Source organism: Nipponia nippon, unplaced genomic scaffold (assembly GCF_047370975.1).
Source record: "Nipponia nippon isolate SJK-2023a ecotype South Korea unplaced genomic scaffold, ASM4737097v1 scaffold_2, whole genome shotgun sequence".
NCBI classification, from domain to species: domain Eukaryota; kingdom Metazoa; phylum Chordata; class Aves; order Pelecaniformes; family Threskiornithidae; genus Nipponia; species Nipponia nippon.
In genome coordinates, this window is record NW_028262336.1 from 9,119,506 (window position 1) to 9,234,421 (window position 114,916).

At 41.2% G+C, this 114,916-nt stretch overlaps 1 protein-coding gene and 1 long non-coding RNA gene across 2 annotated transcripts; one reads left to right on the forward strand and one right to left on the reverse strand.

The window, feature by feature from the left end:
* Window positions 1-1,940: 1,940 nt before the first annotated feature.
* Window positions 1,941-50,987, forward strand: LOC148055644 (uncharacterized). Its single transcript, XR_015705191.1, has 4 exons — window positions 1,941-2,075; window positions 46,847-46,953; window positions 49,037-49,171; window positions 50,851-50,987. It is a non-coding gene; the product is annotated as an uncharacterized LOC148055644 (long non-coding RNA).
* IMPG2 (interphotoreceptor matrix proteoglycan 2) lies at window positions 50,391-114,697 on the reverse strand. Its single transcript, XM_087759498.1, has 20 exons — window positions 112,324-114,697; window positions 110,759-111,019; window positions 99,985-100,151; window positions 87,741-87,772; window positions 87,619-87,642; window positions 78,142-78,194; window positions 77,578-77,669; window positions 74,539-74,700; window positions 71,572-71,630; window positions 70,193-70,210; window positions 67,914-68,158; window positions 67,204-67,286; window positions 63,090-63,414; window positions 59,568-61,429; window positions 58,454-58,673; window positions 57,069-57,279; window positions 54,741-54,929; window positions 54,364-54,562; window positions 53,351-53,430; window positions 50,391-52,458 (listed from the first exon to the last, which is right to left on the reverse strand). The coding sequence occupies exons 1-20, from the start codon at window positions 112,400-112,402 to the stop codon at window positions 52,446-52,448; spliced, it is 4,374 nt and encodes a 1,457-aa protein (XP_087615624.1). The 5' UTR covers window positions 112,403-114,697; the 3' UTR covers window positions 50,391-52,445.
* Between the last annotated feature and the right edge of the window lie 219 nt (window positions 114,698-114,916).

A 114,916-nucleotide genomic window follows, 5' to 3' on the forward strand; every position in this document is an offset into this window, starting at 1 on the left:
TGAAAAAAGAATCACAGATTAAGTCAGGTCCTGAAACTACTATTAGTTGACACTTCTCATTCTGAGTTGATCAAATAAATTTCACTAATAGCAATGTTACTTTCAAAAACCTTCTCTGCCTCGCACAGAAAGCCCCACTAAATGGTAGCATTAAAAAGCCATCATGGCTGTGCTATAACTACACTTAAAGCACCTTTTTAGAGCTGTTGCCTAACACCAGCCTATGGACATTTGGGTAATAACATGATATATATGCCCCTGCAGCTTGTTAAAGGGAAAAGCTAGAGGGATTTCTTCTCTCTACAATTTCTCTATATAATTAAGTATAGAAGGTCAGCCTACACTTCTGAGTTAAGCCTTCTGCCAATTTCTGATATTCACATTAAAGGAAAAAAAAAGTTTTACTGTGCTCTGTAATTTATCATGTCTCCACAAAGTCCATGCTTAGTGGGGAAGGCATTAGGAACTTCTGCAATCCCAAGATTACAAAAAAGCTACAAAATTCCATGACATGATAGAATACAGATCCTCAACCTTTTTCTCCCTAAACTCAGTCCCTAATGTAGAGAGGCTTTAGATAACTTGCAAAACCATATTTTATCCACATTAACATGTGGCTCGAGAACTGTTTCTGGTCATTTTCAGGACTGGTTCTGGTCAGTGGACAGTGAGCTGTTGCAATCAATAAATTAACTTTCACCTCTGAGCTAGAGAAGCTCTTTTCAACCACAATGCAGCTCAGACCACCTGTATTTTAACTTATGCCACAACTCTCCTCATATTCCAGCTCTCAGATTATTTGTGAAAACTATCTTCATGTATTCACAAAGCAGGATTATTTTCCCTCCTAGTTTACCTCCAGACTCCAGCACAACTACTATGGGACTGGATGATTCTACCAGAAGCAGCAGTTCATTTCACCATGACATTAGTTTCACGTCACCTAGAAATTCGTAACATTTAGGAAATGGATAAAAGACTTAAGTCTTTTGCATTTTTCACTTTAAAATGTTTTACTGAAAATTTTCCCAGATCTTGGGGGTGTGGGTATCTAGCCTCACATAGACCAAATATAGGCTCCTATGACTCTTTCCCCACTTTTCCCTGGTCCATAAGCACACTGGGAATGCTGGTATGCCAGTGACCCTTATTTTAAATAGCATTTCTAGCATAAAATGAGCAACATAAACATGCTTTGTTTTATTAGGGCAATACACATGAAGACTGGACACTCTTACAGTACCTGAGCCAAACCCCTGTGAAATATTTTTCAACTTGGTACCAGAGGCTCAGGCATAGTCCCTCTGCTATTTTCAGTGACGTTAACTGAGAATACACAAGCAAAGCCATCCATACAGTAGCCTTCAGGTGCCTTGTTTCCCCTCAGAGCAGTTCAACACAGAAGTTTGCTGGTCACTCCAGCTAACTTCTTTTTGTTTGGTCTTTTTTAAAAAAAAAAAAAGAAAAAAAGACACAGCAACAGCTTGCTGTTCTTTTTCGTGAAAACAGCTCTCTACCAAGATTAAAAACAAGATCACGTAAAACTTACGGCTTTCTCACACGTCAGGTATTGATATGTCTGCCGCGAACGACGGAGGACGACAGCGGCCGCCCGGGCCCGCAGCCCCGCGGGCAGCACCGCCTCTGGGGCGGGGGAGAGGCAGGGGTAGACGGGGCGGCCATTTCAGAGACGAGCAGCGAGGCCCGCGGCAGGGCCTCTGCAGACGCCGCCAAGAGGAGCGGGTGTGTCCTGCAGGGCCGCTCACCTGAAAATACGAAGCTGGCGGGATCATCGGCAGCTTCGAAACATGTTTTCCTCCCTCTGCCGCCATTTTCTCTCAGCTCTTCTCCCTTAAGCGATCGCCCGCCCCGCCACTCCCCACCGCCGCCATGTTGCGCACGCGCAGGGAGCACCTCTTCTCCCCCTGCCCTTCACCAACGGCTGCGCCTGTTCCTGATCCAGCTTTCCACTATACAGGCCTCGGCTTTTTTTGATTCTCCCTGGCACTTTTGACAAACACCTTCCTTACAGCTTGAACAGGCTCAAGGTGGGATTAAGAAGTCCAAGAACCAAGGTGAGCTTTTTAACAGCTTGCCTAACTACTTAACATCCCTTGCATCAGCCTGCTCGTTGCTGGCTGCTAACAGGAATTAATCTGACGGCCTGCATTTGTTTTGAGAGGTGTGTGATTGTGTGAAGTCGCAACTATTATCACTGGTATTATTTACACACCATGAGGAGAGGAAGCTGAAAATGAGAAGCACTCACTCACCAGGTGGAAGGAAAGAGCTCTCGCCATAGTGTTTGTTGCGAGATGGCTGCGCCAGAGCATGCTGGGAAGGAGGTGGCTGTGGCACACTGGTGGCTGTGTAGGGGACGGTGGTGCTGGTTTGTAGTCCTTAGGTGAGTAATCTTACTTTTCTGATCGTGTGATACAATGTTTTCCTGTTTTCAGGATTATCAGAGTGTTTCCTAGTCTTTGTTTCTCTTGCAGAAGAAGGGGAGAGTGGACTTGTCGTGTAGTTTGGGGAATGGGTGAGGGGTTATGTTTTTTCTGTGTGCTGTATGTAATACAATATAGCTACAGGTATAGCTATAGGTACCATTTGTTGATGTAATAATTCTAATAGAAAAATATTTTGAGGAATTGTGTCAGTAGGTGCTTATAGTATGGTTGGGGAATTCTGAACCCACTTGTCTTGTTCCATATCACGAAGTATTATTTATATTCAACTTTCTGAATTTCCCTTACTTTGAAATGTTTTTTTTTTTCCTTTCTGCTTTCAGTGGTACCAAAGCCAAACTGTTCTTAATCCCAGTAGATGCAGCTCTCTGCATTCTTTTTAGGAACAAAGTTAATTTCCATTATGTTTCTTGTGGATGGAAACCAGGCTGAGTTTGAGATCTGAGCTTGTTGCTTAATAGCTGCTTGGGCTGGACCAGAGCCTGGGGGATTTGGAAAGCCCAACTACATTGTATGAGAGGTGAAGGGAGAGGAAAATCAAAAAGGAAGAATAAAAACAGAGGTAGGGATAGAGGGAGACTTATCACACTGTTAGAATATCGTTTGAGGAAGGAGAAAGAAAAATGAGGCCAGGAGAGGTGACTAAGTATTGGGAAGAGGGAACTAAGTAAGAAACTGGAAGATGTGCCCTATATGCCACCTGGTGCAGGAGTTGCTTTCTCATCACCTACTTGAGAGGCCTCTTTTCTTTTTAAGGTGTTTCAGACTATATTTTAAATTTGAATGCATATATGTGCTTTTGTGCTTGAAATGTAAAGACATATTCCCATTGTACATATAAAAAAAAAATAGAATTTTTTTTTAAACTGTATTTTTCTTTTCCAGCTGAATGCTGGGGTTTCTAATGCCTTCCTGTAAAATATTTATCCATTTTGTAAAATGCAGGCTTAATATAAACTTTTACAAGAGTCTGAAAATAAGCTGTTACTGTATGATACAGATTGCAAATCCTAATTGGAAGGCAAGTTCTTTGCTTGAATACCTAAACAGGTAGTGTTTTAAAAAGTTGGATATATTGCTGTACACACTGTTTAGAGAGTCTAGCTTAAGTCTCATGCAAGTCACCAGCACACCTGAGCTGTTCTTAACATTTTTCTTTACTGTAGACGTATAGGGTTTTAAGAGTAATCGGGGGGTTATGAATCAGCAACACGAAATCTAGTGAGTAAAGAGGACGTTGTTCTTTATCTAAATATTAATATAGTGTCTTTTATTCCTATTCAAATTATTTAGAGTATTTTATGTATTCTAAGGAAGATAAATGTCTAAAAGAGACAGATTTGCTGCAAATGTTTTCAAATAATATATATTTATTTATATTTTGTATTAAAATCAGTTTTATTCGAGCAGCTTCTGTGGAGGGTCAATGGTCTCTTCAACTAAATTTTATGACAATTCACAATGTAAAACCATTTCAAGTAGATTTTTGTAATGAAAATTAAGATCATATGGAAGTAATCAAGCTTTTGTTTGGGTACTGTATAGGTAAGGTGAAAGACTTGTGGTGTTCCATAGGAATTCTTCCTAGTGCCTTTAAAAGCTCCACTGGCAGTGTCTACAGATAATTTGATTTAATTACCACTGAGAGGCTGTAAACTACAGGAAATTCTATTCAGTATCCCATGTGGTATGGTCTCTGCCAAAAGAACTCCAGGCACAAATCAATAATTATTTTCTAGGACCAGTTTGGTATTTCCATGCCCCCAGATTACTGTATCAGTATTTTGCTCAGAATTATTACCTTACCCAGTAAAAAGTCATGAATTTCCTGGCTTTATGTTGCTACCCTATTATATTGTAACAAGATGCTTCTGACCCATGAAAAATGAATGTGCATGAAAGTTGCCATGCTGAGATTAGCGCTACAGTCAGGAAAAAGTCCAGCCAGAATTCTTGAAAGCCAGCCACACTTTCCAAGAAGTTAAAGTAGAAGTGAATAGCACATTTGCGCTTTTAAAAATCGAAACACTTTTTTCGGTTTTGCTTTTTAATATTGCTGTCTTACCTGAGCTGTAGATCACTTGTATTGTTGAACGTGTCTTTTCTTTTATGTGTCTGTTTCTGCTATATATGTTCCCAATGGGCAAACTAATGAATGCATGATGTCTGATCCAGTAGAAGAGCAGAAGCCTTCACTCTTGCATGTATTGAGTTAGATTCTGATTATGCAACTCTTTGAAGCCCCAAACTTTTATGATGCAAACTTAATAACTTTTCTGCCTATAGCATAACAATTATAATTAGCTTCATTGTGCTTAATATGCATAATTTTTGCCCACTGGGAAGAACAGAAATGGATGTCATTGGCAATCTTCAGAACAGAAGTATTCCATAAATGTACTTTGCCTGCCAAGTGTTAGAATTTTGTACGTGCATTATATTTTTCCAAAGAAGTTAGAATTTACTACAATACCATGATATCACTTCAATTTTTAAATGAGGTTTAGTATTAAACCTCAAAAAATTATTCAAAAGAACAAGCTTTATTGGAGGCTTCAAAAGTGTCTCTAGATGGCCCAAATGTTAATACTTAGACTGGCAGGAGCAAGCAACATATAAATTTGCAAATTGCAGGTGATCTATGGTGAATGAAATACATTTTAGAGCAGAACAGTTAATGGAATTTACATTTTGGCTTTGTTATGAGTGAACTATAGTTGTTTTGTCTGAATGATTATTATAAAGTTGTTCATCTGTGAATCAAAACTACATACAAACAAACAGCATGGGGAACTTGTGGATATCTACAAATGCTGATTCATTGCGTATGGGCTCAGATAACCAATTTTGTATTTGTCTGTATTTGTTCCTGTGCAAACTAAAAAGAATTCCCAAATGGGTGCAAGCAATTAAAATATCCTGTGAGGAAAAATAGGCTAGGTAGCTTAACCACTCTAGCAACGGAGCAAATGCACTTATCTGGAACTCTGAGAAAACTTCAGGGCTGAGCGGTTTCAGAGAGATGTTCACCCAGATGAATACTAGACAAATGGCCTATATAGCTATGTCGAGAGCTATTCAGATGCTTGAGTGTGAAAGTTTGCTCATTACTTGTCAAACTTGATGGTAAAACTCCAGTCAGGGAAGATTTGGGTCCAGTCTCACTTTGCTGTGACTTTGAACTTGTTGCTATTCTGCTGTTCTGCAGTTCTTTCCTTTTACAACGGTGACAGTTTCTTCGTATTATAAAGTGCTTTGGCATCTCTCTATATATAATCTACTGCTGGATGCCATTTTCTTCTATTTTTTTATATGGCAGGTAAGCCTTTTCATTTGCATCCCATTTTTCAATCAGTTTGTTACATGGGTTAGTTTGTATTACAGTTCTGTCGGGATAAACTTCAGCCCATCTTATTCAATGCAGGTTTTAGGAGGCCTCTTTTATTGACATGAATGCTTATGTTTTCACTGTTCTCTTTTTTCACTGTGATTTTACTGCTGAGTGGTATTGTACTGAAAATTATTTGATAAGACAATGAGGTAATTGTTATAGTCCGTTACCTTTCTGCATCATGACACCAGGAAGAATTCCCTTAAAAATGTCTTAGAGTAAATCTACAGTCCTCCTAACATACTAATGTCTTACTGTAATCCTGAAGTGTTTTGAGAAGGGCAAAAACACAAGTATGTATTTAAAAGCATCATTTATGTTCCAAAGTGTCTTTCTCTTGATCTAGAAGATGGTGCTCAGCATTCATTCCATGGAAACAAACATTGCGATTACTCATCGTTTTAAGTTACGTTCTGATTTTAAATAGACCAAAATATGACCTAAGAAATCCCATTAACTTCTAAGAAGTTAGGCTTTTAATTTTTTTTTTTCCAATCTGTTTCTTAGTTGTTAGGAATCCACACGCTCAAGCTACCCCCAGATATGGTTAGCAGACAACGATGAGGAGAATGATTAAATGATAGTTTGATCAGAACATTCTTCTGGCCCTACCATGGTAGATGAGCATCGTGTCAAAAAGAGCAATGACTGAAGATTCCTCTGTTGCACTGTTTGCTGTGTCTATTTAGATCTTCATGTCAAGGAAACAGACTACCATAGTGGCCTAGGAGATTTATGGAAAGCTGTGTAACTTCAAAGGCAATTAAAAAAAAATAGTAATTTTCAGAAAGTCAAACAATAATGTTTACCCAAAAGTGTTAGGAAGTACAATTCTTGTTCAACAAACTTTTAACCACCAGAGGCAACTGGGGGCATTTCCTTGAGAAGGGCAAACTGTCACTTAGTGAGAGTGAGAGGGTCTCAGCTGCAAAGCAGTCAGTAGCACAGAGAGATTCCTGTGGTTTCCAAAGTAATATTCACAGGTCATAGCAAGTATGACTAAAGAAACCTGAAAAATTATATATTCTCTCTTTTTCCCAAAATATAGTGACATGACAGTATATTCAAGATACATGGTCAGGTACATGCTCACCCTTAATGCTGCATGAAAATCCATAAGATGCAAAAATTGGGAATTAATGTTCTGTGTTCTTCATGAATAATGTCTTCTATTAATGGTTGTATAGTGACTTGGTGTGAGATAAGAAAGAAAGGAACAGAAGGGAAGAAACTTGCAAAAGGTTCGTTTTCCTAATTGAAATGAGTTGGTAATATTGGCCCTTGAAGCCTGCGTAAATATCCTAAAGGAAGACCATTACAGTGTTATTTTGTTCTTTCAAGCAGTTCAGCAACACATTCCTGTACTATATTAATCAGAATATGGGATTAATGGAGATAGCTGTTTTTAAAGACATATAAGGACAAATGGATTATGGTTAATAATTTTCTTTGGAAACGTACTTATATAGAATCATTAAGGTTGGAAAGGACGTCTGAGATCATTGAGTCCAACCATTAACCTAGACTCTAAACCATGTCCCTACATTGTGCTAGCAAGTTTATTTAAAAAAAAAAAAAAAAAAAAAAAAAAAAAGACTTAGGTCTGGGGCTTTTATTTTGCTGTTACTGTTTCCCTATGCTTTTATATATCTGATCAGCGTTACCTTGTTTTACATAACAATTGCTTTTTCCTGTTGGGCAAAACCCAACAGAACTCTGTTCAACTTCTGCTTTACTTCACCGATGTTACCCCTAGAGAATTGATTTTTATATTTACTTATGTTTATATTCTGGGCTTAATGTCTTTATAGCAGGTAGCTTCTAAATAAGTTAGCAGAATGGCATGAGTATAATAAAGCAAAATCCAACTTCGTGCAATAGACCCAGCAATTGTTCCTTGTCTTCTCTACCTACTATACATGATACCCACCTTCTTAGAAGCACTGCTAAATGGAGTGATGCAGTACTTTAAATGTAAAGATTGGAAACAACAGCAGCGAAATGAGATGCTTTATAGGGAGAGTATGCGGGCCTGGCTGCTCTTTGCAGTCCTTTCCCTTTTACTCTCCCAGCGTTGACAATTTTTGTATTAGGCATGTTGGAAGACATATTCCTGCTTGATCCCTTTTGTATCTATTTATGAACCTGTTTTCCATTAGTCTGTGTAATCTTTCTTGAATGTCTTGATACTGTCTGCAGCTGTCTGCTTACTGGCAGTAAGTTCCAGAAGCTGGCTACCTGCTGCATAAAAAGTATTCTTCCTCCCTCACCCCCCCATCTTACACCAGTCTTGTTTCATTAAGTGCCTTCTATTAATGTATTGTGGGATTTGTTGAACCACAATTTTTCATTTACTCTGTCTGCCGTCTTAGTGGCATCTGCAAACCTCTATCGTATTCCCCTCTGCCTAATCCTCTCCCGGCTGGGGTGTTCCAGCCATTTTAAGCCATACTCTTAAGGTAGCTGTTCCATTCTCCTGATTTATTTTAGTTACCCTTCTCTAATTTCTCAATGTCCTTCTTGAACTATGGCAACCCAAAGTACACTCAGTATTCGGCTACACTATGGTCATATAAAGAGGCAAAATGGCACACCGTGAATTTTCCTAAAATACTATGGAAGTCATAAGGAAAAAAAAAAATCACATAGGGAACTACTCTAATCTTAAGGTCCAAGAGTCAGGATGCAGGTCTTGGTATTTCAGGTATCATAAGATTTAGATCATGCATGTAAAGATTTACCTTGCTATGAAGGAACTAAGTGTTCAGTTGGTGTAATGACTGTATCTGCTGGTCATCTTTAGTATATCTGTCATTATTTTTGGATCTGTATCCTTACCTAAAATGAGGAAGAAAGAATTATTTTAGGTTTATTAACAATACTTACTCGTGGCAGATGACTTTGTTACATGTAACTAGACTTCTTGAAGTTTTATAAATCTTTTTTATTTTCCAAGTTAATGCTCTAACACAGTAATAGGGATGTCAAGACCAATTTAGTCTAACAGCAGTGTGGTTTTAGAATTCAAACAAATTACTCAACATTAAATCAGTTCAGAATTACTTAATTCACATCTTTCCTGGAAGTAAGTTTTGCTTCTTTATAAACTTACCTCATTGGCACAAGGTCATCATTTACATTTCAAATATAATTAGGCAAGAAATTATTTTCAAATCCTCCTGATTTCATTCCTTTTTAGCCTCCCAGTAAACTTCCAAGACAAACTCACCCGAAGTGGTAGAATCCTTAGTTGACAATCCACTTCAAAGTTTATTTTGGATTATGTCAGTTCTCTTGAGCTGAAGCTGCATGGTATCTCAGCTAAATATAAATTACACGAAACTAAGTATTTATCTTGGGTATCTTTTAGTCTTCACATACTTGATATTAACATATTCTGGTTATGAGAGAGAATAACAAACTTGGTGTAATCAGTTTGGGTTTTTTTCCCTCACCTTCAGTGTTGCTTATATATTGAGTGTGCTTTTACTTTATGCACTTCCTCTAACAAAAGAGGTGGTTTTTTTGCTAATGGAATATAATTGTCTTAATTCCTTGCCAATTTTGGAATGGGCTAGTCAGACATGCCTGTGATTTTTAGCAAAGATGGGAAATGCTATTGGGTATGACCCAAAAAATGGAATTTTTTGTTCCCAAGGCCTGGAACCCAACAGTGCTGGTAAATACAGAAGTAAAGAAAGTTTTGAGAACCTCTGCCTTTTCAGTGTTGTTGGTGGCTAATTCACCTCTCCTTTTAACAGCGTGCCAATATTTTCCTTCTGTTTCTGCTTGTTGTTTATGTACCTGAAGAACCCTTTCTTGTAGTTTTTGACACCTCTGGCCAATTTCAATTTGAGCTCAGGTTTTGCTTTTGTAACCGCATCTCTGCATGCCCTGGCAATGCCCTTGTAGTTCTGAACGGGTATTCATCCACTTTTCTGTCTCTGGTAAGCTTTTCTTTTGGTTTTGAGCAGGCTCAGAAGCTCTCAGTTAAGCCAAACTTCCTGCCTACTTCCCTTACCTTTACGGGGTATGAACTGGTTTTGTGCTTCCAGGAGAGCATTCTTGAAAAACTCCCAGCACTCACTGGCTCCTTTATCCTCCATGGAAGCTTCCTATGGAATCCCTCCCAGCTGAGCTCTGAGCGAGCTGAAGTTTGCTCTTCTAAAGTCTAAAACCTTTGTCTTAGTACTAACCTTCAGTGTGCTCAGCAGGATCCCTAACTCCACAATATTGTGATCACTGCAGCCAAGGCTATCGCTAACCGAGATACTACAAAGCAGGTTTCCTTGGTTTAAGAGTAGCCAGTCCAGCAGTGCCTCATTCCTGGTTGGCACATCTAACATTTGTATGAGGAAGCAGTCCTCTACGCATTCCAGGAGCTTCATGGATGACATGTGAGCTGCTGTATTGTTCTTCCAACAAATGTCTGTGTAGTTGAAGTCACCCGTAAGAACCAGGTTCTGTTGACCCAAAGCTTGCTTAAGCGACCCAAATATTGCTTCATTGGCCTTATTGTCTTGGTTTGGAGGTTGGTAGCAGATGCCTACTGTAAGATCCCCCTTGGAGACAACCCCTCTGATCTTGATCCAGAGGCATTCAATGGGGCTTCCACAATCGCCGTAGTTGCCTTCTATCCATTCAAGGTTCTCCTTAAATAGAGCGTGACTCCTCCTCCTCTCCTCCCCTGCCTGTCTTTACAAAACAGCCTATAGCCATCCATCGCAATCCTCCAGCCATGTGAGTTGTCTCACCGTGTTTCAGTTATTCCTATAACATCATAATTTTCTGACTGGGCACGGAGCTCCAGTTCCTCCTGTTCCCCAGGCTGCATGCATTGGTATACATACACTTGAGGTGGTTGGTCTTCTGGCTCTCGTCTTGGGAGGCAGCTAAGGAACATTTATCACTGCACTGTTTGGCCTGGCTTATACCCCAGTTCTTTGCAATGGTGTGAGCGTTGCCACTTTGGATCCCGCCCCCCTCAAGTCCTTCAATTTAAAACAATGTTAATGTATTTTTTATACATACACACCCATATGCTTTGAATTCTTATACTGTGTTGTAAGTTAGCTCGCAACAAGTTTCTCTCACAGTTTAGTTGCCACGCAATTGTTTCTTAAATAGCTTTTCCACATGGTCACTGTGTGTAGTTTGAGAGAAGAAATTAGAAAAGAATTTATACCACTCTCTCTACGGGTTCTGTTATAAAATAGCTATCTCCTTTTGGGAATAAGGAGAAAGTAAGAGCTTTCCAAAAACTGAAATAGGCAGTGTGCAAAGCCAATTTTCAGTTTTGAGTAACTGAGTGTATTGTGTCAGATTCCAAGCTAATATGTGTCAAAGCACATTTAGATTGTTATAGCAGTTGGAAGTACAGAGAAGATGGTAACTGTAAATAAACTGATCATACTTTCAACCCAACTAGTGCCGTCCAAAAATTTGAATACAGGCATCAGTCCTCAGTGAAAAGACTTATTTACCACAAGGTCTCAAAATGAAATACTGTTACGAAACAAATCTTTTCAACAGTACTGTGGTAGACACATCTGTAAGTATGATTGTAATGATCAGGAGTTTGAGGAAGCAGGTAGGGGGACTTGCTTTTTAAGGCCATCTGACTATCAAGAATATGGTACTATTTGGCTTTAAAATACTGGTCAGACATCCGTGGAACTACAGAGATTGTATATACATTTTAAATTCTTTTCAAAATCCTTAGATCTCTAAAATAGAAGCTTAGATTGCATATGAAAACAGAAGTACTCATATTCGTCTCTTATAAGCTCATCTCATTTACTTCAGTGTACCAAACAAAGATTTTCAGAGATGTCAGCCACCTGGAGAGCTTTCATAGGGTGTCTCTGCATCATGCTGCAGTGACGTGGGCTCTGAGTCTGCATCAGAGGAAAGAACAGCTGTTATTAAAAAATGGAAATAGTGATGAGAACAGTGATGAGATACAAATGAGGATGCAAAGAAGAAGGAATCACTGAACCTGGACAAAACAGGTTGAGAAAGAAACTCATGACAGGAGAAAGAGCAAGAAAAATGAGTAGGGGAAAAAAGCAATAATGTGTATAATTAAACAATATTGCTTGACCTCAAGAATGCTTGGGTAAAATACAAAGATAGGCTGTAAAAGAAAACCAGCACCTTTCTTTAAAAAAATCAAAAAAATCAAATTGTGTTCCAAATGTTTGGACTGACAAACTACGTTGTGCAACCAGAATTCTATATACTTATAGCATAGCTGAACAGCAAAACAGGCAAATTAAAGACATGTGCCCTATTTGTCAGAGCAACACCAGACAGCTTCAGTAACTTGATGAGGCCCTGCTCTTACTGCTTAAAAGCACAGTGCTTATAAAGCAACTCAGTCAATTCCAGTATATGAGCTAATGTACTTAAAAAAAAAAAAAAGTGCATGAAAGCAATACTACTGTTTATATTAAATGTAGTAACTACTTCTCAATATCCATTTAACATGTGTGGGTTTTTTTCCAGCATTCTGCAAAGATGGTTTCAGTCTGTCTACAAACCATTTATTTTTTTTCTCTTGATTCTTGTATGCTTGACAGTAGCATACTTGAAATTCTCTCTCCTGTCTGTGGGCCATCAACTATTGCCATCTATTGCACAGTTATGAACAGAGAACGTGCTCTGCTGAGAGGGAAGGAGAATGGAAAGGGAGGAACTAAGAAGGAAAATGGCTGTTGCTCTATGAGTGGGGAACCATAGTTAACAGAGGTTGTATTGGAAAACTACCTAACATAGTTTTTATGCGAATAATGAGAGCTTGAGAATTACTGAAATATGAATTATTAACCATTAGATCAGTTACAATAACTATAGCCAGAGTTTAGCTAGCTGTGCAAGTGTTGCACAGGGGCAGTAGATACCGGAGGCAGTGTGCTCCAGAGCACAGGCTGCTGGAATGCTTCTGGACGTTGCAGGTGGTAATGATGCACTATTCAGCAGGTAAATCAATCTACAAGACTCCCTTTGAGGAGATGAATCCAGAGAATCATTTGAAGAATTTATGCTTGTGCATATCTACTTACATAGATTTATAGTGAGGGAGGAAGAGACACAATGGGGAATGTCTCTCTGCTTTTGAATCCCTTTGACTTTTGCCTTGTATGCTTCCGTAGCACACCTTCTTGTGATATGTTCTACTTCTGCCTGCCTCAGCCCATAAGTGAAGTGCTCCCTCGTATTAACAGTACTATGCAGTAAACTCACAGTGGAGCTTGGGAAGCACTTTTAGTGGGCGCCTGGCTATCTATCTATCTTGTCATGGTCTGACAGGTAGTAGTGTGCTGTGACAAGCTTAGAGATGTCATTCTGCAGATTTCAATTCCGTGACTGGCTCCAGGATTTAAAAGCAGCTACATCTAGGGTTGTCATGATTATTATTTTTTTTAAATGCAGTTACAACTGAGTGACTTTCCAAATATAGGTGTCTCAACTTGGAATGAGAGAGAGTTATTTTTTAGTGTGTATGACTGGCAACCAGTAAAGAAATGCTGAATTAATACATGTTCAAGAAGAGGTCTATTTAACTGTCTAATCTACCATAATTAAAATGTGCCATTGTAGGTGTTGATTGCAGTAACTTTTTTTAACAGTGTCTCCCTGATTTACCCCTGTTCTCTATCAACGTGGTTATACATAGTACTACTGTCTACAAGCATCAGTCAGGACTGCTCACATGTTTATGGTTAGCTCTCCCATAGGAGGCTGTGAATCCTAGGGCTAATACCTAACAAATACTTTGAGTCTGCTTATGGAAGTATTTTTGGTTCTGATATTCACAGTGAGCTGTAAAATGCAACTGACAGTGCTCATGTTTGTTTATGGGAAGATCATTTAGAGAAGATTAATGTGATTCCCTCTACTCAGCCCTTAAATGAATAAATTGGAGGTCTTGTTGGATATACAGGCCAAAGATGTTGCAAATACTTGAAGGGAAACATTTTGAGCAATATTTTTAGGTGTTCTGATCCTAGTAGGCACTCTTTAAATAAATGTTTAGCAAAACTATAATGGCTAAACATTTATTGACAATAAAAATTTATTTAAATACTGTCTATTTCTCTATAGTGATACTTCACTAATTTATAAATAAACTAAAAGCAGAACTTGCAATTAGTTGACCTTGCAGAAATCTATTCCAAAATGGTTTAGCAATCAACAATTTATGTAAAATTGAGTTTAGTTACAACAGAAGAATAAAGGAAGGAAGAGAACACTTGGCCATGTACATATCTGGAAAACTGTCTTGCACTAAACCTTATTGTTTTGGACAAAGTCAGTAAATAAGCATCCCATCTGGTATAGTTTTAAAGAAAAGCAAGCCCTGTCTTTTCTGAGCAGCTGTACTCTTGTACTCAGTGGCAGGCAGAAAAGGAAAGGAAGCAAACAAATGCAGTCCTGGCAGGATTTTGGAAGCAGTAATGGAGATTCCAACATCTGCAGGATTTATTGAACCCATTGAGAATTTTGTATACTGTGCTTGTCTTGTCCTTGCACCTTCACTATCCTCTGCCACAGCCCTTTGTGTTCATTTGCCCTGACAAGTTGTTCACAGAAAGGTGGCTGCATATGATAAAACCAGTAGAAGTGGCAGAAAGTACTTTCATTAGAAGACAGTATGATGACGGTAAATTTGGAAGACTAAGTATTTACCTTAGTAGTGCTTTAAGCTTTTCTGCACTGTCTTGAGAAAGCCATCATAATTAGGACGTTTTAAGTCCTTGTTTTAAGCCAGTGAAACTTTTGTGGCCATACCGAACATTTTATCAAGTGTAAGTGTAGTTTCAGAGACTAGTAGCCAATACTTGCGTTTTAACTGTAATATTTAAGAACGTTGGTTTTATATGATGATAGTACAATCATTATATGATTAAGGATCTGACAGACTGTCAGAAGTGGGTTAAAATAAGACAGCTAAAAGATGGCTGGCTCTGAAATGCTTGCTCTAACAATTACTGCCAGATGTGAACAGTTTATCTTCATGTGTTAGGCTGAAAACTGTGGCAATTCAGCAGCAGATCTATGACCCTCCATTAGCGTGTGAGGCTTACGCTCAGGGGCAATGGCAGCTTCAGACATTTGCTTTTCTTCTACTGCTGTGAGTCTGTCTGGAGTTTCAGGCTGTGGACATATATCTGAATCAATTTGCTTCTATATTGGCTGAAGAGTTTGATTTGTCCATAATGAGTCAGAGACATCTGACAAGCCATTCATCCAGCAGGTTTGAGAAGCTAGTGAAATGGAGTGAGAGTCTCATAATGAGGAGCTGGGGACAGTAATTTAGTTCTTACTGCATCTCGGCCAATAAAGATGTGCCTACAACACATGTGAGATGTAGAACGGTTAGCACTGCCTTCTGTTATGTTGTTAAATATTATTCGAACACCTAGGAATTCAGTAAATGTATTTTGTTTTACATTAATAGCTAAGAGTAAAGGATGGTTCATTTACCCATTATGACAACTGGGTGTTCTTTCCAACTAACAGTACTTGGGCTATCCAGTCACTAATCTCAGCCAATACACCATGAATGTTTTGTGGAAGTGACAGCGGACAACTCTACAGAAATCTGTCTTGCTTTGCTCTTTAGATTAGTGATAATTCTTGTGTAGCTTTCAAACTGTAAGTACACAGTATATGTACTGCAGGTGAAGTCATCAGCCGTTCTTCATGCAAGACTAATGTTCAGTTGCAGTATGTGCAGTTCCAAACTGCATATTTGAAATACAGTGAAAAAGACAAAACCTGTTCCTGATGTACCATGTAGGGCTGTCAAAGGACAATTTAGTCCTTACTAAAATACTTGGTATCGTGATGAATAATTTTGTCTTCATGACCTGTCTCCCTTGTGTACTTCAGATTTCTCTCCTAGCAGTGGATTTGTTTTGCAGATGTAAAGTAAAATCATCCACCTGTTTTTACCTTAAATCTGTTTTATCTTCTAAGGTTTGAGCCCATTGTTTCTTTGACATGGATATCCAGGAAAGTGAAGACTAAATATAAAAACCCAAGGGCACAACCTATACGTATATAACTTCTGGATCTGCAATTGTGGGCAAGGGTATGAAATTTTATTTTTGGTATCAGCAATTATTAGTCTATCTAGAGGAGGACTTTAGGTATTGCTAATATTTTACTCTTAGCACAGGTTAACTCTAGGATTGTTACTGACAGACTGCTAACATGTTGTTTCTGGCTTAATACCTTGTCCATGCCAGAAAGGCAAACGCTAACGCTAATTCAGATTCTGATTTTGTTAAATGAAGCCTAACTGCACATCACCATACATGGCAGGTGGATTTTATACATTTTGTAAAGTTATTGTCAGACCTGCAGCCCTATTCATCTTGAGAGAGACGTTTTGAAGCAGGCTAATAGGTTGCCAAATGCAAACTTTAGGCCTAAGCAGGAGGTGAGGTCTGAAAACTAAAAATGTCATTGTTTAAGACTGTGGACTGTTGGTCCAGCTTTTCAAATAACAGTAACTCCTTCAGTGTCTCACAGTAGCTATTACCTTCAATCTGTCTTTTAATCTTTTATGGCTTCAATCAGACCTTCAATATGTGGGTTTTTTAATTGGGATGATCAGAGGCTGCCTGATTTGTTTGATTGGTGATTGGGACAATTATATTTAAAACAGAATTTATGGATTGGATTAGAGAATAGATGCACATAAATTGATACAATATTAATTTGTCTCTTAATAAGGTCTGCTTAACAACCTTCTGGCAGTTTATCATAGTACGTAAGCTCAGAAAGTTTATGAAAAATCTTCTTTCAGTATTGATGTCTTTCCAGAAACACTGTAGGATTTGAGCATGGGGATGTTGCAGTTTGTTAGGTGAACTATGCAGGGCTGACCCTGAGTGAAAAAATTATTTCTGGCTACACAGAGCAAAGACCAAACCATTTAAAATGTATAAACTGGGTCAGCCTAATTCAGAGGGGGGTTTGTTTGTCTTTTTCTTACTTATTAGAAGCAATTTTATGGAAATAGCTTTATTGACAAAAAAGGCTGTTCTTGTGAAAGTGTTGGCTGCTTGGACTTTGATCTGGAAAGCCAGCTGACACACTTAAGAGCAAGTTTCTCTTTCAGCATTTATATTAGCAGCTTATAAGACTTTTATCTCTTGCAGCTGAAAAAAATGCTGTCAAGTGTAGGCTCAGCAATGTGGTTTCAATAAAATGTTTCTACTAATCAAGTTAACAGCCATATAGGAAATTAATTTGAAAATTCCATTGAGAGATACTTATGTGTATGAGTAATACTGTGACTTAGTTCTCTTCATACTTTTAAAACTATTTCAAGCCTGAAGTCAGGTAAACGCTGACAGTCTGTTACATGTAGACTTGGAATTGCATAGAAGACAGAGTACGATTCTGGATCCATTGGATCTGTTCTGGATGCACTGCATCCTCTCTAAATAAGGAGGGTAGTGCCCCTTTGCTCTAAGGCTGACTGTTGAGACCTGTTGGCTTTTAAGGCATCTTACCAAAATCACCAGGCTGAAGAATGTTGATTCTGGCTAAGTGAAACAAAACCTCAATATTGGAGATGTGCTATTTGAAGCCTTTGCAACAGCCATCTGTTTACTTTCTTTAGTGAAAATATAACTATGGAAAAGCTGTTTGCAAACTAAAATGTCCTCAAGAGGATGCTTAAGCAGCTGAAATATCTTGAGTTGGCCAGGAATGGACTACAGCCACTGGACCCTTGGTCCCAGTTCCACAGAGGGGTAACAGATAGATAAATATATGGCTGTGTACAGGAATGGTGCTGAATAGGCCCCAAAAAATGCTGGAATCTACTGATACCAAGGGAATTTTGAGATGAGTTCAGCATGGCTTTATCCAAAATCAGAAGCCACAGTCATTTCCTTCCTTGTTTCATGGAAGAAAATTGCATTAACTTGATATCTGGCTGTTCAAAAGGGATTACATAACCTCTATTGCTAGTGTTTTATAGGAAGACTTAGGATTAACTGCTTGAACTTGTGCATACCTCTAAAATTTGCTTTATAACTTTCTGCACCCATTCTGAAGAATAATTCTATGGAAAGGACATAATGGTGTCATAATTAGCTTTGGAGCTCAATACCACCAGATACTCAGTCATTATTATCTATAGGCATGTATGATATTTCATTTTGGTTCCTTTAAAAAAGACCATGAATCACATCTTCAGATATTACAGAGGTGTTTGCGGATAGTGTAGTTCCACATCAGACCAAAATCTGTTGACAAGCTCTGTGTTTCAGCCATGTCTCCTGTCAGGAACAGTTAGAGATACCTGTGTAAGAATAGAACTGAATTGAAGGTGCACAGAGTTTCAAATAAATGCGGATAACCTTTTAATCACAAGTTTATTTCAGAGAGAGCAAGTAGTGCTCTTTAAGAAATAACATTTGGTGCCTTGTGGATGATCAAAATGCTCTAGAATTAGTCATAAGACCTGCTGCAGTTCTACTTAACAGATAATAGTTGGGAGTGTAACAGGGTTTCATTTTTATGCATTAAACTGAGGTGGATTAAACTTTTAAATTTAATTTTTTAATTTAAATGTTTAATTTAACATTAAGCTTTTATGCATTAAAGCCAGTAAGCTGTAAAATCATGTAGGTTGACTGAGTAGTTGCATGCATGCATAGCCAGGTGAATGACAATTGGCATTCATAGCGGACGTGCAAAGACTTGATAGGCACAGCGGCGTGCATGTTAAAAAGTCTGGCTGCTTGGGCTGGGTCATAGGTTTACTGGCAAAGATGTTTCTCTTGGTAATTTCTTACTGGAGATTGTGGGGATGGGCTCCCACTTTTATTATTGTTAGGTAAGTTCCAGTTGCAGATTTCTTCTTGTGACTTTTAAGAAACAAGTAAAAAAGATCATAGCTTGACTTTCAAGGTCCTCTGCAGTAATTTTAGGGCTGAGAGTTTAAAAATAATGTATATCCACTTGTAAACTAATCTAGTAAAAAAAGCCATTAGCAAGGAAGAGTAATGCATTCCAGGACATTATTCCAACTATCCCAGCAAAACCCCCTCAATGTTTTACTTGGTGAGGAAGAAGGAAGAAATAGCAGATGGATTGCAGATGGGTTGCCAAACACTCCCAGATGATGCCAGCTCTGACTAATATCAGTCCTTCTTATCTTCCTAAAACACCCACTTGTCCTCACAAACAATTAATTGTTTCATCTGTAACTGTAGCCATTTAATTATGTATTCATAAGCTTTGGAGGTCATGAAACAAGCAAGTGAAAACTTTGAGAAATGGAAATAGGATTATACAGAGGGACTGTGTTTCAGTATGGGGATCACTTCTTTTCAGACATGCTGTGCGTAAGCTGTGGAGCTTCATTTCGGTAACTAATGACGTCAAATACAGCCCCATTAGACTAAGTCTGATTGTAGCACGGTGAAAGACAGGAACTCTGTCAGTCGTGATAGTGGGTAAATTGAAAGGCAGCTCTGGAAGGTGCTCTCACCTTCCTCCCAGGGGGGTGCACTTGTTACCAGGCTGGTGGCAAACTGTTTAAAAGGCAGTGTGCACTTAAGGATTGATAGTAAGCCAGTGGTAACTGCTGTTGGCAGTGGGCTTGCAAGCAGCTCAGCAGACAGCCTTTATCTATTTCTCCAGAGAGTCTATGGCTGTTGCATGAAGGCAGTATCTTCGTAGCGTTGTCAGGGCTATGAAGAGACTTGAAGATGGGGGACTAATTATGGCCTGAGATTTGTTTTCTTTCTGACACAGATCCTAAATAAACACAAAGCTTTTTCCTCAGTATTATCAGCAGTACAGGAGGAAGGCAAGCATGCAGCTCCTCGGTAGACTGAAATACCAGAATATTCTTTACTCGCGTATCCCTGTGGCTTAGTGCTTTAGTGGTCAATTTTTTTAGTAGGTGCTCTAGAAACGTGTAAGAGAAAGATAAGATTCTGAAGGCTTCTTAAAAACCTTTGCTTGCATGAGTGGCTTCAAGACTGTAGTCTCAGCGGTGGTTTCTCTAAAGTGTGTGTGTGGTGAGGTTAGTTGCAATGGGCTGATAACAACTTGGAGTTTCCTTTCATGTGCCACTTAATTTTCCTTTCCAATCTAGTGGGTGTTCACTTGTTACTTCAAATGAAGTGCAAAATAAATGAAAACAGCATGGATATACTTTTCAGTATGCCTGTGACGCTTGCCCCTAAATCTGTATTGAGTTCGTAGAAGAGTTTAGTTTAACTCCTTAAAGAGTATCAGGGCTTCCTTAGAACAAAACCATTACTGCCTTTTGGTAAAACTTAACCATGGAGTGGGTTTTTTGCCTCAACTTTAGGATTATTAGCTTGCTAAACAGCTTGTGCTACATAATGTTTTAGTCTCATAAATTGCAGTTTAGGATAATGATACTAAATGCAACTTTTTTTTTTTTTTTTTTAAAAAACGTTAAAGGCCTGTTCCAACTCTTTCGGGGTACGTCTGATTTTTCTTCGTGACTTACACGTTTCCAGTTTTCACATTAGTTTCTTTTCCTGAAGTGTTGTATAAAGATAAACAAATTTCTTCTATTTCATGCATATTTATGCGTGCTATCATCTGGTTTTTGTAGGTGTCTCTAGTTACTACTTTTCGTTTAAGTATCTGTTTTTAAACAATAATGTTAACGTGAGATGGTGAATGAAGAAAAAACTGAAAAACTACGTTAATATTGCAGTTGGATTGGAGCATGTATTCTGTTTTTACTAAAGAAAAAATTGTCTTAAATTTCTATTATTATTATTTCTATTGTTACTTTCTATTACTGCATTTGATGGAAAATTGGGTTTCTCAGATGAGATGATGTTGGACAGTGTGATTATTATTTTGTTTTGTCAAACTGAAAACTGCTCAGGAAAAAAAAAAAACCTGTTTTGAAAGGGTCTGATCCAATGGTATTAGTCTTTTGACAATAAACCATGTAGTGTAAAATGGCCATCTGCTTTCTGAGATTTTTATTCAAGATATCTTATGCCCATATTTCCTTGTGGATTCTCAGCCAACTTGTGGGTTCATTTTGAGGCAGACATTTTTGGGGGTTTTGCTTTTTTTGTTAAAGAAGTTGGTGAACAGAATGAGAGGATTATTTGCAGTTTATAGTATCAAATTCCTGATGACTTCATATCTGATCTCTGCTGTCTGTTTACATAGTGTTTTATGCCCTGAAAGGCTACTATGGAATCTCTTCTGTCATTGGAACCGGTGTTCATCCCTGGTTTTGACACGTGGATATTTTTGTTCGTTTCCTCCCTCGAATCTTCTTGGACGTTACCTGCACCTCTTCTGTTCGATACCTGAGATTCTGCTCTTGGCCACTGTCTGCCCTTCTCTGCTTCTGGCTCTTGCAGAATATTTTCTGCTTTCTTTACTCACTACTTTAGCAAGAATTAGTTCTTTATGTTTTCCTTTCTTGCATTCCCTTCAAAACAACTTGAATTCTTTCGAGGTCTGCCAATATCTGGTTATCAAAAGTTTGCCTTCTAGAGAATATGCAGAGTTGATGAATATTTTTTTTTTTTTTTTAAGACCACAAATGTCTTTTTACTTAAATATGAACAGTGGCTTGTATTTCAGGTACAGGAAGTCTCTTTGGATAGGAAATTGAATATGGAATATCCTCCTATGAACTAACTATTTCGGAGCGCCATGGCTGGCTGTACAGAGCTGTATCAGCTGGCCTGCAGTAGTTTCTTTTCTGTCTTTCTATATACCCAGTGCCACTGGTTGTGACTGCTTGTTCCAGTCTCTTGTCTTCCCTCAGTGTTGCTGAAACAGCTCTCAGAAAGTTTCCCATGATGTTTTCCAAGTCAAAATTCTAAAGCAGCGTTTCACCCTTCTCCTTGTTATATCTTTTGCTTTTAATACTGTCAGCATAGTGTTCCTGAAATGTCGCATTCATTCTCTTGGCTTATGTGACTGTGCTGTTTGAATTTCTACATCTCTAATCGCTCTTCCGTCAGACGATTGTTTTTTCTCTCACTAGTCTTGCTTTCCAATACAAATTTAGTTTCCCCCTCTGACAAGTCATAGGTTTACCTTTAGACCAGAGGTCTGTGTCCTGGTCAATATTGAAATCTTACCCCATTACTTTGTTAGTTTCTCATGAATGGGCTGCAGAAACATGCGTAAAACCCGAGGTCTTTCATCTACCACCTCTGTGATTACTGTAGAGAATCTGTGCTGTCATTCACTTTAACAGTCAAGGTATTTTTCTTCAGTGAAAGCCTTTCCCCAGGACCTCATATCTAGGTGACATCTAAGAACTACCTTTTTTTTTTTTTTTGTCCTCACAGCTGCCTACTAGACCAATAGTGTCTGGCCTACAGAAATTTGTCTTATGTCTTTCTATATACCTAGTCCCACTGGTTGTGACGTCTCTTTTCTTCGTGAGAGGGGAGCAATTACTTAATTACTTTGGACTGAAAGCCAAAACTGTTGTCTAATTGACATTTAAACACTGTCAGTTCTTTCTGTTATGATACAGCTTTCCTGATTCAGCTGCAGAGATGTGCTCTTCTCTAGGCTCTGCTTATTTTGTCTTAGTCATTAGGACATCCGTTTTGCAGACTCTGAGAGATGGGAGTCTCTCAGCTGCAAAATGGAGCTTTAAAAACAGTTTCTGGGGCCACTGTTTGATCCCGTCGCCCTTTTTTTAGCGTCCTTCCACTTGCTCCCATTCTATAGTCATACCCAGGTTGCTTGTCTTTGTTTTCATAGCCCTTTCTAGCTGGTTCTTGTGTTTCATTTAATCTTTGAAGTTTCTGTTTCCTCCTATCGGAGGTGAACTAGCATAAAAATACAGTGATACAAACATGGTTATATTCCTATTGTAGAACGTACACCTAATAACTATGCTAGTGAAACTTTTAAAAGTAAACTAGGCTTAGGACAGTGTGGATTTGGGGAGGTGGAGGGAAACACAGGGAAGCAATTAGGCAGCACTGGTCGGCATGATCTCAGCGTATTAGCTGACTGACTTGAGATGCCAGACACCTTATAAGTCTTGTTGTTGTTTGTGGACTGTGTGTTTTGGCTTCATCATACAGACTTTTAAGTGTGTGCTTGGTTAAGTTTTGGACCTTTGTGATACACAAGTATGTGTTCAGTTGTTGTTGCATAGGTGATTGATACATTTCCAACAGAAAAGTTTCCTAGCCATAACTTTCATTTTCACAATATTGAGAATTGGCTTAAGGATTCCAGTAAGCTTTAATGCAAAGCATGAACTTGGTCCTGAGTTACTTTTTTATACATCTGAGCTGGATTGGCCATGACTCTTACTGGAACAGCAATACTAACAGATGTTATCCCTTGTGTAATTTCCAAAGACAGCCACACTGGTTGACACTTTCAAATAATAAAAACAAAACCAGTCATGCTAAGGTATTAGCCATCTTAAAATTGAGTGTAACGCAGTTATGTAGAGGGAGAGGGGTTTTCTTTAAGTATGCTTGTAGAAACTAATGGGAAGTTATTACAGCAGTAAATTATTTTGGGGACAATAATCATGTTTGCTGTCAGACTTATGGAATGACATAACAGAAGGTTGTTCTCAGTAGTCATTCCTGTTTATCAGGCATAAATATATAAAGTATATTTATTCTGCATAGCAGCTGCCTTACACTTGTACAGCTGTGAATGTACTTCTGAAGGTAGATTTTTTTTTTTTTTTTTTTTCTGACATAGTGATGATATATTAGGACTCAGAGTAACCAGGGATCTGTGTCTGTATTTGTGGGCTTTTTGCTGTTTTTTACTGCTAGGTCTAAATTTTACTGAAATATTGCCCAGATTTGATCTCTGAAATGTGAGGTTTCTATTGTCTTATGCTAATTTTCTGATGCCAGCCATTGTCGGCCAAGATTCCAGATTCAATAGCCCATTTCTATATTTATTTGACTGCATTTGATGTGGTATGTTGATCAGAAAGTAGTTTGGCTTCCAAAACACTATTCTAGCTTAGAAAAGAAACTAATCCTGTTCAGAGCAGACAGGATTTTTTTTTTTTTTTTTTTTTTTAAAAACACAAGCCAAGATTTATATATAGCTTTTTGTTTTGGTTGGCTGCGTGACTTATTAAGCCATAGTACTTCTCTCTCGAAGCCACCACCTCAAGAACTTTTAATGTGAACTAAAATCACATTTTATTTCCTATCTACAAGGAAGAGAATGATTTAAATACTGAGATCAGAAATAGCTGTCTTTCCCTGTTTCCCATTGCGAGGCAAACGATCTGGTAGTTCATTGCACGTAAAGCACCGTGATCAGTGAGAATTGCATTTGAACAGAATAAACCTTGCAGAAAGCTTTTTATTCTGGAGTATTGCAGTAACTGGACTTGAGATTTCTCTGCAGTTGCTTTCTTAACATCTGTAGGAGAGGGGAAAGAGAGTAGTACATCCAAATGGCATGCCTAAGAAAGGAATGTAAATTATCCTTTCTGTTTATTTGCCTTTAAAGCCTGTCTGCTAAAGTTCTTAGCATTCAGATACCACTGTGATAGGTGTGTTATAAATAATATAATACCTTTTCACAGTTTTAGTCAAAATAAAATGTGTCCTCACTTACCCTTTCCAAATTTGTCCAAATGCTATTATTATATAGAAGCATAAAAGACCAAATTAACAACAGAGACTTGGAAAGTTGTTGACTTTATAAATTTTTAATGAAAAAAGGGAGTTTTGTATTTAGTAAGGCCCATTCCTCCTGAGTAAATGACATAGACAAAATGAAATTCGGAGGAAGAGCCTGGCTGCTGCTGTAAAATAGGTGGAGAATTTCCAGTTCATACTTATACTGATGCCCTCCACATCTTGCCAGGCTAAATGTGTTGCACTGGAAAAGGTTTATAATGGTTAATGCAGGAACACTTTATCCACACCAGCTGGACTTGGATTGATGTTGGCATAGTATACTCAAGCACACGTTGAATAAATTTAGCTGTGCCATTTTAACAAGCTAGTGTCTCTAGATTAGCAAGAAATAGTTGCTACTTGACTTTGCCTGAGTTGCTTTGCTATTCTTGTTTTTTCCAGTTTTGGAATGGAGAGAATACTGTTTGTCCATAAATCTTACAATATTCTGAAAGCTGGTAAATATGGTCCTACAGAACTGCTGTCATGGCCAACATTCAATAGCTAGACGTGATATGAAGAGAAATACAATATTATTCAAAGAACCCGATTCCTCAGTCTTCCAACTCTTTGATACAGGCAACAAACTGGGACTCTGAGACAACTTGTGTTACATTTGGGAGTGTAAGATAGCCCTCTGGCCACCTACCTCAACAGCAATTTATATGAAAGTGAATGATTCATGGAGCAGTTTTATTCTGCATAGTGGATTATTTCTTTTTGCAGAAAAGATGGCTAGTTCTTGGTATCGAATGTTTTTCTATCTGACCTGGCCCTTGTCAACATACACAAGTTTGTTCTTCTTTTGTATTATAATTTGAAGTGGGCTAGACCTCCCTCACCCCAGCACTGGTATAGTTAGACAGCAATGATGTATGTCCTACAGCTTATCTTCGCAGAGTAAGAGAAACAAGCAATGTCGTAATAAGGCGCTTGTCCCGTGATGCTTGGCAGCTTCAGTCAGGAAAGGGGAACAGTCCCCACAGTAACTTTAGTAGTACTTTCAGCAAGGATGGCAACCTCGACTGGCACCTGGCGTGTTTCTAAAGAGACAGCACAGGCTCTTCAGCGTGAGGAGGGAATAAGCAATAGGAGTCTAAAGACTGTAGCCTGAACCGGGAAAGGGAATAACTTTGGAGAGAGCGAGTGGCAACTTAGTAAGCTGTCCTCATTGGCCAAACACGTGAAGTAATCTCTGGCTAGTAATTCGGGACATCAGTTAGAGCAGTTCTCTATGAGAGTATTTGTGTCTGAGAAAAAAATGTGTTGGTAACGGTTTTCTCGTGGAGGGAGAGAAGTACACCTCTCATAGAAGTTCCTCGACCACTACAGAAAAAAACACTTAGGAACTGCAGCTTTGTTGTCAACTCCCTATTGCTCACTCAGCTTTCTGCTCTATCCCTGCCCAGTCTGAAAAAAGAACTAGTCTTGTAAAATCTGGAAAATACCATCAGCCTACTGTCCAGGAAAGCAGCTCTTGTTTGTTTGTGGGTTTTTTTGGTTGGGTTGGTTTTTGGGGGTTGTGAGGGAGGGGAAGAGAAAGTTGGAGGTTTTCAAGGTTCTTGAGACCTGAAAAACTGAGAAGGTGAAGGCCCAAAGACTAAATTGCTTGTATGTTCAAAGTGAGATACTAATTGTTCTAAGGTGCAAGTTGACTTTGCACAGTTTTCAATGCAGTTACCATTTGAGTTAAAACTCTGCGTACCTGTGGGAAGTATGAGAGGTTAGTAATACAGTTTTAATGAAACAAAATGTTTAATGCAATCCACAGCAATTTGTCTTTCTCCTCACTTTTAGCTGGTGAGCAGTTAATGAAATGGAATTGCTGTTTACATCTGAAGCTGAGCTGTGTGCATGCTAATGGAGCTGGTATTTTCCACGGAGTACAGAATGTCAGTCACATTCTAGCAACCTGCCAGCATGCTAGGCAAGTGCATGGCTTTAGTTAGCTCTCAAACATCACTGCTCACAGTTTAAGTATCTAAGCCTCTAAATTCTGGTTAACCACAGGTGCTACAGGTAATTAGTTGCAGTTTATATAGAGGTTAGGTCTCATTCTAATAGTCATTTAATAAAAATTCAACAGGAGTCCATCCTAATGTTGTGCAATGTAATAGTAGGATAAAATGTACTGTTCCATATTCCCCTCAGTCCACCAGCACGTATGCAGTTCAGCTGATACATACTGGCTATCTTGAAACCTCTACCTATAGTCTTTTTATTATTACTGTGTAATGATACTCTGTTCATCGCGCGTTCTTGGACAGCATAGTCCCTTTCATACCAGAACTGTAAAGTAAGGGGTCATTTGCATGGTACTGAGCAGGCAGACACAAGCTTGCTCAGCCTGTGCCTTGTACCGGATGGCTGCTGGCCAGCTGTGAGTGGAAGCCATGCAATGCAGAGATGAACCTCAGCTAGCACACTCTTCTGAGAAGCAGGTGATAGTGTCTCGGGCCATACAGGCACATTAGGGTGATGCTGGCTTACAACGTGGACCTGCAAATGTGTGATGTGCTGTGCTTAATATCCAAGGTCTGAACTTAACTCCTTTTTCTACTGTTGGGACAAGGCTAGTATGCAAGGCACATTTCTGCTCTGCCTCATGCAGTTTCAGTAGATGTTAATTGTAGAGCATCCTCCCCTCCCTATTATAAATTCTTTCCCAGTTAAGTGACACTGTTGCTGGTTTGAACTGATATGATTACAATTCTTATCCAGTGTTTATCATACAGAATGAATGTAGCCCTTGGAAGACATACCCTGTAAGTAACTAGGTTTTGAAAAGAGAGGTAGTGCAGAGAACTATTAGAAAACCTAGCTCCGTTGCATTGTGTTGTGTCCAGACATCCCAATGCATCTGTTTCTTCAAGTAAAGTGACAAAAGCCTCTTTTTGGTGGGATCAGAAGTCCCTGATGTTTTTCTGAAGTGTGTGTGGTTTTAAGTCATCCGTTGTTTTTTCCAGCATATGTTAGTTATTACTTCATCTTCACCTGCTTGCAAGAAAAGTTCTTAAAACCTGACTGAAAAATAGTATCTTAAATATGAAGCTTAAGCTGGATTGGGTTAACTGACACAACTAAGATATAACTTTCATTTATTTGGTGTCACTGCTTCTCTTCCCTCTCTATGACAGCTTGGATGACATCTTCAAAAGGTAGGACTGAGAGGGAATGTAGAAGAGATCTATAAAACTGAGTGACATCAAGATTGATTCAGTTTCATGTGAAACCTTTACTTGTGTTATGAGAATATCAAGGTTATCTAGGACTGAGCATGGGATGTCTTCTAAACTTAAGTTCTAGTTTAACTGAAGGAGTTTAGGAATGTATGGTACTCACTGGGGGGAGCAGTTGTCCTCCTTTTCAAGGAGCAGTGAAGGGAGGGCTGAGATTTTGCTGCCATTTGGGCATGAGGAACTGAAACTTGTGGGGTCTGCAAAGAACATTTCCTACCTTGCAAGGGGAATGAACTTAGTATTCTTTTTTCAGCTATCCTACTGCTGCTAATGAGCTTTATCTTTACAAAGGACTATGTACAGAGGATAGTCCCTTATGAAATGTCATTTGAAGTGACATTAAGTGTGTATTTATGTGACAGCACTTCTTTCAATTTTGCTGTCACAGGTGAACATATTGAGTCACTTCACCAAACGATGTTTCACGAGTAACTCATTTTTTTTAATTAAATATTTTCCATATTATAAATTAGTATATATAGCCCGTGCCCTCACCTGTGTGCACCGAGCTGCAGTGCTTTACCTGTGTTTTGCACAGGTAGAACCAATTAAATAGAATTCTGTCCCAGGCACAAAGAAATAGAGGTGATTAAATAGTGGTGATAGAAATATTGCGAGGCTTGGAAGAATGAAAATATTGCAAAGAAGCAGGAGTACAAACTTTCTGGAGTTGGGCAACATACAGGAGTGTATGCAATCAGTGACTGTTGAAAGAAGAAAGGTAATGAGTTTGCATGCCACTACGTATGCAGTTGCGAAGACTTCTGGTCAAACACAAGCAGCAAGCTTTATGTCGATTTACTGTTTACCAAGCTCAGATAACCTCTGGAGGTCAGTGCCCTAAAACACTTGGTGCCAAAAGAGTTTCCTAGAGAAAAGCTCTGCTCTGGAGCAGATGATACTGCCAAACAACAGGTGGGATAGGGAGTTCGGTGGGTTGATGCTTTGACTCCTACGAAAGCATGATTTCATAGGAAATGATTAAATATATACTAGTTTCATGTGCAAAGATTTATCAAATTTATGAAGATTATTTTTTAAATAATTTTAAATTATTTATTTTTAAAAAATATTATTTATTATTTTAAATTCTTTATTAAAGACTTATTAAATATTTCATGTGCAAAGAGTTATTAAAAGCTATTTTAAACACCTTTGTAAGGTGGAGCTCCCTAGCCGGCAGTGCGTACCTTCCCTGCCTGTGCCGGGGACCGGGCCCGCAGGGGGCGGCTCGGAGCCCCGGGCGGGGGCGGAGGGGAGCGGGCCGCGGCGCGGGTCGGCAGCAGGAGCCCCGCGGGCGCCTCCGGCCGGGGCCCGCCGCGCCTCAGCCTCTGCCGCCCCCTGGCGGCCGGAGCGCGGCACCACCGGGCGCTTGGGGCGGGCCCGGCTGCTGCGGGCTCTGTCCCGCCGGCCTCGGCCCCCGCGGGTGGGGGTTCCCCGGGAGCAACCCGCTCCGTTGCGTGGCTGTGGGAGGGGGCAGCTGCTTGGCTCCTACCGCCTGTCCTCGGTGGGCACTGTCCCTGCCGAGCAGGCTGAGACTACCAGGAGACCGCAGCTTTGGTTCCGGCTTGGCCATTTCCAGGCACGCCTGTGTCTGTGCCTCTGATTCTGAGGACACCATGCTGCTGCCCCAGCTTTGTGTGCATAACGTTTCTGTTTCAAAGGTAATTGAAGCAGCAGTAATGAGGTATGTACTTAAGTGTCTCCAGCACACAGTCTGGATTTGACATTAGGAGAAGGCTCTTCACTGAGAGGGTGGTCGGTCACTGGAACAGGCTCCCTGGGGAAGTGGTCATGGCACGGAGCCTGTCAGAGTTCAAGGAACATCTGGACGACGCTCTTAGTCATATGGTTTAGCTTTAGGTAGTCCTGTGAGGAGCAAGGAGTTGGACTCTATCCTAGTGGGGTCCCTTCCAGCTTGAGATATTCTATGATTCTATTCCTAGTTCAAATCAAAGGTGTTTCTCCCCTCTTATAGCAGAATTGGAAAGAGCACAATCACAAACGTACCAGAGGTAACTTAGAGAAGGTTCAAGTGTTGGGTGTGACTGGTGTAACCACGTGGTACAAATGAATAGAGAGGTCCAGATAAACTAGAAGGTAGATTTTTTTCACGTGGCTGCTAAGTGTGCATTTGTTCTAACAAACGAGTTTTTACCTGATAGCCTTGTGCGTATGTGACACTGCTCCATATAGAACATGATGAGAAAGCAAACAGTAATTGGAACAGAAATTGTGCCAGAAGCAAACAACTAGCTAATGATATGGTAACAGGGCAACAATATACATATATTAATACCAGAATCCCCAAGTGCTTGTCACTCCAGCCTTTCTTATTTTTAATCTTAAAGTAGGAGAGGAAAACAAAGTTTAAAAGACCTTGTTTTAAGCTGTTAGGCTAGAAGGAGTAACGCAGGAGTTTCCTGCCCACGATTTTCTAGCGATGTCACTCACACGAGTGTCACAGCTGGGTGAGGGACTCTCCTGAGTAGTCACAGTTCATTTAGGACTTCGTAGGTCAAAACTGCTAAGCACGTTGCACTGGCACTATGTCTGTCTGACAATACTGTGGTAAAGCAACCATCCTTTTGACTTATGTGAAAGTTACAGGGGTTTGTGCTCCTCTGCTGTTTACGCCTTGGCTGAATCTCTCTTTTGAAATGCATAGGATGTACAGCTGACTTTCATACAGCAATGTGAAGAGTGTTTCTTGGTTGTGTGCTTGCAAGTTGTCAAACATATTGTCCTTAACTAGCTTGTAGTGAAGGTGAGCATTACTCTCTGAAAAACGTCAATGAAATCAAAGCAGGGATTCTCTGAAGTTCTGTTTGTTGCTTTTGGTTTGTTTTTTGGTTTTTGGGTTTTTTTACCAGAAGTAATGAAACTTGATCCATGCAGTATCTGTGCCAACGAACAGAGAATATTTTCATGAATGTGGGCAAAGTGAGAGAGTGATGGGTAATTCAGTTAATTTTAAGGCACAAAACCAGGAGATGGCAAAGGCAAACTCTTTCTTTTATGGGGAGAACATGTTTGTGGTAACATGTTTTACGGGCTGTCAAAAATGCTACATCTGGTTGGGCTTAGTGCACTTCAAAAAAGTTGTAGGGAGAACAAGATACTGCTTGCTGAAGCGTGTGCTGAACACTTTTTTTTTTTTTTTTAAACTATTATGGCAAGATTAAGGTCAATAAGTATGAAGGAAAGGCTCTTTGTCTTAATGTGGGAGATGTTAGAGCTTTGAGTCTGCAGAAGACAGAAGCTGGGTCAATAAAGCCTGGAAAAGAATTTGAAGCAAAGGCTTTTAACCTACTTAGCAGTCTTGGAAGCAGAGAGAAGGTAGTGAGAACAGCGGTGGTTCTGAGAATTACAACCGCATCCCTGCACTGTAGGGAAGAGAGTTAGTTGAAGGATGGAACTGTAGGGAGCAAAAAGAGATGAGAGTCTTTAAGAGAGGTGGCAGGAGTGGGACTTCCTCCCTTTCTTACCACATGCTCTGTGACATAGGTATTTCTGAAGTCTTAGTCCCTGTGTGCAACTGGATACTGTCTGAAGAAATTTCCCGGTATTCCAGCATCTTCAGTTGACAAGAACCAATATTGGTTTGTCTGTTCTTCGCAAGAAGCTTTAACTCACCAGAACAGATTGTTCGCTTTTGCCCTGAAAGCCTGTGCTTTTAATCCCTAATCCTGGGATTGGATTACGACCCGAAGCATGAGGCTTCTGTTCTTTCCGGTGCTTTGTTGTCGCAGGCTTTTAGCTGTGGGTATGACATAAGTTGGCGAGTTGGGCCAGAGGTTCTGGGTGCTGAGGCACTTCACTTGCCTGGCACTCCGGTAAGCAAGAGTGTATCGTGCCATGGGGGCACAGCGTACCCGCCCAGGCGGAGACTGTCCCCATTTTGGAGCTGATGCACTGCCACTGTCAGCACACCCTTAGTAAGCCCCAGGTGGTACAGCTTGCTGGTCTGCGGCACCGTGCTCTCTCTGCTTTTGGGTGGGAGCTGCAGTCTGGCCATGGTACAACCCCACTTTGTCCAGAAGGGCCAGCCCAGGTGTTTCTGCTTTGGGCTTTGTTGTGCAGTATAGGCACAGTGAATAGTCCAGCGAATAAAAATCCTTTTATTACCCTTGAATATGTAACAACACAATTTGAGACTTGTAAAAATATCTTGGAACAATAAAAATGGGTGAAGCTTAAAGATGGGAGTAATTTTTAAGTGGCAAAAAAGAAGGCATTGTGGAATCTTTTGTCATACTAGTGATTTCTTGTTCTTTTAACTGGGATGTGACAGCAGGATTTCTTGGGTTTTGTTCTTGTTAAGGGGTTTTTGTGTTTTTCTTTTTTAATTTTTTTTATTATTTCTATGTGTGTCAGTTACAAGAACAATTTGGCTGCCAGAATCTTCTAGAAAAATGGTAGAAATGTAACCAGAACGAGGTCATGGAGCAGTGATTGCACTACTATGTAATGATGTAGGAACTAAATGCTGCTTCTGTGGTGGTGGTATTGGCCCTGCATGACCAACAGACATGTAGAACTTCCTGGAAAGTAAAGTAAGCCTTCCAGTTATCGTGGGAAGCAGATCTATCGGTCAGCAAGGCATTATCTCAAGTACTGCTTGCTTCAAACACATCCTTTTGAAATAATGGCACGTTTACTAATGGATATGTTTTTTTAAGTGGTATGTTATTTGATCAGGGGCCACTTAGGCCTTCTGGGCAATTCTGTAGTGAAAGGTACTGAACTTCAGTTTCTTGTGTGATGTCTGTAGCACATCACAAAATGACCCAGACTGACTACAGGAGGTGTTCCTTGTAATAGACCTTTTTGTCCAGCCACTACATGATGGTCACTCAAACTGAGAGGAAGAAGCTTGGTCACCAGTCTGGAATAGAAGGCTGGCTTTGCTTGAATAGGATAAAACTCTCTGAATTGTTATTACTTGAATGGCCATCAGAACACTCACTTTCCCCTCTCCTCTCAGCTGCCTCTCAAAGCATACTGAGGAGTGCAGCTGTGAGAGTTCATAGAAAGCACACCCTGCAAAAAATAGGTGCTGGAAAGCACACACCCTCCCCCCCCCCCCCCCCCAACAAAAAAAAGGTGCTAAACGAAAAAAGAAGAAAAATCAACAACAGGACGTGCTCTTTTTACTCATGCTGCTGAAAGCTGAGAACATGTTACAATCAACAGCTCGCATATCCTGTCTTCTTGGGCTAGGAGACAGTTATGACTCAAGTTCTCATTCCTGCATTTGCATTGCAATAAATCCTTGCAGTTTATACTTGTGCAGGTTTATTCGCATCACTTGTTAAAGCCCACCATGCCAGCTCTAATCTCCCCCACCCCCTGCTATAATTAGCTCAGCTGGTACAGGTTTTTTTGACCCTACATGTTCATTTGATCCTCGTCAGCACAAATGCAATCATTTAGTTTGACCGCATACAGCCCCGCAACTAGGATGAATAGTCCTTGCTGCACTTAAAAGGAGAAGCAGCTTATAGGTGAGCAGGAGGCTCGCAGCTAATGGAAAGTATATACTAGAATAATCCTAAAATGACCTTCCTTCTAACAGATAGAGTATCCTTTGGAAAAATGGGAAGCTCCCATTTTTTCTGTGATCTGAGAGTCTCCTTCTTTTTTTAATATATATATATTTGCTCTTTACAGACTTTCTGCTTCTAGGTAGCAAAATGTGATTCTTGGAAGAAAATTATTAAGACACTCCTTTTTTGATAACACAATTAAAAAATGCATATGTGGACCAAGAACTAATTGCCATATTTAAAAGGAAGTAAGTTCGAACTTTGCCTGTCTGCTCTGGGATCTAAGGACATGTCCTCTGCAAGATCTGAAACATTCATCATCCAATAACTGACATGGGGAGTAGGCAGAATAGGGAGGATTTAAGTTTAATGTTTGTGTCAGACTGGTTGCTACCATTTTGTTTGCAAAGGATGTTATTGTTAGTTTTTTAAAAAGCAGAAAAACAAACCAAACTTCCTGCATGGTGGCAGGTGGGTTGTGCAAAGTAATTTAGCCCTTCTCTGTTGCAAAATGGTGAATGGCTTTGTTTGCCTTCTAGCAGCATTCAAAGCATCAGTCAGTGATGCACGGTTTCCAGTCAGAATTTTTTTGTTGTGGAGTTCGAGTAGAAAGTGGCAGCTTTCCCTAAACTAATTGTAGTTACATCTTGGAGATGTCTTTCTCTCCTCAAAGACTTCAGTAGAGGACTGAGAGACATATGTTTTCCTCTATAATTCATGTTGCTCTGAGATACTATAAATATGTGGTAGTTTTCTGGAGATGTGTTGAATTAATTGCTCACCTAGTCTTGTTGAGGACCATGACATGTCTTCAAGACAATCTAGTAATAACAGGGTGGGTGACAGTAAAAGTTAGGAACTTTCTTCTTTCCACTCTTCCCTTCAGTGTGGATCATCATGTGACATAAATGAATTAAATGAACACTGCATCTCCGCATTTCTCTGGGAAACTGGCTTTTCGTCTCATATCTAATATAGCATTTGTTTAAATTTTTCTTGGAAGTTATCATTGAAGCAGAGTCTTCCATCGTAATGTAGAGGTAGCAGTCTAGAGGTAACAGTCTAGTCTGTGGTCAGTCCTTAGGGCAGTAGATACTGACTACTTCCCTGAATTTTTCCTTCCCTGATGCATCCAAACTTGTGCTGTTTCCTAACTAAAATAATATGCTGGTGCTTTGAAGTGGAGGTACCCTGTCTAATGCATTTCTAGGGCACAATGATAACACTCAAAAATATAAGACTTTTAATTATCATTATTACTTATAGATGTATAAAAGTAAATTACTTGGAGAAGCATGAGCGAAAGAATATTGCAATTTCTCAAGTTAAGTACCAGTCCAGAAATTCCAGCAGAGATGACTGTGTGCTGTAGGTTATCTGCTTAAATACATTTGACAGTGAAGGAGTAGAAGAGCGTTGGAAAGGCAGGTGAATGTTTCTCTGCGGTCCAAAATGTGGGCTTCAGGTAGCAAAGCATAACCTTCATGAGTTATGCTCTGTATACATGCATCAAAAATTTCTCAGAAGTTATGCTTTAAAATTGTTAAAATTTGATAGTTGTAAAGTCATGTTATTCTGAGCTACCACAAATTTTTATTCAGCCTGAAGTAATAGAACAGATTCAAACTTCATGTCAGCAGAGTTGCTGTCACTTAACTTCTTTTCTCAAGGTTACCCAATTCAAGTGACTAAACTGATGAAGTATGTGTTGATGAGAAAAGAGTTCTCTCTTTCACCTCGGTTACTTTATTGACTCTTTTTAGCTTGTGTTAGTGATTGATAGGATTTATTTATTTATTGAATTTTAGATAGAAGAGGTTTCTGTGAATAAAACCAAAATACTCGTAATACTTTTAGGGTACCATGAAATGTTTTACTATGACAAAGCCTGATCTCTATTTGTCCTATGACCTTCCTAATAGCCAACAACAGTCATTTCTGTATGCCAAACTAGCAGAGTGGTATGCATTACATCAAAGTCTTTACGTACAAGTCTTCTAAGCCCTCTGAACCATCTTTGCTTTTGAGTTTGTTCTCTTTCCCTTCTGTCCCAAAAAGTGAAAGGGGAGAAAGAAGCACAAAAGGTGAAAATGAAATAGCATGAAGCTTTCTGCACAGAACGCATGGAGAAGGCTCAAGTTAACAAGCCTTCTTTAAAATAGGGATGCTGTAGTATAGCCACTCAAAAAAAAACCAACCAAAAAAACCAACCAAGAAAAACCACAAAACAACAACAACAACAAAAACCAAACAAAAAAACCCCCAAAAACACAAAGCCAAATGCTCACTTTCGATTTAATTTTTTTTAAGTGCGCTGTTGAAAGAAGTGTCATCTGCTTTCCTGGCAGCCATAAGGTGTTGCTGGAGAGGCATCAGCTGATCAACTAATATTCACATTGGTTGCATTCCGGCATGTGTCTTTCAGGCGCACAGTTGCTTAGTCAGATGGCAGTCTATTTTTATCCAACGTTTGTCGCCAGATGGGATAAAGGGGCTCATCTGACTGACAGGAAAGCTTAAATTTTTTCCAGGCCTGTCAGGAAAGCAGCCTTGTAATAAGGGGAAACCTTGCAATATGCCATTTCCCAAACACAGGGCTGACAGGAGATAAGACTCTTAAATCAATGGATCAGCACTCTTTACTCAGAAGCTGTGCAGGAATGATAAACCATCTGCTCTCCTCATTGTCCTTAAAGGATAAATGAAAATTAACAAGAAGTTTGGCCAGATTTTCTCCTTTATTCTTTCTAATGAGCTCTTTCGCTGGTCGTTCAGCATGCAGTTTTTAAGACAACAATTATTAGTGATGCCACTTGACAGCTTGCTAGACGCTGACACCATGGTTAATGAGACACAAGGTGAAGCACCTATGTAGGTGAACAATATAAACACAGAGAATTTTCTAGATGTAACATGGAGGAGAGGTAATACATGTCTAGTAGCTGACAGGATCTTTCATAAATCTTTATTTGTCCTCCACAATTAGGGTTTGAGGTGTTTCTCTGCTTTGTTTTATGTTTATTGTTGGCCAGATTTGTTGGGTTTTGCTGGGTTTTGGTTTTGCTCTTTTACTGCAATTCATTTGTACAACTTTTGTCTGAACGTTCCTCAAGTGCTTGAGTGCCCTCTTGAGCACCCAGATGAGGCACTAACGTTATCCCTGTTAAATATTAGAGGAGCAAAATTAGGAGATTGGGAAACAGGCATACAGAGCAGAATTGATTGCCCTGTCATGAATCTGAGCGAGCTGGGTACTCCTGTAATTCTAGTGGAGAGGAACCAGGTGCTCCAGACTTCCAGAGATTTAGTAACTTGCCTAAGATAACGTAGAAAGCCTGTGACAGAGCTAAGGCTGTGACCCGGAGCAGAGAACATTTAACATGATTCTGAAAACTAAATGATCAAGGCCAGAAGTAATTTCAGAATATGAGAATGGTGTGTTTGTGTGTCTGTGTATATATATATATTTATATATAACTGGGAATGGGGTATAGTTCTCTGTGTTATTACAAAGAAGTTCAATTTCCTTTTCTTACCTTCTCAGTGGTTTTCTTAGGTTTCTGTAAGTTTGGATTGGTGGTTTTTTTTAAGCTAGCAGCAATAATTGTGTAGGTCTGTTGGGTAGGTTTCCTCCTGGGGAAACATGTCTGTCTGTGGGGTTGGGGTGGGGAATCATGATTAAAAGTGGTTCAAAGAGGTGATTAGAAGGAGGACAGAGAAATCTCTACCGACAGTTGTGGGCAAGAGTTTTCTATTGGGGGTAGTGCAGAGAGTGGGACGGCAAAGGATGGTGGCACAACATGGGATGGGATGGAGGTACAGTGAAGTAGTAAAATGGAAGAGCAGGTGAGTATGTTCCTGGAGACAGAGGATGTGCCCTAATAGAGCCACGAAGCTTGTGAGGGTGGCAGATGAGTGAAGGATGTGTAACTGAAGTTACCAGCTAGGGTAACTATCTAAGTAGTACTACACTGAATAGCTCTGAGGAACTGAGGTGAGCATAGAAAGGCAAATGGTGACTTCGGTGGCTGTCGCAGTCAAGAATGTTATGGGGCTGGAAGAAAAAATGATCAGGCTGATGACAGAGATCAGATTGTTTAGGTACTCCAGGGAAAGAAGTAGCAGGCACAGGCTGGAGATGGGGGAGAGAGAGAGACGCGCACAAAGATGCTGTGGTCAGTGTCACAGCTGCGGTATCTCTACAGAAGAAGAATCTGAGATTATTTTTGGCTGTGTTTTATATTTAAAACCATTACAGAATGTCAGGAAAAAAAGATGCAAAACTCAGGTCAGGATACAGAATTTGATAAGAGTTTACTCAAACCCCAATTAATTCCTTTGTGAAGTTTGCGTAATTCATATTTGAACCATGGGAGCAGATAAAATTTTTGAGGGAAGAAGCCCCCTTTGAACCTAACAGAAGTAAGAATCTGAGCCACTGGGGAAACTTCCAGCATAACGTGTATGCGTGCGTGCATTAACTTGCAGTAGCTTTATTCCCCTTGGTCCTTGTTTTCATCTCTGTTTCAGAGAACACGGCAGTCCAAACTTGCTGGCTGGAATAGTTCTGTGTGTGTATGAAGTTGTGCTTTTGTACACATATTACACAGATATCCTGATTTTTATGCCCAGTAAACCCAGTTTCATATAAGTGTTTCTGTACCCTGAAGCTCATCTATATCATGGTAGTCGTGTAAAGAATGTAATGCAGAATTGCCAAAAGTGGGTGAGGAGAGGTGGTGAAGGCTAAAGCGGTATGTTAGTTTTGTGTGGTCAGCTGCATTGGGGGTGCAAATGAGGACAAGGATGAAGTACACACACTCATGCCAAAAGGTGTTGCTGTCAGGTGCCTTCAGGAGTGGCCATCACATTTTCTTCTTGGAAGTTAAATTCAGGTGTCCCTTTTTAGAAAGTTGGGGGAGGGAGCATCTGGGTTTGAGGACTCCAAGCAGGAGTGAGTCCGGGATCTGAGTAATGAAAATCTGATCTGATTCTGAAAACTGCTTCTCATTTGGTGTTCATTTTTTCGAAGTTCACCATCAGGTCACTGGGTCTTGTTAAATGCCTTTGTATGCAAGATGAAGATGCCTCTGGTTTCAGACAGCTTCTCTTATTACAGGTAAATAGCAAGCCGGCCACCTTTTAGTCCTTCTTTTCAATAATTAGCTCATGCTGTTGAGCTTGGAGTTTAACAATGAGATCAAGGAAAGACAATTGGGTATAAGGGGACACAAAGTAGTGTTTAAAGTTGAGACACTTGAGATGGGACATGAGAGAATCACATCAGGTGCCATTCAGTGTGCAAGACTCATTCAAGTCCCACTTTCTGGAGGGAGAAAATGAAAGATTATACTCATACTGTAAGAAATGCAGCTAAGGGGTGGGAGAAGTTCATAAAATTGAAGGAGAGCGCAAAGAATCAGAAACTAAAAGAGAAACTGTGGCAGGGAAAATTACAAACCAAAATATACTGTTAGCTCACACACACACCTTTTTTTCTGTAAGCATTTTCTGGTACATGTAATAACACTGCAGTCTGCAGTTGGTGCATTGGTAGTTGTGTGTCATTTTAAAAAAAAAAATCTGCATTTGAAGTTTTATTTATTTATTTATTACCTCCGCCCCACCTGGAGACTGAGCTAAAAGGGTTAACTGGACATGTAAAGTCTAGGCACAGTTGTATCCGTATTTTTGAGTAATTCATGACTGAAAAGATTTTGCAGTCCTTCAGACTTTGCCTTCAGTAACTAAGGAGGAGGACGTCACAGACGCAAACTGTATGTGAGCATGCGTGTGGAAAGTATTTTTCTCCTTTGCACTTTCCCTTCTCTCTGCAGAAAAGGAAAATGCTGGATTTGGAGTCTGTTTTCCTCAGACATTCTGATAGTTTGAGGTATTGGTAGGAATCCCACTTAGAGGGCTAGAAGGGAATATTGTAAAATACTGAAGAAGCAAATGGGCAAACAGTAGTAGTGTTCATACAGAAAGCCGGCTGTGTGGTCTGCGGGTCAGGTACCAAGCACCCACTGTGACTTTAGGCTGATTATGAAACTGCACCTTAAACATGTAGGTCAGTGCCAACAAGAGAAGTCCCCCCATCCCCTGTGCTCAGAAAGCATTCCTTGCCCCCTTGCCAGCATTGGCACCAGTGAAGCCAGATGGGCAGCCAATTGATACGATAGAGCTAAAATGCTTGTTCGGGCTTGGGGGTCTTGCTGGCTTGGGCTGCTGGCTTGGGCTCCGTGCTTCAGCTGAGCACATAGTTGTGTGACCTCTGGTCATCACACGCTGGCAACAGAAGTGCCCAAGTGGGCACAGGGAGAAGGTGGAAAGGAGCGCTCTTAGGTAGGTTTAGCAGCCTCTGCAATTGCACCTGTGTTACCCAAAGTTTCCAGGGTGGCCGATACCGAACGCTTGAGTGATCTGTTTTGCCTGTAGGCTCCACCCTGGCTTCACTGAGGGCTCTTTTGTTCCATGGGCAGTTCCACAGGCTGAGAGTCTTCCTTTGAAAGTGAAGGTCCGAAAAGCTAGCACCTGGACCTCCCCGGTTACAAAGTTAGAGGTGGTTTTCCTTGTATATTCCTACAAAGGTAAATCAAGTGATCGGCACCTAGGTCTGAAATCTGGGTTTAAGCTTGCCCAGAAGAATGTTGATGCATCCATGGTTATGATGATGTCTGCTCCTACGTGGACCACAAGGCTTCTAAGAGTTTACTGCAGGGGTCTTTGCAATGTGCAGATGAACCAATGATGAGTTCCCGGTGAACATTTCTCTGCCTTTTGGGAAGCATGGTTCCAGAGATGCTGGAAATGGTGGGAAGACACTGGTAGCTTAGACTGTGCCCTTTTTGTGAAATGGGTAGGTTAGCAAATCTCTTGGGAGCTTTGCTCTGGTTTTACGCAGCCTCCAACAAGCCACCTGGTCTGCCTTGCAAATGCCGCTGCACTCTGGTTTGAGCTGGTTTTGTGGGGATGACACAGAGTCCCTGGTACCTCCTGTAGCTCCTGGTTTACCTTTTGTTAGAACAGTGCGAGCTTGCGGGGATGTTTTGTGGTCCCTTTCAAAGCAGACTTTGTCCCTTTATCTCTTTTTCAGGAGTCCATCTAGTTTCAGCCAGCTCATAATTGCATTTAAACAGGTGTCAAATGGCTGGCGTTTTGTTTTGTTCCCCTGGGAAGGCATGCTGGAGTAGTGACACACAGCTGACAAAGAGAAGCCACTCATTTTGGCGAGAGACATGAAACTTGTCAGGAGGGACAAGGAAGGCGTCTGAAAGTAAGGCTCAAATTGAGCAATCTTGCCTTCTGTCTGTGCCACAAATACGTAGAAGAATCTGAAGGACAAAGGCTGTGGATTAAAATCTTAAATGGATAAGTGCCAAGCAAATCCCAAAATGGGTTAAGCCTTTCTAGCAGACAGTGGCTGACATGATGCCATCTGGGCCCGTGCACTTTCTGGTCCTTTTGAAATTCTTGAGTAACTGTTTATGCATGGCACGTAGTTGCGGGGAGAACACCCCTTGAGACACCCCTTGTGCATTAATTCACCTAGGACTTCCACTGTGGTTCAGCAGCGGTTTAATCGATAGCATACAAGAACTGGAAGCGAACGGAGAAGTTAGAGACTTAAGTGCACACTGTGTTTAAACTAGGACCTGGAGCTTGGTCACTTTGAAATAACGCAGACTGTTCTCTGTTGTACAGGGCTGCTTTTGGCCCTGAATGTTTAGTGACTTAGTAGTCACTGATCCTTTATTTATATAGTATGTGTGTATTTGGCAGAGTAAGGATAAAAGCTCAAAGATACTGGAAAAGTCTAGCAGAGGCATGAAAATTTTCCCTGAGGTGCCCTGCCAGACAGTGCATCAAGACACAGGTGGTCAGACCAGGGAGCTAGCGTGTCTGCTGTATGAAGAAACAAAATATGACTTGTAGGATGATGTTTCTGGCAGATCTTTGGTTTAACAAATCTCTCTTAGTTACTTCTAGCTTTGTCTTACTTGTTGTGTGTTAATCATACTGATAAAACAGTCAAAGGAGGAATAATAGAAAGTGTCTGGTCTGTATTACCATGCCTTTGATCTGTAGCGTTCAAAGTGTACGTGTGGTTGTGAAATAAGAATACTTAATGGTTTGGTGGTGGGTTTTTGTTTTTTCTATTAAGAGGCTACAAAACAGCAGGTGCAGATTTGCCAAGGAAACTTAAGAGATTTCTCTGATGTGATTTGTGCTCCTGGTCATTACGTGATGTGAGAGTAGCTGCATTCAGCCTTAGCCAAAAAAACTCTGCTTGCTCCAGGATAAAAATAGAGCTTTAAAGAAGGCAAACAAATTATGCTCTGACTATTCTAGTCTTGAGTTATTCAGAGAAGCTCCCATATGCCACTGACAAAGATAAGATGCATTAAACAGCCAGTAAATTCTGATATACAAAAAGTGGTTTCCACATAAATTGAGGATACTTATGTATCTGTTGCTATGAAGTTTAAAACCTTCAGTAAATGCTTGCATGTTTCATGTAATAATAATAATAAAAATCTCCTTTCTAACTGATAGGGAGAAACTGGAACACTTATAAACAAATGGGGTAACTCAAACTCAGTACTCTTGAATAAAAAAGGATAATATTCAAATGAACTCACTTGAGGTATGGATGCTGATTACTTCAGGCTTCCTTGTTAAGGCTGATAGGAAGGCTGCTAAATGTGAAATATTTTATAGTAGTGCTGTCATAGCAGTGATGGTCTAAGAATACAAGCAAGATAAAGCTTGTAGGGAGGGAGAATATTGTTGCACCTGCTGCAGATGAGATTTCAGTTTGAAAGCCATATATCGTCCTGTTCCCTGAAAAAGACTGTTGCTGGAAACATAGTAGGTCATATTTTAATTTCTGATAGTGGGTGGTAGTAGTATTTGGCATTCAGCTGTCCTCGCTCCTCACGTATACAGACTAGTTGTACTGGGGGAGAGAAGAGTATTCTGGCCCTCTTTGATCTCTCTACTGGGAAAACCAACGAGACTTCCAGTTATGATGGTGGATTTTGTTTGTGTGTGATACAAACACCTGTTTATTTTCCATAAAGTAATAAGTCAGCAGATGGTAAAGGCTTTTATTCATGCTGCTCTAGCTGGATTTGTACCAGTAAGTTGGAGGTGAAAGGTACCATATGGTACTGTTAATCCCCGAAGCATTCGTTATTCCTAAAATAATTTTCAACACCTCTTAGTGTTGACATCTCTCTCTCATTAATGTCTGTGCTTATTTATGTGGACAATGTTCAGATGAAGTGTAACTTAGAGCATTTGGGTTTGTGTTCTTTTTATGCGAGTGTTCCTGAGATTCAGTGCCAACTAGAAAATTAATTGCCCTTGGATAGCAAGTTGGGGGCTTACGTGAAATGAGTTAGCCGTCTCATTGCACTCTCCAGTGGGTATGGACTGTCACTGGCAGCCTCAGCAGAGAGGCAAACTGCAAATAAGTGTGATAACTTGGGAAGCGATACGTGTGCTGGTGGATAATATCTCATTATTACTACAAAAAATGTTTTGTTGTGAACAATGGCCAGTGCTTATTGTCACTGCTGGCAAGAATCTACCAGAGCGGGATGAGACGGTTCTGAGGTTCTGGGAGCAGGGCTTATTTATGATACAGGGAGGATATTAAAGATTGGACCTTGGTGACTGGGTGGTTGGATGGCAGTTTTGGGGGGAGATGCTAAGGGAAAGATCAGTGTTGAAGGACTTTACCTAGACCACAAGATTTCGAGACTGGCCCGTGATCAACTCTGGAGCCGTAGGAGATGCTTAGGGATTCAGTGGCTGGATGTTCTTCAGGCTGGTAGGCGTCCAGAGGGGGATGTTCAGCCAGCTTTCTGCAGAAAGCACCCTGATTGCAACACACTGCCTCTAGAACGGGCCTGGAGCATGTTTAATGTGACCATAATGAGGAAATGTGTTTAACTTGACTGTATCACCCCTGAAACAGCTTCTGCTCTGGTACAGGTACTGCGCTGGTAGGTACAAAACACTAGTGCTTGAATTAAGGCTGTTTGGCTGACAGCTCTGTCTTCTGAGGAATGTTTTATATCATAAAAGCACGTCAGTAAATACCATTTATGTATAAAGAAACAGAACCAGAAGCTTTTAATCTTCAGAAACACCTTGCAGCAGATTTTTCAGAAATGTGTCAATATCTGAGTTGACAAGTTGCTTATTAAAAGTGACAGGCTTAAGCATTCCAGCATGATTTAAAGAAATAATTAAAAGCAAGAAAAACGTCAAAGCTTATGCTGACGCTTTGAGTAGGACTGCATTTTTTTCAGTCTTCCTTTAAGAAGCAAAGACACTACCAGTAGTTAATGTCTTCTGCAGAGCAGTCAGTCATGGAACCAGTTTCTCTAGTAAGCTATGAGGAGAGCTGTCCTCAGACCCCTGAAACCAGAGAACACTCTTGTCTTTGTGGTTCTGTCTGCTCAGGAGACACTGGAAAATGTCAGTTTTGCAGCTGCTGAGAGGACACTTGCTGTCGCTGTGGGTGCAATGAAGAGGGGGATGCTGGCTGCCCCTGTGGGACAGTCCTTTCCAGAGCTGCTCCGGGTTGCTGCCGCCAGCCTGGTTTTCCAGAGCTCTGTGGCTGATTAAGGCAGGATCAGCACTGATCAAGCCATCGCTCGTGGTGTTCTGAGCGCTCCCCTGCTGCAGGCCTGGAGCCAGCTTTGCTGTGCGCAGACCAGCTCAGGCTCGGTGCTGGGAGCAGCCTGAGTGGCCTCGTGGTCCGTGTAGAATAGCTTACCCACAAAGACAAATTAACCTACAGCGGACGTCAGTCTGTGCTGCCCTGTGCGGGATCTTTACCTGTAGACCATTTGCCTGAATCCAAGCTAAGCTAATAGTCTTCCCTTTTAGTATGATGTTGACTGTTCGTGGTCCGCATATTGTATGGCAACTTTATTGAGCTGACAGTTGCTTGGCAGGCTGTGGTTGCTTTTGGCTTTCTTGCTGATGCTCAGGCGTACCACATATGCCCATATGGTATTTTGAAGGCAGCTGCAAGTGAGATTTAGTCAGCTGGAGTCAACCAAAAACCTTGTAACTAGACCAGGCTGATACAGCTGCTCTTGCATCTTGGGATGGAGAATGAGACTCCAGACATGGCTGTTTGGTCACCGTTTGGTACCATAAAAAGTGGAGAAAGCATAGTATCTCTGCCCCGCATCAACAGGTACAGACGGTCAGCCGTGCCCTTGAATTGGAATGAATATCAGAAGGGCTTTATACATCTGGTGTGTTAAATAGCTGTCAGTAAAACAACTCCGTATCTTAGTGAGATCCTCTGCTGCATTTTGGTTTTAAAAATAAAACAAAACAAAACCCACTACGCCTGCTTTGGAAAAAGCTCTTGCAATATTTTATTGCAGAAAGACTGAAAATGAAGGCATGACTGTATGGATAGGAGGCCATTCTGTTCTCAGCCTCTGAATAAGGAAAGTTTAGAGTCTGAGTGGTATCGGGGAGCTGCTAGTGATAAAAGTTTTGCCATAGTGACATGCAGGTTTAGACTTTGGGGGTGGGGGTCTGAGTGTGCGGTAATTATGGATAAAGGGTAATAAAAATAGAAAGGTTTGTTTGGGAAGTTAAGGAAGGACAGCCTACGTTATGAAAAAAACTGAAACAGTGTTTGCTTTTTCTTTATATGTTGGTGGAAAAAATGTGGAAAGGTAGAGAGATTTCAAATTGTGAGTTTTGGCACTAGTAAGAAGCTCGAGTGCTCTTCCCCTCAGTCCTTCCTCCCCCAGTTTGAAGGTATTCTTTGCCTTGGCTCTGGTTCATTTCATAGTTCATTTCAGAGGTTAGATTTTTAACTCTGGTTTCACCATGCTCTGTGTGTGTGGAAAAACAGAGCGGGTGTTTCAGTGCACACACCAAACAGACACCAAGTTGAAATGAGTATTTCCTAGAGTGCCTCGTGTCCTGCAGTGGAAATGTCCCTCCAGGCTTCCTCCAAAGCTGAAGGAATTCTGCTCCTGTCACTCCTGTTGTGGCAATACATCTCTCCTTTGTCCTGCCCTTAGTAAGAGCCTGTAAAACCAGAGGGGGACAGGACTGCCTGCTTTCCCTCACAGTGTGCCTAAGGCTACAGTTTCACTTAGACTTTTATTTCTGACTTGTTGCTGACCCAGACCGTAGCCAAGCTTTGTCTTTTGTCCATTTTTTCTCCCCTTCTTTTGCCCCTGCTTCTCACCCCAAAAGCATCCTGAAGCGGGATCCAGTTGGCACAGATGCAGAGCAGTCAGTATTGCTGGTGCTGGCGGGCTGGGTTGAACGCTTCTTTAATTGGAACCAAGTTCTGATTAGGCCCTTCCAAGCTGAAGCCCTTTGATGTTGTTTCCATTAACTAGAGGGGAGAAAGCTCAAAGTGGCAGAGTTTTTGAGGCAAGCACCGTGTAGACCAGCAGAAGTCCTGAAATGATCGAGTAAATCCAGCTGTGCGAGACAGCTGGTGGTCTTAGAAAAGCCCGTCAAAGAGTAAGTAATTGTGTTTGGCTGTACTAGGTCTGTTTCTCAGGATGAACTGTGTATGGGTTTTTGCATGGTCTGACTTTTGAAACTGCATAAAGACTTTTGGTGTTCAGATTTGGTCCCTGAACGCCTCCTCTGTTTGCTGACCGATCTCTGCTAGATTTGAGGTTTCCCATTTCCCAGAGCAGAACGGGGACTGTGCACGACCATTTTGACATCGTACTGCAAGAGGCTTAGTTAACTAGAGCTGGTTTTAAAAACGTTCATGAGAGATTTACATGAGGGTTGAAGAATTCACCTCTTTAGTTTTCTATATTACAGGGCTGAACAGCTCTCCCATTTTTGCTGGGTTTTCTTGTGGTTTCTCTCCCCCCGTGATCTGCCAGCTCAAGTTTTTCATGTTATAAAATCATCTGCTTTTTGCACACAAATAATTAAACAGTGGGAAGTTTTGTTGTATGTTTATGGAACATACTGGTTAGCACAGCTAATTGGGTTTTTCTATCATGACGTGGAACACTTTGCGATGATCCATCTGGAGAGGAACGGTTGATGGTTTACAAGTTTGTTCGCAGACAGCTGAGGGTGCTCGATACAAGACGGCTCTCGAATAGGTGCTGAGCAGTGAAGCTGCAGAACCTCAGCTATGCTCGGTCACGCACAGCCCTCACTAATATTTCAGAAGTAAAATTTTCCAGTTGACCTCCCTTGCTGGAGCCCTAGGCTCTGGGCGATCCTTCCTCCCTGCTTAGCTCTGGATGTGGCAGCTGCAGGTTGCAGAAGGCCTGACGGGGCAAAACGATCGGAGTTCTGCCCTCCCCTCTGCAACGCAATGTTAAGGATATTTAGCCAGGAGCAGCTTATTGAGTTGAACGTATATCAAACCATAGTGATTATGGGATGTTTCTCCTCTTCCTTATATAGGAAAAAACCCTAAAAATAATAACCTGTTCATTTACTTTGTTGCTCCTAACATGACTTTCTTCCTTCTTTCCAGGCTAAATGATCCCTTCTTGGAGACTGGCTTATGCGGCCTGCAAACCGCGACTGTTTCTCTGCTTCGGATGTCTTACCAGCAGCTTCCGTTTCCCTTTTTCTTGGCAGGTGAGTGCTTTGCCCTTTGAAAAATGCCTGTGGAGTCGTGGGGTGTGCTGAGAGGTGGCCCCAAACCGCCTGCCATCAGCCTTACTTTTAAGTCATCTACCCACTGGTTCTGCTTTCTATTAGCTTGGTGTATTCAGCGTTGCGTTAGATGTGACATCCCATCAGGAGCTACATGCATAATGCAAAAGATTTGACTCTCTTGAAAGGTCAGTCTCTGCGTGCATGAGGCTCCAGGCATGTTCACTGCCAGCCTCGGGAGGGTATTTCAGTGTGGGCTGGCTGGTTGGTTTGATGGTTTTAAAGCCGGTACACGCGAGCTGACATTATACATGTGAAGGGGAGAAGGGCAAAGTGAGAACTTCTTGTGGAGGAGCTCTCTGGAACCACGCTGCCTTCCCACCACAGCTGTGGGTTTCTATCCATGCCTAAGGGGAGCAGGGAGAAAGCAAACCCTAAAAAAGTGAAGTGTGGGAAGGTTTTTTGATTATTTTTCTGTCGGTGGTTGCTTTGGTTTGTTGTTTTTAATCAAAACTTTAAATAAGAAATAACAAAAGAAAAAGAGAAAATAAAAAAGCTGTGCAGCGGTCCCTGGTTTACAGGAGAACTGTATACCGCATTTTTGTGGATCAAAACCCTCTCATCTTCCCATCTGAAAACAGGGATGGGAAGAACAGCTGCTCCTGTGCTGAGCAGATGACCGGAACTGTGAACAGCCAGCAGTTTACCTGGGGGTCGTGCTGGGAGACTTGAGCTCCGTGCTGCTGCTGGAAGTGCTCTGCATCCCCCTCCCTTTATGGGCCGAGGGATCATTTAATCACCGTGATCCTCTTGAGGTGGAGCTGAGTGAATTTCCTTGTCGCGGTCTCCTGTGAGTAGATGGAGGTCTTTCACTCTTGGGATTGTTCGTATGCCCACCGCCGAGAGGCTGCCTCCTCCCTTGCCCTCTTTTACCCAGCCGCGTGCCTGCGTTACTGCATAGAGTTTTGATGGCCGTATCCATTATTGTTCCTGCTTTCATTTCTGTTCAAGCTACAGCCGCCTTTCCAGAAAGGCATAGTTTCCCCATCTGGTAATCAGCTGTGGAGATGCAATTGCAACGCCAGTTAACACTGACTCTGAGTTGTGTTTAGTATGAGATTTTTGAATAACATTTCCACCTCCAATGATTCAAGACGGAGGGTATTTTTTGTTGTTTTCGTTGTGTAAAGGAGAGCTGGGGGTGGGGAGGTGGTCCCCGTAGAAAAGGTCAGGCTTCAAGTGTAGTTTACTCCAACTTAGATATTTAATACATAAACATAGTCCTGAGATGTGCTGATGGGAGAATTGATTTAAAAAATAATAAATTGGCATGTATCCCACAAAATTCCAGCACTGAGGGTATTTTTCATCCTGAAACAAATAAGAGTTGAAATCTGGTTTGTGTTGGACTGGAAACACAGGACAACTAAAAGCACAGGTTGTGAGGTGGTGTTCGGCTGGCTCCTTCTGTGGCACCTCAGGCAAGCTGTCCTTCTGGCGTTGCAGCCTGCTGTCATCCTCCAAGCAGAGCTAACCGCCGTGAGTGCGTTTCCCACTGCGAAGTGCAGTGGGTGACCCAGCGAGGAGGGCGGAAGTCCAAGAGGACAGCAACTCAACTGAAATTCCTGGGGGTCATTAATAATCTGGAGTAGGAGAGCCAACTAGTGTTGAACGTGGCAAAAACAAAACTTCCCACTTTGACTGACAAATGAACAAATTCCCTTTCCTGGCCCAGAAATAGCTGTGGGTTTGGTTTTTTTGGTTTTTTTTTTTTTTTCAGTTGAGAAACCAAAGCAAATGGACGGATGTTATGTAGAACATAAAGCATCTGTTCCCACACTGGATCAAGCAGTGGAAAGATAAGACAGAAATGCTGCTGGTGTTATAGCGCACCTCAAGTAAACAAAGGGCCATGAAATCGCTGCCTGCTTTCTACTATTTAAATAGTAACAGTGCCCTGTCACATTTCATAGGCTGTACAAAGTCTGTCATGTCTGTGCTGTGGTGCTCCCAGACAGACAGATAAATTGGTGTTGACGAATATTTTTGCTTTGTGTTTTAACAGGATGAGCTGACGGTCCCTGCGCTGGAGCTCCGGCACCTTGGCATGCCTGCTGTCCACAGACTCCGTGTGGAAGCGTGCTCGGAGTCCTCTCATGCTCCTTCTGCAGCCTTTCACAGCAAGGACCCATTCCAGCAGGTCTGATGAGGAACGGGAGCAGAAGTCTCGATTGTTAAAGGCTTTTTCCATTTTAACAACTAAGCTGCTGATTCTTAAAAATCTAAACTTTATCCATGCTTCCTTGTTTTGGAGGAGATAGGAGGAAAGCATAGTTTCAGCTATGTCTGAGGACCTGAAGAAAGCTGTTTTCTGGGACCAAATTGTTACCTAGCAGTACCTGAAGTCCACAGACCGGCCCGTAACAGACTAGCTAAAAGATAGGGAGTAACTGAGTGGTTTTTTGCTGGGCAAGGCTCTGTCCTTTGCTAAAAAGCTACCAAATAAAAGGCAAGCGCGCAGTTCCTGTCAGTCTTGCAGCTCTGAATGCTCGTTCTCTCTTTGAATTTCCAGCCGTGGTAGAATTCTACCACTGTGGACTGGTGCCTTGAGAGACCCCAAAAATAGCGTGGGCAGAACTTACACCCCGAGGTTTTTGCAGTAGATGGCACTGTGGTCCAAAATGGGTTGCTGTACATTTGAGCTCCTCTGTTAGAGGGGCAGCTGGCAGTGTCGTGCAGGGCCTCCTTTCCATCTGGGGAGCCACAGAAGCTGGCAGACCTGTCAGCGTTCAGTAAACAGCAACTGCTTTTGTACATGTTCTTAAATCGCGCCAAGTCGTTCAGACACACACTTTTTACTTTTAGCAAGGCAAAAACTGCACATGAACTGAGAGCAAGTACTGGTAGATGTGTACGCGGGGCTGCGTTGGGGTTTTCTTTTTGTTCAGATATTTAGAGTTCCTTGCCTTGGATTGGGAAAGTGTCAAAGTAAGTTCATTGAGTCCTCCTTGGGTTGTTGTAAGATGCATCATTAAACAGTTTAGATGAAGAGGTTTGAAGGCGGGGGGGGAGTGTTTTTGTTTGTAAGACTTCAAGATCACCTAAGTAACAACGTGTTTCAGCTCTTTGATTAGAGCCGAAACATCTTCAAAATGGGCAAAGAGCTTAACTGAAAGCAAAGCACTCAATTATGTCCTTTCCAGTACGAATTCTCAGAATTTGTCACCTTGCAAGTGATAATGAACTATATTTGGCACTTTCGTTAGCAAAGGAGTTTAACAGCTTAACCAACTCTGTTTAAAAAAAAACCAACAAACTTTCTGCTCCTACGTGCACAAATTGTCATGGCTAAGATACCTTCTCCCTTCATACCAAACTCATAATCTCTACATTAATTATATAGAAAAAATATTTTGGAAATAATTTTTTATTGTAGTGAAAATAAGATACCATTATGTTCATATGTATACAGACACACAAAAGATTCACAGTATATACACTGAAATACCTCGTACTAAGTCTAACCAAGACTCCTGGGCTTGTGCACAGCAAATAGGAGAATACCTTTAAACTGCCCAGCCGCACAGAAGCGAGTCCCACGCTGGTGCCTGCCCCGAGCCCGGTACTTCTCTGCGTCGTACAGTTACCGTGATGGCGGGCCCTGGCGTTACAGAAGGGCTCCACCGCGCTGCTGCGGGGGCAGGAGGGAGGGGGCTGTGCCTCAAGCTCCAGACCAGCTGCTCTGAGAGCCCCTGGGTCACCCAGCAGGATGAGGCCTCATGACATCTGGTCGCAGCAGTGTTCAGCAGCACCATGTTGCTTCCTGCTGTCTGGCATTATTGGGGCTTACCGTGGTTTACGCAAGCGTTTCTTTGACAGATGTGTGGCTCTGATACCCATTCCCTGCCACTCAAGGCAAGAAGATTGTACGCAAGTGGTCCAGTGAGGTTCTCCAGAACACGTAGAAGAATTGCACTGAAATACTCACTTGTTCAGCTAAGCTGCCTATAGACAAGTAAGTAATTCTCACTGTCGCCTAACTCTAAGAAGTATCAGGTGGCTGTTGGCACATGCGGGCCAAGAACTACAGGCCTTGTAGAAATAACAAATAACTTGGCTTTGGTTGCTAGCGGAAGCTAAAATGAGACTGTGAGTGCCCTACCCCTGACAGCCGGGTTAAAGCCTTAAACCAGAGACAGCGGGTGACCGAACGGAGCCCCAGCACACCTTACCGTGTAGTCAGAACTCCCTTCAAAACTTGAAGATAAAACTCTGTTTCTGTACCTCGGAGGTCCCCATCTCAATTCAGCTATTGTAAAATGCTTCAGGCTGACTTCTTCTGTTTAAGGAATTCTACGCTGACTTGCACTAAGCCAAGAATCATCTCATTTTTTCCCTTCACCGTAGGAAGGTGCTGCCATCTACCAAATATGCATGCGCTTAAGTACCACAGCCTGATTTTGAAACAGAGCACATGGCAGGCTATTGCCCAGTTCAGTAAAGAAAATTCAAATATTAGTTGGCTGAATTCACCACTGAGTGAACACTAAGAATGTTTTTCAAAAGGATGGGCGCAAATGCCGCTGTAGTATTTAATCATTAAACTATTCATCCTTCTATTTCAACAATTAAATCCATTGTGAAAATAAACTGGTAGGGAAATACACAACAAATAAATAATGCATATTAACTTAGAAAATATCAAACAACTTGTCTACATACAAAAAAAGTCAATGTTAGTCACTTAAGCTTCCCAGAACATCTGTACGATAGAAGCCCGTCTGTGCCCCAGCTCGTGTGTCTGCCGGGAACAGCGGAGGAGCCGACCGCCCTGGCGATAAAAGCACCGGTGCTACTGCCGGAGCACCGCCCTGCCTTGCTGAGGTGCCCCGGACAGGCAGCGGCGATGCGTGCTTGCATCTGTACAACAGAGCAATTTCTCCAGTGAGATTTTGTTTGCGTTTATAACAGGACTGCTTTAAAATAATGCTAACAGAATTCTAGCACAATAGTTCTCCCCTACAAATCATTCACGTGCAAACCAAATATTTCTTTCCGCTAGTGCTTTATACCTGTGAAATCGTTACAGTAGCCTCCAGCAAGGGGATAAATCCCAGACAGGGATTTTAAACATGCCTTTTATTTTGGTTGTGCATGTATCTTCTCTTACCTGAGGAGATTTTTTGCCTTGGTATACAAACTTTCACTGTCTGTTTCAGAGTTAAAGAAAAATGAACTTTCATAACCTCTGCCACTTCTGATCACCTCTTAAAAAATGTCACTTTACCCAGAAAAGCCAGAAGTAATGGAGATAAACAGACATCTGTACATTTTAGCCATTCATTTAGAAAACATCTGTACCCATCCATGCAATGTTAAGACTATAAGTAACTTTGCAGTTACATCTGAGCCCATTGCTATGGCAACAAGGTAGTCTTTATCTCCCACGTGCATTCTACTGATTTCTTTTTTTCTTAAAGCAGCTTCCTGAAATGAAAAACAGAGGAGCAACGATTAAGTTTGTCTCTTTCAAACACTGGATTCGAGGCTTATATGAGGCAGCCCTTACTGCTTTCCAGCTGTGGAAAATCTAGACGCTGATCCTTTTCAAGATGAAAAAATGAACAACTGACATGGAAAAATGTGACCTGCTGTTAGTTGCAATTAAAAAAAAGTCTAGTTGATGATCTTGGAACACAAGATTTTTGCTACTGTAGCTATTTTTAATAGGATCCTAAGGAATTGTCCTACAGTATCTTTCAAACTAACCCAGCCAGCTGTAATTTGCTGCTTGCTGCAGTGAGCATACAGTTCGTAAGAGTGTGTATGCTAATAATTAATTCCTTGATGGCCTTTTTCATGGTTAACTTTCATCAAAGCACACAGCTCAGCTTGCTTAATTGTTTGGAACTGTAAGCTTTCTGTTGTGGTAGGTGCCCACCACACTGGACGGGACTGCACTAGTGATCTGCTGGGTTTTGGTTCGTTGCCAAGTCTTGAGAACTCAAGATAAACTGACATGCTTTTTAAATTTCTATTTTAAATAGAACACTAGGCAATAGCGACTACACTAGAAGAGTTAAGAAGGTTCTGTCTGTGGTTTCAGGGACCTAAACTGATGTCAGTGCTTCCCTGACACTCATCAACTTCAGGATTCCTCTTCGCTGCTTTTTACGTACCTTCTGGGGCTATCTGCTTTTGACACTGATTATTTTAAGTACTTTAAAGGGATTGAACCTCTTCAGAAATAATGTTGAAATCTTACCCTCTAGTGTCCCAGCATTTCTACACCCTTTATATAAAAAAAAAACACAGTAATGTAGTAAAGGCCACATGAGAACACACCAAAGGAGTTAGCCAGACAAGACGTTTCACTCACATTTGATGCTGCCTAACAAACTCTGCGAACTGACGGTCTTTAGCGTAGAGCTCTATAATTCGAATTCTGTCCTGAATTTCCTGGAATACAAGAAACACAATTGTAAGGAGACAATAGAAATTAGAATACTACTGAAATACCTGATTTCTGGGTTTTGGAAAATAAAACTCCAATGCTTTGCTATTTCAAGGAGTAGAGCTTGAAATCGGGCGCTCCAATACTAACATTCTTCTTTATGCCTTTTTTTTTTTTTTTTTTTTTAAAGTACTTCACTGGAATCCAGTAATCCCTTACTTTTAAATCAAAACCAGGGTTTGGGCAGAGTGCGGTGTTTCAACAGGCTTTAACAAACCCATTTCTCTCTCGTAGATGCTTTCCCTCCAAGCCCAGCTCCAGGCTGGATTGACACCTCTCACACTTGTTTAAGGATGTGTGGTTAGTTCCTGGATGTAAATCCTTTCTCTTTAGCCCTCTAGAGTAAACCCTGCGTACCGTGTATACAGGATGAAAGGCGAAGGATGTGATCTAACTCGCAGCTTATAGAAAGACCTAAACTTTTAAAAAAAAAAACAAAAAAAACCCCCAAAAAAAAACCCCAAAAAACCCCCGCCACAAAACCCAACCTGTAAAAAGGCCTGGGTGCGCCAGGTCTTTGCTGTATAACTACTCTTAGATAAGGTAGTTGGCGTTACAAGCCAAAGGCTGTGTCAAGCGATACAACTGCGAACCCCCCCAGCTCCCGTGAAGTTACCTAAGCAGTCAGCTCCTTTATGGTGTGAAATTCATTACGGGTCAGAACGCACCCATTCCTTTCTCTGTACCTGACAGCAAGCGGGGAGAGAAATCCTTTCTCTCTTCTCTTAAATAACTGCAGCAGCCATAGTTGCAACTTGTTTATCTAGAGCATAGACACTGGGGAAAGGCCGGGCCCACCTCTCAGGTTACACAAGAGTGACAACCTCTTATTGTTCACGTGATCTTTTCCATGCCACTGTGAAAACAAGGCCATTTACCTCCTTAGTAAGCTCACTGTTTTCATAAATGTGCCTGATCTCTTCGCTGCTGTAGTCTGTGGATGTCTCGGCACTGGTAGAGCTGTAGGAGGTTAGCTGAGGGTATCTCCGGTAATAATGGCTGTAGCCAGTCGTATCGCTCTCGTACATGGGGTTGTATTTAACTGCGTTCTCAATGGACGAGAGGCTGTCGCCCTGCCTGGGGGAGCAACAAACAAACTGTGAGCTTCTCTGCGGCCTGGCAGGGCAGCAGGTAGATGAAGGAAGCCTGGCAGTTGGAGGCGCCTGTACATCCTGTTGCTTGTCAGCTGTCTGAGATGAGATTTACGGCAGCATTATCCTTATTGTGTTTTAAAATACTAGGTGGTGTCGCTTACCCCTGTGATTCCTCAGTGTCGCTCTTTGTGTACTGGTCTCGAAGGGTCCTGGCCAAGAAGAAGATGACAGCAGATGCCACAAGAAGGAATCCTGCCACAGAAGCAATTGCAATACCCACAACCAGTGGCTCAGACACGTATTCTTCACAGTGCTCCCCTCTGTACCACCAGTTCTCTCCCACACGACACCTGCGACAAAGAAAAATGGGGAAATTAAACACCAGCAAAGGCTTTGGTTAATGGAAATGTATTTAACTTCCTGTTACGATGTGCCCTCAGTTAAGTCACCTCAATAAATACCTTTGCATGTCCAAACACCAACTTTCTTTTATCGTTGTTGTTATTGTTGTGAACAGCCTTTTTGGTACAGAATCATAGAATGCTTTGGCTTGGAAGGGACCTTTAAAGGCCATCTAGTCCAACTCCCCCGCAATGGGCAGGGACATCTTCAACTACGTCAGGTTGCTCAGAGCCCCATCCAACCTGGCCTTGAATGTTTCCAGGGATGGGGCATCTACCACCTCTCTGGGCAACCCCTTCCACTGTTTCACCACCCTCATCATAAAAAAAGTCTTCCTTCTATCTCATCTGAATCTGCCCTCTTTTAGTTTAAAACCATTGCCCCTTGTCCTATTACAGCAGGCCCTGCTAAAAAGTCTGTCCCCATCTTTCTTAGAAGCCCCCTTGAAGTATTGGAAGGCCGCAATAAGGTCTCCCCACAGCCTCCTCTTCTCCAGGCTGAACAACCCCAGTTACTGAATTGAGTGAAGATAAGTAGAATAATAAAAGGATAATGCGTTTGTGATGGAAAAAGCTGGTGGGTTTTGCAGTTTGGAGTATCCTGTGATGTGTTAAAACTGGAAGGTGTTTAGACTAAGTAAAATGTTAGGCCTTGATTGAGCCTGGCGCGTGACATCAGACACTGCCAAGGTAGAAGGTAGTTGTCTTATTCATATTGTAATGTAAATACAAAAGAAACATTCTGCTCATTTAACCCAGCTTATGGTTAGTTACATAAATACATAAAATAAATGACTAGAAAGAAGTGTGTGTCCAAGAGTGTACCTTTGGAACAGTTGTCCGAAACAGCAGTCACTATTTCTGCCTTGCTGTGGTTCTGAACATGAGACCTTTAATGTTAATACTGACTTTAAATACACCGGGAAAAATAATACGTTTGCGTGTTTGGGAGTTCTTGCTATCAAAAGCTCAAGGAATTGTATTATGAGCACTCAGAGCAATGAGCCTTATTAATGAGAAACATCAGTAAATTAAGTCTTCTCACATAAATATCTGAAATAGTTTCTGAAAGTAGTAAGCAATACTTTATATTTTTCAAAACGTTTTCAATAAATGGTGGCCGGAGCATGCTTGAGTCCAGATATTTATACAAATACGATAAAATTTATAGTACATCTGTGATAGCATCCATTTTTGGAGCTTTAAAAACATTTTTATTTCTCCCATTAACTGCCAGGACTCTGAGACTGACTTTAGAGATGCTCTAGGTAAGCTTTTTTTAAAAAAAATCACCTGAAGTAAAAATAGTAACTATTAGTAGTAATATTCTTTTTTGTAGTCAGCCTCCTACTTTTTGTTGATAGGTATACCTTGTTTTTAAAAATAGACTGTTACATTGCTTGACAAGAAAAAAATTAAGTGCAGTGTTGGAGGGAGCATCACTGTGCCTGTATCTTGTACTAAGCCTTGTCAATCACCTGTAAAACACGGAGATCCTCTTCAAATGTGTCCGTATCTTTTTAAAAGCAAAAATTTGAACGAGGGGCCTGTGCCTTGATCTTTTTAGGAACCACACGTGATTCTTCCCAGGTGGCCAATGATTTACCTTTACGCCTTTTTCTTAACCAAGACCACTATTTTTAATGTATTTATGCCGTACGAATATGCCTTTCAGGGAGGAATTTTTGTGATGAAATTAACTCCCATATGTTTTCTGCCATTAATTAACACTTTGCTACTTGAGAAAACCTCTGGAGATAAATTCTGTCCCCAAAAGTCAATGAAGGTGATCTGAACAACGGAGTATGTTCCATTACTACCATTTTTCCTAGTTAGTTCTATTTCCTGATGTTTCTATTCTATTAAAGAAATTTTTTACTGTTTCATTTCCGATATTTACATAGGAAAACGAACGTTAACATTGGGACCTCCACTCAGCAGCATAACGTGCATGATAATCAGTATCGTCTCCCTTGTTACACATTATCTGACAGCATTTTGCACAAATCTTGTCGAATGCTGCGCTAGAGGAGACAAGAAGGGCTTTGCCTACAGGAAGCACGGACTTCAAGCAGCAGGAGGACCTACCGGCAGATGGCCCCTTGCCCAGGGCTTATGTCGCACTTCCCGTCGTTCAGGCAGAAGTTGGGCTGCAGATCACAAATGCTACTGCAGGGCAGCCCGTCGATGCTTAGGTAGCCAGGATTGCAGACGCACTCAGCTTCCCCACTCCAGCGATTTACTAAGCACTCGGAGAACTCGTTGCAGGCCTGGAACTTGCAGGGATCTGCTTGCTCGCCTGTTTGGTACGCAAACCAGAAAATATGAATGAGAGAGGAGAACTTTAACGGAGGCAAAGCGCTGGCTGGCTGCTGCCATTTTCTCTAATGAGCTCTAGTTAAAATCATACGCAAAAATCCGGCCTGCGTCTTTCCTGAGTGACAAAAGGTTCTGCTAAGGTGAACGAGTGCTAGGAAGTGGTGTTCATCTCTCCCTGCACAGCGCGTGTCAGTGGCATGGCTAAGACCACCCAACAAGCCAATCGAAAAAGCAAGTATAAGATGTTCTTTTCCTTACTGGAACGCGCAGTACCTCAGATGTTCTCTGCTGGAACTGTGTTTTGCAAATGAGTAAAACATGGCCGATCTCCAGTATTGCTTGTTACAGAGAACCTAAGCAGCATCCAGGGAAGGGTAAGGGGACTTCAGGCACTCGGCACCTACTGTGAGGTGATTTGCCTTTGTCTGCAAGGAACACCAGCCTGTAGCATTTGAGCTCTCCCACTTGTATCAAGCTTAAGAGGGCTGGCATACAGTTCAATGATCAATGTCAGAAGATCTGTCCTGCTAATTATACCGTCTTCATAAGAGAGCTCCCTCGAACAGCTGCCATTCGCCAACAGGTCAGCACTGTTATTTTTCTCTAACCTTAAAACAGGGAACATTGCTGAGTTGCTTCTGTTGTAAACCACGGGCTAACTTGGACAGGGAAGAAGCTTTCTCCCTGTGCCAGAGGAGTGAACTAAGAGGGCCTGTAACCTTTTAGGGCAACCGAGACCTTACCGCAAGGGTGAAGCAGTGGCTGTTAGCAGTACAGATGCCCGCCTGGCAGCTACGCTGGCTGCCACCTGTGGGGATGATCACAGGCACCAGCCTTCCCGCTAAGCAGCCTCCCCCCCTCGCTCCCCAGTGAAAGCACACTGGCATTACACAGAGAATCACATGAGCAATTTTGTCCCCGTATCTCTATATGGGCCCTATATAGTTTGCTCAGTCCGGGTCCCACTTTGATTGTCACCTCTTTAGTCCCTTAACAGATTTTTGCTCGTTTGTTTCAACTCTGTGAAAGGCTGTCTTCCTAAAGCCCAGCCTGTGACAAGCAGCAGGCAGTGTCTGAGCCGCTCAGATCCTTAGTAAGTTCTTAAAGCAGCTCTAAATCTCTTGCTCTGAACTGCATTTCCCTGCCATCCTTACCCGATTCCACATCCAGGGAGTATTTATCGATGGCCAGGTTCATGGTGTGATACGCAGTGTTGCAGAAGTCTTCCAGGATCATATACACGGCGTTGGTGACGTTCCGAGGCACAGGTTTGGCAAACTTCATTCGACTGTTCACCACGATGCTGCCATTTCTGAAGTTGAGGATTTCCAGGTTCTGGAAGCCCGTCAGATTTGACTGCAGGTAGGGCACCAGCTGCAACAGAGGGGACGTGACAGAAAAGCTGAATCTTTGCATCCCTACTCAAGCCAGTTGCGCTGTTACTGCATCAAACAGCGGGAGTCAGAATTACTTTATCCAAATCCCACAGCAAGGGCATTAAAACTTTACCCAATGGAGGCCCGTGCTGGCAGCCTGCCAGGAGCCCGAGTACTTCGAGACAGTTCCTAAGCTTACACCGATTTGCAGACAGTTTCCAAAAATCTACGGTTCAGAAACGCAGTTCTCGGGCCATACGCGGTACTCTCCCTCGATCTAAGCTCCCCGTTTCACAGGGTATTTCCTTCAAGCATGTCCCACTTCCTTCTCTCTCCTTTGCTCCCTTCATCTCCCACAACAAAATGTTCATTTCAGCCAGGAGAGGGGAATCTCCCGGTTAAAAAGCAGACAACTGTTGCTGTGTAACTCCTGTGAGGCTTTGCCAGCCATCAGTCGGTTTAGGAACAGCTTAGTTCCCCAAGCTACTTCTTACCTAGGATGGGTTGAAAGAGTTGCAGAAAAGTTACCTCCCCACAGCCCCCATTTATTTACTTCTCTCTCCCTATGGACTAAATACAGAGCTCTGGAAGCAAATAAGGGGAGCGTCAGTGTGACCTCAGCTACACCGCGGCATTTACTGACACCAGCAGGGCGTCTGGCCCATAGCGCTGAAAAGTTACGCTTTAGAGAGCCTGCTGACTGAATAAAAGACAAACAACACAGCACATCCCACCTCCCGTTTCCAGACATTTTTCCCATGGAGGGACACAAATAGTATCTATAAACACCAGTCTTGAGTTGTTCTCCGCAAAGGAGAGCCAACAAACTATTTATTTACTGACAATTTCTGTCTATCTGGTAACGGACATTTAGCATAGAAGTGATTCTTACTAGTTCCAAGAATCGCTGCTCCAACGCTTTGTATTCAGGGGAATTTTTATTAAACAGGTCCTCTGAAAACATCATGTTGGTAACCCGAAGACTGAAAAACACGACTAGAGCTCGTGACGAGACAGGAGTGCTGTTGTGATTTTCATGTGTGGCCCAAGCCACGCTGGCCATCTCTGTGGACTGGACACGAGTTGTTAGCTCCACGTGACTTTCAGTCATGCTCCTTCCCTCCTCAGTCTGCTCGGGAAAAAAGCGGGCAGTGCTCACGCGACCCAGATCCACTGAAACATCCAGGACTCTCGTCGTTTCATCTCCCAGCTTTGCTGAGGTAGCCACAGACGATGACGCCGTGGATCCCACAGGAGGGAGATGGGACGGAGGCTCAACGGTGCTTGTTGTTACACTCACCATTAGGTAAGAGTTCGTAACAGTGCTGAAGCTCATGGAAACATGCGTGTCATGGTCTGCGGCAGCCTGTCCAGCGAAGCCCTCTAGAACAGTGGTCTGATCTCTCACAGAAGGAACTGCAGTTGAAACTTGAGCGGCAGTCAGCGTTGCCGATTGCACTGCCTGATCTAATGAGCTTTCTGGTGCTCTGTCAGTAGGCCAAACATCGGCTGGTTTCTTCGCTGCTGATCCAGTAGCGTCTCGGCCTGCCAATGATGAGTCTAGGGTTTGCTGCTCTTCTGTGGAAGCATCAGGGTTTACCATGGAAGGACCTGCAGTCAGAATAGTTTCTGAAGAGCTTGTGTCCAAGTGGCCTATTGCAGCAGCTTCAGTTACATCTGACTGCCCCACTGTGAACAGTTCTTCTGCCGTTGTCCTGTCTTCACTTTGGTGTTCAACTGCTTCAGAAATGATGTTCTGACCTACATTGGACTCTTCAGGTTGCTCCATACTGACGGTCCCTGTCGGTGTAAGGAGACTGTCTTCCACAGACAGACCTGTACTGTGCGGTGAGACAGGGGCCTCCCCAGTTGGCGTGTCTACAAAGGAATGGTCTGCTGAAGGCTCCAAAACCAAGGATGGTTTAACAAAAGAGGAATCATACATGCCTGATGTTCCTCTCTGTGTAGACGGTTCCACAGATGATGGCTCTTCTGTCTGTAACAGAGGTACCTGCTGAGTTGTAGTCACTGGAAAGACAAATATTTCAGACTCATCGAGGAAATCTTCTTTTCTATTGGCCTCCACAGATGATGGCTCTTCTGTCTGTAACAGAGGTACCTGCTGAGTTGTAGTCTCTGGAAAGACAAATATTTCAGACTCATCGAGGAAATCTTCTTTTCTATTGGCCATACCTTCATTCTCATCTTTGGAAGGATCATCATCTAATTTATTCCCAGAGTTAAGAATATAGTCTAAGATCATGCCTTCAGGAATATCCTCAGTTCTGATTAACAAAGACTCATTGTCATCCTCAAGCCAGCTATCAGGACCAGGGTAGAAAACTGGTTCCAGTGTTGCTTCTTCCCAAGGCCAAATACTTGATTCCATTTCTTTTCCCGAACCATCAAAAGCTGAACCAGACCCATCATCATATAGAACTCTATCTCCAAAATATATATCAGTTTCATCTTCCACAGGGTGCACTTCTAAGGGAAAATTAATTTCTTCCACAGACTCATGCAACACAGAGTCTGCATTGTTACTGTCTGCAGGACTGCCCTGAGTTACTTCTTCCTTCTCAGCAGATACTGTGTCTTTCATATCAGTCTCCATGACTGATGAAGAGGCCACTGTTGGTGCAGAAAGCAGAGGAACTGCATCATCATCTGTAGATGGAGGTTCTTCAGGCACGAGGTGAGCAGGAGGATTTGAAGGCAAAAGAAGGTCTTCAGATAGTCCAGTATCTTCAAACACTAAAAATAAAAATACATTTCGAATTAGAATCATTGAATCATTTAGGTTGGTAAGACCTTTAAGATCAAGTCCAACTGTTAACCTAGCACTGCCAAGTCCACCACTAAACCATGTCCCTAAGTGCCACATCTACCCATCTTTTGAATACCTCCAGGGATGGGGACCCAACCCCTTTTCCCTGGGCAGCCTGTTCCAGGGCCTGACTGCCCTTTCAGTGAAGAAATTTTTCCCAATATCCAACCTAAACTTCCCCTGGCGCAGCTTGAGGCCGTGTGCTCTCGTCCTATTGCTTGTTACCAACTCCCACCTCACTACAGCCTCCTTTCAGGTAGTTGTAGAGAGCGATAAGGTCTCCCCTCAGCCTCCTCTTCTCCAAACTGAACAACCCCAGCTCCCTCAGCTGCTCCTCATAAGACTTGTGCTCCAGACCCTTCACCAGCTTCGTTGCCCTCCTTTGGCCGCGCTCCAGTACCTCCATGTCCTTCTTGTAGTGAGGGGCCCAAAACTGAACACAGGATGCGAGGTGCGGCCTCACCAGTGCCGAGTACAGCGGGACGATCACTTCCCCAGTCCTGCTGGCCACACTATTCCTGATACAAGCCAGGATGCCATTGGCCCTCTTGGCCACCTGGGCACGCTGCTGGCTCATGTTCAGCCGGCTGTCAACCAACACCCCCAGGTCCTTTTCCGCCAGGCAGCTCTCCAGCCACTCTTCCCCAAGCCTGTAGCGTTGCATGGGGTTGTTGTCACCCAAGTGCAGGACCTGGCACTGAGCCTTGTTGAACCTCACACAGCTGGCCTTGGCCCATCGATCCAGCCTGTCCAGATCCCTCTGTAGGGCCTTCCTACCCTCCAGCAGGCCAACGCTCCCGCCCAGCTTGGTGTCATCTGCAAACTTACTGAGGGTGCACTCAATCCCCTCATCCAGATCACCGATAAAGACATTAAACAGAACTGGCCCCAGTACTGAGCCCTGGGGAACACCACTTGTGACCGGCCGCCAACTGGATTTCACTCCATTCACCACCACTCTCTGGGTCCGGCCATCCAGCCAGTTTGTTACCCAGCGAAGAGTATGCCCATCCAAGCCATAAGCAGCCAGTTTCTCCCGGAGAATGCTGTGGGAGTTGTTTATGATAAAAAGTGTCAAATTCCATTCATTTTATTGTCTGTAGGTCTCTGTTCAGCATGTTTCCCATGATACATCCCGGCCTTTATATGCCAAAGTCAGAAGGACCCCTGTTGATCTCTCCCACTTTTCATTCAGATATTCTACAGGCCAAGTCAAGACTGCAGAGTAAGCAAGCAAGCAGTAACTGTGTGGCACGTCCTTAGGCAGTCAGTCTACTTCAGAGATGAGTTATCTCTGCATGGCATCACCCAAACATGCCCTATACAAAAATACTTCTGTGCAACTAAACAAGTATCATGTACATACCATTTCCTGAAGGGATAAACAGGCATTATTAGATGTTACAAACATTTTATCTTAGCATATTGTTCTCGGATACATGCACACAGGAAAGGTAAAAACTACCAGAAAAAGATATGTAATTTTTTAGACCTTTCTGAAAAGTCATTTTGGTGACCTACACCTTTGGTGAGTGTCAGGAAGCACTGGCATCCAAATTTAAGCTTTAGTCAATGGCATTAACTTACCATCTAAAGAACTGGGGGCTGAAAGCCGTTCCAGAGAGTCCATGGAATCACGCCCTGACACTGGTGCAGTGACCAAATGAGGAATCCGATTCCCATCCTCTAAATTCAGCTCATCAGGCAAAGAAGTGATGTCAGCCTCTGAGGAGAGCGGAGCTTCAGGTGCCAAACTGGCCTCAGAGTCCAGATTTTCTGGTCTTGGCTGGATTTCATTGTCATTGGACTGTTCACTATCTGAAGTGGAATCTGGTTTGGTGAAATCAAAGGGCAAGGTATTGCTGACAGTTGATTCATCTGCCGAAGGCCGCTCAGCTAAAAAGGTGCTGTCCTGGAACATAAACCCACTATTAATATTTCCACTATTACAGGGGAAGCACTGCCTGTCCGCGTTGGGCTGAACACCTGATAAAGGGTGTTAGCAGCAGCCGACAGCAAAATCTGGTACTACTGCCTCTGTGAGAAAGCAGTGCACAGCAGCAGGAGGGGCCAAACTGGGAAGACTGGCAAATATATACCCTTCGCTCATCATGTGCAATGTAGATGTAAAATGCACGTCCTTGTGACATACATTTCATGTCCAGTCACGGCCACTAAAAGGGGACAGAAGCCATTCAGATTGTTTGGAGTGCATCTTCGGCTATGGTATTAAGAGATTTACCATCTATACCCACCCCAGCTCCTTTCCTTTTCTTGACTGAAAAAATGGATCTGTCTGTTTCTAATTAAATTGAAGATAAATGCACACAGTACTGCCTAAGGCATGAAGAGGTCTTAGCAGCTATTATTCACCAGCTACATAAGCAACACAGTAATTACAATATTATAGCTACTATGATACATAGAACAGTTTAGAAACTGAACTAGAATGCATGCGTGCCCTGTTGGTCATTTATTGCTATCTTTTAGTATGTGGGTACGAGAACCCCGGAGGGAAACAAAGACCGTAAAGAAGAGCATTTAGAACCTGGAATAACTTTAGTCTCCAAGCCAAGATGCCTGTGCAGAAAAAAACCTATTAGCAGTAATGATGAACAACAAAGAGCACGCACAATTAATTTGTGATTTGTTTGAAATGTGAAAAAAGAATTTGTTTTTAAATCTCTCATTTGCACACCGTTTACTTACTACTCCATACCCAAATCATTATTTGGTTTACAGTTAGAATACTTCGCACATTTCGCCTTTGAACACTCATCTACTGGCACGGTGTCTCATAAGGGAATTATACTGGGAAAAACCAGTGAGAAGATGACGTTCTTTGGTCAAGGCTACAAAAGCAAGCTGCCTGCCTACAACCCAGGAATTAGTGCTTCCCATGGCTACCTGCCCACATATCAACGCTGTGCAGTAGTCTGATATGGACAAAAAACAAGCCCTTGGGGTAGGAAAAACTGCCCAACAATGTCTAATTACTAAGAACCAACCAATTGCTGATGGTGACTAGTAAAGTTAAGTGGGCAGTGGACACAGGTTTCTGTAACACATATTACAAACGACCGATTTACCATTTCCGTAGCTCACCATTCCTGTCTAATCTCTTTCTTTTACTTGACCAGCATGAATAACAGGAAGAGTCCAAATACTTTTCAATTTGAAATTTTACTCCTGGTTGAAACACGGGTGAGTTAAATTTTCAACTTCATTCAAACTGCATTTGAACGCTTTGGAAACAAGCCAGTTAAGGTATTTTTATTCAGTTATTTGTCTGCCTGTATTGATCACCTTTTTATAGCCAGTTGTTATGCCACCACAGTCTCCTCCTCACATTTTTTAATTTATATGGTAACAATCAACTGAAAAGTAGGTATACCATGTAGACATGTGCTCCAGCAATTATCTTTTTTGGCAAAACTGACCACTATAAATAAAGCTGTAAAAAAAGTTACTGTGCAAGATTAGAAACAAATTACACACATAAATTCCATAAAGAATGAATAAGGACTACCAGCAATAGCTTCTCAATACCTTCGGTTTTTCATGTGAGCATTTAGTTGCCAGGGATTGCACTTCATCATTTATTTGAATGTGGATAGATGTTCCTATGACAACTAACATTATTCAAAGATTCTTGTTACAGTGCAATATATTATATTAACAAGTTTAATATCATATTGGCAAGTTCTGGTTTTCGCTAATGTCTTTTGAAAGGCTTACAAATATGACAGATGACTGCAAACACAGAACCCCCTCCCTGAGTTTCCATCTGCTGCTGCCAGAAAGGCATTGCATTCAGCAAGCCAGAGCATTCTACCTGTTACAACTCAAGAGAAATAACAAGAAAAATACAGATTTCAAATACTAGACTTGATTTTTTTTTTCTTCACTTTTTAAGAGCTGTAAAACTGAAAGAAAAGAATTAAGGAGTAGTTGGTACCATCTGCTAGCAATTAGATGGTGAAGTCATGATAGTCCCACATTATGTCATGAGTATGTATGATAATACAAATCCAACTTATTCTCAAATCAGCTAAGAAAAATAATAGCAAAACTCTTTCATAGGTAACAGTTCTACTTAACAGTACCTACTTGAAGCATAAAGGTTTGACGCCTGTTCAAGTAACTGACTAATCATTTCAGCCTTATTTACTGTTTAAGCATGTTTATTATTTTCTTAAATTTAGCTGAAGTTACTTCCCAAATTATCTGTGTATTGCAGACTGCACACAGCTGTTTCTGGATATACTCAAATATGTTTTGTAAAATCAGAGGTTTTAACTGAAGACATAGATAATAGTCCATGATTAGAAAAACGTAACTTCCAGAAATTTTTCTTGTACACACTATTCCCTAAAACTGGTTTAAAATTTATTATTGCAAAGCTACCTCTACTCTTAAATCTTCTTGCTCTCATATCTGTCAGAGCATCCACGGATAGAATGTAAAGATGGCAGAATTATTTGTCATACTAAAATAAACATCTGTAACATTTTGATCTAGTTAGATAGCTCTAGTAAAGAGAAAGGCCTTTCTTGAAAGTTAATTTAAATTCATGTTTATTCACACCATGTTTAAGCCATTTATTTCAAATCCATATGAATTTGCATTTTAGACATCAGTGATTAGTTTTTAAAACTCAGGGAAAACTAGCACGAAATTAAGGATATTATACCTGTCACCATTATAACAAGAATATTTGGGTTCTGTGAAGTGACTGCGAATTTTGCTTCCATAAGATTTTAGAAGCTGGCCTGAAATTAAATGTGTCTGCGTTCTCGACGTTATCTCAAAACGGATTTAGTGAAAACCTACCATCAAACATAGGCGGATCTGGATTTTGTGGTATGAACTGAGCTTATTGCTTTTTGGAAGGCACATGTGTGCTATACAACAGAGTGCAGAGCAGAAACCTACTGGATAAATCCTTAAGCCCAGACAGTGCTCCACCATTCCGAAATTCTAGCTGTCGGCAGAGCTAATTAACTCCATCTCAGCGTCGCTGGCACCTAACTTGGTATCTCTGCTTAAAGCCCCATTGCATTGCACAGACGTGGTCAGTGATGCTAGGTCTCCTGTCCAATGGGGAACTGCAGTCTATGCCCTGGGTTGTTCCAGAGGTAATCAGAGGAGATAATTACAATTTCAAGAGGAAAAAAAAGAAGCTGCTTATTAGTTTTCTATGTTTCTTTTGCTGGCATTAAGGGGATGGACATCATTTTAAAACTGAACTGAGAACTTTCAGTGAAAGCAATAAAGGAGCACATGAAATTTACCATTTTATCTCTTCTAGCAGCCAGCTTTAGTGCTTATATGTGTTTCTCTCTTTCCAAAGAAAGGTAGTATTGTGGGAAGAATCATGTCTTTAGAGCAATTTACCATCTAAACATTATGAAAAAAACAGACAAAGGAAGCCTAAGAAGCAAGACCTGGCTGGACAGCCAGGAACACAGTACTGCCATGTAACATAAGATGATCACAGAAAACTGTTGTGCAGCAGATACAAATTTATCAGGTGAGAGATTTCACCAGAGGTTTTACTCCAGTATATGTTGTGCCTTCATTACTACTTATTCTGCGTGAACAACAGGATAGAGAAGCTCTGGGTGTTGGCTGTAATTCCGCCTTACTGAGTTAAGTTGTTCAAATGTGTCCGAAGGCCACCGCATGGAACCATACTCACCTCAAACTCTGGGCGCTCCAGCACAACCGGGTGCTCAGTAATCCAGGATGGGTCTTCTGGTGTAGGGTGTAGTATTTCTTTCACTGTGGAAATATAAATACGTGGGATCTAAAGCTGCAGTAGCAGCATGAGGAAGTTGTTTTGGAAGACTGACTGAAAAACCCTCCTTCATCTCAAACTTGTGAGTAAAATGTTTTCAAAAAGCGTGCCAGAGAGCTTGTGTTTCTGGAACTGCCCCCAGATCACTGACAGGAAGTACAGAGGGAAGATGAGCACAGAGGGGTGGACAGCACTCCTCCGCCACCTCCAGCAGGACTGCTGAATATTCAACAATAAACCAGGTATTTCCTTTGTGCTGCTCAAGGCCAACTCTGAGCTACAAAGCTGAAGGTCATCTTGGTGCAACACACATCATGTGAACCACATTTCCCCTTCTATTCCTGTTAACTGTTGGATGTATTACTGAAACTGCATACCACAAACCTCGGTGTCAAAGACAAAAAAGAGGCTAATCTAACGGATAAAGACTGGGATACTACTGCTCATGACTTGACCTGGTTACGATCAGAGCAAAACAAGCTACAACACAGTTGCTTTTGTTGATTCTTTTTACTTATTCAGAGGGCAGCTGAGTAATTCACTCATCTCTGAGATTTAGTTTATAAAATTTCAGATGTGTGGCATGCTGACGCATAAGAATTAATACCCACCATTAGTAAACTGGAGAGAGTTAGGGTCTAAAGACAAGGAAGTGTTTTCAAGCAAGGCATTTTTCTGGAGGATTTCAGCAATATAATCTCGGAAATCGCTGATGGTGTACACAACTGTCGGATTATCCTCCATGCCCATAAAGGAGTTGTCCTCCACCTTGTTGGAATGAAGGTTAATCAGGTCCCAGGTGGCATTGCTGATGGCTTTTCCATCAAATGTAACAGCAGAGTGAACTTTCACCCCACTTCGGTTGTACAAAGAGAAAGAGAACACAGATGAGAGATGCAAGGTTTTCCAACGTACAGCAAACATATGATACGTTTTTTCCCCAAGAACATGTGTCAATACCTTTTTTAATTTAAAAACATATTGCTTTAAAGGATTCTACATAAAAACAATTTAATTCTTTTCACACTTGTGTCTGCCTGCCTGTGCTTTCCACCACTGCAAAGTTCTCAAGGAAAAGGCTACCAGAACCTGACATCTGGTCAGGTCCCAGCCCTGTATTTCTACTTGTGAATGGCAGATAGACCACAAGCAGACCAAAACATTGGCTTTCTGCCAGAATTATTAGTGGGCCCACCAGCCTGCAGTAGTGTGAGCGATGATTTTAAGATCATGCCAATGGTGGGAATGGCTCTGAGTACAAAAACAGCCTGGAAAAAACAGGCTGTATATAGTAGCAATATACCATAGTCCTGAACACTGTCACTGTGCAGTGTCAATCTGCTTGAAATAATGTCTTTAATAGCAATGAAATGATATTTAATACAGCTTATAACTGGGAACATTTTTCTAGAATTATTTGATAATTTATTCTTTAAAGAAGCTTTGTATCTGTGTACAGCTTAGCTTTTTTCATATTAACTCTCCTCCATTTTCTTAATTTTCTTTTCCTGAATACGTCTGGATGTCCTTTCCCACATGACAGGATAGGTAGTGATCAGATTTACCATACACTGGGCATAAGCACAAGGGAGCTTTAGAAAATACATAATATAACATATGGCTGTACACAGGGCACAGCAAGAAAATGAAGTAATCTGTGAAGTGTTAGAAAAATGCGCTCCAAAGACAAGTTATCCGTTATTCCACAGAGCTGGACTGGATTGCTAAAGTAATGGCTCTGTTCAGAGCAGTCCCTAAAGCCCCAGCACCAGATACAACAGAGACATAATCAGCAAACACACTGACTAAAACCAGGAGCCTGCCGGAGTTTTGCTGCTGGCCCTGTCATTGAAATGAGCCCACCACAGGCTCACCATGGGCACTGACTGTCAGCAGAGGAAATAAAAAAGGACAGCAGTAGTGAAAAGGCACAGCAAAGATGGAATACAGCATGCTCTTCAAAAGTAACACTTAGATTTAATACAACTGTGCTGTCAGTTGCAGTTAATAATTCCTAACTAATAACTATGACACCATCATCTGTCTGGAAAGGGCTAGCACATCTGGTGCTTGGAACATAACCTTTGTGAATAGTTGCATGCATCTTAGCCTGCCGAAGTGCAGAGTAGTAGAGGATGGCTTTAAGTCACTACTCTTTGTGAAGAGATTTGTGTTTTCTAACCTTCTAAAATTAAAATGCTCATCCTCTGTAAAACTGTTTGTGGAAGCTGGTTACGCCTTTGCTGAGAAATACACAAAAGAAAATAAGACGTCTATGAAGTTAAAGGCTGCAGTTCATTTTCTGTCTTGTGAAGTTCTTAAAATACCAAAGGAGGAAAATCTTGGATGCTTAACCTGCATATGTCTAACAAAAAACAAGTCCAGAGCGATCCCATCTTCTGCTAAGAGATGTTTGTAAAATTACTGCCAAGATGTGCAGCACCTCTGGCCTTGAAGTAGCTAAGCCAACTGCCTTTGCTGGGGAACTATGGTTTTCTTACCTACTTTAATTTCTATAATAATAATCATCCCGTATCTATTCAAGACTTTGCTGCAAAGTATGAAGACCTTGAGTCATCGTTAAGGAATTTTGTTTTCTTCTCAAAAGAGACTCCTATACGCAAGTTAGCCCAGTAGCTGACTTGTGTTTAGGAAGTTTTTCCCCAGGTAGTTTTTTATGATTAGGACTTAAATAAGCACATTAGGTTTATCTGTAATCAAAACAGAGCAGTTACTCGCAGGTTCTGGTAGAACCTCCTCACATAATATTTATGCTGGATAACTATCTCTCTCTGGAGCCAAAACTACAAATCCCCAAAACAGAGTCCTCCAGCTAAACGTGTTTTTCCATCTGTTACTACAACAATATATACAAAAAAGTTGTCTTTACCTGTCCTCCTCAGGAGAGCTGAATATAGAAACAAAAACAAAACACAATGGCAAAACCTGTTAAATCAATGTTATTATTTCCTTTAAGTCTTCTATCTTTAGCAAATTTGCTTTGGTATTCTACAAGGCACATAAATTTGGAAAAGCATATGGCAAAATGGTTACAAGTTGCATAATTATTCTGCTACATAACAAACTGTTCTGCTTTTACTGAACTGAGGTACTTCCTATTGATCACAAGGAATCAGTTAAATTGCTCTCAGTACCGAGAAAATCAAGGCTCGCTAATTCTACCTAGAGGGTTAGTTTACAAACACTTTTTTTGCCATGCACAGCAGAGCACAGAGCTCTGGTACTTTGCTAGAAATATCAACTTTTTATTTGTCTTCCCAAATGAATCAAGAGCTTGCAAATGTATTAGACTGCAGATACCAAGATGGAAGGTTTTGCTGCCTCCCAGGCTGGAAACTGAACGTAGTCTAGGGTTCCAACCATAAAAGCTTTCTCATGATAGCTGCTTTCTTACCTGTGTGCTTTCTAGCTACAATATTCCAGCCAATAAATTCTAAGAAACACAGCTTACAAAGTCTCAAAGAAAACACAATTTAGATTAACTCATGAACAGTCTCACTAGATTCTGAAAGTTATATCCAGTACATTCAAGAAAAATCATAATTTGTGATCCATGTACCCCAAACCCCAGACATCAGATGTTTGATGCATAATACACAGTATCCCCTTTTTTCCCAAATTAACTTGTCATCCCGAAGCACAAATTGATTTGAGGAAACTAGTCTTTAACAAAAATATTTATACGAATAAATAGAGTTAAAACATTGCATATAATTTATCAAACTATTCACCCACCTTTGCTTTGATCAAAGGGAGAAAGACCTCTATGTATCTCAAACTCCAACTTTTAGAGTCATCCCAAATTAACATTAAGAAGTTGAAAAAAAATTTAAATACGCCACATTTTTTCGAAAAGGTTTCTGTTTTCTTCCTTGTTTAATACTAGGACATGTCAATGGTATTGAAGAGGTATCAGATACTAATTTTAAATTAGAAAAGATCTCTTTTAATTTTAGGATGGAATCTTGAACAAGAATGCCTTATCTTAAAATCTAGGCAAGCATATCATATGAGATTCTCTGGTGGATGCCAGGCACAAAAAAGAGATTATTACATTTACATACAGTTTTGTATTTCTATTTCAACCTCTGTATTAGAGGTACCAATATGAAAGCACTTGTCCTTTGGTTAACACATCCTAGGAACTCCCACGCACATGCCCAACATCCTCCCAGGTGCGGTGCTAGCACGTGACACCATCGTACATGATGGGTTTCAATCACCACGTATGTATCAGTATCTTTTTACCTGTAACCCAGGACACGGATGTTTTTGTATCCAGGTAGTCCTTCAAATACAGTTTCGATCTATTTTGAGGAGAAAACAAAAAATTAACGCAGATTTCCTCCACCCTACTCATTTAGTGAAAAAACAGGAAGCATTTTCAACATTTTCTAAAAATGTATCTAAGCTGTTATCTCTCATAGGAGAAAAACGGTTGAATATTCTCCCTCTTTATGGAAGAATAGTTTTGGTGACATTGTTTCATTACTAGAAAGGAAAATAAAAAGTATGAAGAACAACAACCAGCGTTCCCCAAGAAATGTATAGAAACATTCAAAGGGGGGGAAATTCAAACAGACTCTGAAGAGATCTGCACTGCCCATAGCAGACTACACTCTCTCTTATTAATGCAGCACAAACCCTTCTCTGCCCAAAAGATTTCCATTACCTCCCAAACCTCCCTGGACTAAAAAGAATTCAGGAAAATGCTTTGGACCGTAGCAACTTAAACAAGAGGAGCAATGGCTGCCATAGGAACAGGGACCTCAAAGAGGCACTAATGCATTACGCGGTGCAAAACATGGCTCATCTCTGCTGCCCTAAACATACAAAGGGCTCAGGAGTGACCAGCAGTGGTACTCAAAAAAGATGACTGGGGGCAGCAAAATGGTAGCACATCCAGCCCTAATTCAATAGTCAACTGTATTACACAAGACAAAAACAAGAGATAGGATATTGCAGCTTCGTGCCGGTTTGGGGTTGGTTTTTTTCCTCCCAAAAGATCCTTGCCAGTTGAGAATTATTTTTTACTCCTCAAATTCTTCTTCCCCTCCCCAAACTCCCTATTTTTAAACTGTCTCTGGTGAGACTTAAACAATCGAAGTGCTGCCGACTTTCTTTTTTGCAAGAGCTTCTTTATCCAAGCACAGAGAAAACCAGGCGAGGGATCAAAGGAGTGGAACATCCACGTGCCAGGTGGACTCTGTCCCATCTGACATTTCTTCCACACACACACACACTATGGCATTGCTACTTGGCCACACAACTAGGAAAATTAAGATGTCTAGCCTATGCTAGCAACTTGTGACAGTTGTGGTGATGCTTTTTGGCTGCAGTGAACAGTACATCTCTTTCCCATCTGGCCCAGGATCTGGCACAGCGTTAGCCCCAGTAAAAGGGATTCAACAGAGAACCCCAACTAAATGTGACCAAGAAGGAAGCAAAGCTAGAGAAAAGATAAGCCGCATGATGTGCTGCTCTATGGCATCCTAGATGCCTCTCCCAAAAGAAAGGAAAGACAAACTCTCTGCCCCAAGAAAATGATGGTAATAAAATTACCGTCATTATAAACAAAATTTAAAAAGTAATGGAAACAATAGCGAGAGGAAAGTTAGGAGACAGCAGTATGATCGCATTTTAAATATGCACTTGTGTATTGATAGGCCAGTAACTTTGTAGCATACAAATTAAGACATTAAATTTTAATTAAAATTAAATTAACTTGAAATAAAGTTTTAATAAATCATGCATATATGTGTATATACACATATTTATATGTATATGCACATATGTATTTTTTCTTTTAATTAGGTGCCTACAGTCTAAACCATGGTTCATTCCCACTGACTCGAGTGGGATTTAAGCCTGTGTTTAAGAACTCTTCTGAGGCTGGAGAGTTTTAAAATGTGCTCACATGCACTGCCGATCCTGGGCATAAATGAGGAGCAAGAGTAGTCTTGGGCAGCCTAGATTTCAGAGAGTATCTCTCTGCAGTGCACAACGATTCATTCGAAATGTCGCTCCTGAGCAGAAATGATGAACGAGTTCTGCTCTTGGTGACTTCTTCCCATTTCCCCACCTATCAGCTACTCTGTATAGACAGATTCTCTAGACTGATGCCAGAGTTACTTCTACAGTCCAAAATCTGGACACCGTGTAACCGTTAAGATAACGGAAATCCCATTTCAGTGCTCAGCTTCTGTAGGAGACCCAGAGCATGTCCACATAGGCAGGTGCCGATGGACTTGTTCACCTTCTGCCGGCACTCCACGTTAATGCTGTGCTATACCGGAATTCCTCGAGCTGCCTTCCAGCACTGCCTCAGCACAGGCTGACGGCTCATGAACTGATTCATGTCCTGCCATTTGAGAGTGCAGGCAGGCTGGTTTGCTAGGACCTTCACATTATCTTTTTCTCTCCCCAGTTTCAAACCAACTACATTACGGAAGAATTCAGACTGGACAATGAGATTAGAAAGCGCTGAAATAAACTCTAGGCAGACTGGTTACTAGAGAGATGTTAAATGTATCTTTAAGATTTTCAAGTCCTAAAACTTTAATAACAAATGAAGTTGCATCAAGAGGCAAACAAGAATCTTGTCACTTCTCTGTGAGCTTAAAAGCTCTGCTGCAGTAACGCTGACAGGGAGAAGTACTGAAAAATTCTGAAAGGATGGTAAGGCCAAAGGTAGCCCTGGTAGAAACAGGTCATTAAAAGGACTAAAGTAAGTGGAAATGCTTTTCATTTATTAATAACATCTGGCTTAGTTTCTTTTGCTAACATGAGGCAAAGTAAATTAATGAAACCAGAAAACGGGGGAGAGAGAGAAAGCAGTCCCTCAGAAAGGTCCCGTTTACAGTATGTTCCCATTCAGGGGTTCAGCATAATTTTCTGATCCTCCCAAAAGCATACCTCTACCTCTTTGGCCTGCAAAATCGATAGCAGGCTATTTCATGAGAAACACAAGAAGAAAACTAGAGTAATCGGTCTTTGGCAACTGGTATGCTACGCACAATGTATGGCACTCTGTTACTTCAAAAAGTCAGACAAAACAGAGTATTCTCACAGTGGGTGAATATTTTCCAGGCTGCCCCAGGCAACAAAAGCCCTAAGCTGGTTGTGCAGAGCCCATGAGAAAAAGGCAGTTGCTACATGCTACTATTGCTTTGCAGAGCCACCAAAAAGAAAAAGGAAGTCAGGGAAGGTGATCACCTGAGAAACGAATTGTTCAGAGAGCAGTTGACGCTTCACTGAGGCTGGGTCACTCAGCTCCTCACTGTACTTTTCGCCAACAATCAAAACACTGAACTCGATCATCTGCTCAGTTACAGGTTTCACTAGCTTCTCATCCTGCTTCTTTATCTCATTATTGATCTGGAAGAGAAGGAAGAAGGGAGAAAAGAAGAGGTGGTTTAATGCCTTTTTTTTGTTTGTTTTGCCTTTTGGTTTTTTTTCCAAGAAATAAATCCTCGTTACTCACCACAGACAGATTCCTACCTATCCTGGATTTACTCCATGTAAAAATCATCCCCAGATATGTATATGTACATATGGTCTGCCATCTGTCAACAGCACACTACATTCCTAAGCTTAGGTCCAAACATCTTTCTTATGTGGGCCAGAAACTTCTCCAGCTGCTGCAAACCTGAAGGTTTCTCTGGCTCGTGATGGGGCAGAAAACCTAAGCCCTCTCCATAAATGCTGTATGGACAGGAACACCTTCAGGGCACCACTGATGGGCCACACTGATGGTCACAGACATACTTAATGACATGTGAAAACTGCAGTCCAAAGCACAGCATGCTCACTTGAGCCATCAGCATACCTGTTTGCCTTGCACTATAACGGGGTGCTCATGGAGCCTCAGGGACAGAGGCGGCAACTAATGAGGCAGTCTACTAAGCAAGATTTTTTTTTGAGAATTCCTGCATTGCAGGTAATTCTGTTTTCCATTTGCACATCTTTAGTGCAACTCCTTCTAGTTGACCTCAGCTACAAGCAGAAACCTAGTTGTGTGGGACCACAAGGCTCCCACTTACTATTCTACCAGGAAGACAAGTTACCTCTGCCAAGTTCCAAATTCAGAACAACACTCTGTTGTTCAGCCTCAGTAGGTTAAGGATCCCCCCAGATACACAATGGGCATTGGGAGATCTGTGGGGATCTCTGCCAAGCTAAACTGGTGGGCTTCAACTGATCGGTTTGCAGTTGCCCAAGGAGCCCTGCAGCAGTGGCTGTGCAATGCAGCAGGGAAGCGTGTAGCTATCATGGCTGCCAACAGGCAACAGTGAATTCCAAATTTTAATCTAACTTGAAGGACTGAGCAACACAGGAAGAACATTTTCTGCTTAGTTCCTTAGTATTTTACAACCAGTATACTGTTCCTTGTGGTATACTGAAAAACATGAGAAAAACCAGATCTTGTTTCACGGTTTTGTTCTCAAACAAAAAAATCGGGATTTGTGGGGGAGAGGAGGGAAGGCTGGCTTTAACCAAACAGCCAAATGTCTTTGGCTATTTACATGCAATTGTTTTTTCCCCACATTAAAAAGGAAAAAAGAAAGCCAACAAACCTGACCTTTTCGGCAAAACTGCAGCCTGTGTTATGTATGGTGCAGGAAATGGAAAAACTTTTCCCCAGAAAGCTTAGCTGCCACCAGTGAGCAACTTATACATTGTTTAGGGACCCTCTAAAAATTTTTAGTTAAATTCTCTGTCTCTCCCCGTCCCTTTTTGACTAGATAACTTTGTTAAGGACCAGAATGACTGGTACGCTACATAAAGCCAGTTAGCATTTGAGAGATACATACTTAGGAGGCATATATGTGCTGCTACTGTATGGCTGTTTGCAACTCCATGTAGTTTCAACCATTTATCAGTCCCCCAAAACCAAAAGTACAGTCAACATGAGTGCAGAAGGTGAGCTTTGCTCACTCTTGGTCTGAGAGTCCATAAATAAATAAATAAATAAATAAATAAATAAATCCATTCTCAATCTGCAAAGGATTTTGGCTGCACAGAGCAACGATGAGGTGTGATGTAACTGTACAGAGTGAAAACACTGTAGCAGCAGCAAGCTAATTCTGGTTTCTTTCTCATTTACTGAGTGGTCCTGTTCTCTGCTCAGGCAGAAATACTTCAGGCAGTTCTGTTTCAAAAAAGAATAACGGTGTACATGGGACCAAACCGCAAGTGTTCTTGGTACATAATATAAAGTCAGACCCTGGACTTGAGTCAGAAGCTGTCTGTCTGTTTCATATTCAGTATTTATTCTTGGAAGCTCAATATCGGAGCTCCACAGTCAGCCCTGAAAGCTCTAGAAGAAAGTACAGTTTGGCCCAGCCTTGTTTCATGGCCATACTAGGTTACAGACCAGTGCAGAGTTAAACCCAGTACCATAAATCAGCTTCTACTTCTATGCAGCATGTGCAACTTCATAAGCTTCTCAGTAAATCCAGTGAAAGTTTCACATTTATAAGAAAACAACAGCCAGCTGATTCATACTACTGGTTTGCAAAATTTTCTTCAGTCATCTAGGCCCACGAATACCGCAGTTGGAATCTAAGGTTTGAGCTTAAATTTTAATCCAGAGGAGCTGTTTACTGGAAGCAAATGCCTCCCTGGGACCTATGTGGTGGTCAGCACTTCTTAAAGCCAGCCCACTTTTACAGAGACATTTTAAGTACTTGATGTAGGCTTCCCTATGTTGGAAGTTTTGTTTTGATATTGAGGTAAGGTTGACTGTGAGATGATATATAAAAAGTTCACCTATGTCAGCAGAGGAAAAGGAGCAGAGAATCAGAAGGAATCTTCAAGGCTATCCAGGCCACCTCTCTGCTGCCCTACGCAATTGTACCACACGGACCCTTGAAACACTACTACAGCAATTAAGGGTGTATTGTATTTCCATAGGAATAATAACGTTCCAAGTTCTTCTTGGAGCTTTCAAAAGCCCTAGGCATTCCCTGTCTAGTCCTATGTCACTAGCAAAATACTCACCTGATAGCTCAACTGATCCATTTTCTCTCACTGTGAGGGAAGTGGCATTGCAAAGTCTCTGCAAATGAAAAACCTGCCCAGGAAATTATTTTTAAACTTTCTAAAAGTCATGCCCTGTTTTTACGAAATCTTAATTCGTGTTAACACACTAGGCTAACAACACCTTTAAGTACTAGGAAATGCAAATGACCACAAACAATATTATTTAGGAAAGGCAACAGAGTGCTGAACCAAATGAAAAAAACCACTCACAGTAGTGTCTGCATCTTTGATCTCATTGACGGTACCGCCCGCAGGACTCTCAACAGAGATCTCATGAGGGGGAGGAACATTGGCAGCTGCATCTGAGTTTGAGAGAGAGCAGTATTATTTTGTTTGGGTTTTTTTTTTTTTTTTTTATACCCATGTACATGTAGATACACACAGAAGTGGTTCAGCAAGCATAAACCAACAATAAAATTTGATTCCTATTCCCATCATCGTGACAGAAACAACACAGGAAACACCTGAAGAGCCTCAGGAAAAGTATCAAATGCACTAATCAGAACAAAATGCTAATGTTCTATCTAAGCAGATGTAATTTTGGAAACATTTAGTTAAGTGCAGTAAAAAGTGCACAGAACTAATTTCTCAAGTAGGATTTTCATTATTTATATAACAAAATAATGTCAGCATATAACACGATCTCCAGATCACAAAGAGCATTATTTGGAGATGGAAAAATACACAGCTCTTTCTGAAATCCAAATACCATCAAATTTCTCAATTTTCTAGTAATTCAGAATCAGCCTTGACATGAGTCAGATGAAAACTGACCTCTCAATGTGGTAATATCAGCATCCGAAGCTGGAGGTGGAGTCCCACTGCTGCTAAATAAAAATAAAATCAGAAATTGAAGTTAGACATGGTGAGATAGATTTATTAGTTTTTGATTTATCTGTGATTCTGCTGCCACACCAAAAAACATGTTTGCAGAAGAAATTTGTCGTGGTACTACTTTGCTGATAACATTGTAAAAACTAGGCTTTGCAATATTTCAGTTATCTTTTGCAACCTAGATATTGGTTCGCTTGCATCACACAACACATCATGTGCCTCCCCGGGCCGCTAACCTCCTTATATTCCAACTGACTTGGAGCCCCCCCCAAAATACATTTTGCCTTCTAGCAGTTCTGTAAAGGAAACAAATACAAAGACCAGAGATAAAACACAAAGATAACCTGTAATATTCTATAAAACGCTCAGTTTTTAAAATACTCACCAGTGCACTAAAACATCATAACTGTACTGAAATCACTACAAGATGATAGGCTCTTCTCATCATGACTTTTACCCTGCTCATTTGGAAATCTTCAAAAGGCATGTTTCCAAATCCAATTATTGCATTCACACACACACACAAAACAACTCTAGGCCGAATGTGGAAAAGAAAAACATTTCAGATAAAAATCAGATGAAGACTGTCAGCCTGAAGAAAAACTAACAGCTTTGACATGGCTCTTAGAGTAAACCCAAGCTCCTTGGGGCCATTTCTGTAAGCCCTGAGCAACTGTCAAGTTACCAAGAGTGGGAGACACGCTCTGACAGAAAAAAGCCTTTCCTGAATGAAGAAAAAGTTATTTTTCAGGTTTGTCGTATTTTTAATATATACAGCCCAATCTGGAGAGAAACTGAACTTCAGAAAATCATTGAAGTTCATTGCATTGAGATATTTTTCTCACTTCTAAAGGAACTCCTTTTTTATTCGTGGTCATACTTGTGCCATAAAATAAGCATTGCAGCAAGGAGTCTTCCCTGTAATATATGCAAGTGCTGATACTATGTCAGCCATGCTTCCTAGCCTTGCCAGGTCTGATTTTTGATTCACATACTAGATTACTGGTCTTGCAGTCTGTCCTCAATCAAAACTCCAGTCAAAGTTGATGGATATTTTGCCTCCTTCAGGATGCATAATCAGTCTCTGTATCACTCCAAAAATCAAAGGCTTCCAGCACCAGCCAGACAACCGGATCCAAAGTTACATACTAAAGATACCGGGGCGCAAGCATACGATCAAACATATGATAGTTTCACTGAGTTAATGGCTCAAACTCTGTTTCTCCCCCTGCCTCTCACAGACACAAAGCACTTGCCAATAAAGAGACCTGAAGACAAATCTGATGAATTTTCTATTTAAGCCAAGAGTCTTTTCACCCACCCTTTCTCAGGAGGCACAGGCTAGTCCTGTGCATAATCATTAAAATATCCTAAGTTCAGGGAATGTTAAACTGACAGGGTGAGATCTACATAACAATTATAAAATATTAACAGAAAACAACATAATCTCCAGATGAACAAAGCAGAAAATACTTATTCGAGAGTTTAAACAGAACCTTCATGTATTTTTCTGAACAACTAAAGCCGATGAGCTATATGCAAGCTTTGAAATATAGTTATTTGTGTCTGCTTCCATCTCGTGGACACTGCTACCTGTTTTCAGCCAGCACAGCGCAAGATAACTCTCTACCGATTCTTTGACAACCTCAATAAATCTTAGAATGATTTCCAAGACTGGAAAGCCAAATTTTACTAGCAAGTATAATTTAGACAAGATATCCTCTCTGCCATTGCCATCACATGCATGAAGAGTCACAAATAAATCATTCAAAAAACATCAACTTTAAAACTGCTAAAACCAAAACAAAACCCCACATTAAAAGCATTTAGATTTTCTTAAGAATGCTGGTTACATTTTACAGGGATTTAGTTTCCTTACTTGTTTATCATCTTAGAACTGAAATAAAACCTACTGTTTAATTATTAATGGGTCAGATGAAATATTTTCCAATTAAAGTCACCTAATTCCAAGGATGCATTACTCTTAGCAGTTTCAATAGGCATTAGATTACATCTGTACCAGAGTCTCACCAAATTACAGCATCAGTAAACAAAGCATTTTAGTGCATCATATTTAATGATGGTATGTTCAGAAGCAACTATGATTCTACTTTCAGGAGAGGTGAAACAATCTGGGATTTTACTTATTACAAACTGTTTAGTGTAACTAAGGTCAGAATAAAAACTCAACGAAAACAAAGTGATGTGCAGTGAAACAACTCTTGCTACAGGATTTGTAACCTTCTGTTCAGCTGAAGTACTCAAACGCATACATAAACATTAGCTAAGCCTCGTATCAACCCTCCTTTCTTGAGAAGGGGACAGCAAGAAACGTGATTTGCTTTGGTAGAATGATTCAGGCTCTGAGCTCAACCTGAGACTCGCAGGATTTGATCCAGCTGCCCGTGGGTCGGTGCCCAGTGTACTCTGAGGGCCTCCAGGCGCTCCTGACCTCCAGCTGCTGCGGCAGAAGGCACTGGTCGCCCGCAGATCCCACATCATACCTGCCAGCCTTCTGCAGATGTGGACCGTAACTTAGGGCATCTCAAAAGGCCCTAAAAGGCTATCTGACCAACTGAAATGTGGACCCAGTTTTGTGGTGGGTTAGCCTTGGCGAAGGGCCAAATGCCCACCCAGCCGCGCTCTCACTCCTCCTCCTCAGTGAGACAGAGGAGAAAATGAGATGAAAAAGTTCATGGGCTGAGATAAAGACAGGAAGACTGCTTACCAATTATCTCCATGGGCAAAACAGACTCACCTTGGGGAAAATTAAATTAATTTATTGCATATAAATAGATTTGGGTAGTGAGAAACAAACATTAAAACACCACCTTTCCCAGGCTCAACTTCACTCCCGACTCCTCTACCCGGTGTGGGCTCTGTGGGGCCAGCAATTCCTTCAGGAAACGTCTACCTGCTCCAGCACGAGTCCTCCACAGCCTGCAGGGAATACCTGCTCCACCGCGGAGCGCCTCCTCCACCTTCGACCTTGGTGTTCCCTGTGCTGCCATTTCTCATTCTTTTTATTCCCTTCTCGTCTCCCTGTGCAGTGTTTTCAACCTTTCTTAAATATGTTTTCCCTGAGGTGCCACCAGCTCGGCTGCGGGGCTCGGATGTGATGAGGCAGGTCAGTCGGAGCCGTCAGGAACCGGCTGTGCCCGGCTCGGGGCAGTCCCGGCCTCTCCTCACAGAGGCCGCCGTGCAGCCCCCACGCTGCCAGCGCCCGGGCACCCGCGTCCAGTACTGCAAGATCAATTTTAACTACGTTGCTTGAGTTTTTAAAGGAAAAATCCTCAAAGTAGGCAAGAAAAAACAAGGAGAATGCTAAGCTATGGTATAAATCACACTTTCAAAAGAGGAGCAGCATTCAATTTTTCAAAAGTCCCAGAGCACTTTCACTGTCGCTGACAGCGGCGGCTCTCCATGCGACAGGGCGCTTTGGTTAGTAACATCAACTTAGGCAGCGGGTTAGCCACGCGGTGGCAACCACAGACCAAACCGGGCCACGGGGCAACCGTGAGAGTGCTGAAAAGCAAGGGGAGAATAAAGCCGCTGTCATTTAGAGTGTAGCAAAACCATCACCTTAAGCAGTAACAGGCTTGCCAAGGCTGGGTAATATATTCTTACTGGTACTGAGGGGCTTTTAAATACAAGCCCCCAAGAGCTAACCCATTTTCTGACAAAATTCTGGCTCACAGCTGGCTGAAGATTAAAAGCCAATGGTTTAAATAACACCTAGTAAAACCCTAATCAATTTAATGAAGCAAGACAAGTCAAGTACTGAATTTGGTCAAATTAACAGTTATCACTTTTTCTCAGGAGGATAAAAATACTGTTTTAAGAAACGGTGCTATAACCTACCTCACTTTATGCACAACATTGTTTTTTCATTGCTTTATCAGAACGATGAGGTTAGTTTTCTTTTTGTATCCATTTCTTTTTGCCCTCTACTTCCCCTTAACCTTTTAATTTTTCAAATGCCCACTTTATTAATCTCCTAAAAAAGCAGCAATAGTACTAGGTATCTAAGGAAGCCACTCAAAATGCACGTGACAACGCATATACTGATTTGCCTGAACACACTGCTCTTCAAAGTAAACACAGATTCAAATTCCCCTTCAGTCACACCGTTTAAAATATTGGGGATTTTTTTTTTTCCCCAGGATTAATCCAGGGCCCAAGCTTTATTTTTGACTATACCTACACAAGAAAGCCACTCCGGGCGGAGGGACTATATTCCAGCAAGAGCTTATGGTGAATTTGAGCCACATACATATGAAATGTAATTTCTATTGTCCTACCTGCATGACTGATGCCCTGGACCACCCTGGCTGAGCAGTAAGCAAACTATAAAAACATACACATATGTATGGAAAGGTAGGAAGGAATACGGACAAGCAAATGTCTAAGCAGCAGAACAAACAACACTGCGCTGTGTTTCCTTGGCAGAAATGACCAGTTTCAGATCACACAGCTCTGTTAGACACCTGGATCCAGGCAGGTGTAAGACAAGACCCATAAGGGCCTCAGAAGCCGATCTGAAGCAAACAGTGCTTATAGAAAGCCTATATGTATGAATACAGCAAACGCAGCTCACAAATACAGCCTATAGTCCCCTTTTTCAAACCCCATGGTAAGTACTTCTGTGTGACAGCAGTCATGTCAGGAAAAGACTCAATAGGTTCCAGTCCACCAAAGCACAGAGTGTCTCATTGACTCACAGGCAACTCAGGAGCCTAAACAAGTTCTTTATGTGCAACCATGCTGTGTTATTAAGGAGAAATACCACTCTGGACCTGTCAAATGGGGCATCGGTGATACCATTTCACCCCCCCGTGAAATTTTATGAAGTTATTAGTTACATTTTTCTCTACATCACTCCTCAAGGTTTAACACAAACTCAGCTCTGTGGTTGAAGAAGGTAACATCGTCAGATTTGTACTACACATTCTGAACATCCATCAGTTTGTTTATCAATTTGAACATCCTAAAGTTTAATTTGCTGCGTCAAGCATTTATTTTTCTTAAACATTATTATTTCAATGTTCATATTGCACACAAAGGGACAATCATTTTATGGTCTGATTTTGTCCTTTTTAAACATTTCAATCATGTGTCCTTGAACTAAGTAAGTATGAGATTTCAGAAGTATTTTTATCCAAGTACAGAATGCAAGACTAAGCCTTTTATTCAGATTATTTTCCTTTTAAATTATACTTGCATTTATCTTAATTTTCATTTAGGTAGTTCTTGAATTTTGACCTCTTTTGGTTTTAATTAAAGCAGGACAAACCTTTCGTATTCGCCACCTGACAGTAGGGAGCACAAAAGAAAATATACGACTGAATAGGAGCAGTGTGGAACTCTTCACGAGGGGTAACGCTGTGTAGATGCTCAAAAATTTCTGAAATGAGCAATATCGTTGCCAAGTCCACATGCAGACAGCGAAGGAGCTCAGGTATGTTTCTGCTTCACTGCAGGCAGAACTGCTGAACTGTTGAAACGATCCCAGCACAGAAGACAAACTCTTTTTCTTTCATGAAGTACATTTAGATAAACGGTACAAATGGTATAAAATAGTACAAAACAGTACAAAATTTGAGTTGATACACCATCAGCCACTGCTGCCACCACTGATGAAATATGGATCCTAAATTTGCCAGTGTATTTCAAAGGAGAGAACACGGACAGAACAAAGGAGGTCCAGACCTGATTTATTGTGACTAATTTCAGTGAGTCCAGAATCAGCAAGCACCACTCAGAAAGGACACATGCTTCTATTTATTTCATTTGACATTAACAGCCACTTCTGAAGAAGTGAAAAAGTAGTACATTATATTAATCCTTTTCAACTATCCCATACTCCTTATCTTTTCTTCAGTATGTTATTGTGCATACACCATTCAAGCCAGGCTCTGACATAAAAGCTATACTTTTCTATTGCAGCAATTTTGTGCTACTCCTTTGTCTCCAGTTGATTCTCAAGTTCTGGCTTTTGAGCTCCCCCAGGAATTAGACAAAATTACTGTCCTATTGTCACGAGACATACTCCAGAATTAAGAGAGCAAAATTCATTATGCAAAGTCCTGATAACCTACTGAATAAAGCAATTATTAAAAGTCTTTAGCTGATGTAGTGCTCCCACACTTCCCACTGGGGCAAAACTCCGCCATGTCCACTGGGCCGCTCTATACACATCTGCATTATGTCGTATATATTACTTTTCCTTTGAGGTTTTCTCCTCAGTGGTACTTAGTTTAATCCCTCCGTCCCATAAAAGGCCAGGCTAGCTGAGCGTTTAACCTACGTGAATGCATGCACGAGCCTTATGGGAACAAACTTTCATCCTGCTGTTACGCAATTGTCAGTAATGCCGGATTGTGAGTTATTCTGGGAAGTAAATTACACAAATACAAGCCACCTTTCTGTAGGCTACACTAAAACTATCCTAGCATTTAAATAGCTGGAACCAGATTTTTCCAGCTAGACAGACACACAGTATTGACATCTAGGTAGGATTATGAGATGTATTAAATCACAGCTTCAATTTAACAGCTGCTTATAGCTTTCAGTACGGTTTTGCTTTAATCTAGAAAGGTAGTGTAGTTAAAATGACCAACAGATATCCAGGGCCTGTCTTCTGTTCCAGATCAGCCTCAAATTAAGGAAATGTCCCCCAACTGTTTCACAGAAAAAACAGATTGGTCAAAGCTCATAAAAACAAAACACTCTTAGTTTCTTGTGCCTGGGTTACGCTCTACAAAACGAATCTACTGCAAAAATTCCTACGTTCTTCTCAGTAGGAAAACAGACTGAGAAATATGCCTAGTGCTAGGCTGCCAAACTGAAATGACTGCTTCTGCAGAGTCATCAGAGAAACTGGAGTTCACCAGAGGACAAGTCAGAGCACCTCTGTTAGACCCCTGCTCTGAGGTATCCTCCTGAGAAGCCTGTCCTTCCCCTGAACGTCTCAGCTAGATACCTACAGCTGGTGCTTTAGGGTAGTCCTGCCATCCCGTGAGACATAAGGCCAGGTGAATTCCCCGTTCTGACACAGATGGCACAGCTGGGTGGCAATACGGCCATGCTCGAATCATTGCATTGCCCTGCGCTGGACCAGCCTCTCTGCACGCGTGGGTCAGCAGGTGACACCAGCACTGCCCAGGAACCGTCAGAAGCACACTCACATTTCCTTCTGTGCAGGAGGGACTCGATGCTGGATTTCCCACGCTGTGCCTTAAGGACTGCGGGTGATCCTGGTTTAGGTCCTTACTCCCATTTCTTACAGAACATTTTAAAAAGGTCTTCATTTTATTCTGATGTGTACTGGGAAGTCTAGTATATTTTTTCAGGAAATAATAATGTTGGCTGTTGGCCATACTGAGATGGCTCACTCACTTCTCTTAATAGAGGATGTCTGAAGTTAGAGGAGACATCTTCTACCCATGACAGCCAATGTTTTTACATGACCCTGGCTTACAAATTTCACTTCTTAAACCCTGTGGTGCAGAGATGCCCAGGATGCTCTTAGAATAAGGGTTCTGGGTTTTCTAATTTTGCCAAAATAAATTGTATTTTCTTCCTGATGCTCCGTTATCCAGAGCAAATCTACCTGTTTCTGTCTCACTGATTCAGTCTTGTATCACTCATTATCCAATAAAACACTATCATATCCAAGCACAAGACAAACAACAACTTCTAGAGGAAAAGATATAGTAGAACCAAAGTTTAAACTGATGATGATCCCATCCTAAAGCTACAAACAATCTGAAGTCATACATACTGGGATAAAGGCAGTGAGTTTTTGAGAGAGATGCAATAAAGCCTCACAGTGAACCGAGCTGGGTAAAGCTTGGCAATTGTCTACTGGAGCCCCTTTAATGCCTGTCACAAAGCACTCGATAAGATGGCTTTTGTATGAGTACAACATTGATCACTCTGATCCACCTTTCAATCAAATGTTGGGCTTTTTGCATTGTTAGGTTGTTTAGCCCAGTGCACGTAGGGACTCAAGATTAATTAGTGTTGACTCTAATTCCTCTCATATATCTCCACATTTACGAGATTTCCTGAATGGTCACACAGAGGGATACAGTAGGTTTTCAAACTCAAACTTCTTCAGAAAGATTAATTTTTTCAGAGTTTTCAACATTCAGACTGAGATAACGGTATCTCTGAATTAACATTTTCTTATAAGTAAGATGTGGTTCCATTCATGTAAAGAGCCAGTCTAGAGGATGACTGATGCTAATGAGAAAGAATCAGACCTGCAAAGTTTACAAGGACAAGATTTTTTTTTTTTTAATTTAGTTACTTTTCAAAAAGTAACTTAAACTAAGCATATAAAAGTTTAGTCAATGTTGCATTCTCAACAGAGAAAATTCTGAACAGATGTATGCCACCCAGTTGACCTGGAGGCTTTGGGGAATGCTCATGTCAAAGGAGTGTTTGGCTCAACAGGACAGAGAAACCAGTCTCTTAGCAATCACTTTTGCCCTTATCGTCTCATGTTATTAATTTTAATATATAATATTGTGGTTATGAAATCATTATAAGGATACCTAATTTGGGAAGTTGAGGCTTTTTAAAAAGTCTGTTAAGTGATTACTCTTCGCAGTAAATGAATTACTCATATTTATAATAACTTTATGTGGCCCATAAAGCAGGGAATTGAACTTGCCAATTTTTCAGATGAGTTCAGCACTAGGTTGTTTGGGTTTGAATTGCTCTAAAAATAACAGCTTAGATTAAGTTTTGAGTAGGAATGGAGTAATAATTTGAACTGGTTTTCCTTTCAGTTCAAAAAAGACATGCAAATACCAGGTCAAGTTCAGGTTTGCTTTGGTAAAAAGAAGCCACAATTCAGACTGGTTTTCATTTTTATTGCTTTGTTAAAAGTGTGAGGAGCCCAGACAGACAATTCCCTTGTAACTGTTTTTAGAGCACATCTCTCAAAAGTTTTTTTTAAAAAGCATTTAAAAAACATTCCACTTTTTTGCTTTTTGTAATGATGACCAGGACTACCTTAAAGCCTTTGGGAAACGTTCACAGGATAACCGGAACACTAACACAAGTAACTATGGACACATCTCTTTCCCAAAATAGATTTTCCCCACTAAACCTCTTCAGGTAAATAGCCTGTATCTGTGCCCGACGGCCAACAAGGTGATGACATACTTAAGCAAAAGTACAAGCCCCAGATTGGCTGAGATATTTTGAGCACGTCAAGCATGCTAGGACAGCCTGCGAGAGGTTCACGTGTGAGAACCGCAGGATTTCTCCACTGCACTTTTCTAGGTGCCCTTTTGCACAAAGGTGAATTTTGTTCATCTTCAGTGCACAAATCAGCTCCAGCAGCAGCAAGAACTGGCGAAAGGACCGATCACAACAAGGCTTTAAAAAGGGAAAATTACTTACCCACATGACCAATCAGTGCAGGAGCTGACAAGAAAAAGAGAGAAAAGGTTACAAAATGTCACAATTCAGCCCTGCTGTTACCTCCAGGCAGAATAAAACGCAAGGCAAACACAGATACTCACCCGCCCATTGCTTCCTTTGTATAGGACAGTTTCTGGAAAACAAACAAACAAACCAACCCTAAGTATATTTGAGTATCATAAGGTGAAAGGAACTGAAACACAGTTTATATCACTTTGTTTCCTCCCCTGTGCCAAAATAATTACCTTTTCTTTGTTCTATGTTCATTTTTTAAGTTCAAAATTTATTAACAAATTCCCCGCCGAAAAGAAAATATGTCCTACATTTCCAAAATACAACTGCAACTCAGCAACAGATGCTGTGAAAAGCACTAGGTTTGTCAGAAGATGCACTGCATTTCTGGATTTTCCTGCATTGTTCTGCAGGAACAATGTTCTCACCTTAGAGGAGGCTAGTAATAAGATCCTTTTAAGCAAGTGCTCTTAAGAAATACACTATTACTTCTGCTACTTGTCTATAGATTTAAAACCATCTTTTTGAAAGTACAGTTACAGCTTAAAAATAACATAGTAGGATTGGTCTGATAACTTTGTATAGGGTTATACGAGTGACAGAGATGACATTTTTTCATTTATTGGTGTATAAAGACTAAGGCAGGGCTACACAGTTCACAATTTTTCATCAAAATTCTCCTGGTGTTAGTGACGCTGGTTGCAGAGAGGAGTCACAGGAGTTTCTGTGAGGAACCCCACAAGAAGTGGGGGAGATCTTGAGCAGTTTGCAGCACGATAGTTGTTGAGGAATAATGCTGTGTCCTGCTGCTGTACCAATGTGAACAGAATATAAAATACTTATAGAAGATTATTGTCCAGCTACAAAATTTCTGTTTCTCTCTGGTTTTAGAGGAAAGGAGATTGTTTGGCGGTTTGTTTATTGGGCTGGCTTTCTTTACATAATCAATGCAGATACATTTTTCAGTAAAAACTCAACCCAAAGTGGATCAACTCAAATATCTACTTTGAAGTTAAATGACAATAAACTTAACACATAGTATTTCCACTTTGAAAACTTCTCTGCAAAACACCCATATGTATTTAGTGACCTAAGGACTGATGCTCTAAGCTATTTTGGTGATTCTTTTTGTGAAGGAGGAGTGAAAAGGTAAAAGAGACTTTTTGAACAGGTTAGCCTGCTCGTTTTCTTCACCTATGTTTCTAAGGAAGTCTAGAAATTCAGTTTTTATTGATTCGGAGCCACCCCAAGGACTACCTTTCTCTTCTTTCCAGGACATCTGTGGACAGTAAGCGCGATCACAGCTAGAACGGCAGGCAGCCTGGATATCAGCCTGAGGAGGGCTTGCCAAAATACTAATTTAAGTCAGTTTGCTTTTCAGCATGTCCTTTGGCCAACCTTTATTGTACAAGTCCATTGAATGAAGTATTTGGAGATACTTTAGTGGGAAAAACTAAGACCAGTTTTAAGTGACAAACAAAGAAACTAGCAAGACTAGGTAGTCTAACAGTGAAAAGCCTAACTCAGGGCCAATAAAACTGTACTAGACTTTGGGTATTTTTTTAAGCGATCATTACACTGCTCTATATTGCTCTGAGCTTGTACTCAGCTTTAGTGCGCTGGGATCTGCAAGGAACAGAGACTGATTCCCTCTCTACAACCTTTTGGAAAGTTATAGATAAGTAGTAACTGGTGTTTGTTCATTAGAAAAAGAGACTTTCTTCCATATTCAGTCAGTCAAGGCAGTTTGTAGGTGCTATTAAAAACAACCCCGGTTATTAGGGGCCCCAAAGATATTTTTAATACCACCTCGTTGGTAGTCCGTACCCAGCAGCTTTACTCACTAGTCCACAAAGGCGACTGACAGCAGAGGTCAGTATAGCCCTGACCACTGCATCGAGCAAGGCACAGAGATGCCCCAGTGAGGGGTGCCTTGGCCAAAGCTCTGTTGCAGGGCAGCCTGAGGAGCTGGTGGCATCCAGCTTTCCCAAACCTGGGTCCCAGAACTTAACCAATATGTCTTGTTATTTCCAAGTCTTCTAGTCAATAAATTCAAAGAAGAACTTACAAGAACCAAACCTGAAATGCCAAATTATTATTTTAATGGCCAAGGCCTGGAATAACAAACATGACACACTCTCTCCACATCTACATTTTAAAAAAAAAAAGGCATCAAATGACTAAGTTCTCATCCAATTTTGTAGTAAACTAGCAATGCCTAATACTGTATGATTGGCTTTGAATGACAGCCTCTGCATAGGGTAGCTGGATTATTCCTTAATTCACCTAGTTCAGGACAGAATATTCTCTCTTCACTGCAAATCACATCTTTTGAGAAATAAAATAACTTTAAAGGATTACATGCTTTAAATGACTGTTTAAATGACCTGACTTACTACCATTCTTTCTCAGACAAAATCTCCCACTGGATTCAACAGCAGCTTTAAGAAGTAATGGTAAAGATTGTCACCCTTACGTTTGGTTGCTATATAATGCTGTGAAGCTATTGCAAAAACAACGACAACAATGAAATGCGTGAACTGTAAATTACAAATGAGTTGATAAAAGAATTATCAGTCATCCATTAAAACCCATATGCCAATGCAAAGCTTGCACAGAGATTATCATCATCATTATGTCACAGCTAAAATCTTAGGTTTTACAGGAAATTCAAAAGGAAAGTATGATCTCAATACCCAGTCTTCAGTGTCTTACAGTCTACAGAGAGCTGTAAAACAGATTCACACATTTTGGATCAGCCTTACAGACTGAAACGTAAGACTTAGTTTTTATAACATTAATTTTTTATTTTTTTTTTCAACTGAAGATGTGAAAATGAAGCATCCCACTATTGCTAAGCTGGCATGGTCTGCGATAGTTTGTAGTGTGATTGCCTTCCTCTTAAATATCTAATTTGCATTCCAGTCTGGGGTGGGGGCAAGCACTGACATATTTGAATTTCATGGCAAACAGGCACCTTTTTCCCCTAATTAGAAGCCAAAGGTTCTAGAGTTCTAATATTAGCTTGGTTTCTCATTGAGTACAGAATAGCCTTTGCCAAATCACCTCACCTCTCTGGCTCAGCTCCTTCACTAACAAGATGGAGTTATAAACATACCTACCATACAAGGACCTGCAAGGATTAATTAACATCCTTACCCTTTGAATACCTGAAGTGATCTATAAATAGTTCCACATAGCTGCAGCAGCAGCCACACCAAAGCTCAAGGGAATGGCTTTTACTCAGTGAAGCTACCTCTGGCAGATGCTTTGTATAAAATTAATTCTCTTGAAGCGAGACCTTCATAACATTATTAGACTAATTCTAAAGCTGGGAGCTGAGTTTTGTGTCAGTTGCACTAGCACCTCCCTTTCTCAACAGATCAGCTGGTTTTATATAACGCAAAACTATCACAAATTAATAAGAGTCCATAGCATTAAATACAGGCTACCACAATCCCACTAATCACATACAGTACCGACTGGATGGATGAGCTGCTGTCAACTTGTGAATTTGCAGGAACAGCAATTATATAGGATACTCTTGTCTGATCCTAAGAGATGATTGTTATGCACAGAAGACAAAATACCTTGGAGATAATTCCAGGCAGGAGAAAAAGGTGGAGGAAATGTCAAGGAGATCTTAAATAATCTCATATTAGTTTAATCCCATCTGTGTAGGATTGTACCAAGCACATTTGATTTACCCCACCTGTACACATCATTTTCAACAGGAAAGTCATACCAAGAAAACAATTCTCTTTTTGCCTGTCCTGATTCCCCACCATGGTGCGTGGCAGAACCACGGTCTCATGAAGGCAAGGGCAAAGCTTTGGGGGGAATTCAAGGAAATGGATGACAATGCCCAGAACTGAAGCTGGAGAGAAGGCTAGGATGGAGAGCAGTGCTCTGAGGCACAGCCCTGACAGGTAAGGTGAAAATATGGTGTAGAGTAAGCAAAAGGAGAGATAGCAGGAAAAGCTTAGTGGAACAGAAATTGTTTTAGCCATGTTCAACTTGAAATGAAGGCTGGAGATCCATGGTAAGGTGTCAGAAACAAGCTAAGTGTCCAGTCTGTCCAGGAGGAATCAGCTCCACAGCAGAGGTGAACTCTCAACATAGAAGTGACTCTTCAGTGTGTGTTAGGCAGTGCTATCTAGCAACGAGGTACAGACCAGGGAAAACAAGGAAGAACTACAGATTTGCAAAGTAAAGGAGTTGATCAGACAAGGATGATGAGGATGAATTATCAGTTCTGAGCCCTGCCTGGAAAGAGGTGAGCACAGGCTTCACGGCTGACAGTTTCTGTGCTGTGCCAGGTGACAAAGAGAGACCGAAAACACAGATTTAGGCTGGAACTGGAGGAGAGTGACCAGAGAGCATTACACAGAAAGAGCTTAAGAGATGAAAGGGAGATGAGGCAAGATTTGGAGAAGCAACTGGAGCTAATTCATCTATTTGCATATATGTGGTGAAGGTTTGGGGTTTTTTTTCTTTTTAAATTAGAAGAGGCTAAAACTTTCAATGCAAAAAGAAAGAGACAAAGTCAACAGGAGAATAGTAAGTGTGGGGATAAGAAAGGGAGTGAAGGAAATCTGACATAATGGCTCAAAGGAGGGGAACAGAAGAAAATTTTTTTGCATACGTAAGGGGGGGTGGAGGGTGTGAAAGAGCAGACAAAATCTGCTTTTTTCCAGATTTCGAAGAAACTGGAGATGTTCTATGCAAAGAAAAAAAATGTTAAGGTATCTAAGTCAGCAATCAAAAAGATACTGGAAACCGTGATCAGGGCATTTGATTAAACAGAGAAAGACAATGGTTAGCAAGGAAGATCACAGAAAAGGAGAAACAGCAGAAAAGGTCTTTCTGCCTCAGAGGAACCTTAGGAAGACAAAATCATCTACTGCGTGATCAGAAGCTACAGCACTGGGAGTAAGCGATTGCAAGCAACTCATGTCATTGGGGTGCTACACCCCACCTCTGAACACAGATCAGAATTCAGGAAAAACCATGTATTTTACATTGCTAAGTGCCCACTTCAGCACGCAAAGAGGGTATTTTGTTTTGCTACCCATTAAGGCATCCTAAGGTAGGGTTGTCTTCTGCCCCTTTCATCCTAGTCTTCCTCACCGAGCCGTTAGCCTGTGCTCCAAACACACTGAAACAGATAGAGCTGCTGATGGGTTTAAAAGTCAATGCTAAACAAATGTACTGCTGAGTCAGCACAATTGCAGGGTTTGTTTCTTGGCCCAGGAGCTTTTTGAGTTGACTTTTGGTAGGCGAGGACCTCCTGTCACTGTTTTGGGGATTCCTGGGGAAACCGTCTGCCTTTTGGTTCTCAGACAAAGCTGTACTACAAACTCCTTTCCACAGCTAACTCTCAGCTTCACTCTTGGATCTCAGCCCCACCAAAAGGTGTGCACAGCACAAATCTCTCTCTCCAGCATCCAAAAATCACACAGCCCTGCTTCCCTTGGAAAGGATTCATGATCTAATCCGTCTTGTCATGCATCTCATTTGCCCAACACTGTTCAGATATGCTTCATTATACACATGGGGCTATATATGAGCCCTCAGCAGGAACCGAGTATCTGCACAATGACTTAAGTTACATAAGTTCCCTTAATTCTTCTTTTCTCATGACAGCTTTTCTCAACATGCCTTGTTGTTGTAGATTGTTATCAGATCTACAAGGAACAGCAGCTCATTAAAAATTTTTCTTCTGAAATTCAATTGAAATTTGGAGAAATAGAGATTGGGACATGCAATCTGGCATAAAGGATGGATTTGCCCTATTACATGCCCACACTGGAAATGCGGGATGCAGACAGAACTTTATGATTGGAGCACTGCAGTGTCATGCTTTAAGCTGCATTTTGCTATGGACTTGGGAAGGAGATTCTACTTGTATTGGAAAGGTAAGGGTTTATTCCATTAAAGTCTCTTGGAAAAACATCAATTTCCTGAATTTTCCAAGAACTGTAAAACATCAAGTTTTGGGATTTTGATGAATTAAGAAATGGCCCCAAATTAACTGACCAAACAGAACAATGACAAAAATCGTGCAAGTTGGTGGGCCTCTTTGCTTGCTTCAAGTGCCTTGATGAACAGAGACTTAACTGGATGTGTGGCAATTAAACAGGTAAGTATGACCATCAGTATTTTAGGTCCTCTCCACCCACCAAGGAATATTATTAGACCTATTTCAAGGTATCTGCTGCACTAAAACCTCAGAGACCAGTTCCTGGCAGGGACTGCTGAGTAGCTGTGCTTCGTCACCATGTGGGAAGCAGCTCTGTGCAGGCAGAAACCAGGGTTAAGCAGCTGGCATGGCCCTGACTTGTGTCTCTTGCTCCAGGAAGAAGTTACTTCTTCACCTTTATCTACGTGCCATGTATTCTAAATTCCAATTGTCACTTTTTTCTTCCTCTGGACCTACACACACAGAAGTCTACCTACTTGTTTTACTGTTATTGTTGTTCTGTTTGATAGACACATCAGTGTGGGCTAGGTTCAGAGCACACTGGCAATCAAGAGAGTATTAAACAAGAGGCTGTAAGATCGCTCAAAATAATCACCCAAGAAAATCTCCAATAATTTTTTTTCCCCACAGCCAAAGGCCACCTTCAAAATGTCAGCATGCGCTACAGCTAAATGTTATAATACAGTTTGTATTACAACAACAGCAGAAGTCTTATACTGGACATGCACGTGTGTCTTATTCCCTTGTTTTCTGTGATACGACATCAGGCTAATGAAAAAAAAGGAAAGTAAAAAAAGTATAAGCATAACTTGGTAAAGATTGTATTTTATTCACTAGAAAGGAATTGTATTTTTTTCCTTCTCTTCTAATCACAGTACGTTTATGAATTATATTCATAACAAGACCTGACATTGTTTCCTGCTATATAAGCATATATACTACTAGTCAATGTGAAATCACCTGAGGCTCCATAAAAAAATGTAAGCAACCAAGGTGTCCGCAAGGTAAAAGGTACTCACCAGTATCTTTCAACAGAAGCTGAGTTTTTACAGTGTATTCTGCACACTGTGGTTTTGTTTTTGATTTTAAAGAACCGCAAACTCTATAAGGATGTGCTTGATTTCACGTCTACTTTTTTAAACCTCTTGAAAATATCTTTGTTCTTACTACCACTCCACATTTTTCAAACCTTCAGGGCCTTTTAACTTTGTTCCTTCACACTTAAACATTCAGCACAGCGTCTTCTGATGCAATTTGTACAAAATGTTGCTTGCAACTTCTTATATTAATTGCTCTGTATATGCTACAGATTGGTGAGCCTCAAGGTGTGCAAAATTTTGTTTAGGCAGCACAAAGCCACCAATTTTCTGAACTTTCCACATCTCTTCAACAAATACACTTTGGAAGAGCATCTGGTTGGTGTGCTACACCTTTTCCAGTTGCATCGTGGCTGAAACAGTAGCAGAGCTTTGTGCTGTTGAAACTAAAATGATTAAAAAAAGGAAAAGAAGACAAGGAAAAAAACCTGACACATGAGTTGAAGCTTTAGTCCACCTGGCTTGATTTCTTCTTCCTAATCACTGTCAGCAGCAGATGCCTCTATGGAAATTGTATGAAGCTCCAAAAACTGGACAGGAACCTTAAGCGATCTCTCAGCATGCTAAGGAGACACAGTAGACAACCAGTCTAGGAAAAAAGTTCTTTTGACTGTTGCAGTATTTGGTTCTCAAACTGGAATAAATCCATTCTCTAGAAGTATTACAAATAGAAGAGAAAAATGCAAACTTTATCCCCAACAGCTTTGCTCAGCCCTAACAGGTCACAGAAGAAGCAGAAGTTTGTATTGCTCTGCTGAAGCTCTTGGATGTGAGGACGGGGCAGCGGTAGTCTAGCCTGGGAGCTCACCAACACCCAAACCACCTCCTGACTCCACGCCTGGTGAGCAGGTCCCAGCAGTTAAAGGAAGAAACAAGGGAAGCACTAGCAACTGACTCTACTTTAATCTTCTTATTTACTATAAGAATAGGCTGCATAAGAAAATTCAAACCTCTGGTTTCATTTCATATGACAAGCTGCACAGAATTAAAGAAAAATTGTAGAAAGAAATAGGCAGGGAAGCCATTTTTTTTGTAGCTAAAAAACCCCTCCTTGTAGCATTCCCAGAACACACAGAAGGAAAAAAGTCTTCTCCAACAGACGGAAAAAGCAGGAAAGCAGGTATCAAAACAGTTTGACCAGCTACTCCAGAATTGATGCATTATTTCAGTAATTTATAAAGTAAAAAAATGTGCCCAGCGGCTGGGCGGGCATTGTACAAAGAATATCATATGCCAGCTGTAAATGCTCCTATGAACAGCACAGATTGTGCTGGTTTGGCAGCAGTGCTTCAATCTGGTAGCAAGAAGTACAAGGCTTCTGGGAAATTAATAGTTACTTTTGCTTATGTTTCTCCTCTCTTGGATTTTTCAAGAATTATCTAGCAAAAGTGTGAACATGCGAGTCACAAGGCAGAGTGGGGGCAAGTTTTGGCAATATCAGAATTCCAGATACGCATGGCCCAAAGTGTAGAACGACCACATGAATGGGATGAATGAGAACATTCTACGTAATACAGAGTGATAACCCCACGAAATACAGCTACGCAGTAAGGAACACAAGCAGAATTAATTTATACGAAGGAAGGTTTATATGAAGAAATATACTGTAAAACTTCCCTTTAGATTAGAATTACCTTCTCCTTTTCTATTTCTGCCAAGATTTGAAAAGAGATGGAGGGATAACATAATCCCACACTTTGTAAGTCTACTTAATATCCAAAGAAATTTGTTAGGCTAGTATTCATGCTATGTAAAGTACTTTCATTTACCATGATCACACAGAAAGTAAAATGAAGGAATTTGGGGGGGGGGGGGGGGGGGAAGAATATTTAAAATAATCTTTTATGGTTGGCATAAATCTGTTCATCTGCTCCTTCTGAAAATCTGGAAGGTGATTTGCCTTAAGAATCTGAAGAAACCTTAGTATACGTATTATATATTACTGCATGACATGCACATATATATATACACACATGTATAGGCAATGACACAGAGGCAGGCCTCAATTCTCCAAGACAACATATGGCGCATAGCTTGCTTATTACAGAGCAGCAAAAGCATTGCCTTCTGAGGCACACTTCCCCTAACAGTAGAAGCCACCTGATGGCAAAAGAGCAAATTCCAGCTATGTATACCTTCACCTCCACCAAATTAGTCAAGTCTTTGACAGACTATTAGAGACTGAACAACATTTTTCCTGAAGGAAAAAAGTATGAGAGCTGAGAACAGAGCTGGTCTAAGCTCCAGCTGATATCCAGTAAGAAAGTGTGTTGAAAGCAAGAGGAATAGAATTTTTCTTTACGTGAACTAAGCCATGCTGGAGCAGACATCACAACATCTGTAGGTGAGTGACAGTGATTACCAGGGATTACAGCAAAGGGTAAGAAAACCAGGAAGGCAGGCTAATGAAGTCTCATTTAATTATCTACTCAAAACAGAAACTCCAAACAACAAAAATAACACGAAAGCAATCATTTTGCTGAATTATTGTTTATTGAGAGCAAACCCCACAGATTTATTTTGCCTAATTTTCAGATATGCTGAACTCTCTGAGAGAGAGAGAGAGAGAATTCATGGCATGCAGCACTTCTAAAAATTGAATTTCATGTTGCCATCTACCAAAAAGCAATACAGAAAGACACTCTAGAATAAGACTGCCAGAAACTGCCAACATGCACAATACAAAAGAGGTGGCAGATCAATGCTATGGCAGTAATAGCCAATGTGTACCAAAAAAAAAGCAGAAATACTTTGATCAGCTGCAGGATCTAAACTGAGCTCTTGAAATTAACCACAGATGATTCACAGATACTGGAGAGCAGAGGAAGATTAAAAACAAGTGGTATTTAATGAGGCATGTAATGGCCAGACAAAGAACTACTGACAATCACATACACTGCTTTTCTACAGTGCCAGGCAGAAGTGAATCTTCCTTTTAAGCAATTGAGAGCGTGGACTATTCACATGTATCATGTACAGACACTACAGAGTACTGTGTGCCCTGTGAAATGATGGCAGCCCTTTGGTAAGAAGTGCTCAGCACTTTATAGATCAAACTTAAGGAACAGAAAAAAAAAAATACATGGCAACAGCTGACCACGAACAAATGAACGAACATGCTGTAATGTGAGAAAAAAAAAATCCCACGAGTATGGGAAAGGCTTAGCCATGCAACTCAGCTTAGCTGGTGAAAGTGGAAAGAACAAGAGTGTAGGACACGGTGCTTTAGGAAGTGTGCTTGGTCCCACAGGCTGACCCCAGCTCTTAGCACCACATTCTACTAGAGCAAGCAACTAGCAGGAGGAAGGATGTTCTTCAAAGCAGAGACGTAACCGCTGCGTCTGTTTGGACTTAATGTTCTCAGAGCTGCTTTAAAGAGGTTTCACACTCTGACAAGCATTTTGTGCATGAGCACACATGAGAAAGAGTGAGTCAGTACTAGAGTTAGCAATTAAATCCACACTCTGACCTATGTATTCAAAAATACACCATCAGACCTTCTGAAGCTGGCTGATCGGGGGGTGGGATAGAGTGCTCTTGCTTTCAGTCTTTGGCTCAAATTTAAATTGAATTCAGGCTTTTATTTAAAAAAAAAAGTTATCCGACAGATTCCTGACATTTTATGTGGAGCACAGTGGTGACAGCATTCAATCCCCCTTAACACAGACTAGTCTCCCATCAAATCAGCCCAACAACCGTCACCTTTTATCAACTATGCGGAAAGCAAATAGAAGGGTAAACAGTCCTTTCCCAGAATATTATAATACTGAAGGGAATATATCCACTTACAGGAGAAAGGAAACATAAATCGCACATAAACCATCTGAATAAATCATCAAACACAGAGCACTTTATCTGGCTCCACTGTAATGCCAAAGGGTCACACCCAAAAAGGTAAAGCATCAGTGGGAAGTTAGATGCACCATCCTGCTTCCAAGAATCATCCTGATTTCTTCTAATAAGCTCCCACTATAGATCATCTCACTACCAAAATCCTACATAAAGTAACGATACGTTCACTGTGCACATAAAAATTTCACATGAATTTTATTTGTCTCCATCATTTTGCAAAGTCTTCTAAGGACAACAGTACCATCAGACATCATAGAAGCAAACTTTGGCTAGCATCCACCTGTGAAGACTAACATGCAAGCTCAGAAAAAAAACCTCTCCCCATTATCCACAATTTCATCCTCCTTCCCTAGCGCACATTCCTAGCATAGGAGTCCATAAAAAAGCAGGAAGAAAAAAATCCATACTAGCAGAACATTACTGATTCTATGGGATCATACATTTAAGGCTTATCATAAGTTTCATAAAACTACTCATCCATTAGCTTTCAAAAATAGAAGACATTGTAATCTTAAAGAAGATCCATAAACCACCATACATTTTAAGACAGCCTTTTATCCAGAGAAATTAAGATGTCTACTGTATCTTAGATGCATACAAAGTTAAGCACTTAATTTTGTACTAAGGACTTAATTTTAAAATTCACAAACTCCTGAAAAGACATCTTCATATTTCATTTGAGATAGGCTTCTTTAGCTTAGCTTAATGCTCCTTTTATTTGCTTTAAGCTAAAACAAGCTTACTTCAACTGAAATAACAGAGAATATACCAAGATATTCAGCAATTTTTTATTAAATTGTTTTACATTCATACTCTGATTTTAACCTCTGCAACTCCCCATGGTGACAATGTTATCAATTGCCTTCATAGGACACTAGAGTTTTTTATATTTATAGCCACACTCATTTCATTCAGGCTGCAGTGTACAGGCGTCACAAACCTACAGCAACGTAAAACATCAAACAGGTAATTTTGCCATACGCCTTGGTAGCATCAGAAATACAGCTCAGAACTTCCCGCTTCGAAGTGCCATTTGAGCTGAAGGCATCTCCATGCACAGTTCAGAGCAGGAGGGCTGCTACATGCCACAGAGGGCAATGCGCCACAGCCTGCCTCGTGCCGTGCTGCCTTTTCAGACAAGGGGTCTAGACATCATCTACTTGTCAGGAACATACCTACTGAAGACAACGTTTTCATCATCGTTGCTCTTCCCTCCATCAGATCAGCTACAACTTTGGTTTTGGAACTGATCTGAGAACTACAGATCCAAGAGCTGGGATACTCATGCCTGTCCATTTTAAGTGCTCCACATGTTACCACCTGCCATATGCCAAGGTGTATGCTGCAGTGGCACATTATGCCCTTGCTCATGAGAAAACACCAACCAGGTGTGACACCCACCTTCACAATTAGACTGCGGTGCTCCTCGGACTGACTGAAGTTCGTGCCTATTTCAAAGATACTCATGGTTCCTTCCTCACACAGGCTCATCCAGTTGTGATATTCTTCACGTTCTGGCAGTCTATCCCAGAATGTCTTGAAGACCTCCCAGACTGTTTCCTGACACACTGAAGACACAAGAAAGGTCTGGTGTTAGTACAACAGGTGTGCTTCCATGGCCTGGGTGGCCAGGATAGCATTGTCCAAATGTTGTATACCTTTCAGTACATTAATATGTACAATACAGTCACTATACACCTAAACGTAAATGTGTAAGGTGTCGAAGGGACGGTGTATTGGGTTTGTGTGGCAAGGTTTTGGTAGTGGGTGGGCTACAGGGGTGGCTTCTGCGAGAAGCTGCTAGAAGCTTCCCCCATGTCCAACAGAGCCAATGCCAGTCAGCTCCAAGATAGACCCACCGCCGGCCAAGGCCGAGCTCATCAGCAATGGTGGTAGCGCCTGTGGGATAACATAGTCAAGATGGGAAAAAAAAAAAAAAAACAAAACCCTGTGCAACTGCAGCCAAAGAGAGGAGTGACAATATGTGAGAGGAACAACTCTGCAGACACCAAGGTCAGTGAAGAAGGAGGGGGAGGAGGTGCTCCAGGCACCGGAGCAGATTCCCCTGCAGCCCCTGGGAAAGACCATGGTGAGGCAGGCTGTCCCCCTGCAGCCCATGGAGGTCCACAGTGGAGCAGATATCCATCTGCAGCCCGTGGAGGACCCCATGCCAGAGCAGGTGGATGCCCAAAGGAGGCTGTGACCCCGTGGGAAACCAGCGCTGGAGCAGGCTCCTGGCAGGACCTGTGGCCCCGTGGAGACAGGAGCCCAGGCTGGAGCAGGTTTGCTGGCAGGACTTGTGACCCCACGGGGGACCCACGCTGGAGCAGTCTGTTCCTGAAGGACTGCAGCCCATGGGAAGGACTCACGCTGGAGAAGTTCATGGAGGACTGTCTCCCATGGGAAGGACCCCACTCTGGAGCAGGGGAAGAGTGTGGGGAGTCCTCCCCCTGAGGAGGAAGGAGCAGCAGAGACAACGTGTGATGAACTGACCACAACCCCCATTCCCCGTCCCCCTGCGCTGCTGGCAGGGAGAAGGTAGAGGAAATCAGGAGTGAAGTTAAGCCCAGGAAGAAGGGAGGGGTGGGGGGAAGGTGTTTTAAGATTTAGTTTTTATTTCTCATTACCTTACCCTGATTTGATTGGTAATAAATTAAACTAATTTCCCCAAGCTGAGTCTGTTTTGCCCGTGATGGTAATTGGTGAGTGATCTCTCCCTGTCCTTATCTCAACCCACGAGCCTTTCGTTATATTTTCTCTCCCTGTCCAGCTGAGGAGGGGGAGTGATGGCGTCCAGCCAGGGTCAACCCACCACAGACTGACAGTGAAGATCTGGTGGATCTTCCACACCCATACCACCTCCCTCCCTGATTTTTTTTACTGAAGTAATTAATGACTTCTTTAAAGAAAAAAAGAAGAGAGCAAGAGAGTGCACTTGTCTCCTAACAACTATCAAGAACAACAATATTTTCACTGAGTGAAACTGCCTTTGATCAGTGGGTCAAATTTTTAGAAAATTTAGAAAACCAAAATAGTATGGCAAACGTCCTCACAGAAAGTAGAGCTGAAGCTTAATTTGTAAGAATGACAGTTGCACTGATCAAGGTTTTAGAGCCTCAATCAGTTACCATTCCTTTGGACTCGCCTCTCCATGGAATTTAAAATAAGTTTCAGAAATTATAATTGCATTAATAATTTGAAAAACAAGGCAGGATGATGACACCACAACATACTATGCTAAGAAATAAGTCAATCTCTAACCCTACAGCAGGTATGCACTGAGAAAGAACTAGACATCTCTGACTGAACAGACAGTCTGCGAATTAAGGGTTAAATTATCTTGTACTACGTCAAGTGCTTTAACCTCCCTATCTTGCGTGTGCTCTTTGCCAATCAGAGAAGTTGGTCACATAACGCTCAACAAGAACCTCTCTGTGACCCAGGATAACTGGAAGATTTATAGGATTTTCCTTGTGTCCTGGAAAAGAACAACATTAAAAGGAGAGCAACTCTAAAAATCACTCGCAGCAGATGCCAGCCTGGAGTAGTAGCAGAGAAACCTGCTTTTTGGTCTTAATCGGATTTCACTACTTATATATACACAGTTCAGCAGAGGAATGCTTTGCGTTCAGGGAAAGTCCTGACGTCATAAGCAAGACCCTACAGGAGACTGACCACGAGTCTATCTTTGGAAAGTCTTTTTCTTCAATCAGCTTAAAAATACGCTCCAGGCTGCCAAAACCAGTACCTTACTGCTATTTCTTTTCGATACTCTGAATTCCAAATTCCAAAATCGATTAAATGTACTTGTGTAAAACTTAACATATAGATCACATATGGAAACATAACTTCATTCAACAAAGAGATGGACATTTTTCTTAAATGCAAAGGCTTTATAAATAACAACCTTAAGGAACTGTTTCACATGCGGTAGCGCCCTTAAAGCTTAGCTGATTCTGGCATGCTGGATGGCACCATACAGAAAAAGCTCTTTTCTCCACTCCGAATTTCAGCTTATCAGAGCAGTTGAGACCATTTCTCCATTGTGGAACTCTACAGACACATAGATATCTCTCATTTCCATGCCACATTCCTGACAGCTTTCCTACATGGAGATCAGCCTTGTCGCTCATTTGACATGTATGACTAGTGAAGAATAGTCAGTATTCAACTAGTGAAGAACAGTCCTCCAACTCTGCATTATTAACTGTCAGTAGTATATTATTGCTCTAGCACCCCTCCAGCTTTCAAGTAGTTAACTTTATCTGTAAGACACAGTAATTAGGTAAGGAGTATTGGAGATACCTCCAATCAATTTTGCTTATGCATCTTTATTAATCAGAAATAAATAGCCAAATTTACAAGCATCCATGCACCCTCTCACATTCCCCCTCAAGTTACGTATGTTTCCTCAGTGGCTGAGGAAGCAAACTCTTTGAGGCAGGGACGTTTCCATATGGCCTCTGCACAGACCTCAAGCAACGAAGCCATAATCCTGCTCTGGGATTTCTGGATCCTGCTGGAGTACTAATAAGCTTCCTGAAGCAGAATAACATCTGTAGTATCCTCTCTACCATCCCACTCATAAGAGCTGGAAAAGACCAAAATCTAGTTTCAGATCCAGAAGCCTACACCAAGGAATACCACTTGCTCTCATTTCTTTTGGTGGTACTTGTATCCTGCATTCTGACTAATAGATCTTTCACTCCAGGTGCAACACTGTACAGCAACAATCCTGCAAGGAGATTATTCAATGAGAGATGAAGCTATGGCAATGGCTTGCAAACACATTGCATTGGCACTGTCTAATCCTACAGTTTTCAAATATCAAAGGACTGGCTTTCCAGTTGCAAGTAATAATTGAAGGCAGTTTTCCTTAATGCTCTTAAAAAAGTTTAATCTCTTTTTTAAAACAAATGTGATGAGACAGTGTCTTGCCTGAATACAAGCTGCTGCCATTTGAACACCTGTCCCAGTCAGCTCCTAATAGATTAAGGATTTGTTGTGTGTCCTTTCATTTAGGATTAGACACCACACTGAATTTCAATCCCAAAAGCCATCATCATCTGTGGGCTCCAAACCCATGAGTCCGACCTAAGCTGTCAGAACAGGGTCATATTTTCTGTGGAAAGAGGAAAGGGGACATGGACAAGGAGTCACACTCTGTCCTCTCCAGCCTGTGTCTTATCTAGCCGTTTCCACTGCAGCGAGCAGTAACAAGTTGGACAACATGGTGCAAATTGCTTCTGTATTCAGAAGGAAAAGGCTGGCCCGTTTCTTCCTCCCAAGTAGTCTGAGAGTTTGTTAGTTCTGACACTCAGGGAGGGATTAAAAACCCCAAGCAAACCTCTACCACGACTGCCATTTAAACGCTTTGGCTAGCCTTGCCCAGGAAACAGCGTCCTCAGCCACGGTGACCTGCTAGCCACACGCAGTCACCCCGCAACCTTGTTGACACACAGTCCATCTTGTCATTGTCCTGTTTATTGCAACTAGCCAGTTTGTAAAGCTTTTATCCAGCTTTGCAGGATAAAAAACTCCAGGCTGTGAGGGCTCAACCCAAGAACCATCCCCAAGCATGCTTACCGATATGGTGTTCAAGAGCAAATTCATAGCCTGGCTAAGAAAAGGAACAATTTTGTTTCAGTCTTTCTTTCTCATACACATTTCTAATGTTTCACAGTTAGATGAGAGTTGCCACTCCAAGCACAGCAGAACAGCACTGTTTCTTCAGTGTGATTCAAATCACGCTCATGTAAAGGAAGAGACAAGTATGATTCCGTCTCCCACCTCTCCTTCAGGTATGTCAAAGAGGGAGCCAGTTCTTATCATGGCCTCACTGACACGGCCATGCAGGGAACTGAAGAGACACCACCCTCACAGTGCATTCAAGTTCCATAATAAATGTCATTAAGCTTCTTTTAATGTGATGGTGGAGCCCACCCCTGTGGCGGGTTTTCAACTATCTGCTGGCCAGGGAGGTTGTTCAAAGTTCCCTATCAACACACTCTTGAGAACTCCCATATAAGAAAAAGATGTTTTTTATAACTAGATTATAAGCATTCTGAGACTCTGTAGACAAAACTTGGAGACATAAAAACATAAACAAAGTTAAACAGGAGTTGACTGGAAACTTCAGTAAATAACTATATTTTACTGTATAAAAATAATTCACTATCTATCCTTTTTGACCTTCCAGCAACTTGCCAGTGCCGAGTATACTATCTGCATATGTTGACAATAAATGAAGCAACTTTGACTAATATTTAAAATAGCAACTCCTTGAAATCAAAATAGAAAATAAAAGAAAATGAGAGTGGGCGGGGGGAGGGGGGTGGAACCCAGCAGATTTACCAGTAAGCTTTTTGACTAGCAATGTAACTTTGAATTTTAAATACAAAATGTTTAAAGTAGATAGGGAATGGAAAAAAATTGCAGCATCAGAGCTTACAGTAAATTGACAGGAGCCCAACAGTTCAGAGTTACGACTGAAGCTGCTTGCTTAGTGCAATATGCTGTGTTAACATACTCCAACTATTAAGTAAAATAATACTGCTGTACAGGCTTTGCACGACGATCTTTCCAGGAAGCAGATTTCTACGTCTAGCTGCAAAACCCTTGAAAACCAAGCAGCCAGCCCTGCCAGGGTCAGGAAGGAACGGCTGAGCAGACCCAGCAGTGCTGCCACATGCCACCTGATCAGTCCTCGGGGCACGTGAGAAGAGCATGTCTTTGTGGCTAGATCTCACGCCAAACTTTCACTAGCCTGCTACAGGGGTAGCCACAGGCGCAGATACATGGGACAGCATTAGCAACACCAGGCCCTGGAGGAGATAGGATTTGCAATGAGGCCTCTAATCCCTGGCAAACAATACTGATTAAAAGCATCATAAAATCGAGATCAATCTTTTAAGGCAGCGAGCTAAGAGCCTTGAAGCTACACGTGGGTGGGAAGGTAAGCTCCTCTAGAAAATGACTTCCTTCATCCCATGGCTGCAGTAATAAATAACTTGTATTTTAGTGTTAACTGATCTCTCGGCTACTTCGCAATTTTCCTCTGAAGGATACAAATGTTAAAAAAGTGAAGGCTTATGAGATAAAGAGAGGCTCCCTCCTACAGAGATGCGATCAATCCAGCTGTCTACAGGAAAGTAAGTAGGTACACAGAAGACGTGTAACTGACTGACACAATCAACCAGAATTCAAACCGAGAATGCAAACCAGATGGCTTGTTCTGCAGTCTTTCCCCAAAGTACATTTTCCACGCACATACTACATTTTGCATGTACTCCATCCTGAAGTGCCTCAGAAATTAGAAGTCGCTTAACTCATCACTGAGATAAATCATCTTCATCCTTCTTTTCAGGTAGGAAGAATTGAAAGATCAGCATGTTTGGCCCACACCCTTGTGCAAACTTCCATTTGAGCTAAGTGTCATAGGTACTTAAAGTAGGCAAGGTCTTGACTTTTAAAGGCCATAACAAGTTTCAAAGCCTGCCTCAGAAAGCTGGACATGCACCAAGCCCATGTGAATCCCAACATATCTTCCCCAGAAGCCGAAAAACCCAGCCCTTGGGAGCTTATCTGCTTCAAATGCAGCGTTTACACTCAAGTAATACCTACAAATAATAGAGAATATCCCGAAAAGCTTAAGATAAATTGTGTTTCAGCCAAAAAATACCACATAGGCAGGCACAAGCTCTTTTCGGTCCTATAAATCTGCAGGCAAGGGTGAAAAAAAAGTTTATTTGAAGCTGCCTTTCCTAAAGACTTCTTCATTGTTTTCAAAACCTCCAGCTAAGATCTGTGATGAGATGATTTCTCTCTCTCTGAAATTCTCCTGTATAGCTACCTCTCATGCACCTGGGTAGGACACAGTGTCTCTGTGGCTCCAGCTTTACCATTCAGGATGCATTTATCTCTCAAATGAGAGACAATTAGCCTATTACACTCAGTCCATGCTCAGGGATTTCTGAGGTTAACAGAAGGGGCACCACATGACAGCACTGGGCACCTAGTAGGGGGTAGGGTGGCTTTCTGGCCATTTGTGTAAGCGGGCAGTGCTGGAGTTTAATCCCAGTTAAATCCCATTAGTGCTTCTTAAGAGTTGAATCGTGTACAGTGGCTAGGAGCACTGAATCAGGCTGAATATTCTATTTTGAGGCAACATGAGACCAACTCCTTCTCTCTAACAATTTCTGCACAACTGAATGGCTTAATTGCAGTGGGTTTTGAGAAGGACTACAGTGACAAGGAGACTGACAGACACCTCGTAAGAGATCTTTCCTGCAAAGACTCATTAGCACTCACTAAACAAATTAATATACGCACATACAGAGAAATCACTTTATTGCTGAAATGCTGCTGTGTATGGCCTATAACATAGCAACCCTTAAACAACATACACAACAAACCAGGATTTAAAATTAAAATAGTTGAATGTGGATTAGCTAATCCACATGAAAGATTTTTTTCTTTGAACACTAACATACTAAACTCTAGCACATAAACTATTCTCACCAGTAATATTTCAGTAACTACAAAGGAGTGTCTTTCATGGGAAAAGTCAAGCTTTTTAGAAGAATATGCTGACATCTAAAAATTCAAAGGGAGAGGGAGACAGACCTAGACCTTCTACAAATAAAACTTCAGAAATCTATTGGCTGAGCATGAGCTATGCATAATATGTGCCAGGGATGAGGGGGAAGCAAGGAGAAAAGGCTCACTCAGCCGGACACTTTATTTATTGTATGCTTGTTTAGCCAGGTACTTTTTATGACTTTTGACTGTTTGCTGTCATCATTATTCAGCAAGATTTGAATAATTTGTAACATCTAGGATTTCAGCATCAAATTGAAACGTCACTCATAACTCTGTCCATGTGCAGAACATAACATCATTATTTCTAACGCTTCAGTAAATAGATTTGAAGTGACCCAAGAAAGGGAAAATGAGAAAGCTCACTGCTATGCCCAAGATTACCAAATCTAGGGATTATAATCATACATAGAATTTCATTCCTGAGAAATACCTTTTATTCTCTCCAAAGTTCCAAAACGTCCTTGTCTCTCATCAGGTATGACACACGAGAATATGGTCCGCTTCCTTCTTTGGTCAGTATCTTTAAACACTATCTTTAGATGTCAGCTTTCTCTGAAGCTCTGGCTGACAAAAACAGTTCTGGCAGAGAGACTAACTGATCTACTCATGTGAAAAGAAGATGTACTCACGAGCATACACCAAATTGTTTAAGACAATGGATCACAGTGGGATAAAATGCAAACAAAATTTAGGAAAAGTAGCCACCAGAGTAATTACATCTTAAATGAAATACAAAGCCAGCCAACAGCAGCAGCTTCCATATATAGCTACAAGAGATACAGAGACTATATCATACTGGGGAATACAGAGACAATCATAATCCTAGATTCGTCTCAGAAGAGACTAAAAATAATACCTTCTGCTAATGCAAAACTCAGTTTGTTCTGCAATGTGATAGGAATAAATCAGCACCTCAGGAATCTGTCTTCTAGACCACAGATGCAGAGAAAGAAATATAAAACCACCCATATTCTTGCTGGTGGTTCTGACTACTACAGTAATAACAACAACCACCAGTGAATAATCATACCATTACTTAGACTTTCATATGTGAAGGGAGCTGCTGCTGCTTTGAAAAATACTGATTTTTCTCCAGATCCCTGTATTTTGCTGCCCTTTGAATTTTTTTTTATCATTTATTATATATTTACCATATCTCTTTATCTTGTATCTTTTTAAGGCTAAGAAAATCCAGGCGTTGTAGTCTGAAGAAAAAAAAAAAAACAAACCAACAAACTGTACAGTGTTAAGCATACAGCTCTATGACATAAGCACTTGCTTAAAGGCTACGAAAGAAGTGTTTGTCAGTCAGTCTCTCTGACACTAATAGAGACTTTAGCAAGCTAGAAAAAGTAAATAAAGCTAGAAGCTACACATAGATAATTATATTCCCACCTGTTTCCTTCTAAGGTAGATATAGATAGAACAAATGTAATCTGGATAATCAGCACATGCAAACCTTTTCCGTTTTTCTAACATGCTCTTATACCAAAACAGCAATCAACCTTTCCTTCCATGGTAGTGGCACTGTTTACTGCTGACAGTAAAGTAAAACTAGGGAAATAATAGATTGTATTGAAATCATCCTTTCCCGAGAAAGTATGGGATATTAAAGTCATTCCTAACTTCAACAGATACAGAATAAAAAGCTTCTAAAAATGCAGACTGAGATTGAAAAATCAACAGATTCTGTGTACCTTCATATTTATTCCCTTGTGGGGTCAGTTATTTTTCTAAGCACTGATAGCTGGTCTCCGAGTGCTAAACAGTGACCACGCTCTTTCCTAGGACTATTTTCTTGACAGTGCAGAGAGAAGAAAGTCCATCTCACTATTTTATCACTGCACTGATTCAGCAAGCTAGTAAAAGCATGGTTTCAAGAAAAAGCTGGTATATAACTCAATAACACTCAAGGAACAGCTCTACTGTGAATGAAAGTAACAGCATCATCAACTCTCACCTACCTCAGGTGCATTTACTCAGGATGCAATTAACTAGGCATCACCATACTCATGGTGCAGTGCATTGCTGCTATCCGAATGAAGATGACCTGTTGCTTCAACCAGACCTTGCTCACCTTGCTGCTAATTAAAGTCGCCTCTGCTACTTGCAGAGATCTTTTTCGAAAGTTTTAACTTAAAAGTGGTATGAGCGGTCATAGCATCTCTGCTCAAGAAATCCTGGTGGACAGTGGAAGCCAGAAGTCCAGTAGGGAAGCAGATGGACTGGGTGGATTTTTGGTTCAACCTCGGACCATTAAGTTCTAAATAAGCTTTTACAACCTAACTTACAGATTTTTCTTCTTTATTACCACTCACACTTTTGCTTACTTGGTATTGCCCTTACATACCACTATCACAGAAAATTGGGGGGTGACTGCAGTTAAAGCATATAGTATGGATTCATTTTGAGCAAAACAAAACAGTTGAGTGTTACTGGGTGGACATAAACGAGAAGCTTGCAGAGCCTGTCAAACTGTCCGCGCGATCATCAATGTCGACATCCCTCGCAAGCTGGGCGCAATTCATATTTGAATGAGGCTCTGATCCCACATAATTCCACTTTGTTCTCCAAATACACCCTTTATGTTTACTTTTACAGAGACACTCAGCAGCTCCTGGTTTTGTTTTTCACTGCTCTAAGTGAACAAATTAGTTACCAGTGGGAGTTTCTTCTATAGGCACTCAAAAAAGTTTCATTAAACAAGTGTCTCTGAACACCTTTCCTTCTCCTTTAAGTGACAGCAGCTCTTTCCTGTTTCAGCAATTATGTGCAAACATGTTAAGATATTATGAATTGTTTGAATGCTACAATGCAGACACACACACACATACCAGAAAGTGCTGCATGACCTCGATGCCCCATTCCAATGTTGTCAGGCAGAAGGGTTAAAATACATCATATTGCTGTAATATTTCATCACATGAAAGAAGATGTTATTGGGAATTTTTCAGAGAAAGCTCTGTTACACCAACTTCTACATCTTAAAAGAAAGGCTTCATCTCTATTATACTACAGCCTGATACACAGAGATTGGCTTTCTAGACAACAGAATATACTGTGCTTTGCACAACCAGCCATAGTCAAAAGTCACATGGCTGAGACACCAACGTCTCAGACTTGGCTCTTTTCTAAAGATCCCTCAATGAATTCTACTAGCAATTGAAGAACACTAAATAAAAACAACAAGCTTAACAGTTGGACTTGATGATCTTAAAGGTCTTTCCCAACCTAAATGATGCTATGATTGTATAAGCTCTGTCATTTAGCTAACCTGTACATAACACCTATTTTTCTTAGCATTCAAATTGTTCTATGAGAAAGGACGAGTAATTATTAAACACTAACTGCGGTTTCAGGGACTGAGAGTTTTTATGATATATGAGCGTAACCAGAAGGTGTTTTTTTAGCTCAGAACAGCTCTCATAAGGAAGATTATCACAGAAAACTAAGTTTCTTGGGTAACAATGTATTTCCTATGGCCTGGTATTTATTATGTTTAAAAGCTTCACCTATTATTTTTTTATAAATAAATGTTCTTTATCAATTACCCGTGAGACGTACAATCACTTACCTCTCAGCCTGAAATATTTCAGATGGTTGGCAATAGCCTGCTCAACAGATTCATCAGGGCAGATCTTAACTCCACTGGGAAACAGAATGGACCTCTTCCTTCGTAACAGCAAATGCTTGTTGACCTGTTCAGCCTTCATGATGCCATGAAGCTTTTTCAACTCGGGAGGCTGAGAAGGGTTTGCCAACTGCCAGCCACTGAGCTGAGGGGTTGGTGAACCATCTTTAGCTTGTCCTCCTTCTGTAGCTGAATAACCTTCTGCTGTAAAATTAAAACCACATATAAATTTCTCAGATGAGATAGTGATGCAATCATCTTATGTATCTTAATGCAATTGCTCTGGTCTCTGAAGGACATAACTGTGCTTTTTTCTGTTAACAAAAACCATCTGTATGACTGTCTTATTATAAACAACCTAAAGCTCTTTACAGCATCCCATCAAATGATAACATAACCTAAAGCCCTAAGCCTTTGAATGCTAATGTTTTGTGTTTAACTTCCCTTCTGTGATTGGCTTGTTTAAGTCAGTGGGGCTATATTTGTGAACAAACATCTACTCAGAAGCTTTCAGGGCCAGGAATGAAATAAGTAATTAATTAATTAACAAGTCCCCTTATTCCATACTTTCTTTCCACAGGAAACATTTATATCCCTTGCATCAAGAAAGCTGCTTGAATTGACAGCTAGCAAGTATGCCTTTCACCACCATGAGATAGCTCCCTACTCGACTGGAGTGGGGAAAAAAAAGAAAAGGAAAAAAAAAGGGCTCATCAGCTTTAGCTTTTTAAATATTCCTTTTTATGATAGTTGTTCCACATCACTCCAGAGGAAACTTTGCAGCTGAGGGGAGAATGTGTCTATTTGGTTTTAGTCTGACGGTCTAATTTTCTATCCTCCACAGTCAGCAGTCAGCTGATCTGAAATTAGTTAACGCAACTTTCTTCTTTCACTTTTTCCCCAGAAAACATGACTGAAGAAGAATCACAATGAATCATTTATTAGAGAAAGAACAATAATAAGTGTATGGCATTTTTCATCTCGCAGATTATGAGCTTGTTCTGCAACTTCAAAGTCAACAGCACCTTTGATTTCAATGACTGAAAGATGAAGAACGTGGTTATTTTGATGGTATATTAAGTCAGCTCTAGTGCAGAAGACCACCACCAGATGGTACATGAGAGGGAGAAGGGAACATCAAAAAAGGTCACTAAGGCAAAAGCCTGATCTTTACCCAAACTGACACGTCTTCAGTGTGCATAAGCAGAAGACAGAACCTCAATTTTTAATAATTTTATATTAAATCTTAAAGAGAAAAGCACCAAGTAAAACATTTTTCAGTATTTACTGTCTCTTGAAGTTGGAAAAACTTGCCTCCTGTAGCTACATTCTACACTCAAAACAACACAAATGCACATTAATACCTCCTGGAAATCACTCTTAAGCATTCCGTATTTATACTGGTATCATGGCACAGATTTGACCAAACATTTCTCTGTATTAGTCCCCCCTATCCCTGCCGCAGCTAAACTTTGAAAACCAGAATATTAATAAGATTTCTGCATTACCTGCAACTATTTGAAGATCGCCTTTAATCATTCCCAAAAACGGAAAGCAAAGAAAGATTTTCCAAATGAAGCCAAACATATTTGTGCCAAAAAAAAACAATAGGAACAAAAAAAATAAGAAAATCCCTTTTAGCAAAAGAGCTGTTGTCTTTAACGTATCCTTGAACCAACCAAGAGCATTGCCCTTCTTGAAAATGTCTTGACGTCAGGTATAATTACCTTTGGAAAAAACATCAGGTAAAAAAAGTCAACCAAGACATCCTGGGAATATTCTTTTCAAAAACAGTATTCTGCTTTAGTGAAGAAGCAAGCAAAGGTGATGGAAGTAAACTCCTTGGAGCTAGCAGATGGACTGAGACAATTTTTTAATTTTAAGCTGGCCAGCTAAGCTCTTTACCAGAGCTTGTCATACCATTAACAGACAGTCCAAACAAGGACAGCACCTTTCACATTTAATTAACCATGGTTTTTCATTGGCCCTTCAATTTCTGCCCTTTTTTAAAATCATGCTGACCACAAAACATCAGAGGGAGCACGCTAGTCTTCAGTGGAAGGTCTCAGTGTGTTTGTCTTCTCCTTGTACAAATATATGGATCTAAAAATGCACTGACTCGCTTAAACACCGATGCATATGTAGATAACACCGAAGGAATCTTTCTGTAGGATTGCGTCTTCTGGTGACAGAGCTAATACAGCCCTGCTGCCCGAGCCTGTGCTAAAGCAGAAAATCTTGTGCTGTTACACCACTGTCCCTTGCATCCCAGAAGAGGTGCTTCCCCAAAGATAACGCCAGGGCAAGTTGTGATTCTTTCATCTCTGCTCAGGTATTATCTGACATGAGCAGTAGGAACAAATGCGTACAGATACCTGAAGAGATGATCAGCTAAGAAGAACTGCAGGAAGGACAGCAGTGCAGGAAAGCAGCAGCAATCTCAGCTCCCCTCCTGTCCATGGTCAGCTCATTGTGGAAACGTGTACGGAAGCAGTCCTGCAATGGCAGACAGCACTCGGAGCACTAGAAAAACCCCGTCAGGGCTGTCTCCTGGGTGGCATTAACTCAGGACTTGCTGGTTACTGCATTCAGATCAATCTGAGCAAACTGCCACTTTGTCTGAAGTGACTATTTTTGGTAGTGGTTTTGCATAAATATTTCAAAGCTGGATTCCCAAGGCTTCCCAGATGACAGTCTGAAGAGCATCTACACAGAGCTCCTTAGGTATACAGTGCTGACTCCTCTCTTCTAGCTGCTCTGCTGAACTCCAGCAATTCAGATAACACTGGTAATTCCTGATATCACACACAGGGCACTCACAGGAATCCAGTAAAAGCACCTTTGTATATTTTCCCTGATTTTTCCACAGAACTTCTAAATTACACTTTAAGTTAAACCAGTGAGCTGCTCTAACACCCCCAAACAGTTTTCTTCAGACATTCTGGATATATCTAACCAGCACTGTTCACCTAGGCTGGCTCTGTCAAGCTAACTGCAATACTGGCAGCAGCACCGAGTGCAGTACCCCACACTGGAGGTGGAAATCAAACGGTCCCGATGATACGAGGCACAGAAACAACATTGCACAGGTGCTCATAAACCGTTTCAAAGTCCTATTCAGCATCTCTAGGTAGACAGAGCAACTTTTCAGGCTAGCTTGGGTACCTTTATTACAATCTTGGATTCAACAACACAGACCAGCCCTTTTTTTTAATCCTCTGCAGAGACTGGTGCTTTCACTGTCATGAATGCTTTTGCTTGCATTACCCTGCAAAAATGTGACTGAATAAAGATTAGAAATACTATACATGCTTATAAAGGCAAAGGCTAACTTACCTCAAGAATGAATAACAACTAATTCTTTTACAGAAAATTCTCAGAATACATGTGCTTCAGTAAAAGTATGAAACCCAATTAAAAGTTTTCCTGGAGAATCTTCGGATTTACAGCAGTCCTGTTTTTTTCATCAGCAAAGTACTCAAAGGCACTCAGAATGTGAATAGTATAAAAACCACCTGCTTTATCTCTGTCACAATTTGTTTTCTATGGTATGGCTATGTCAGCTTCTGTGTGATAAAATATTTTAAACATTTAAATTCAGTTTCATTAATATTAGTTCAAGCTGTCAATTTTAAGTTCAACACTGATTTCAGCACTGAAATTTAGATTTGCAACAGCCGAAAATCTCCTACACTTATGATGGCAAAATGCGTAACTAAAAGCACAATCATCATTTAAAGTTTCTTAAAACAAGCAAAACAACTCTTGCAAGAGTTTTCCAAAATAACCTTGGAAAATTAACTCCTCCCTTGATTTGACTACAGCCTTTACAGTAATACCTTGAATCAGAAGATGCATAGTTCTTCATTTCCAGCAGCCAAATTCTATCTGTTCAAAAGTACTTAGGAAAAGTACATTCTTGCTAGGGAAAAAAAGGGAAGTATAATCCTAGTGATGTAACAAGTCAAGGTCACATCAGTACCTCCAAAAATAGAAAGACAATTTTCTGACGATCTGTATTTCTGAAAAGAAAGGACATGCACTTTCATATAGCAGACGTGATTAAGCTGAATTATAGCTCTCTGCAAGGTAACGGTCACT

Excerpts from the sequence above, each read along its gene's own strand:
- IMPG2 (XM_087759498.1), bottom strand. The coding sequence starts at position 112,402 with ATGTTTGGCTTCATTTGGAAAATCTTTCTTTGCTTTCCGTTTTTGGGA. Across the intron at positions 87,773-99,984 it reads ACCGCAGTCTAATTGTGAAG|AAACTGTCCTATACAAAGGA; the intron begins GTGGGTGTCACA and ends TTTGTTTTCCAG. Across the intron at positions 74,701-77,577 it reads TCAAAGATGCAGACACTACT|ATCAATAATGAGATAAAGAA; the intron begins GTGAGTGGTTTT and ends CTTCTCTTCCAG.